The 104,064-nt window shown below is 41.1% G+C and overlaps 2 protein-coding genes across 2 annotated transcripts; one reads left to right on the top strand and one right to left on the bottom strand.

The window, feature by feature from the left end:
- Positions 1–4,706: 4,706 nt before the first annotated feature.
- CFAP58 (cilia and flagella associated protein 58) lies at positions 4,707–65,927 on the bottom strand. Its single transcript, XM_074908036.1, has 18 exons — positions 65,919–65,927; positions 63,811–64,092; positions 57,987–58,135; positions 56,052–56,208; positions 53,805–53,999; positions 51,454–51,591; positions 48,280–48,439; positions 46,384–46,466; positions 45,035–45,226; positions 40,630–40,791; positions 37,511–37,657; positions 33,479–33,619; positions 32,908–33,131; positions 30,797–30,908; positions 28,370–28,474; positions 11,371–11,490; positions 10,077–10,210; positions 4,707–4,827 (listed from the first exon to the last, which is right to left on the bottom strand). The coding sequence occupies exons 1-18, from the start codon at positions 65,925–65,927 to the stop codon at positions 4,707–4,709; spliced, it is 2,631 nt and encodes an 876-aa protein (XP_074764137.1).
- A 7,067-nt stretch (positions 65,928–72,994) lies between these two features.
- Positions 72,995–94,936, top strand: ITPRIP (inositol 1,4,5-trisphosphate receptor interacting protein). Its single transcript, XM_074908448.1, has 3 exons — positions 72,995–73,371; positions 77,947–78,053; positions 93,143–94,936. The coding sequence occupies exon 3, from the start codon at positions 93,156–93,158 to the stop codon at positions 94,803–94,805; it is 1,650 nt and encodes a 549-aa protein (XP_074764549.1). The 5' UTR covers positions 72,995–73,371; positions 77,947–78,053; positions 93,143–93,155; the 3' UTR covers positions 94,806–94,936.
- Positions 94,937–104,064: the final 9,128 nt, after the last annotated feature.

Here is a 104,064-nt window from a genome sequence, read left to right as displayed (position 1 = left end):
GCAGCTTCACCTCCAAACTTCCTTGCTCCTGCAGGGATCAGGTTGTTGAAGGCAGAGCAGGCCCCAAGAGAAAGCTCAGCACCCTGTGCTCACCAGCTGAGAGGCAGCAAAGGCCAGGGGAGGCTCTCAACAGGTCTGGAACCTGTTCCAGCCCCAGAGCGGCATTCCCACAGCCTTACTCATACTGACTTGTCTGGGTGGCTCCATACACCTGTGATGAGGTTATATAAACCCACTGAGGTCAGCAGAGGGATTAAAAAAAGTATATCCCTTTAATAAATCCATGTACATACTCCAACTCAGAGGGAAAGCAAGCTGAAGGGTAAGGCTGAGCAGAAGAGCAGGCAGGTGGTTTGACCTCAGACACCTGCAGCATGTCCTGCAGATCCTGCCCTACTCCCCCACACCCACGCATGCCACAGGCACAGCTTCACCTTCCCCTTGGAAAATAAGGTTCCTCAAGGAAGCTTGGAAGCTAGGTGAATGGTTGGACAAGATGATCTTCAAGGTCCTTTCCAACTTAGACGATTCTGTGAAGCCCATGGGATGAGATCCTGACATCTTTCTGTATGCTGAACAGCACAAGTGGCTGATCTGCATGGGGCTGCTTAAAAAGTGCCCAAGTAGGGAACAGAAAGAGCATCAAAATCAAGCTCCTGCTTTTAGAAACACACTAAAAATACATTCTGCTAGAGGAGATGGCAAAACAGCTAAACCACCTGCTAGGAAAATAATACTCAATTGCTAAAGTGCCTAAGTACAAACGTACATGATTTAGAGACTCTAATTTTGGTAAAGATAGTTGGGAGGGGCTAACTTTCAGGAAGAGTCATTAACGCTTCAGAGATGCAAAGCGCTGGTTTTGCTGCCTGTCTTCTCTTCTTGACTTTACCCTCTGGTAACTTCACAAGGTGATAGAGAATAAGTCAAAGATCTATTTCTCTCTGCTCTTTCTTGCAACTTTGTTAGGGCACAACAGTTTCACTCCAACACAGGGCTATGAAACAGCAGCCTGAGATCTGGCACTGTGTACTCACAGTTAGTAGCAACCCACCTGCAGGCAGTGCTATGGGAAATGCAGCTGAACACCTCTGGAGCAGTTTCTTGTTCACAGGATCTGGGAGGGAAACCTTTCCTCTTGTTCACCTGGGCTTTCAACACCCACAGCCCCTTTGCCTGCACAATGCATCCCTCTTTACCTTGTAGCAACTTGGTCTTTGAAAGTACTTTGAAGATGGCATTAAAACTGTTCTTATGTCCTGCTGTCAGACTGCAGCAAAGGGCCAACTGCTCCCTAAAAACCAAAACCACAGAAAACTCACCTGCAGGGCTGAGCTTGTTAAGTGGTGCCCCTGGGCTCAGGTGGAGCTGATCAGGGCCCCAAGGCCCGTTAGTGCCCCAGGGCCCAGCGCCTGTGGCTCTACTCACAGCAAAGCCTCTGCTCTGTGGTGCTGGTAAGAGTCTGCAGGTGCCAAGTCTCAGCTGTTCGTTCCTTCTGCCTGCCCAACCTGCTCTGGAGTTTGTAGCTCTCAGCACAACAAAGCCCACTATGTGACCTGTTTTTTCACTGCTGTTGATGCAAAGGGTTCCAAGATTTACAGCAGCAGGACGTTACTGAGTGTGTAGTATGTGCTCCTGCTGCTCTGAATTCACAAAGCAAATGTAAATTAAGGACTGGATTCTTGTTCTATGTCTCTGGTAGCTGACAGGTGATCCCAGAAGGGTCGTGCTCCTGCCTCTGAACTTGGTAAGTTCAGTGTACAGTGTTTGGTTTGTGTCCTGCTTGTACAATACACCGAATACAGACCTGCCAGACAAGATCAGAGCTTGTTAGATGTGAAGTTACTTTAAAAATTATCTATATATTGCAAGAGCTCTGAAAATGAACAATATTACATACTTTGCTCACTGAAAAAGACTCCAGGATAGACTTACTGTGTAAGCTACTACAGCTCCAATCCAAACCAATTAAATTGAAGAAAGATTTCCTCTAACTTAAGTGCCATGGATCATAGCCCTTCGCCTCCATCTTTTCACGTATCTTTACAGGAACAAGAAGTTAAAGATATGCTTCCTGCTTCTAGGCTTACATCTTGCACAGACTGGAATTCAATTAACATTTTTCTGCAACAAAACTTGGAGAAGCACTTCAGAGCTGCTGCTCACAATGCAGAAGCGACTGAACAAATGATACTCTCATTAACGCGCTGCCTTTCCCTGCTGTGCAAGCCAAATCCTTGAACACTAAAAGCACCTCAGCATCAGCTGGGTTCATAGACATCCAGAGCAATTTTTCAAGCTCCATGACTTTTATAGACCAGGGGGGAAGGGATTTGGTATGCTTTAATCCATTCTATTATATGAACTCAGAAATAGTTTACACTCTCTAGCGCTATAAATTAAGCTGGCTGCAGTTATTCTATTCCTGATTACACTGAAAGTTACTGGCAATAATTTGATGACTCTATTTCCCCCCCCCCCTTTTTTTTTTTCTTTTCCAAATTAACCTGTGAATTTAGTTTTTCTAGTAGTAAGTAAATAATGCAATAGAACTGGAGATAGTAGCCAACACATTCACATCTGGAAGCCTGAAGTTGTGGATGGACACAGTAAAAAAGCTCCTGTACTCTGTAGGTGGAATTTACTGTATTCCCTTCCCAGCTTTTCAGACTAGAAGAAAGTATTGTATGAGAAAATTACAAATTTTTTTACACTTCTCTATGTTGGGTTTGTTTTGTTGTTTTTTGTTTTTTTAATCTAGAAGACTAATTGCTTTTTAGACATAAGTGAATTCACCTTTGCAAGTCATTAGACAAATACTATCCCACCCGTTTTAGAGACTGGAAAACTCAAGTCAAGAATCATGGATGGAGCTTCTTACTCTAAAAATAGTCCAATCTGTGCAATGCAAGCTACTATTAAGTACATCTAAAGATAGAAAATAATCTGTATTAGTGTATTCATAAAAATACATGCAATTAAGGAACAGATTCCATCTGCTTGGCTCCCCTTCCTTTGCTCTGACCACTGTAACACCTTGTCTCCTAAACACTGATAACAAAGAGAGAGAAAGATGTACACAGACTTGGATTACCTCTGGATAAGAGGTATGTTGTACAGTACAGAGTTTAATAAATAAGTTGCTTCTCTACAGTGTGATAGTGTTCGGGTAGTCTAACTGTGCCTCTCATTCATGTGAATTAATAAATGTGACTTTGATTATTTATTTCAGTAAAAATGACTTTCCAGTATCAGTAAGCACAGCAGAGTCCAGCTCCAGGCTGGATACTCAGGACCTTAACAAATACTGGCTTTTATAAGCTTCAGTAAAACCTACTTGAGATCCCATCAAACTCAAGTGCCCATGTCAGTTATTCTCAATTATTCTAACTATAAGGACATGTCAGGTACACAAAAGACAAGATTCAGACAGCACGACTGCCCTAAAATTATAACTTTAGCATAATGCACTTGGCAGCGAAAAAGCAATAATAGCTATTTTGGGAACAAAAGAAAAATACAATGGATCTGATGGCTAAGTGTTCTGGTCCCCAGTGTAAAAGCAAAGTAGATCCCTGTCATATCTAACTTGATTCCTTTGAATTAAACACTTCCATTAAAAGTTTCCCACAGTAGCTTTAATATTTAATTATGTATTCCAGCAAAGGAAAGAACAAAATCTTTGCAAAGGTTTTTTTTGTGCATGTGAAATATTTATCAGTATATCTCTTTGGACAAGTATTTTTATCCCCCAGGCTAGGAAAAAGCTTCCATGTACAAATCAGTTTCAAAACATTTTATTTTACAGCTTGAAAGTTTTCTATACTTCAGCACCTCATGCCGTGACTTTGTTATTTCACTTGTTAATGAATGGTAATTAAATCTCTTTTGGCTGAAAAGGTTGGAGGGCTCCTGCTGTATTACAAAAACGATTTCTGAAAGTTACAAAAATGCCCAAGTGTCTAGAAATTAAAGAGTAAAGTTGGCTGTGTTTTAGGTCCAAGTTTGAATAGCTTAGAAGGATTTATGCGGGCAAACAGCATGTCCCAGTCAGTGTGTACAGTCCCCCAAGCTGCACAGACATAATTATGTCACATTGTGTCTACCAGAGTAAACAAAATCGCATTCTTAATAATGTACATTGTGGCCACAAACTTCCTTGATCTTACTAACAACTGTAACAAACACTGCATAAACCCTGTTATATACCACATGCACAAAGAACTGCTACATGTATACATCTAAGTTAAGACTTGTTAATTTTGCATTTGCTCAGTAGGGCTTTAAACATCAGCCTATTAATTTTCTTCTTTTCTGTTTTCTCATTTCTTTCAGGTGCTTTGAGTCAGAAGATAAATGGAGTGCTTACAACAGAGGTAGATAAGGGGAAATAACTACATATTAAGGCATTTTGTAGTGTTACAGTGCTAAATAGAGACACAGTATTGAACAAATATCTGCATGGTCTCCAGTATTCAGTTACACCAGTGTAGGCTTCTGCTGGCATCATATGGGCAGATTTGGTCCACAGTTTGTAAATCAAAACTACGTAAATTCTCCTATTAAATGCCTTTTCCTGGAGGCAATACAATGATTTCAGAGCCAAATTTGATTCTGAATTTCTTTTAAAATTACAGTTTCTCAAACAACTCAGCACAAATAGCAAGTAGCAAGAAACTGGGAATGGGAATGTGATGAGTCCATTCCTAAGCTGTAATTTTGGGAAGGGGTCTGCTGAGAGCAAAGCCGCCTCCGGTGAAGCGAGGAACATCAGACCTGTGGCATGGAAGCTCAGGCTCCTTGTCAGTCAAGAATCGCTTCTTCTCCCTTTAAATAGAAACAAAGAAAAGGAATATACGTCTTTCATTCTGCAGCCCAATGATGTTTACAAACTAAGGGAATCTGTGTCCTCCAAAGTTTCTTTGATGCAACCACCTATCCAGTGATCATTAAAAAAATGTTGATTAAAGCCTGTTAGGCTAAACCACCAAGACTAGGTGTCTGTTTGGATCTAATTACAAGCCTACTGATGCTTTCTGGAATTATTAAAAATCAGAATTAAATGAGCTTTCTTCGTGCTACTCCCCAAAATGGTCAGAGCATCTCATTAGAGTAAGTTTGTACCTGAGCGCTGTGAATTCAGATTTCTAATCACCACCTCATTCTAGCAAGTATATGCCTGTTTTCAAACAAACAGCTACATTCATCAAAGGGAGATATTTTTTCTTTGTTGAATTTTAATGAATGATGTGATCTGTCTTCACATTTTAACAAAGTTCTAGTGATAATTACCCTGCCTGTGACATTTGCAGAAAACTAACAGTGTGCTGTGAGTGCACTGACAGCCCCTGGAAGTTGCTGCATCTGAGGACCCAGGAGGGTTTGAATTTGATGGCCTTAGGAGGGAACAAGGGTTAGCTGGTTCCACTCTTATGAGGTTGGGGACGTAAGCACAGCACAACAAATATAAAGAGCAGCATTTCAAACTCACTGTGATATACCTGGAGGTTTCAGAGAAAGGTCCTGAGATATTTAGAATTAACCAAGTGAAGCATTATGAAGTACTAGTTTATCATAACAACAGAGGTCTCAAGGCTTTACAAAGAAGGTCAGTGACATTACTTTTATTTTACAGTCATTGAGACTGAGACACAAACGTGAATGCAACCACGCTTTTGCAAAATCTAGCCTTGTCACATTCGTACCCTTTCTCAGTCCCCAGTAAAAGAAAACACTTCCTAGAATTAATACTTCTCTCTTTGTCCCTAAATAACTGTGTTGGGAGAGGAGGAAGTTCAGAGAAACCTGTAGGATGACTAGTTAAGCTTCCTTTTCCAAATTTAACCCATATGGAGGTGGGAGAATAGGCAAAAATGGCACAGATGAACTTAACCATGAAAACCATTTATAACTGTTTTTAATTGTATCAATATAGCACTAATGGATGTGCCAGCTGACAGCACTAAAAACTAACATGCTATATTTAGATGGCTCATCCTATCTCACTATTGGGCTTCCAACTTTGGGGAGAGAAAATGATCCAGAGTCCATGCTCATTCTTTCTTCATGCTCCCATGGAGACAGCCAACAGATGTGCTCATCAGTATGGAAAACTCTATGCAGCCAAATACTGTAATATATTATGCAGAATTAATGTGCAAGCAGCCACATGCAAAAGCTCCGAGTTGCTACTGACATCTCTCAGTGCAGTTATTTACATGTATAGGACGGCAGGATCAGGTCTCTGGTGTGGATTTAAGCTTCATATTTTCTCACCAATCCTTATCAAGGTCAAATGGGAACCCTGGTGCTAGAAGCAACTAGGAAAAGTAGGGAAGCAGAAAGTGTGCAAGCAGAAGAAAAGAATGGGAAGAGTGAGAAAAAGAAAGCTTATGACATCTGGGAAAGAACATTCAGAATCAAAGAGCAGAAAAAGAGGATTTCAAATTCACAACCAAAATCTTAAACACTGGAATTTCAGCTTGAACACAAAGCTAAATTCTTGTTGTCACTCATTATATTCCTTCAGCATCCCATGGAAAGGTGCATTAGTTCAGTATCAAGACTTTAAATCACAAACCAGAATTATCTAGTGCAAATCAATAAAAGCTTTAGATGATACCTTTGTATGAGGTTATCTGAGAGTATTAATTCTCTTTCATACCAGGGTAGTCAATAATGCCATTATTGCTATTGTTCTGACAGCATCCTCTTTTTATTAGCAAAACCAGCCACATTTATTTCAGACATGATGTTAACATCATAGTGATCAAGTCGGTGGTCTGGTGTCAGCTGGGATTTAGAGCAACCTGAGATTGTACAAATCAAACGGCCCAGCTCTTTGGCTAGCATCTACACACCAGGCAGTGCCTGTCCAGCCCAGTCCAAGGCAGGAACGTTGTGGAATGGCTGTATGTCAGGAGTGAAGGACTCCTTTAGAAAGTATCTGGCTGCATAACAGGCTCTCTCTATTGCAGAAAGCAAAAAACATGTCTTGCACAATTGGCAGTTTGGAGAAGAAAGGATTCACAACAAGGTTATTTCCTTTGCACTGGGCAGCACTAAGCACAGTCTAGAGATTACAGAAGCTGCAGCTATCCAGGATTGATATACAGTTATTCCTTGAGGTGTGTGTATTCTTGAAAGCAGGATGTAGTCCAACAGGTTTGACTGGAGAGCAAAGCAATGAGGGGCAGAGGAGAGCAAAGCCCAGCATCCTGGGCCTCTTTGTGGCCATCTCTTGGCTGCCACAAAGACAAGAGAAGTGCAGGTCAGGGCTGACTTGCTGGTAGCTTCTGAGCCTGATGTGGGAGCAATGAGATGCTATCAACCTGCAGAAGCACCACTAACAGTATCTGAACGTACTTCCAAAACACAGATGTCACAAAGACACCATGCTCATCGGACTAGTCATGCCTGCCTACAAGAACAACAACGCAAAAAGATGCACTAGTGGTGGATATCTATCCCAAACCTATAAACAATATGATGAGTCCAGCACTCATTGACCTGCAACACAAAATTCCATTCACTGTATATGATTACCAGACCCAAGTTCAGTCACCATCATCTTGCACAATATTTTTGTTTTACTTTAAAGAAGTTCTGCCCCTAACAAGCTGGATTCTTTCAATAGTTATGACAGGAATTAATTCTAGGTACGCTATAACAACAAAACATGTATGAATTTATTCTCATCTGAGGAACAGAAAGAAACATGATGCAAGGGCCCAAAATAGAAACATTAAGACTATTGTGAAGAGGATACTTAGCTGCTGGAAATGGATTATCAGGCGTTATGGTAGCCTCACATATTGATCCTAAAGCTCCAGGAAGGCCATTAGCACTGCACAATTGTTTCTAATTCTAAACATTATGTGATTTTCAGATGGACAAAAGTCACAGGTTATCACTGACTATTTTGCTAATTTAGTCATCAAAACTGTTTGCTGGCTGAAATATGATTAAGGAAGAAATAGATACAAGCAGCTTTGAATTCTATTCCGCAACGTAGATAATTGTTGGCTCTAGTGTGTGAGGAAGGGACAGGCTGAGGATGGAAAGGGGTGGAAAGACAAAATGCATACACAGGAAAACTTGGTAACAGATCATGTCATCTGACTGCAGAAATGTAAGAAACTTCTCTTTAAAGTAAATAACCCCATTTTCAGAAGTGACTAATAATTTTGTTGTCCCAGCTTGGAGATTCATTATCAGAATAGTCTCATCTCTCAGACTTTGCAAATTAGGTCATTTTAATGAGCCACAAGTTGGGCAACTAAGATGCTAGTCATTTTCCTTTAATCAAGAGGAGCAGCTGAATGCTCAGTTGTGGACTGAGAGTAGCAGGGAGGTGCCATCAAACTGCTACTAGTTAAGGAGTGACAATAACTACCTACAGGAAAGCTCTACCATCAAAAGAGTAAGACACCTGACAAAGCCAGACTCAGCACTGCTCACTCTCCTCCATCTGGAGGTAGGAAAGAAACAAGAACTGGTTGGAGAATGCTCTTCCCTGCAACCATCGGCAATAATATCTGCCACCAAAAGGGAATATTCATCAGTCACAACTACCACATTTTGGAAATAATCACATTATTCTTACACCAGTATTATGTAGTTGACACTTGAAGAAAGGTTGTCCCCCATATTAGATACTGTTTCATTACAATTTTAACTTGTAAAATGCACTGAGGTCCTCAAAATGCTTGAGGATCTCTCATGCTATTTAAAAAGTGATGGCAGTCAGGTGAACTTCCTGGTGACTCAAAAAAGAGAAACATTGCATCCATTTTTAAAAAGGGTAGAAAGGAGGACCCTGGGAACAACCAACCTGTCAGCCTCATCTCTGTGCCTGGGAAGATCATGGAACAGATCTTCCTAGAAGCTATGCTAAGGCACATGGAGGACAGGGAGGTGATTCAAGGAAGCCAGCATGGCTTTAGCAAGTCCTGCCTGACCAACTTCTGTGATGGAGTGACTATGTCAGTGGACAGGGGGAAGAGCTACAGATGTCATCTATCTGGACATCTGTAAGGCCTTTGATACAGTCCCCCATAACATCCTTGTCTCTAAACTGGAGAGATACGGATTTGATGTGTGGACTGTTCAGTGGATGAGATTTGGTTGAATGGTCATATCCAGAGGGTAGTGGTCAACAGCTCAATGTCCAGATGGAGATCACTGACCAGTGGTGTCCTCAGGGGTCTGTATTGGTACCAATACTGTTTAATATCTTCATCAGTGACATAGACACATAGTGGGATTGAGTGCACCCTCAGCAAGTTTGCAGATGACACCAAGCTGAGTGGTGCGGTTGACACACCTGAGGGATGGGACACCACTTAGAGAGACCTGGAGAAGTTTGAGAAGTCGGCCCATGTGAACCTCATGAGGTTCAACAAGGCCAAGTGCATGGTCCTGCACCTGGATCAGGACAGCCCCCAGTATCAATACAGGCTAGGGGATGAAGGGATTGAGAGCAGCCCTATAGAGAAGGACTTGGGTGGATGAAAAGATGGACATGAGCCAGCAATGTGCACCTGCAGCCCAGAAAGCCAACTGTATCCTGGGCTGCATCAAAAGAAGCATGGCCAACAGGTCAAGGGAGGTGATTCTCCCTCTCTACTCTGGACAGGACAAGAACATCCAGCAGAGATGTTGTGGCATGTTCTGCAGTCCAGTTAAATTATCCATATCAATGAGATGGTGCCCAGGGGACACAGATTAGTGTCTGGTTTCTCACGTCAAATCATAGAATCATAGAATAGTTTGGGTTGGAAGGAACCTTTAAAGAGTCCCTGCAATGAGCAGGGACATTTTCAATTAGATCATGTTACTCAGAGCCCCATCTAGTCTGACCTTGAATGTTCACAGTAAATCTAGGCCTTGAAGATCATGGTAAATCTAGACCAGACTGAAGTAATATGAAGGATAACATTCAGGAAAATTAGGCAACAATAGTATATCCCCTCAGTCAAATCTGGCCACAATCTGATCAATAGGGTAAAGCAGGTTCTAAAGAAAATCGAGTTTATGCAGAAAATTGTGTAGATAAAACTGTTCTTTTCCCATACTTGGCCTGTTGTTCTTTGCGTTTCTGAGCCAGATATTTCTTCTTCACATTCAGAAGCTCCTTGCCAAGTCTTTCAATTTCATGTTTGTATTCTTGGCTCTGTGATTCATACATATTCAATTCTGAGGACAAAACCTAACAAACAAAAGGCAAAAAGCAGAAACAGATGTTAGTTTCACTTACACATAAGTTAGTACTTTTAAAAGCACTTTATCCTTTCCCATTTGATGATATAAGACATCACGGTTTTGCACCACATCTCATTTTCTATCATGATGTTTCATTTGATCACCTCTGCTCATTTAAGGACAATTTACAAAATTAAGTCTATACCATTTTACAACAATAAAACATGTAAAATATGCTCCAAGCATTATGGGAATGGTGTTAATACATACATTACCTCTTAATGTTCTGGGACACAAATTTGGGTGAAAACCCAAAATTAAGGTTTTAAAAAATAATAAAGCAGGGATTTATTCAATAATAATGGGTATTATTCACAGGGATCCACTTTGTTATGTGAAGCAATTCAATCCACACAGGCGAAGTAGTACCAGGCAGCGTAAATATGAATACAGTGCCGCTTTCATGTGAATCAGTAAACTTTAGGGAAAGTAGGAGTGTGCACAGTGTGTTTTCCTTCGTTAAGAAGGAGAATATGCTTGACCTGGCACCACAAAATGGCATTCACGCTACTGTGCTACAGCATACTGTGCCTGAAATACACAGTAGCAATTGACTGCATTAAGGACAAATGGGAACCGTATGGAAAACTTCAAATCACATTCAGTTTAGCTAAACTTTGGCTTCTATTTTACATTTTCTACATTGTTTTTCTTCTCAACAGAAAGCTAAGATTTGCATAACAGCCTCTTTGTTTCCTAAGGGCCCATCTGCTCCTGCATTTTTTTCCTCATGGTTAGTATAGACGTGATTATGATGCAGTGAACAGGAGATGATGACTTCAACAAAGAGAGAAGCTGTAGAAGTAGATGAACTCCTGCAGAGACTGATCTTTCATGCAGGCAAGAGCAAGGGAGGATCAGCTTATTCTATCAAAGAATCACTTTTTAATGTCATGCTTTCAAAGTTTCCTACAAGATGCCTTCAGAACCAGGAAATCCTCCCTTCTAGTGACAAGGGGTTAGGACAGATTACTTCTGTCATCCCTATAAAAGTTGCAAGTCTAACATACATGTATACATTGCAAGAGAAATAACAAGAATTTAAAACAGGGTTCTCAATATATTCCCACTAGTTTATCAAAAAGAGAACAAAATGGCATTGCTTACTTTCACCTGTTTAGTCTTCTCTCGGAGAGTGTGCCGGTAGAGCTGCAACTGTTCTGCAGCTTCAGGCCCAGGCTGCCGGGCCAAGATGTGCTTCAATTCCACATACAGTTTCTCCTTTTCCTAAGAAAAAGACAAGAGGAAGAGCTCTTATAAAACTATTATAGCAGCAGCAAAACCTGTGATGAAATCAACCTCACTGAAATGCAAGATATTTGCAGAAACAAATCTGCCTGTGTGTCAGTCTTCCCTCACTAGCCATAAGGTATTTAAAGTTGTTGTGATAGCAGTGGGAGAGCTCATTAAGGGAAACATCCAGCTACTTCGAACCACGAATGAAATACTCTTAAACACTGTCATCAGTGAGCACACTCTACAACAGAGAATATAAAACAGTCACTGGAAGAGTATCCAGGGGTGGGAAATTAATTACTAGTAACTGTGCTTATTGCAATGTTTCTTCTTATGAGCCACATTGCCTTACATTAAGGATCATAGCTTCACTCAACAGGATGTGAGCAGGCTATAGAAATGTCAGGGAAGGACTGTACAAAAGAATAACTACTTCTTCCAAAGAAAATCCTGCAAAGCACATGTACACACATATATACAAACTTTCAGTTTCACTGCAGGAGCCCTGGGAAAGGAAAAGTATAAGCAGAATAACTATGACTAGCACAATTACCACCAAGTAACTTTTATTTGTCATGTGTCTCCTCTTCCTTCATGTTGGAACAGTATACTTGTGGGAATTGGATATAGCCATGTCTGAACAGAAACCACACCGTGAACGCACTTACAACTTTCTGTACTGAAATGCTGCTTTCAGCTGTGTTTTGAGGATGTACTTGGGTTTAGTCTGAGGAATAAAGCTCTAAACAAAGCCACCTTCATACTTTGCGCATTACAGTATTTTTAGTTACTACCCTCTCAGACTAAGATTATTATTATTTACCATTATTTAGCAAGATCCCATCTTTGTGTGGTACCTGGAGAGACAGACTAGCAGACAAAAGATTTAACTGAAGAAGACAAAAATAGGATAGGTGATTATTTACACTGGCTTTGACAAAACCCTTTTTTGCTGCAATTTTTATAAGCTTTGTCTACAACCCTTACGAAACAACTCTTCCGCTGATGTGGGAAAGAGTACCATCGTATCACCTAGTATTGCTACATTTGGCCTTGCTCAGTGGTTGAGTCGGGATTTTCAAAAGTGGCTTGTTATTGTGAACATATAAAATTCTAGGTGTCCAGTCTTCAAGAGCATAAGGAGTTTGGAGTTTTTAGACCTGAGCATTTTCTGAAAACAATGCACTATAATGGTCACAGGTTGGGACCCAAAAATGGAAGCACTTCAAATCATAAATTACTTTTGCAAGCATTGCCTTTAAACTCTGAATATTACTGAGGAAGAGTTCCTTATAAACTAAGTTGTTCACAGTTTGTCTCTGGAAAAATCAAAACCTCCTGAGATTCAAAGTTTGCATAGTGGCAAAAATTAAATTGAGAATTCATTTTCAGCAGAGAGCTGTTATGTCATTACAAGTGGTTTCCACCACCACCTTTTCTTTCTGAGGAAGCAAGATTTTACTGCGAGTTAAAAACAAAAGCAAAAGAAAAATCTGCCTTGTCAAAATCTGGCTGGTCAGTATTAACATTCCACCCCTGAATGTGTCACAGATTTGTATTTTGGAATAGTGTAATGGTAATTTGGATAAATATGGAGCTGTTGATGGATTGAAGGTCTTATGTGCAATTGTTTTCCAATTTATTTCTCTCCTAACCCTCTACAAGGGCCAACCAAGCTCTTCAAACATTGTGCAATGGTGTGTATAATAACCTCATTTAGAGACAAAGCGTGCAATTCTATTATAAGGAGAATCTATCTTATGCAACAGAGACTCGTTAGCTGTCCGATGTATATTGTGTCCATAATCCAACAGAGGCAGAACCAGCTGTCTTATAATACATATACTGTCCTTCCTTGCTAAGCGCTGTCCATCTCTTTTACATCTAGTCAATTAATTTGTCACTGAGTTAGAAGCACCATATGTCAGCAAAATGTTAAAAGAAAAACCTGGATAATTCTTTCTTCAGCAGCAGAAGTTTATATTCACAGGTTGGCATTTCTGTAATTTCTGACATTTTACCCCAGGATGCAAAAAAAACAAAAAACAAAAAACAATTCACTGCTATTAATTTTAAAACAGCAACCACCAGAGTAAATCTAAGCCAGTCAGTCAGAAGTACGTGTGATATTACCACCAAAAATGCATTGCTTACAGCAGATACTTTTATCTCTACACATAGGAAATCAGGAATGCCCAGGAAAAAAAAAAAACAACAACCACAAATTAATAAAGAAAAATTTTGGTTTCTACAGTACTCTAGCTATATGCAAAGGACAGATAAGCAATACAATGTGTATTACATGCAGATATCCTGTAAATAACCAGCTATCAGATACAGCATAGAACATGTAGAAAGACCTGTAGGGTTGTCTGATGTGTGAGTTGTATTCAGAGTAGCTTTCAGTTGTAGTGTATCAAATAACATCCCCAGAAGATGGACCTATATTGTTTTTTTTGATTTGGAAACAACTAAAATGCAAGTGCAGTCCTTAATGCATAATTCCCAATGGGTCCAGATAGAGAGAAGGTATCCTGACTCTGACAAGAAAATCATAAGTCAGCAATGATAATCAGCAGTGTAGCAGTAATTCAAAAACAAGAAGGTAAGCTGATCTGTTTGGTACCTATTGAAAGTCAGTTAACACTATTTTTGTCCAAAGTAGAAGTTGGTTAACATTTATTTCTGTTGGTGGCTGCACAGATGACATTGGAGAAAAAGCTACCTGAAAGCCTTCACCCATTGGGCAGGAATAAGTCAATCCATTATAGCATGTGTAAGATGGATTTCGTTGGCTTGTCCCAAACTGCCTCCCTTCACACTCCACTCCTTGCTCATGCCAGGCTCCAGTCACGTCATACATCTTGCCAGAGTTACGAGTTCTTGAGATGAAAAGAACTTAAAGTCACAGACACACTGCAAGGCACTAATTCTTCTTGAGGAGGTGAAGGAAGATCTATCAGATCTCTCTGTAACTCCATGCTGTTAATCCTTCACTGGTAAGAGTAATGTACATGTCTTCAGTTCAGGTCTAGTCCAGTACCAAAGCTTTTTATGTCATACTTCCCACAGCAAAATTCCCATGGAATTCAGCAGGTGTTTGACTGTAGAACTGAGCCCATAATGTCAACAAGCTTCACTGGTTTATGGCATAAACTAAACCAAGCCGATGGTGGAGAGATAAGGGCACATTCATTTTGTGTATGTAGGGCACACTGGGAGACTCAGATTGAGGGTTACAGTCAAATTTCAGGCATTCCAAAGAGAATTTCAGCACCTCTGTGAATACCTGCTATAAAAACTGCGTAAATAAAACTCCACATTATTTTTAGAACAGCCCTTCGTGTCTTAGATTTGTTTTCCAGGGGAGCTCCAAGGAGGCCACAGATCTGCCTTTAGGCTCGGCCATGACAATAAGTTTCTGCATCCCTAAGTCTCTCACTCATTAATTCGGAGGTGGGGGGTGGGGAGGTGAGTGGTGTTTTCCCCTATATTTAACTGCCTACTGTCAGCCAGAATCCAGAGTCCTCCGGGCCTGCTTGCTCTACAGCGAACTGAGAATTTTCTTCTGCAGAAAACTGGGTGATGTTTGGCAAATTTCAACTGATCCCTCAGGACCCAGTGGTCATGAGTTGGCTCGGTCTACAGAAAGAAGAATCATTTTTGCTAGCACAATCCTATTTCAAAAGAAGCTATTGCTGCTGACTAGTACAGCCCAATTTGCTTGTTTTTCCCTGCCAGAAAGACCATCAGCACACTCACAAAGTGACACCAAGGCATTTCACTGCTTTGACAAGAAGTGGGAGGCAGTCACCAATGGTGGGATAGACCAAAGCACCTGGTATTAGCTCTAAAGATGTGACTCGATTTCATGTCATTTTCTCCCTCACCATGACACCAGGAAACTCCTGAAATGACCTGGCTTATTAGTTAGCCCAGGGTATCATTCTGAGTCAGAGACGATGGATGACCGTACATTTAAGGAAGATGTATTCACAGCAGAAATATGCCATGAAGCCCCAACTTCTTCATTTTTATCAGCTTGTCTTTCCAGATAGATAATTCAACAAATTTACCTTGGCATAGCCACACACCAACAGCCTTCACCAGACCCACAAAAATCCTATTGTGCACCAAAACCTTTCAATCACACAAATTACTAAAAAAACCCACAGAAAAAAAAAAATCCCAAAACTTTGACTCAGAGTAAATTTCATTTACATTAGCTTCTGTCTCCAGCAATTGAGCTAAAGAAAATACCCAACAAGTTAAAAATGTAGAGCAAAAGTGTGCAACGTATTTTATGGTGGCAGATCCCAAAGCATTTAACCTAGCTAAAAATCCTTATTTCAATTAGTAAGGTGAAGAAAGCAACACAACTCTAAGCACACTACAGTTCCTCATGGCTTTGGTGAGGAAAACAAGTCAGCCAACGTGTCACAGAGGGGTTTCTTGTTTATTGGCATTATAACCAAAATGTCAGTGCTATGCTGAATTCCAGAGCCATTTTGTTTACGACGCCATGCAGCAGCAGAGCATCCTTAAGGGGTTGTGATCCCTTTTCAGAAGTGTTAAACAGAACACTGGAATCAGAATTAAATACATACATAGACATACACATCTAGTCACAGGCATTTTACCTGTATAAACTTCATGTTTATTTGTGTGTATGTGTATGCCTAACACAGTAGCTCTTGGCTCAGGACATCTATGATTAAAAGTTTTATGAGGTGTAGAAAAAATTAGCATATGGTAACCTTCACGAATTTTATAACAATAGAAGCAAGTTGCCTCCAGCACTGTGAGAAATGTGCAGCATAAACTTTTCCAATAAACACTTTTCAAAAGCTCCTGCTCTTTCTTGTGTGTTCCACATCCATCAGCAAACACCTCTGCAAGCATGCAGTTCCCTAGAACAGCTTGTATTTTCATCATCATCTAGACTCTCCTCTGTCTAATGTGGGGGGGTTTTATTGGGTAAATTAATTCAGGTTTGAAATAGGGCACTGAAGCCCTTTCACAATGTGGCAATACTAACGCTGCATGAGAAGCTTTGGGTTTTCTTGTTAAAACGCTGACAATTTGAAGAAAAGGGTGGGATAATCTCCCCATTTTTGGTGAAATCTGCACCACTCTAGATGGAATGCAATTAAACCTGTCATGACTTATCCCTCCAGTTGATAATAATGCTTCTCAAGAGCAAATCTCTTTCCTTTGGCACAAAGCAGACTGCACCAAATTGACTGGCATTTTCAAAACAGCTTAATGAGAGAGGAAAAAACACCTTGGAGCATCTTCTAAGGTCTTCACCCTTGACTCTTTTTTGTAACAGTAAGAGATGAACGCTGCATTATTACCATCTTCCAGGAACAGCAAAGTACAAACATTTCCAGCTAAAGTGCAATTGCAACTTACTATTATTTTTATTATTATTGCTAGATACCTGTACTATTGTAACTTTCTGAGGAAGTGTGTGGGAAAACGGGGGGGGTGTCCACTGGACAAACAAATAGGTTACATTTCCTCCCCTCCTTTCAACTTCTGAACTCTGACACAAGGATAACAATCTATCAGAAGAAAATGCCATGGATGCCTCTTGCTGAAATAACAGCTGCAATCCGCTTTTTACTATTGACATTACACAAGACTTAAAGATTTATAAAATCATTAATCGGAGTATCTCATTTAATCACAGTGTTTATACTTTACATTGCAGACAATGATCAATTAATTATCCCCTGTTCTATATGTGTGAATGGGAACACACATGCACATAAATATACACAAAAGAGAAGTGAGCTGTTCCTTGAAGGTGAGAATTACCCTGGCATGGATTGATGTAAATATTTCAGCTATTTCCACAGTGCCTGCAGCTTGACAGCTGGGCTGAAGAGAGCTCTAAACAAACCTTTGTTTCACATTCTAGTAGCAGCTTGTCTTAAAGTATCCTGGAGGAGATTCAGAGGTTGGTACAAATCTTATCAACAAGGAATCTAAATATTCTAAGTGAGTAAGTCTAAAAGGCAAACAATGGGGAACCTTTCACTGGCTAATAATTACTATATACAGTGTTTCAAGCCAAAAAAAGAGTATCTTCTTCAAACGTAAACTATTTGATTTAAAACCTCTGTATTTTAACATCAGTGTAACAGCATGTATTTTAGCTATTCAATAGCCATTTGGATTTAAAAAAATCAGATGAATCAAAGGAGAATTATCATAGCTCTGCTGTTAATGATTTGCTGTTCCTACAGCTAATGCCCTGGGATGGGCATTCCCAGCAGACCCAGCTTCTGCTCTCACTTCTGACTGATCTGACAGATGACCTTGAAGGGTCAGAGAAACTGCAGAGTTGCTTCTAGAAATACGTATCTGTAAGTTAGGCACCTACATCTCTTTAATCACCTGCTTGACTTAGATCCTTAGATCTCCCTGAAAGATGAGAGCACTTAGCTTCAAGTCCTTTGGTGTTCTGGAATTGCTACCTCTGAACAGCTGTCTCAAAGTCAAGCCACCACTTAAACCTACAAATACCTGTCTAACAAGGCAGTAAAGCCTACATACATCTTTCTGATAGGATAGCAGAGTTTCCCTACATATGCCAAGTACCTCAGGGAAGGAAGAGTGGTCTCCTGTTACACTTTGGAACCTATTAAGAAATAACAGCACATCTAAGAAACAAACATGGCAGTTCTGAAATCATGAATGTTTTAATATATGGCTTTCTTTAGAATCAGTGTAATTAGAGCTGACCCTCTGCTATCCTTCGAGGAGTTTTGTTTCAGCTTGCCTTGCCTGCTTCTTAAAAATGAAAGAAACAGAAACAGGACTAAAGGAAGGGGAAAGATAACAAATCCTAATGTTTATGTAAAGACAACTGCTGTGCCCAAGTGTGCCATCCCCTGTTTAAGATTACAGCTATATCTACCAACACAGGCATGGGAAGGCTCTGAGCCTAGAGGACATGGAGCAACTGGCTGACTGATGTACCCTACTTGGTAGAGAGTGTCCCTGTGTGGCATTCATGGCTCCCAAGCACTCAGCAGCTCATCTCTGGCTGTCTCAGAGTGAAGGCTGATGAAACAGGTTTCTTTCTATACCTGTTTGTGTGTTCATGTGTCCAATTTTAAACTATCTTTTTAAAAAAAGCAACAACACAATGTTGTTTAATTGCCTGCCTCTAACTGCCTCAAAACAGCCTTAATGCTGCTGCATCTTTCTGCACATTTTCTCAACAACCGCACCATCCACACTCCTGTAAGAATGAAAATAAGTGATCTGAAATAGATAAAATCTAGTGTCCCTGTAGAATGTCTTTTTTTGTTGGTTTTTGTTGTTGATGCAACTATCATACAAAATAATAATCCATCACTGAATGGGATGCTGAAGATGGTCCACATCTTGCTGCTGAGGGACAAGCAGAACACCCTTGCCTCAGTGGAAGAATGCCTGCCAAAGGGTACACCTGAATAATAAAGATTTGCAGCTGGCTCTGGGCCACACTATACAATATGAGCTCGTGAATGTATTGCTACTTGGTTGTTGCACTCCTCCAGTACTTTAACTTCTCTAGCAGCTTCTGGATGGCTGACAGTCAGTATCGGATTGCTAACAGCACTGCAGAGTTTGTGCATTGCAATGTATTCAGTCAGCACAGCGAGCCATTTACTTTCCCTTAACAAGATAACTGGTTGATTAATATACTTTACCCTGGGGTGCACAGCAGATTTATTTCCTTCCCAGATACATGCTGAATACAGGAATGAGGAGTAAACAAGTTTGGTTTCAGTTATTTGCTATTTACTGGAACAATTCCTGAACTTTTTATTCAGGCTTTATTCTAGAGAACTATCATTGAAGCTAATGGCAATTTTGACTGAGTAAGAACTTTAAGAATGGATTATTTTACAAAATATTTTAAGACTAATGACAAAAGATATCCATGCTCAGGATTTCTGGGTTCAAACCAGATACAACGCATTTGAATAAAATACTTTGATGACTACCATTTCTGCTTTTCTGATGCAGACTACAGATAACGTGATGTACCTTGAGTACTTATATGGCCTCCTCCTTTCAGTATCTGATTGCTGTTAAATCTTTAATGTACTTATGCTGACATACTGCTTCCAGCCAGGGCAGTGATCCTCTTCTCATTCTACAAGAGGTCTGGACACAAAGAGTTGCTACATGAATTGCCAAAGTTCACTAAAACTCCTCAAAGATGCACAGAAGTGAAACTCAGTCCCCCAGGCTCCCAGGACCAGTGTGCTGAGTAAGCCTGTAATGTCTGCTCCTTGCTTCTCAGAAACACCAAGGCTAGACTACAGCAGCAGGTTAGAAGTGTGGGAGAAAAGTCACAACCATAAACCAAGTATACTTCAAGCCAACAATCTCTTCATGCATGCTGAAATTCATGGATTGGGAGTATGTGTATTAGTGTATTAGAATGCAGAAAACAAATCTATACTTGACATTCATCTATCAAGGATGTACTTGTGTAATTGAATCAATCTTGCATGATGTAGAGGGGTGGCATCTGATGACCTACCAGAGTTCTCTTTGAAGCTCAAACTCAAGTAAATACATAAATTCTCCTAAAAAACTTTAAAACCAGATTACGCATTCATGTACATTTGTCACCTATAAACCAAGAGATTTTACTCCACCTGCAACTTCCTCATCTTTGTAAACGGCATCTAAATATTTCTGACTAAAACACATTAGAGCAGCTAAAAATAGTGCAGATCCCCAGAATTTATTTTAATGTTTTATTCTAATTTCTCAAATAAATTTGAACCTTGCTTCTGTCCAAAACCATTTATCATGGGAAATCTGTTTGTTTATGAGGGCAATGTAGTTCCACAAAGATTCAGTAAAAATTAAACTCTTCCACTAAGAAAATTCTTCATCAAAAATGTGTTGTTTGATTGCAAAGTAATCTGCTTTGCTTCTCATTTTCCAGTACCAGAAATATTTGCACTATTTTTACTGGAAAATTATTTTCTTATTCTAAAGAGCAGCCAATTATCTTCATCTGATGACATTAAAGTGATCAGCACCTTTCCTACCCACTTTTTCAAAACCCTGTTTAAACAAACATACCTTAAACAAAAAACAAAACAAAACAAAAACCCAACAAAACCAAAAAGGCTATTTTCCTAGGAAGACTTTATTCTCTTCCATTTGTATTCCAGCATATGTGGGAGGAGGGAAAGAATGTAAATGTCAGTGTGTTTTTAAGAGCAGTTTATCACGCTGTAAATTTCTATAGCATAGAACATCTTCTAATTCTAGATGGACTGAGATTAGAAGGCTAAAATAAAGTAATGTGCCAAGAACTATATTCAAAATATGCAGAAATAGAAATCAACTCCTTTCTGAGGAGAGCTAGGACAAGAACAGAACATCCCTCAGATACCTATTGACTTCTTAAGGCTTACACAACTTTCAGGTAGGCATGTAGACCCTCAGTAGACCTTCAACAGGTGACTCTTTATCTTTCCTGTTTATGAGATGTGATTATTTATTACATCATCACAGGATGGCATATGAGCTCAGGTAAGTTGCACTGAGAATAAACACAATGATCCTACAATTTTCTCAGTGTCAGTGGTTCTACCCTACTTAGAGAACCCTTCTGGATACACAACCATCTTTAAAAAAAAAAAAAAAAAGAAAAAGGAAAAATAATATCAGTGTCAGAACAAAAGGCACTAGAGAAACTCTAACTGTATGGAGAAATCATCATGCCAGGCATAAAATCACTAAAAGACACTAATCCTTCAACTTAACACCAGTACTAAAATACAGAACATTTCCACTTACAAAGTTAAAATCCCCAATCAAAGCCCTAGCTCAGCAATGAACATTTCAAGCACAACAAAAGGAAAATAAAAGGACAGCATGAAGAGGAAAGAACCTGAGAAAGTAGTCTTGAAGGATGAGTCAATGCATAAAGTACCTCCATATGTTACTTCATACTGCACTGGAGACTCCAAATCAAATTCAAGGCACTGGACTGAAATTAATTTGATGGCACTGACTCAGTAGACTGTTATGCATCAAAACATTGTGCTGATAATTAGATATTTTTTGTTCATCACTTGTTAGAACTGGGTTACAGCCAGAGTTCATAGGAATACATTTTTTTCGTTTGAAAAAAGAAGAGAGATTCTCTTCAGAGTCCAATTCTAAATCAAGGCAATTCTTACAGTCTGTCTTTGACACACCAGTGCCTAATTCTGCATGGCACTGCGGAAGTAAAGTTTTTCTTTATGTTTCATACCCAGGTGAAAGACAAAAAGTAAACATTAGGTCTGAATCATTACTGTATTTCTCATTTCTATATTCCAATATAAATCCCTCGAAATTCTGGTCACCAACTTAGAATTGCAGTCATAAACTCAAAAACCACACTCCACCAGGTACTGTTTCCTGTCTCTCCTCTTCCTTAAGACAGATAACAACCCTTAGATTTTTATTAAGGACAGGACAGCATTTTTCTGCTTTTTTTTTTCCATGTCAGGAATCATTTCAACAATGGTTAGAAATTTTGCCAGCTTAGCTTTCTCTGTTAGTGGTGCAATTTCTTTGTGCTGACATGGCTATGCCAGCTACTGGCTATGCAATTAGATGTGATCATACTGGCAAGCAAGTCTTCTGCCATTCAAGAGCTGGTATAAGCTAAATCAGAAAAGTGACTTTTTGCCAGTAGGAATGGTACTTTTAAGCACAGAAGAGGACTAAAGCTCAATATACTCACCCCTTTAATTGAGGGCTGAGAGAACCGCCACAAGATAGGGCATTAATCCAGTGCTTCCAGAGGAAGTCAAATCCTCCAGGAAATAGATAGAAAAGAGCCAAGTCCTAGTAAAGTATAAAAAGCCAAAAGAAAATTTCCTTTTTCATTTTCAGATGGAAAAATCCCTTCAAAGGATGACTTTATATATAAATGATAAAGGAGCAGTAAAGAAAGGATTGTATTTTGGCAGTGGATTTTACAGTTCACCTGTAAGTCTCAGTGCGTACAAAGCACTCTCCCACGCTACCTCTGCTAAAATCTCTCTAAAGGCAAGATGACAGAGAAACAATAATGGGCAGGTCAAAACAGACTCTTAGGGATTCTACAGTCATTAGTTTCCTGAAGTGAATTGCAGTTATTTTTATGAAAATAGACAATTCTGCCAAAAAAATTCCTAACTCAAGACTATCTATGCTACATGTAACATGTAAGTAGGTTACACTCTCAAATCCAAGTAGAATCTATACTCAACTCTGAAAATATATAAATGTCAAATTTGAGAGGGTAAACTTCAGCCATTTTGAAGATGTGCAGGTAATACCTAAATAAAACTGAACTGGGCTTTAAGAATATTGAAATAAAGGCAGGTAATAGGAGAGTATTCTGTTTTCCCTAGCAGGCTCTCTGATGAGAAAATCTCTTACCGGGCATTTGAGCACACTTTTCAGTATTACATGATGTACAATGGAAGCTACATGAGCACTGCAATGAAGAACCTAGTAGAAGTATGTTTCATGAAACTGCCAAGCTAGGGAAAGAAATGATTTTCAGAAGGACTAGGCTCTCATGAACTGGGCTGAAAAAAATGATACAAGGTTGAAAAAATAGTATTTTAGATAACAAACGGGCAGAAAAATTTTGTATAACAAATACATGGAAGCAAATCCCAAATCTCCTCCATTAGTTGGGAGAAAACTTTGATTTCAGTAGCTGCCAGCCTGCATAAACCCACATGGTAACACACTGTTCTAAAGCAGATTTCTTTATGAAACTATAGTACCAGTGCTGAGAAATAAAGATGGTTATGTATATGTTCAGACACTATAGCAACAAGCATATCAAATTGCATAGAACAGCTCTACTAGCAAGTTAGCACGAATGAAATAAAACATCTGCCTATTTTGAGTGTTTAGCTAGCTATTGTTACTACTGAATTGAGTCATATCTCTAATATATTCATTCAAACACCAGTCTAAGAGTGGAAATTATTTTACTCCCTTTTTACTTGATATGAGGCATGCAAAAGCTAAGTAACCTGCCCAAGGTCACAGAGAAAGTCTCTTTCGCTCTCTCCTCCCTGTATTTTACAATATCCAAAATGAAACTCTGCTGATTTATACTGGAGACAGCAGCATCCCCTCTACTCCTCCTACTCTCTGTCAGTGGGACCGTCAGTTCTTGGGGGGATTGAAACTTAGCTCAAAACTTGGCTCAATACAAGGACATGTGGGTGTTATCTGGCTGTAATCTCTGAGTCAGATATATGAGCTAATCATGCCTTTTGCCCTTGCGCTCTTTGCAACTATGAGCTCAAGATGCTAACAGTCTGGAAGCATCACATCCTGACTGCCCATTGTCTGGTCTTTGATTGTTGACAACTTAAAACAATGGTGATTAAAAATATATATGTACAGAAAAGCAGTACTTTCACTACTACATGCAAGGCTTAAATAAGATACATTTGCCTTTGCTTCCCTCTGCAAATAATCTTGGTTGCACATCTCTCTCTTACATTTATGAACAGTCTTCTGAGATGACTGACAATGGAGGTAACTGACATATAATGTGAATCTTCCCACTGTTGTCCGTTCCAAGATGTGCAGTTGAATAAAATTCTGCTCAGTCAGACATAAAATCAAATTAGAGGAGTTCACTCTGAAGAGAAAGAACTAAATTTGAAACAAATAAAGCAGTGCATAATTCACTTTTAATGGGATAAGTTCCTAAACCCACACTAATCATAATCCTAACAAAATAATACATTACATTACGAGTTCACCACATCACTGTTCAGTATGCAGTAGAGCAGTAGAGCTTCAGCCACATGAGGGATTTGCCCCACATGCAAAGTGAGCAAGCATTTTTTTTTGCAGTGGGAATTTGTTCAGCAGAGCACTTCTATTTATTAATAATTATACCTTATGGCCATACAACACATTTTGTTCATACCACATGTGTTCACAAAGACCTTCACCCATCACTGAAATCCCTTGGTTAACACACAACGTATTTCTCCACAAAGACCTGCAGTATTGCTCAATGGTTTAGAAAAGAACCGAAAGATGCTGTATCTTTTAACTGCACAAATTCAGAAGGAAAGTAATGACTCAAACAAGGAAGTTGGCTAACCCTGAAATAACATTTCCTATGTTTGGCAAAAATGCCATTGGATTTTTATCGACCATAAGTATTCAAGACCGTGGGTTTGGATCTGATTTTTAAGACAGCATTTTTCATCAGCACTCCACCTCACAACTGTGAGAATTCCTGAGTTAAAGAAGAAAGTATGACTGCCTGCTTTGCAGCTACTCTTCAAAGTCTCAGGATGTCCACACTTATTTGGTACATGAGAGTTGATAGGTTATAACCGGAGATGCTGTGGCTATGGGGCACAGATAAATCAGAAACAAGAAAAGAGCTTAATAATTTCTATAACATAGGACATCTTTCTACACCTTTATTAAAGTGTTCAACTCTGAAAAGTCACTCTAAAAAAACCAACATTCATCATGTTGCATATTCAATACTTCTCAGCAAATGTCTGATACAAAAAATGTGCCCTGCTGGCAGGTTAAGAGATATTTTTGTATGGGATTTTAGAGTCAAGCTGGGTTCTTCCTGTACTGTCAGCAATCAGAATTTTCTGACTGAAACGTAGCGAATCATTCTTTTAATCACATAGCATGGATGTAGCATGCTTTTACAGCTGCATCATTTTTAAAGAACTAACAGGTGAGAAATAGTGAGAAAGCTAATAAAAAGGATACCATCAAATACACATCAGGAACAGGTAAAGTAAGCAGATGCTTTTCTTCATGAATCTATATACTGTGATCCTTAGCAAAAATTTCCATTTATATATCCAGCTCATCCTGAAACACTGTTCCCTGCATAAAACATCTTTTATTTAAAAGACATTTACAAAAAAAAAAAAAGAAAAAAAAAGAAAGAAAAGAGTAACAGAAGACAAAACTACAGTGCATACAATACACATGGAATTATTTTTTCCTTATACAAACATTATGGCTCTGCATGAGGATGCAGCAAGGTGAATACCCAACATATCAAACTGCAGGTTGCTGACACTGGGCTGAACCATTTCCAGACATGGGTTATTTCTAAATTCCAAAGGTGTTTTTAATACTCAATATTCAATCCACATCGTTTTTTGCACTCCATTTTATTAATACACTTTGATGTGAGGGAATTTAAGTTACATAATATTCACGCACAGAAATCACAGACACACACTCACAATCTTCACTGTCGATAAATATCCTATTTTCCAGCACGATGGCTATACACATATAATAACAGCTATGTATGGCAAGCAAGAGATTAAGATCATTTTAAAGCAGATACACGCAATGGCTATGCCCTTGTCACAGGGCAAGATGTGGATGAAGACTGAGAGTGAGGAGGTGTGATTTATGCATGCAGACACAACATGGGGAAATCAGTAGTCCTCTGACCTAGTAAGTTTGTATCTCTCAGCTCCTGCAGTCTCTGACTCTGAATACAGGGGTTGTTACACCAACTAGGCACAGGCCGAGTCATCAGCAATCCCCCACTCCTGCAAATGAGCACAGACTGAACTGAACTGAGCTGACTTCCATAAAAAAAAGTTGTTGATTGCCTTTAAGCTTGAGGGGATTTACCAAATTTTTAAAAAGAAAGGAAAAAAAAAAAAAAAAAAGGAATTATCAGACCTTATGGGGGAGCAGTGCCTTATACGCTGGCTGTTATATTTACCAGACAGCAAACTCACTAAGCAAGATTAAACTCACTAAGCAAGAATAATTATACTGGGATGACAAAAATTAAAAATTCCAGAAATGGGGGCTGAATTGCTGCTGTTTTCCATAATTCTGTATTTCAGTCAGGATCAAACCCTACACTCATTAACTGCCCAGAACAGGGTCTGGTGAAGCAACCATCCTGGTGCATACGACTGGGCTCCCTACAGAAGGTTAACATTATTGCTGCCCATTAATTTCCTTCTGCTGGAGGTGTTCCTCAGGCTCACTCTTTCACCAGAGAAGTTTGGAACATGATAGCATCAGTTCTGTAAGTTATTAGCAAGCATTTTGCTTCAGTGAGTATCAGAGTATCACTTTACAAAACAGATATTACCATCGTACCAAGGAAAACCACTCCAAATAATAATAAAATTACTTGTACAAGGTTATCCAGACACTTAGCAGAAGAAGCTCAGCTAGTACATTTAACTTGTGAGACCTATGCCAATGACCTATGCAGTAGGACATACAGCCCTTTGAGGAAATGAGCTGGGGGATATCCTCCATCTCTGGTTACCTCTCCTTGCCTGCACCTTGCTATGAAAGAGCCCTATTTCAGTCATTGTGGAGGACTCAAAAACTCTGTGGCAAAACAGAAAATAGTTCAGAAATGTTGATAATAAAGCCCTGAGCATTATATTTTTGTCTTTTCTTTACCGTCAGAGGGAAACCTTCATTTCAGCACTGTTCCACAGGAAATTGGTGCAAAAGATCTCATTAACAATTCTAGGTATAATAATTAAATTTTATATAGCCAAAGTCTGACTTAAATCTAGGAAAATAATAAAAATAGAGTTGACATAGAAGGACTGCTGCATAGACAGAAAGACTGTGCCAGTGGCTAGTATAGTGACATTTTCTTGGGCAGGCAGCTAAATACCTCTATATCTCAGTTCTTCACTTCTAAATAAGGATAATAGATAAACAGGAGAACACTAATGATAAGGAAAGATATGAAATAGAAGCGATGTAAAAATCTAACAAATTGGGTTTGTGCATGGGTAAAGCACAGTAAATTTGAAGCTATTTTTGCCACATTTTAAGATAAAAAACTATTTCACTGACAGTATTTCAGTGCTATGCAACAAAGATTACATTTAACCAAACAAAGGCATAATACACCATACACTACCTTCAGATTAAATTGCAGATCTATTTTTTCCTACGAAACAATAAAGAGAGACAAACCCTGACTTGATAACATCTGCTGAGCTTTTTCTCAAGACAGAATGAGATTCAGGTCACATTCTACTCTCCACTGAGCAATACCCAACATAGGCATCAAGACTATTAGGGTATTTAAGACCAAGATGTTAAAATCATACCTAGAGCTGGCAAACTGTAGCTATCCCTACAGTCACCAGAGAGGAGACAAATTTCCCAGTTTTACACCTAAGGTTGAAGCCCAAAGACATTCCTTTTTTGTTATATTTGATGGCAATGTTTGCACTACAGGAATATAGTCTCTCCTTGATTCTACAACATAGATCTTATTGGTATCACTGGGATTAAGGGACATCTGATACAGTTTAAAAAAGGTAAGTATCACAAAAATTATTTTTTGGTAAAGTTCAGCACAAAGACCATGAAGACAAATATGGCTCAGAGAGCAACATATCTAAGTCACACAAACTCTGTAGGATTCATTCTGCCAAAAGTCATGCTGAGCACAAATGGAATCAAACAAGGATTTTCCTTCATGTCCTGTCCATAACAGGCATGTTTAAAAGGACAAAAAAGCATTTCCAAAAGTCTAACACTGACTTGAAGACTGATCTATGACATGAATAAAGTAAACCAAATCTTTAATTTTATTTTGCAGAGTTGTCCAGGTACCAGTAACCAGAATATAAAAACCAACTAATCAGATGCTATTGTTCTCTTTCGGTGAGTCAGTGCTGCCATCTAAAGCTATCTAAGGGGCATGCAAAAGAAATTTAAAGTCATGCATCTAAATAACATTCAGGAAGCACATCTGAGTAGACAGAAAATGCAGGGTAAGTCAAATATGTTAATAAGATACAACAAAACAATGATACTGAAGTACCTGAAGAAGCAATTCTTTCTCTATCACTTCACCTGTCTTGCTGATAAGCTGCTTCTGTAGTCTCTGTATTTTCTGAATCAGCTCATAGGTACTTGGGTCACTGGCCTAGACAAGAGCAAAGCAGTCTCAAAAGTTTTACATTATAACAAGTTAGTGTTTCTTGAATGCAAATGAAAACCATAATGTCTAAGTGTTCAAAAGTGACAAATATAAAATGGGGGGAGGCAAGGGGGGAGTGTTTGGTGTATTTTTAAATGGTATGTATACAAGCAGTCCTGAAACTGGAGTCTCTGCCTCTTGAAGATCATTTGGACCATGCTTGTGTTTAACACTATTACCCTCATGAATCCTCCTCAAAACAATTAATATAAACACAAGCCCTTCACAGCTTACCCTCAAATCAACAAAGACTGGTAGAACCACATGGCAGGGGAAAAAAAAGGAGGTTAGTATATAATTTTTAGCAGAAACTGCCCACTGACAAATGAAGAGCAGTGCAAGTACTTCCCACGATTTCAAGAACTTCAAACAGTGCCAATTGAGTTTTAAGGAGAGAAAAATTTTCCCCCCGTACTAAAGAAAGAGTAATATAGTCTTAAAACAGGTTGAGAAGTTAAGAGGAATAAATTATGGGGGTACATTTATGAACTATTATGAGGCTTTAAAGTGTCCATACGTGTAGAATCTCATTCTTCAATGGAAATAAGTGCTTAAAAAGGTGACAGACTGTAGGCACTATACTGCTGCTCTCTGTCTACATAGCCTGTGAAGACCAGAAGTTAGTAGATGTCTGTCTCCCCTTTCCATTCTTTTGTCACAGATTGTACCTGAAGAAAGCTCTAAGGAGCAAACAAATAATTCTGTGAGGAGCAGCCAGCAAAGCTTACTTTCCCACCACTTTGTATCTTCTTGTTGAATCCTTTAATAAAGGGCAAACAGACTGAAGCTTTTTCCCACTTGGGGATTCACAACACCTCTCTCCCATGTGGCTTCTCCTCTCTCATGTGGTGTCTCAATAAGGATTAAACTCACACTGCAGTACAGGTTCCAATAAAGTCCTGCTCTCTGTATAATTTGCTTGAGCTTATAAGGAACTTGGTATCTCATGGCTCTTAATCTTTTGTTTGATTTTATCTAAATTGACTAATCAATTCAAGTGTAACTGGAACACTAACACAGATACACATGCACTGCTTACAACACAACATCATTTCCTGAGAAACCAGGCTAAAAAGTAGTTCAGTCCCCATGACCCACTCAGTCCTTGATTTTTTTTATAGCACTGTCCAAACATCTTGCCAATGTGTGACTACTGTATTGATATGAGGGTATTTGTCCATTAGGAATTGAACCAAAACCCCATAAGGATTATTTCATATGGATCTTGCCATCTGCTGGCCTTTCTGTGTTCCAAATACAAACCAGTGACCTAGAATGGAAAGAAGTAATTTCTCTTTATCAGTCTCTTCATACATTAATTTTCACAGCACTGGATGTTTTGACTGGCCTGATTTTCCTTTATTACAAGGTGCTGCTGGAGACTGTACCTAGCTGTCTTTAACCTAGTTCAGCATTCTGCATTTTATTTCCCTTCCATGAGAACAGCTAAGCACACTGATCAGCTTTAATCTCAGCATGGAAAGATCAGAAATGAACTGTCATGTTAGTAAGCACAGCCAAAATATTCAGCTCTGCTTCTGTAGGGACTAGCATGTTACCACTCATTATTAAGAGCAGCTAAGCAACCCAAACTGGCATCAGATCAGAGATCCATGCAATAGAAAAATCTCAGCTGGCTCTAACTTACTTTGAAAATATTCAGTGATGCCAGTTGATGTTCACATATTTGGTCTGTGCTTGAAGGATTTTTTTTTTTTCCCCTTCATTTGGCAGGTTCAAATAGTGTGAAAATTTAGATTTTCTTTTTCGGTAACAGTTGAACTCACACTACCTGGAATGGCTATCTTTGGGAACCCACCACTGTTTATGTGGAGACTCTTCCTTTGCTCACAGATGTAATTTACATTTTGACTTCTATGAGCCTTTCTAATTCTGGGTTTCTTCCCATATATATCTCTCTAATTGGTGAGGGTAGGATTGTATCTTTTCCCTATCATCCTCTTTCTCATCATCCATGTTAAGGAACCACCTCCTCCTAAATTCACCTTATGCATTCTTATTCCCTTTAGCATTTGTCTGACTCTACAAATCCCTCTGAAATTTTTCATTGAGAAAGTGACACAAAAATAACCCTGATTGCATTGTGCAAGGAAACCATTCAGCAGTTAACCATTTGACTGATACTATGGAAATTTCGGTCTGTCTGCCCCTCCACATAATTTGCATAACAGTGAACGAAATAGGCTTTGTGCTGTGTCACTGATTTGGTAATATGGGCTTTGGGAACTTGAAATGCTGACACATCACCTCTAGTTTTCTCCATCTGTGAACATTCAAGGGATTCTCCAGTTCTCCTTCCAAAAGTTTGCATCGAGTTTGTTCTTTTAATAGTTCCTTCTGCATACGATGAACCTCCTGTCTTAAGACCAGTATAAAACAAAAAGAAAAAATAACACACCAAAACTACATCAGTGTGACCAGAGCTCTAATAGGGACATTAACAAATCATTCTCCCATGCACTACAGCACTGGCAAAGTGACTCTTGTGATTAATAGTCAACGCTGATGTCACTGAACAGGTGGAACCATAAGATAACACAGTTAGACATCTTCACTCGCTTTAGTAGGAATGGCTCAAAAAAGGGACTTTTTGTCAGTTCCTGGGGACTCTATTCCACAGCCTACTGAATCTCACTGCCCACATCTTACCATACACATTAAGGCCAGAAGGACATCATCTAGAATAACCTATAAATCAGTTATGGAGTCATGCCCTGTTACACTGGTATTGAATCTAACAGCTTGCGCTTGAAAGAAATTTTTAAATCTACATGGCTCACACAATCCAGTAAATAAAACACACTCTAGGACCTATGTATGATGATGCTGTTCTTTAGAGAACCCCAATTTGATTTATTACCTCTCCTCAAGGAATTTCAGGGGTGATTTACTGCTGAATCTAAAATTGAGTACTCCCAAGATGCTTTGACAACTAAGCTCTTATGGTGGGGATGGGGGATTGAGGGGCAGGAAAAAAAAGACACATTTTGCAATGGTCCAACCCTTACACTTTAGTGGGTGGATTATGTAAGTGCTCCAAGGGGAACGGGCATGTAGGATCACCATGTTCCTACTCCACCACTGAATCTTTTCCTGATAAGCTCAGAGTTGCATTTAGCTCTCTAAAGAGAAAAGGGCCTTTTTAACTGTGAGTTGGACAAAGTTATGAAAGAGGAAAAAAAACACATCTCCAATTGGCAAATCAAGAAAGCTAATTAGCAGCACTAGTGATAAATGGAGTCTTTCGACAGGCAGTTTTCATGATGGTTTTGGACTTCATTAAAGTCTGTGACTGCTGCTGCAGTTAGCAAGAATTGATCCACCCATCATGGCATGCATTGCAGTATACTTCAATTCCATCACTGAGTTTCAATACAGTAACAGACTTTCAGCTGAATGCATTTGGGCAGTAAGTTCAAATCCTATTCCTGTCTGCAGTCAGTCGATGAAAACTGCAATTGCTAATGTTTTGTACCCAGTTCTCTTTTCTGTTACACCAAATCAAACTGGCATACTTCCACTGGAGTCAATGGGACTGACCACAGACTGAAGTTCATTTGTTATGGTGAAAGCCATGGAATTATACTGATATAGTTAAGCTAGAGATCTCACCCAAGACTGTGGTGGCTACATAAAATTAGTATGACTGTTATCTGCTAAAAACATAGTTGTCTCTCCTTACAAACCAGGACTGATTCTATAGAAAATTACAATAGTTTCCCATCAGCAAAGTCTACACCTCAAATATAGGAGAGTAAAAAAGAAAGGAAGCATTAAGCCAGAGGAGGAGGAGATAAATCAGGCTGGGACTATTAAACTTCTGTTTTAAAGAAACACAACCTTCAATGAAAATTTAACTAAATCTTTCTCAGAGAGCAAGTCTGCATATAAATCTGGAAGGAGAGAGCTCTGAAAATGTGCAGAGGTTTGTTATAAATATGTCAAGTATTCCCCATCCTCTGTGGATTGCCTAATAAAAAGCAGTTCCACTAATTTGGGCCTCGGGTTCCACTAAGTAGCTCACTGAACTATGAACACCTTTTTTGCTGATGTCTGTCAGGTTTATTCTGTAGGCAGTAACTCACAGTACAAGGGAAAATACAGAAACTATTTCAACTTTGGCCAAGATGTCTTTTTTCCTCCTTTCCTCCTTCCTATATTTTAATTTTCTTCATTGCTGATAAATTGTTGCATAAATTTAATCCAGTCTGTGTTTGAGGTCAAACCAAACAATCCCCTTCTCCAAGGTGTAATGTTTGTTGATGGAAATCTTTACCACGCATAAAACATATTTTCTGTCTCAAACACAGAAACATGGGTGCAGTCACTATGGAAACGTATTCAATCAGATTTTCTACCTGAGCTCCTCTACATTAGCCACATTCTTGCCAAGTATTCCCTTCTCACGCCGCAGTTTTTTGATCTCCAGCTTGAGAAGTCGGATGTCTTCTATTCTCTGTTGGTATTGGGTTTCACCGTTGTTTAAGATGGACTGCTGGATTTTTATCTTTTCATAGAGCAGAGCCACTTCATCATTGCGCTGAACAAGCTGGGACCCCAGGATATCTCTCTCATTGGTAATCTAAGGGCGCAGGGCACAGCGATAGTTATAGTTCCTCAGTACAATTCCAAAGTATTGTGACTATATTTGCATCAGTCAAAATCATGTGCATTAAGAGGTTTCGCTGTTACTAGTGAAAGAAATATGGCAAGGGACTAATAGTTTCCCCTGTAAGGGTTCAGACACATCAATAGGTTAAACTATGTATTCCGTTCACTTCAGTATATTAACTTTTTTGTTTCAACAGCACTACAAAGCTTGAGTAGTACCACATTTACAGTAGCTGAGTATGCTGATCTCAAAAATACACTGGACAAATGAAGGAACAGAATGCAGTGTGTTTGAAAAGCCAAATTAGAGATCCCTACCTGGTCACATTCCTTCTTCTGCTTCAGCCTCTCAGTATCAGCTTCAGCAATGATTTTTAGGAGTTTTCTCTCTTCTGCCTCCTGATTTTCTATAAACTGTTTCGTTTCCAGAGCCTGTTTTTTCATCTTAAGCAGTTCAGTCTGATGGAGTCAAAGAATATAGGTAAACTGCACTTAGTAACAACTTCCCATTACATAAACCTGGGATTAAAAGTTAGAATTTTAATAAAATCTCATATATTCTTTTCGTTTCCTGAGAGGTACATATTTTGTTAGTTTTCTGAGAATAAATCACTAATACAAGCAAGCACGAAGACCCATAGAGAAATGTTGGAAACAGTATTTTGCGGCGGGCGGAGGAAGCAAGCAGCCGATTCAATGTGAATGATAGAGCAAGCTTCAACTTTATTGAAAGAAATCATACCTTATATAAGCACTCTACAATAATCATGCATACTACTCACAAATCTATTGGATACATGTAAAAAGCTACATTATAATGTCCCAGCCCCCTGTGGCATCTCAGACATGTCATAACATCTTCCCTCTTCTGAACCTGTTTTTTCTCCCAGGGCCGTTCCCTTATCATATACAAGGTCATAATGTACCTCAGTTTCTCTCTTTGTTAACATAACAGTCTGTTGTTAGCATAACTGTACCCTGGGTTTTCTCCTCTGTTTACCTCAGATGGCTGCAATCAGCTTCTGCAGAGACCCATGGCCTTGCTCTCTGCAAGCCGTTCTCCAACAGTATTTTAATATCATTGCATTATACACTAGAAATTTGAATGGATTTTTATCTATGACAATGGTTCAAGTTGCGATTCAGGGATGTCTCATTTAATAAAAAATTTTTAAAAATTAAATAGGGCATATTTGGAAAGCTTTTCAACGGTGTTGTTATTCAAAGTTCAAAGTCAGTCTGGGATGTGAGAAAGTATAATTCACCTTGCTGGAAAGGGCAACAATCTATGCTATGTAATACAATCAGCATCAGCTCAGGTCAGGCTTCAGACTGGAATAACAGAATTGGTGGAGAAGATGGCAACCAGGCATGGAACAGCAAAATTAAAGATCTTTAGCACTTTTTTAGTGGATGTGTAGATGAGGAAGACTGGGAAAAGAGGGGCTGTCCGTAAACGCAGGAGAAGTAACACACTGTTACAGTTATTGCACACCACTAACATAAACTAACAGCAAAATGTGCCCAATAATTCTATCCCACTCTCATGAACTCTATAATTTAAGGCAAGGCATATATGTAGATAAAAACTAATAAGGTCTTCTTGGATTATTAGAAATTTCTATCATTGCTAGGCAATTAGTTAGAGCTAAGATGGAACTAGCTGACTACAGTCCATTTTCACAGATAAGAAAACTTTCAAGCCTTGATTCAAAGACTTTGTCACAACTCTGACCCTTACAAAGGATGATGTTCAAGCTACCTTTTGGGAAAGAGCATCATCCAATGCTGAAAGAACAAGGCTGTGATGGAGGCTGCATCTGCAAAAATATTAATTTAAGACAAACAGTTCCATCACCATAATAAAATAGCTTGTTCCATTCTTATTTTCTTTAATAAAATTCTCATTTTCCCATATGTGCAACACTCATATCTCTCTTACTCAGTGTTAGATGTTCATCAGAATCCATCAGCCGAATAAAAATGCAAGCCACTTCATATTGAAATGCAATCAACACTGTGCAAAAGCTGTCTACAAATGTAAAACTGCTCATGCGTTTGGCATTGCTGGATAATATTTTTTTAATATATCAAAATTCTATGTTCTCCTTATGTCAGAAAAAATATGAGTTGTAAACAAGAAGTGGCATTAGATGTTGGCAGCAAACATTCATATAAACAAATCTCCTCACTGGAATGCACTAAGTTAAAATAAATCTGAACTGCCTTGTACAGTAAGGAACATAAATACTTGAAGCCACACAAAGGCCCCACAAGATAACAGGACTTTCAAGTAGATTAAATATGCTAAAAACAACAGTATGAGGTTGTGTGTACATTAGGTAAGAGAAAAGGAAATGAATAAACACAGTCACTGTGCAAGCAGAAAAATGGTCAGGTCTGAAACTGCTGTAAATCAGCACAGCTCATTTCAAGTTGGGTCAGAGAGTTTGTAAGAACTGAAAAATAGTTAGGAAGAAAGAAGAATTTATATGGGACCTATGCAATATCTCAAAGCAAATTCAAACCAAATCCCTGTTTAGATCCTGAAATATTAGTGTAAGTGAAGAGGAGTTTTTATTTGTTCTAGAGGTGGGAGGAAAGTATAAATTTTATAGAAGATGACTGGGGCTGGACACAGAATGCAGAAATACCAGTAAGTCAGATTTTACATCCAGATTTCTAGAAAATGTTAAAAAAGACATGCATGAACATCTATAAAAATATACAAAAGCACCTGACAGCAGCTCAGACATGGAGGGCCATAGTTCTTACAGCTTTCAGATATGTATTTTTCAACATTTGGATGCTTTGTCAAACCAGTCTGATTCGCAAGCCTGTATAAAGGCCAACTGAAACGAAAAGATGGCATCGTATGGAGCTTGCATCAGGCATCCTCTGTTTCATTTACCATGATTACACGTTTTTAAGGCCTTTATGATAGCTGAGGCAAGCATAAATCCAATTACTGTATAATATCATTCCTATGAATCCCAGTCCTCCATGATTTAGTGCATTCTTTAAACTGATTTTCCAGGAACAGCTTGCTTGCTTCCTTCACATAAGTACAAACAGGACAAATTGAAGCCAGCTTGCTACACAAATAATTGGGTTCTTTTGTGCCTGTGTCAAACGGCTCCCTCTTTGAATTCTCTTCTGCTTTAGCATTCAGCAGAGACACTCAGGTAGAGGACCACAATGCCCTGAAGCTAGTCAGTAATGTGATGTCAGTGTATGGACATACTTGCTAGTGAATAATTGAGTGGGTAAACCATGTAGCAATCATATGTTTGTCAAACAGATGGCAGACAGTTCTGAGGTGATGAGACCAAATTGGGGACTAGTTAAGGCAGAAAGCTGCACAGAGGAAATGAGACGTTGTTTGACTTCTCCATCACTGATAGAACAACTCTGAGACAGATCAGGTACAAGAACACAAATTCATCACCTTTTTACAAAGCTCTATTGACATCTTGTCATAACTGTAATGTGCTGAGAGGGGCAGAAAACTCAAGGAGTCATTGCAGTATAGCAATAAACTGACAAAAGAAAACATTGTGGAAAGTGGCAGGGGACTTTTGCTTTGGGGGACTGTTGTTTGTTTCCTGGTTTTGTTTTTTTTCTAGTGCTTAGTGAAGAGAAAAAATAAGCTGCTGTGGACACTAACTCCTTAAATCTTTCACGAGTGCAGCAAATGGGGTTGAGATATCGCCACAAATCTAATAGCTTATCTAAGGATGGGCTGCAGCCAGTGCTGAGAAGAACCACCAGAGCTTCAAGCTCAGATTTCGTTTGATTTAAAACAGATTCTTGCTGCTTTATACCACAATATTAAAATAATTTTCTGTGCAGAGGGACCCACTAAAAGGCACTGCCTAATTCCCAGAAGACTAATGCTTGCTAGTCACACAGAAATACAAGGTTATGAAGTGTAACATAATGGGGTTTGTATTTAAATACAGCAGAGAGAAAAGTTTTTAAAAAGAAAAACTTGAATTATAAGGGTCTATATTAAAAAGTTTGCTAGAATCAGGCTATCCCCAAAATCCATATTTCTGCAAGCAAAATGGAACTTTTTTGTGAAAATGTTCAGTCACCAAGAGATTTAAAGCTTCCAACAGACAATCCAGGACCTTTCTGGTTATAATTATAGGGAGGGACTAAATTTGTCAGATACACGGAAAATTTGTGTAACTAATACCTCTGGAGGGTACTGAGATCTTGTGCTTCAATTACAGAATAGTTTATTAAAATACAGCAAAACAACTACCACAGACCAGGAACATAATGCAGTCTGCAAAAATATGGAAACCATTCTTTGTAAGAAGGCATATATGTAAAGGCTCTTACTTTCAATGATTCCTTCTCCTTCTCTGTTTGCTGATGTTCTAGATGTGCTTTCACAAGGGCTGCTTCTTTATCTGTGATCTCCTCTTTCAGCTGATCCACCTGATGTGTCAGAGTTTTCAGTTTCCTCTTCATTTCTGCTATCTCATCCTAATAGGACAGAAGTGTGATCACGGAGAGGGATCAAAAAAGAGCAAGTCTGTGATTAGGAGTTCAGGATATTTTGATACTGGAAAATGTAATCACAGTGCTTGAGGGAAGGTCTGTTGTACATACTACAAGACATTACTTTTTAATCCAGCAGACCAAACCAGTTTCATTAAATGACAACTTCTTGCTTATGCTAGCATGATAGTGCAGTAAAAAAGCCTTTATAAGATACATTGGCAAAAATAATGACCATCAATTATGAGTATAACAAGCCATTTAAAGTACTGGACACATGATAAGAATTAGCAGTCAATCGAAATTAATAAGATTCTGATCCTATTCATTTGTATTCATGCTTCCAGTAATGTGTTTTTCAATAAGGTTGTGTGCAGTTGGGCACAAACGTTTGGAGAGAAGCTGGTTTTGTGTAAATGAACATACCCATAAGTAAGAAACCTCCCTGCAAGGGAGCACAGGAAATGCTTATGTTCATTCTCTCTTGCACATAGGTGCAAGGGGGGAAACAGTGTGCTCAGAGATTGAGAAGTCCCTGATAAGTGAATATTTAGCATATGTTTTAAGATCAAAACACAGATCAAAAAGTCTCAGAGCACTACAGAGAGATCAGGTCACTAGGAATACTTCTACTCACAGCACAGAGCTGCCTGCCCATACAAAATTAAGAAATAGTTTCAACTCCTTGCAGTGACAGTGCATGTTGTGACATGAAATGGAAGCTAATAAATTCAGTGCTTAGACAGACATGCTCTTCTGTAGCTAATGGAAGTAGCTTTAGAAGGTGTTACTCCTCTGCCAGAGGCTGCCACCTCATCGAGAAGACATCATAACCTTTCATGTGTATATATTCTGTTTCAGTACAAAACCAGCATGGCTTAGAGCTCTTTCAGCACTGTCCACCATACGTGTGGATTTACTTGACAAATGAGTGATGTCTTCTTACATTAAATGCTTAACATAGTTAAGCCACGTCTTGAATCATGGCAGTCTTCACAAACACTACAGAGAAAATACTGATTAGTAATGTGACAGCCCTCAAAACTAAAATACATGGATTCCAATTTACTTGGCAAATTAAATGAACCAGAAATAAATGTAGCAATATACTATTAGGCCCACCTGTTTGCATGTTCAGTCACTTCTGTGAATGTAAAAGTCATATTAAAAGCTATCTTTGTTAAATAGCTTATAAATCTCTTCAATATTGTAGAAGATGAGAGAGATTTAAAATATGGTGCCCAGACATATACCCAAATACATTCCTAATTCTGTATTTAATGAACAGTAAGAACACACAATTTTTGCAAACAGGTCTCCTAATCAACTTTCTTAAACAAATGAGCTCCTAATATCAAAAGAAACCCCAAGGATTAAAGCATCATATATTATCTCATATCAACAGCCTGCCAGCACATCTTTTCCAAGAGATTTTACTGAGCTGAATATTACTTTAGAGATCATTAACAGGTGGGCAACAGGAGATCTTTCCACATTAAGCAATCCAAAAACACTTACATATAACTTCATCTAAACAAGCTTGTGAAAATTTGTTTTACTTCCCAAAGGGAAAAAGAATTTATCATAAATTTAAACCCAACACTTTTTTTTTTTCTTTTCATGGCTGGATGACCTCTTACTGAACTATGAATGGTTATTTTTTCACTGCTACAGATAACATTGCCTTGGCCAAAAGATTTTTTGGAGTCAGCTATCTTCTTACACAGCACTTACCAAAAAATTTTTATGGTAAGCAAAGTAAGCTATTAAAGTCTAAACGCCAGCCTCTAACAACTGGAATCATGAACAGCATTGTGTATACCACCATTTAATATTCAAAACCTGAAAAGGCTGATGAGTTCACTGCTTCATTTTATAATTCAGCACATAGATGCTAGTTGTTTATAGGTAAGCAAATTTATGTTGTATATTTTAAAAATAAAAAAAAAAAATAAATATCAGTGTTGCAATTTTTCACCCTTAATTCTCCTAAGAAATTGTTTGGGAGCAGTGAGAATCCCAGCACTGCATCCACTGATGAAAGGCAGACAAAAGTAAAGTGTCCCACATAAATGGCTAAATGGTTCATTCATAATCAAATTCAGCACACAGTTGGATAGGAGCTTGGACAGTTCATTGCCATCTGCTTCTCAAGCAAAACACCAACCTATTCAAACCAAAGTGTAAATTTGTAATCTGCTACACAGGTTTATGTTATAAATCCTTACTCTGAAATAACCCAAGGCTGTTAATCACAGCTATCCAAGGACCCAGTCTCTGCCAATTGCAGTAGGATTTGTGTAGTGTTTTAGATCTTTACATCGGAATAGCAGAATGTATCCTTGAGTGATCTGTTCTCTTCCTCTAGTATTGTTAGTAAGACCCCCAAGAAAGAGATATGAATGGAGAGAATCATTATCTGAGGAAAATTACACTATCTGAAATGAACAAGTGAGGTGGAAGCATTATGTTCTGTAAGAAAATTCCACTTCAGCTAGGAAAGTGTTCCTCTCTGCTTTCTAAATCATGATTCATGATCACGTGCATACTCATTCAGGGCTAAGGAGCCAATATTATTCCCCTTATACCCTATTTCCCATACATGCAGACAACTCCTAAAGAGATAAAACAGAGTAAAGCCAGGATGGAAAGGAAAAAGTTTCTTCTCTGATAAGGTTTTCTGATTCCAGTGTACCATGGTTTTATGCATGGTTTAAAGCAGGAATATTGCCACATGATGACTGTGGACTCTGATTTCCAGTCTAAATACAAACTGTCCAGATAAAATACCAGGAACCTAAAACATTCATTTCCCTAAAACACACAGGAATGAAGAAACCACTTCTGACATTTATCCAGTGTGCTTTCCTTTTAACAAATTCAAATTAGATCTGGAAAAAAAACAAAACCAAACCAAGAGCAGAGAAAGAAACACAAGGAAAAACTTATCCTTCTACCTTAGCTTCAATCAGATTTTTTCTGTACAGTTTCCTCTCTGTTCTCACAGCTTCACAGTGGTCTTGTAGCTGTTTTAATTTAATCCCAGACTCTTCTATTTTCTTCTCATAGTCACAGATTTGCGTTTCCCGCATTTCAAGATCTTTCAGGTGCTGGAGGACCTGGAACAGAAAGAAGGAAGTGAACACGATTAAACCATCATGACAAGATTATAAGGATGGGGCAGAGTTTGTGATTTTCTTCTAAGATGACAAATTTAAATCCCTGTGATAAGAAGTTTTAGCTACAGCTAAAAATCACTTCAGACCAAGTACAAGTTTAACCTTTCTGGATTGCTTATATGAGACAACATTTTATTTTAATCTGATACCTGTGTTTTGTTCAAGACTAAAATTTATAGATGGGCACATATTTAATTTAAAATACTGAATACTACTGAAAATATTGCCACTGAGTGGGTTCAATAAATTCAGCATAAATATTCATCAAGAATAGCCTTAGGTTACTTATAGAGCAAAGCTAGACTTTGTATGTTGTTTGATGTCAGCTGTGTGATAAAATGAATAACATGTACTCCAGTATTCTAACAACCCAAATCTTTTATAAATGAACACATGATCACAAATTTTTTATTATTTCAAACTGTTGATATATAATTAAAATAATAAGAAAGTCAGTTAATGTAACTTACACTTGGTCTAAATAAGCAGGTAATCATCATTAGTTGCTTCTATGAAGGATTAGAAATAATGATGTGAAGATTACCTAGAGAATGGAGTACTGTAGACCACTAAAAGAAGATGATCACATGCAGTATCAATAAACAAAAATACAAAATTTTATAATTTTGTTAAACAGTTACCACTATAATAATACATAAAAGTTACTACATTAAAGGAGCAAAAATACAAATAGTTGCTAATCCTTATGATGGGCTCCCTAATTATATTTTTTAAAACCTAAGAAACTTCCTCCTGCTGTACAAAGTTGAAAACCAAGGAGCGCTAAAAGCAATATTCAAACAGAATCCAGCATTACAAAGAGAGATGATTAAAAGAAATAAAACGAAAACTAAGGAGTACACACATCAAGAACATAATTTTTCAGGTTCATTGCCTGTGGGACAAAACTATACCACACTTAAAGCTGGGAAAAAGATCAAGCATTAAGGAAAAAGCTGAGGAATCACATGGACAAAATCCAAGACAGAAGCCCATTTACAACTGCATTTCGTATCCAGTTCTCTTGACTCTGTTTCCAAAGGTAGCAGTTTGAAGATTTATATTCATATGTCAAAGCAGAAGAGTAAAAAAAATATTTACATCAAATAGTCAATAACTGCAAAGTTCGTGGATGACAATGTTGTACCTTGCTTAGCAGTAAAGCCATGTGAGGTCTAACTATGGGGCAGGAGCTTAATTAATTGATCATTCTGCCAGGTGCCTCCAACCAACTTTGAAGATAGGGGATAGCTAAATATAGAAAATTTTATTACAGCAACAGGAATACAATTCCAGCACATTTGTAGCTGACTGCAGAGGATCCCAGGAATTGCTTACAGTGCAATACAAAAACACAGTCCCGGTTTATAACCTACTCCTGCCTTTTCCTTTTCTGTTAAAACAACCTGCCAATAGTAATAGCAGGGAGAAGAAATCAATAAGGCGTGTTTTCTATCTGCACTCTGGTGATCGTAAGCTGGAGCAAGATTTGAAAGTAGGTCACTGCATTTCTAAGTTTTTTACTTGGTTTTGATATAGTAAGTGCAATGAGCTTGTGGACTAGGTTTTCTGAGTTGGGCTCACAGGCTGGATGCTGACTTTGCTTTTTGAGGAATGATTAAATCTAAATAATTCTCCCTTATAAACACAGGAAAGATACTTGCAATGCTTCCCAATGGAGCCCCGTGGGACGTTGAGCATCCTCAGTTCTGATTTAGTTGATAGCACACTACACCTCATAGATTTGGCAATGAGGGTCTAAAGCTAAGCAGAGAGTATTAGATATTCATAGTTTTCTTCTGTACCTTCACAGATTTTTTTTATCTGTACACCTAAGTATCATCTACTGTTGGTTACCTGTTTATTTCAGTGAACCTACTCAAGATCTCAGTAACGGTTCCTTCCTTACTTGCTTACCTTTATTCAGCCACTCCAAGAAGTGCTACTATGTTCTTATTGACATGCCAGGTGATCATTAGGTTTTCCAAACACTATGTGAATTTGAAAATGGAAATATTTTTTTTAAGTGTCCTGGATATCTTGTTAAACTGTAAACTTAACATTGTAAATGGCTTTTTTTGAAAAAACCTAACATATGGTTTTGTGACCTCTCATAAGGTGCAGTCAGGGAACACTTCAGGTGAGACTGAAGGGTATTCTTCTCTGCTTCCTTTTCAGCAGTCTAAACCTTCCACAGGAAAACTAAGATTTCATAATCTAAGAATTTCAATTTAAAAAATAAATATTTTACTAACATTTGTAGCTCAGTAATACAGGCTACATATCAAATGAGATATTTTCCTTATTTGCACTGGCTAATCTAGAAGTAAGACTATTCAACAAATGACACTGGCTTAAAAATTATACAAATGAGCATTCAGCCGGGTCAATAATTAGAAGAGCAAGTCTAGCATGAATTCTCACCACTAAAATCTTTTACTATTGTGGATATAATTTTGCTGACTCTGTTCATCAGTTACTCAGTAGTAAATAATTATTTTGAAAGAGGAATTCTGTAGCTCTATAGATTCTGTCCTACTGTAAATAACCAGACAGCTTTCAGAGCCAGCATGGCTCTGTCTGTCTTGCAGGAGTTTCAAGAAGTCTTTGGACTTAGATGAGTTTGGCTCTTACACAATTCAGAAGATGTGCAGTGTGCTCCTTCAGAGCTGCCTTGATGCTAAAAAGTGATGGAAGAGCACTGACTACTGCCCATGTAGCTCATTCCCCACCAGTTGTGAAATGGCTCCTGTAGTTTTGCCACAGTTTCTCAAGTCTGCATAGATTAAACAGCAACCCTAAATATTACCTAGTGGATATAATAATCCTGATCCTATGTCCTCCTTCTACCCTGTGTTTTGCCCTGTCTTATCCTTTCAAACAATTAGTAGTTTCATGTAGGGAACTTCTGCAGACTATTGTTCCACATACTCCGGTGCTCAGAACTGCTCCTGCTGCTCTTCCCCTGCAAGCTGAGTCAGGAATTGCCCCTTTAGTGAATGACAGAAGCATGCAAGTCCTTTGGAGACTTGTAATTACAACTCAGGTCATACATATTTACTGAGGCTTTGCCTTATAAGAAGTGACAGAAAATTTGCACCCCAAGTGGCAGGGGGAAAAAAAGAAAAAGTAAACAAGCAAACATTTGTCATTTTCACCCTTCAAATACTGTGAGCAACCCTAAACAGAATTGAAAGCAAGAGCCTTGTAGTTCTGAGTGTTATGAATGACTCCCTGGCCCCTGTTTACAATATTCTTAACTCATATCTATACTGTTAGAAATGCACTATGAGGGGAAGATACAAAATATTGCTACAAAGACATATCTCACTTTCGGAGTGGAATATTATTCCAAGGAAATGACAAAAGATACTCCAGACAAGGGAGCATATACCATTCAAAAAATTATTTAAAAGGCCCTGGTCACATCACGTTGGAAAGGATCAAGTGAAAAGATAGCAAATAACTTGTGAGTTGAAACAGTTTGAAAGATAATCCCAGTAAATCAATGAGCTTCTCAGAGGGCCCTTCAATGTGATCTTCAGCAATTAATGGAACATGTTACAACCATGTTCCTAAGTATGCCAGCAGGATTAAAGTTGTACATAATAATGGGCAGCAAGCAACACCAATTTTATGCAGTGTTTCTCTGCAGCTGTTCCTGGAAAACTGTTTTCCAGACTAGCTTGAACATGTTTGGATGTTTTCACATACTGGGAGTAATCCTTCAGAATGCTAAGTCTCTTACAAGGATGCTGAGCACTGTCAGCTCTCACTGGCCTCAATTTGAGGACACCAGTAGTATGCAAGATGAGGTCCTGTGCAGATCAGACAGAACAATCAAAGAGTAATTTCCAACTGCATATGAGAGTTTCAATTGTGGGGCTTAGCTATAAGAAGTCAGAGGCCTTGGTTTGAACTCCAGTTCACGTTTCATTTCCCAAATGATTGATGAATAAGAGAAATACATGGCTGTACCCCAGTCTCTCTCAGCATACACATCCATTGATGAGGTTCCCACAGAGAGACCTGAAACAGTAGCAGGCAATATGCACTGGCAAGGAGAAATCTTTGTAATCTATGTGAAGACCACTGATGTAAGCTTCCTCCCACTGGCACATTAGGAAACTAATATAACATCTTTACAGTTCTGAGTAAGACAGGAATGAGCCACTGTTCCTACCTTTTGTTTGAGCTCACTGTTATCATTGATGAAACAATCTCTCTCCTTCTCCAATTGGTAAATAATCTTCCTTTGTTTCTGAGCTTCATTTTTATAACTTTGAATTTCTCCTTCCAAGTTCTTCTTCGACTGTTCATGGAGCTTCACCAAACCGATCTGCTTCTGAGTGGCACTGGTAGCCTTGACCAAGTTCTACATGGAACACAAAATAATAACTCTTGAGCTGAAAATGCAACACTGCCACTACAATGACAAAAACATGCCCTTGTCTTAGTGTATAATGACCTTCCCAATGTTATTACCCCTTATCTAATTTGTTCAGTTGAAATACTTGAGCCTCAAATCTGATTTTTTAAAAAAATCTCTAACAGACCTGCTGAACAGTGCTTTTTCTGATCTGAAATTAAAACACTAGTGTCTGAATTACAAAAAAAATTGATAGTATTATTTACAAGTGGATATAACTAATGACTGGAAAAACCTTACCAGCTGTAAAGCATATAGATTGTAAAGCATGACAATAGCCAGTAAAACAAATAATAAAGCCAAACACCCTTCCTTCTCATGTCCTAAATAGCAAGTTCAAACTGGAAATTAATCAAGCTTGGTTTAAAATAATGCAGAAGGATTAAAGATAAAACATCAAGATATCTTTCCAAAATCAGCCTTCTGGTCCCACTTTGAAATTTCTTTCCCTATTCAAAACAAATATTTGTTACCTGCCAAATCTGAACCTCTGCTAGAGTCAAGACACAGAACAGTGAATCTATACCAAGTAAAGCACCTCAGAAATAATTTTTTAGCATTGAATTTACTAGATTACACTTCAGGAATGCCCATAAACATGAGATGCTATCCTGCAGTACAAGAACCTTGGACTGATAGAAAATGATCAGTATGAGAAATGGACCTAAAAGCAAGGATTAGTATTAATACAGCCTGCCAAGCTGCTACAGGGTGCGTCAACATTTTGGTTTGTTCTTTTACTTGCAAAGCCTTAGTTTGCCTACATTAATATTAAAATTCATATGCTACAGAGTGTAAAAGCACAGATGTAATGAACTCTTTGGATATCTAATAACAGGTTTGCAAGGTGAACACATTTAGCATTTTTGAACTCCCTGATGGTTCATATGTTAAAACTTAGAAATCTTTTGTGTGTTTATGGATACTAACACTATTTCAATGCACAGAAAAGAAGCAGCATGAGCATCTGATTAAGGAAATCTGAATGCTTTACTTAACATTATTTATTCTACAACATTACTGGATTGCTGTGAGTGTTTAAACTACAGACGTTTCATTCTCAAACTGAGATCTGTTTATCGGTATTATCAGTGCAAGCTCACCTTGCTTAGCATATCCCTTTCCCTCCTAAGCTCATCTACAGCTTTCTTGTCAATCTCTGCCTGCTTTTTGGCAGCCTCCAAATCTAGAGAAAAGGAGGAAAGAGAACAAATCCTGGGTCAAACTGTACAGCTGTTAAAATTGCAGAGACAACTTAGTGAACTTTTTAAAAAGCCTTAACATTACACAAACAGTTCAATTAGCTGTGACAAAGTTTTGCAACCTCAGGTATCAGCTAATGATGTTAATACTTATTTGGGTACTTAGAACTCAGGCACAATAATTAATGATATGAGGACTTACTATATTTGGGTGTGCAAACCAAGATACCACAAAGAAGTTGTATTTTCAGAAATCAAGGAGCACACTGAAAATCAGAGCCTTCTAAGAAGCTTCAGTGTGAGCATCCAAAAATTGAGGCGCTTTCAAAAACAGGGACTTTCAGAATTATTCTAACCTTTCTATGTGAAATCCAATTCTCCTTTGAAGCAGTGAGTTTCTACTGCCTTGAGTGGAGTTAAAACTACTTTCTATGGGCCAAGATTAATATTTAATTAATTTAATTTATTAATTAAATATTAATTTAATATTTAATTTAATATTACCATTAATTTACTATTACCATTTAATATATACTCTTAAAGATATATTAAAAATTAGAGACATATGTCTTCATTATAGTTTAAAATTAATTAAAACCTGCTATACTAACACTGCAACTCAGAAAAAAGCAGTAGATTGGAGTACTAAATGTGTCAAATATCATGAAAAGACATGCTATTAGTAGCCATTCTCAGACATTCCAGTGTAGAGTTGAATTTCCTAAGCTGCTCTCTCCTTTCTAGTGCAGAGCATGACCTTAAGCAGTACTAACAAAATGCGTCTGGAGAAGCTCTTCCACCCTCACAGAGATGCATGAAAAACAGACATGACTTTCCATAAATACGGTTATATAGAAGGATTCATCTCTCATGTATGCAGTCTTTGCAGGACATAAGCTAAAAACAAGCAAGAGTAGGGAAAGGCATTTATGCCAGTATACAGCAACCTGAACTAAATGAAGTTTATAGGAAAGGGGGTTTTTTCTGCCCCAAAAGGTGAAGTCTCATCCACTCAAATATTTAGCCAACTTCATCATATTATTTTAGGAAAAAAAACCCAAACCACCTGTTTTTTTCTGAAAATCACTTTGAAAACGTGTTTATTTTTCTTTCAAGGCATATTTTATTTTGAAAATTATTTGCATTTTACTGTTTAAAAAAAAAAGTGGTTTTAAATACTCAAAAATAGCCCAAAATTTGTTTTTTAAAGTTAAACAAAATATTTTGTTAGGCCCAAGGCATTTTCTTCCAAAATTTCCATTTGGCAAAAACATTGAAAGTTTTTTCTTAAAGTTTTCCAGATCTACGAGCAAGTCAAAGTCAATACTTGGACAGCTACAGTATCCACGCTGACCAGCTGAACTCCTAAACATACTAGAACTAAGTTTATCAGCTTGCTTGCACATACTCATTTCCAGGCTATTCAGCAGAATCAAAGCAGGAAAAAAAGTGTGTCCTAACCATGTCTGATTTCAGTAAGCTCTAAGATTGCTTCCCTCTCACAGATCAGCGCAGGAGCAATGAAAGTGCACTGGGGACGACTCTGTATCACGTGGCACAAATTGGCACTCCACAAATTTCAGTTACATCTGTTGTATTTTCACCTCACATATGCTACATTATGAAAACTTTGTAAGGTTTAAAACCAAGATTTTTAAAACGCTGCTGTAGAGTCCAACTGTCATTTATGCAGTCTCATACTAGACACTAAAGGAGAATGATTGTAGCAGGAGGATATACTCTGAATGAATAAATTATGAATCAGAAGACAAATCCAACCATCAGTTAGGCACCTACCTCTCTCCAGTCCAGATATTTGATTTTTTATGATGTTTCTCTCATGTCCTGCATTAACTTTTTGTTCCTCTGCAACACTCAGCTTATTCTGGAGAACATCTCTTACTTTGTTCAGCTTTGAAATTTCAAGGCGCATCTGAGTCACTTCATCATCTCTGGTCTACAGAACAGCAACAAGGAAAGAGGAGAGAAGGTATCCGCAGAAACAAAATGCCTCTGTGTTTAGTATATACTTATTCCATGAAATTCAGGAAGAAAAAGTGTAAGTGCTATGCGTCACCTGACAGAAGATAATTAGCGAGTTGAAAAATATTAAAAATAATGTAAACAGAGCCAGCTAGGGCAAGGAAAATTATAATCATATGCTTTAGAGCTGAAGATGGTCAATAAAGAATCCCCAGCTGCAAACCTCACACAGTCCTACACAATTAGTCCTGCAGATTAAACACCAGCAGCTCTAATTTCCTTTGAAGTATTAAGGGTAGTGACTGTGATGAGAAAGATATTTGTAGTGTGGTTTGATTGCATGTCCCTAATAGCAGGTATCTGTTATCCCCATCTCTTTTAAAATCTATGACTTTAAAGAAAATGTAAAATGTAGAGTTTGTCTTATTCACCATACAATCAGAGGAGAAAAAAAATCAATCAAAACACTGCATAACTGGTTACCAGAAACACAACCAATAATCACAACAGAGATTAGTCTTTTTCATTTTAAGAAGTAAATATAACTTCCTCATATAATTCAGTGCCACTGTTAGGTTTTACAGCCATCACAGACTACAGTGTTCCACTTACAGCCTCAGATACTGATTCTGTGAGATGGTGAATCCTGCTGTGTGAGTATCCCCTGGGAGGACGTGAATCTCCTCAATTCTTACTGACAATAACCTTCAAGAGATTTATGAATACTTTCCCAGTTCAGGTTGCCCAGTATAGTGGAGGCACTCAGCACACTGCAGGATAAAAGTGCAAGCATTGTGCCTACAAAAAGGGCATCTCAGGTCATGACTGGGGCTCTTTAGCAATATTAATTACTAACTGGGCAGTATCTTCTATTATTTTATTCCTAGAAGCTATGTGCTTGACTACAGGTTCCATCAACTTTTCTTGAAGTTAGGATAAGATCATAGAATCAAAACCCTCCTTTTGATACTCTAGAGCCCCAAATGTAAGTCACATTTGAACACATTGTTTGTAAAGTTTTAAACAATGATGGTATTGCCAGAAGTAGTGATAAAACCAGATAATCTGGAAAAGACAGTAATTTGTTTTTCAAATAGGTAAGAAAACTATCCTCCAGTCTGCCTAACAAAATACAACGGAAAACAAGCTCTTGCCATACAGCCCATTAAGGGTCCAAATCAGAATCATCTGTATTATATTAGGTATGAACGAAGGTTTTCATTTGTAAGTGGTTAGTTCTTATCATTCTGACTAATAGTTCCCATATTAAAAAAAAAAAAAAAAAAAAGCTCTCTATTGGCAAACAACCTTTTTATTTATGTGAATTGGTTATACTTGACCAAACCTTGATAAGATGGTGATTTTCTACCTGAATTTTCTAATGTTTAGTGTTTTAACTGCAGTGACGATACAAAACACAAGATACTGTAGACAAAGTAATAACATTTAACACTTATACATTACCTTTTATCACAAATGCTCTTTTAGTACCCTAAAAACTTGTTCAGAAATCATTTAGTCCTTTCTCAACTGAAACTCACCTGCTTCTGAGTAGTACAAAACAACTGTTAAAAAATGTAAAGTCAGTCAAGAAAATCATTTAGCTCATAAAGTAAACACCATCTTGGTTACTTATATTTAACTTCCCCAATCGATACTGTGGGGAAAAATTTTACTGTTGGAAGTAACTCCCTAAAGTGGAAGCTATCCAGGATGCTGTCGTTATAATTTATTAACATTTTTCAGTGGGTTTTGGCAACCTTCAGATTATGTTAATCACTGTAAGAAAATTGTTGCTCTTATCTGAAGATCTCACAATCAAAAAAAAAGGACCTTATTCTTGTCAAAAGTACCATGCATCCTTTATGAACACAATTTGTTGAGCATTTTGGTTTACTGACAGGCTTGAGAGGTGGGCCTGTGCAAACCTCATGATGTTCAACAAGGAGAAGTGCAAGGTCCTGCATGTGGGTCGGGGCAATCCCAAGCACAAATGCAGGCTGGGGGATGAATGCATTGACAGCAGCTCTGCAGAGAAGGACTTAGAGGTATTAGTGGACAAAAAAGTGAGTATGACCCAGCAATGTGCACTTGCAGCCCAGAAAGCCAATCGTATCCTGGGCTGCATCAAGAGAAGTGTGGCCAGCAGGGCGAGGGAGGGGATTCTCCCTCTCTACTCTGTGCTTGTGAGACCCCACCTGGAGTACTGTGTCCTGCTCTAGGGCCACCACTGTAAGAAAGACCTGGACCTGCTCCAGTGGGTCCAGAGGAAGCCACAAAGATCATCATGGGGGCTGGAGCACCTCCCTTATGAGAACAGACTGAGAGAGTTGGAGTTGTTCAGCCTGGAGATGAAAAGGCTCCAGGGAGACCTTATAGCGGCCTTCCAGTACTTAAAGGGGGCTACAGGAAAGATGGGGAGGGACTTTTTACAAGGACATGTAGGGATAGAATGAAGGGTAATGGCTTTAAACTGAAGGAGGGTAGATCTAGATTAGATATAAGCAAGAAATTCTTTACTGTGAAGGTGGTGAGACACTGGAACAAGTTGCCCATAGAAGCTGTGGCTGCCCCCTCCCTGGCAGTGTTCAAGGCCAGGTTGGACGGGGCTTGGAGCAACCTGGGCTAGTGGAAGGTGTCCCTGCCCATGGCAGGGAAGGTGGCACTAGATGATCTTTAAGGTCCCTTCTAACCCAAACCATTCCATGATTCATTCTATGATTCTATGTGTTTTATGAAACACAGCTCCTCCAGCAGGACAGGTACTACACTGTCAGGTGACAGGGTTGGAGGCTGTGCCATGGTACTGCCACAGAAAGAATGGCATCCAGTGACAGTCAGATTTATTCCTAAAAACTCCTCAGATTTCCTCTGAAACAACCCTTAGGGAACTATCAGTACAAAACCTGAGGCCAGCCCTGTCCCAAGTGGTAAGACTGCCATCAGAGTCATATGGCTGATAGGATGTGTGTACCTTCTGGTACTTACTTTCAGTTCTGCTGTCTTCTGCTGGATGTCCTGCATCACCTCTTTAAACATCACACGGTGCTGCTCACTCTCTTGCATGAGCTTATTATTTCTCATCTGCAATTGCTCAAGTTCCTTACCAGCTTTTTCATTCAAGATCTGTCAGATTAAAAAACAATCCTATTAATTCTTTTTAATCTCATTACAATATCTACATATACATGAAGATAGAACCTTCCGTCTCCCCAGGAGATAAAAGTTGCTACAGATTGTTGTCTGCTTAAAACCCACTCTTCATTGCTGATGAAATTACTAATGTGAAATATGATACATGTTCATATCGACTAGGGGAAATGATAATTTCTAATGAATAACACAGTCGTGTTATTTTTTTTTCTGGGAGCTTAGCAGGTCTCTCTTGCAGGTGGTAGATAAATATTTTACTTCTTGTTAGGCATTTGGCAAGCATCACATAACACAACTTGCTACATATAATTACTGAAAGTGAGTTTGAGATTCAAATTATTTCAATCAGCAGAGGGCAGGGGAGCTCTGTTTCTTAACAAGTAAATTCTACATTAATATGCTGATTTCTCTGGGTGCATGGGTTTCTGAGACCAGGACACAACCATTTTCCTCTCTAATTTATCTTCAGTAGAAAGCCCAGAACAGCAGTTCCATGGTTTCTATGGAGAACATATACCTCAATACTGGAGCTGCCAGTCTTTTCTTCTGCTTGATGGGACTTTCCCTAACAGATATTGCTCCTTAAGTGAGGAAAGAACACCCGTCATATTTTTCACTTCAAGCATTAATGAGTGATAAACTGACAAAGTCAATATGTACTATGCCCTTAACAAATATTAAAGGAAGAGAAGTGGAATCTCCCTCTTCTGAATGCATGCAGAAGCAAAGACAAAGTAAAACCAAGGCATACTGTTTCTTCTGTGGCAGATGTCAGGATAGCACTGTCTGTCAGGCAATTCGTTATTGAGACTTGGGCATGGGTGGGATGAAGCCTATAGTAGCTGTATCAAACCACCTTCACTGTCATACAAGCAAGGATATTCTACTAGAAATTTCAGTGGAATAAGAACAGGCATCACAGCCAACTACAATTAAGTTGAGAAATAATAACCTAAGTCACCTTCTCTTGCAGATCTCTACCCTGACTCTTGCACAGTTGGATAGCCTGTATTTTGGACATACTTTCTGAAAAAGACAATGCAGGGCCTCCACAGACACCTTCAAGCTAGCACGGGCAAGAAAGACAGTGCAGTAGTCTGGTTAATTAGCCTTGGCACAGCACTTTATGTGAACTATTGGTTTCCAGCATAGTTTGGACAATTGAATACCCCTAATATATTTGCTTAGAAAGGTTGAAAGGGACTACAGAAAGGAGGACGAAGAATGGAACAAAACCAGGAATTGTAGATACCCTATTTAAAAACAATGTGATTGTCCTGTCAGATCATGGAGCTGCCCTCAAAAGCTGCATCAAATCAATGATATTCAGAGAAATATCAAGTCTCTTGTGTATCTCTTTATGTGAAGTATTTTACTAAGACTCTATGTTGACAAAAAATTGTCACAGACCTCTACCTTCACAGATTCAGGGACCTGAAGGGAAGAAAAAGCCATAAAAGTAATAAATTTACAAGATACACACAACTCCCAAAGAAGTTTCCCTTGAGGTAGGACTGTTTTACAGTGATGAGATCTCCCCTGCCATTTACTGAAATTGCTTCTCTGAGAGTTTCTCAAAGTCAGGGGAAATGGTCTGAAAACCTGAAAATTCAAACACTTGCAGAACACTATGTTAGGACACTTCCAGATAAAGTTTTTAGAAACAGAATGGAGAAAATCAATCAAAAAGGTTTACGAAGACAGTTCTCTGCCCTTTCACAGAAACTCTTCCACAGGCTTGAGAGGTAGATAAAAATTATTGTGACAGAGAAGAAAGAAGGGGTGGGAGTTAAAATGACTTCACCAATGCCACTACAGTCAATCAGTGGCAAAACTGGCAATATACGTCAGAAGTCCAATCCGGCAGCCTCCTATTTACTGTCATTAGATCATCCATGCTCTTCACAGCCTTTGTCTCACTTGCTGTGATCTTTTAAAGATGTTCTCTAACAGTATCATTGCAACTCACTACTGATTTCTGTGAGGAAATCTATGTGAAATCTGCCAGCAAGCTTTACATAGTTATTTATAAGTAAAGCAGTATTTATATAAAAATAAATATTTAGCAAAATTATTGAATTAAAATAATATCCCTCCCTCTCCCTTCAGGAAAATCCATTTTCTTCTTATTTTGACATCTGACCCTAATCTTAGACCTCATGCATACTGTGTGTCATCTACCCTACCTTCTGGTCTTTTAGATGCTGTTCCATATTCAGTTGTTCCTCTTTGTTCCTCTGTATATGTTGCTGTAAATTCTTGATCTCAGCTTCCTTGTTATCCACTTCAGCTAGAAGATTTTTCAGGTCCTTCTCCATTTTTTCCTTCTTTCGAGCTTCTCGTGATGCCTCATGCTGATGCAGCTGGATTGCTTGCTGAAGCTATAATAACAAAGAGACAAAAGTTTTAAGTTCTGCTGCCTTTTATTCAGGAAAACAAGGGCCTCTCACCTCTCCCTCTACTATCACTGATTTTGAAAACAACAGCTTCTATACTCCTATCCCTGCTACTACATGAAATATGCCAGATCTTCTCAGAAGTAAATATGTTCTCTAGTGATTGAACAAAAAATCCTGCACGAGGGAACCTATTTATTCATGGCAAGAATTTGTTAAGCACCAGTCAGTTCACCCACACAGAAGGGTCTGATACAGTTCAGGCACAAAAGCATTCCTCTTGAGATGCAGTGGCACAAATGTATTTTTAGTTGTAAGCTACTTGGAAGTGGTACTTTCTGAATGCAGCATTAAAATTAATTAGGGCTTGATGTTGTATTGCAAGGCTTTTTAATTTTATTTTTCTATCTCACCAGCAGAAACACTCATTACACTGACATTAAATGGAAGAGAGAGATGTCAGACCAGTGCTCATTTTCACAACTGCTCTCAATCTTTCTGCTCTCAAAGATCCTCTGCAGGAACTTTTCTGAGGAGCTTTCTCTTATATTTAATAGACTGTCTCGTGGCTTCTGCTCTCTCCCTCCCCAGAAACATGATGGAGCAGAATCAGCAGAGAGGAGACACAGGGGCTTGATCCCTATGGAAATATTCAGTTCAGCCAGGGACCAAAAATTAAAATATATTCTTTGCTTAAAGATTCCTAACCTCTGAGCCCACAGATGAAAATGTGCTAGAACTGACAGGTATCTTCAACAGGATCTTCAAAAAGACATTGTCATTTAAGCAGTCTGAAGTGGAGAATAATTTCATATGGGAGGTGGTTACAAGTGCTGTAACAATCCCATAAATTTAAGGGCTGATGAAGTAAGTATCAGAAGATTAAGGCTGGCAAGATTCAATAAGTTTTGATGGGAGTTTCAATTCTCTCTCTTTTCACCCATGCCCACAATGCTGTCAGAAAAGCAAAGATTTATATTCTCTTGTAATACGTTCCCATCCATCTGCTTCAGAACAGAAATTAGTTCTGTGCATGAAACCTAGGCTGATCATTACTTTTTTATCTGTGATTAATAAAAAACTGTAAGCTAAGTGCTACCTCTATCTCTTCTCTGTTCTTTGTCTAAGTGTTCTTCTCTGGTTTTACTTTCTCCTGTTGTCTTGCTCCAGCCCCTATTTATATTCTGCTTTAAATTCTTTTATTCCTCATTATGATGTTTTTATATTTTAGTGTATGAGTTCTGTATCCCATCTTCCATCCTTTTCTACTTTCTCTCCATTCAGTAGGTATCCTATTGATCCTTGGTCTTCTGTATCTCTAGCTGCTATACCCATTTAAAGGAAGCTATACATGTTGATCAGTAAGGAAGGTCTACTCAGATGGTCAGAAAAACAGAGAACCTAACTTAAAGAGGAGACAAAAAAAGTGAAGCTGAGATGGAATATGACTGCTCTCTACAGACACTGGTGAGGTGATAGATTATTTAATCTGAAAAACAGTAGGCAGAAATCAGTGTGAAGAAGAAAGTAATGGTCTCTAACCATTAGGTAAGTGAATTCTGGAAAAGCTTCTCATAAAAAGAGGAGAAAATAGACTAGTTAGCTTTTAAGTCAGAATTTGTTATGTTCTTAAAAATGATGGTATGGCATCGTATGACAACCACTGCCAACAGCAAGGGACCTAGGATCTCCATGCCAGGCCTATGTTCTAAGTGGTTCTTTGGAGGCATAAGGATTTATGAAAAAAACCCACATCTCCAGTATGAAAGGTAACTATGATTCAGGCAAAGGAACCTTGGCCTCATTCAGGAGCTATGGAAGCAGCTGGTACATGACAATATACTTTGCAAAAGACATAGCATAGAAGTAGAGAAAAATAGAAAAATCATTCACAACAGACTCATTTCTGAGCACTCCTGAAAATGTTTGAGATGTGAAAGAACAGGTAGTAGCATACTAGTTAATGGACATCAATTGCAACAGTGGAGAATGGTTCAGGACAAAGCCTAAAATCACCACCCGGTGATCTGTACAGACCTGCATAATGGATTGATCTGCCTCATTTTTTGCCCTCTCTGCATCCTGCTGCTGCTCTGTGGCTTGAGTTAGACTTTGGCGTAACTTCACGACCTCTGACAACAGTTGGTCTCGCTCCTTTGTTATCTCTTCTTTAAGTTTTAGCAAATCCTGGATACTGGAAGCAAGGAAATAATAGTCAAGCAGTGTCACAGGCCATTTCTGTTCTTCTTCTTATCCCAGAACAAGATCTTCTGTGAGAAACAGGAGTTTAAAAGTAATTTGCTTCATTTTAAAGTCCTCTTGGATTAAGGCTCTGTTGGTCAATTGAATTATATGCTCTATCTACTGTTACCGTAGTCACTGTCAACATAGGCAGCTTTAAAATCTAACCTAGTCCAATAAATTAGTCTTTCTTGTTATATCACATTCTCATGGATTTGAAGAAACCTTCCGTTTCCCAAAAAGATAACAGGGAACAAAATTCTTCACTGCCCATTGCAAAATTACTCAGGGACCAAAAACATTACATTGTTGTAACCAGTTTCTCCAGCTTACCTGATGGGGCACCTAACTAGGTTATGTCTTACAGTTACCTAATGTAAGAATAAAACAGACTCTCTGTTTGGACACATTTACAATTCAAAAGCAAGCCCAAGCAGTGTGGGTTCAAGCTTAATCTTAAAAACCAGCCTTACAGTTCTAAAAGACTATAGGGCTGAAAACCTGCAAAAGAGTTGTCTAGTCCCACAGCCTTGTCACTAGACAGAGTATTTAAGCATGGAACTGGAGGGCAAAACAGAAGGAACTTTAAGAAGAAAATCTGAGTAGGGCAGTCTCAGCAGCCAGGGCAGCAGCTGGAAATGGAAGGAGTGAGGTCTCGGCAAAGTAACAGCTCCTGGCTCTTGCAGGAAAATGCAAAAACCAACCCCAGAGAGCTGCCTTTAGGGAGAGTTGTACTAGGAGAAGGCTTGATAACCAAGCTTTTAGATCCAAGGAAACCTATTACACAGTTCCAGAACATTTCAGGGACTAAAAGTGAAGGAGTGGCTTTCTCATGTATCCAGGTGGTTTATGTGCTGGCATATTCCTTGGGGGGGAAATGTTTGAGCACAGTAAAGGCCTTGCTCACAGACACAAATCTTGCTTATGCAGACTGGATACACAGTGTGTGGGGAGATGAACATGCCCCATACATATCCTGAATGCATAATATAAATAAATACCTTACACAGTGTGAAAATTTCAAGCCAGAAAGAGCTGGACCAGCCATCAGCAATCTTGATAGAAAGTGCACAGGTCATAGGGTCAATAGACTTAATCATATCTCTGAGTTTACACTTAATCTTAGAGCATAAGCACAGTCTGATGATCTGATACTACAAGCACTAGCTTTTGGAGGGCTTTTGAGCAACTCCTGAGGATCATTATTATTTGCACACTGTAGCAGCTAGAGGCTCCACCTGAGACCAGGTCCCTCTGTGCCTAAGTGTTCACTAAAAAAACCCTCATAAGTCTTGAAAATGTGTAAGTAGAAAATACAAACGAGAATAGTGATAATGCCTTATAACAAAGCTGAGAACAGAAGAGAAATCAAGTCTTCTCCTTCCTTATCTAGTTGACCCTGCTGCCATCATATGTAAAAAAGTTGACAGCACCCAATTCTCAAAGACAGAGTATGTTGAAATGCTACTCAGATAAAACAATATGACAGTTATTGAGAAAGTGCATAATATTGATTTTTATTTGATCTCTCATCTTAATACAATGCTGAATTAATTCAGTCAGAGCTTGATTCTGTATTTGCTTACTGCATAAACAAAAAGACTAAAAAATGTGCACTCGTGAGAAAGACCTCTCTCTTTTCCAGTGTCTTTGTAGTGTCTACATGGCTAAACAAAGTGTAGAATGATAGAAAATCAGATCAGGCTTTCCCCCTCCCTGGGGAAAACTTACTTGTGCTCCTGTCCCAGGGATAGTCCAGATTCTTGCTCCACTAAATTAGATAGGCGCGATATTTCCTCTTGCAGTGAATTAATAGTTTCCTTCGCTTTCTGTTCATTTCCATAGGCTGTATCCACCATTTTCCAGGCCTTTTCAAGCTCCTAGGAACAAAACGGAAAACAACTAAATAAATTAAATTGGGTTAAAAATGAACAACAAATTAAAAATTAATTGCCTCGCATTTTGTTAATTAAGAAAAATAGATTTTCATGCCTTTTCATCCTTAGATTCACAACAGTTTTCTTCACCAGTTTTCTTTTGGACAAGAGCAGAGCAAACATTTTCAACCATTCAGGCTATGCCAATTTATACCACAAAAGCTCTAAAACATTTTCTTTAACACATAGGTCTGAACATTATCAAATCTCACTCTATGAGATTTTGGTCATGTGACTCCCACTAATATCTGAAAATGTACTAAAAACTCAGTGCCCACAAAGATACCATCTACACAAATAGCTCACTTATGGCTGTAAAAATCTTATTAGCTGTTGTAACAATGAACATCTAATTTGATTTGGATGAGAAAAAGATGTTACTTGGGGTTTTTCTCCCTCCTTGTTCTTTTTCATCTGTGAGGACCTAGTGTATTTTGATTTTAACTATATACTTTGATAACCCACAATTCTCCTGCCAAATTTCAGCACATAGAATTACTTGAATGACAGACTCATGTACCTCTCACAAGCCCAGTGTTTGATATCCATAAATAGAATAAGGGAGGAGAGTTCATTTGATTTTTTTAACCTCCTCTGATCTCTCTCCCTTGAATCAGATCCTTAAGAATCACACACAACACTTGCCAGGTTCAAACCAAGTTCCTGCCAGTTCTGGAATCCTGTGCTAAAAAAAATGCATAAATTCAGAAAGCAACTGGACTGGAAGAAAAGTTCCCAAAGATTCAGTAAATAATGAAGAAACTACTTTTGACACTAGAAGTCCCTGAGCTGCAAATCACAGCATGATGTACTCTCTCTCATGCTCTTTTCTCAGCTGGCTCCTGGTGGAGTTCTGGACTTGATGGACTTGTACAGATTTAGACTTCAAGTGTGGCTGTGCAGCTCTACATTAGCTCTAGGGTCTTCCCAAGCAGAGCCAGATAGAACCATCATTACATCAGGCCATAATATCCCTTTCACCTCCTACTTGCAGCACATGAAAATGGGGTAGGGAGAAAATAATTTAAAATTACTCCACAATGAAGAATATCAAATAATTCCATTCATATCAAATTGTTGACAGCAGTTCTTTACTGAGATTAACATCTCTGGTTCCAAAAAAAACCCTATTTAACATTAAACTCAAAATTATGACACCTATATTATGGTATATTGTTAATATATATTTTGAACTCTTTTAAATCAAATAAATGTACTTAGCTGTTTGCTGCCTAAATTAAAAATTCAAGCTACTAAACCAGCAGAAGTAACAGGCTACCAGAATTTGCCTAAAAGATAACACAAAATATAACATCTGCAGCCTCTTCAAACTGGAGAGGGAATATATTTTCATTTTATTTATTCAATTAGTTCAGCATATCTATATTTGAGAAACCATCTGGAACTCAAAGATCAGGAATGTTTGCTCTTCTTTTTTTCCTAAGCTATTAATAAAGAGTTAAACAGTAGGCTTTACTTGCTCAGATATTCTGAAGGATATTATAGTCAATTAAATTCACTACCTACAAACAGTACTTTTATTACTTATTAAAGTACTTAGTTTAAATTTAGTTTGAAAAATGTGCTTTTCACTTATGTATCAAGCATATTTAAACAGTTTTAAATATTAAAGTCAATTTTTATGTTTTATACATTCTGAGTTCTAATTTTCATTCAAATGCAGCAATGAGCATCCATAAAGTATTAAGTATCATCTAGTAAATAATAAATTTTTCATTCATTATTATCTTACATAAAAATGTTCAATTATGAAATTTAAATAAATGCACACTAGGCTGAAATAATGGCATGAAGACTTAGTGTATCATCTTGACAGGCAGAAAAGCATAAAATATAGCTGTAAATAAACATGTTTCAGATTTGCCAACCAATAAGAGACAACCAACCTTTCTCTAGAAAAATGCAAATGGAAAATAAGATTAAAGCTGATTACTTAAATCAAAGCTTCCTGCTGGCTGATTAGACTGTGATTAAAATTGGTGAATTAAATCATTACGACTGGAGTTTTGGGAGATAGAATTGGTGAATAAAATCAATATGCCCTCTGACAGGTCCTACTGGCTTCAGTGAGTATTTTGTTTTGGTGAGTATTTGCAAAAAAAATCCCCTGAAGGCAATTCAGATAAGCAATGATTTCAGGTCACCGGAAGCTGTGCTTTTTGAACTTTATCTTGCTTTTGAAGTGTAAAAACAATTCTTTTGAATTTGAATTGATAAAACCAATTTTTATCAATAAATTTAGCAGGCACAGATGATAGCCCCATTAATAAGCAAAACCTAAATAAGAATTTGCTACAGACTTCAGCATCAACGAAGCTGGGCTTCATTGTAGTTGTTTCTCGGTTGTGTCTTACTTTGAATAGCAGATCATCAGATTGCTTCCTTTAACTTCAAAAGTAAGGAGGAGGAAAATTTTGATGGTGGAAGCCTTCACTGAAAAAATTTTCACGTTGTTACTCAGTGCAGAGGGGAACTGAAAGAATGCAGTGTGTCAGCATCACTGAGTAATGGCAGTACATAGTTAGACAGGTAACATGCATTGCATTCTGTTGGTGAGAAGCTCAGCAGGAGCCAACACTGTGCACTTGCAGCCCAGAAATCCAACCCTATCCTGGGCTGCATCAAAAGATGCATGACCAGCAGGTCAAGGGAGGTGATTCTCCCCTTCTGCTCTTGTCAGACCCCACCTGCAATGCTGTGTCCTGCTCTGGGAACCCCAGCGTAAGACATGGACCTGCTCACGCAGGTCCAGAGGAAGCCACGAAGATCAGCAAGGGGCTGGAGCACCTCCCTTATGAGAACAGACTGAGAGAGTTGGGGTTGTTCAGTCTCGAGAAGAGAAGGCTCCAGGGAGACCTTACAGTGGCTTTCCTGTAGTTAAAGGGGGCTACAAGAAAGATGGGGAGCAACTTTTTACAAGGGCATGTAGGGATAGGACAAGGGTCAATGACTTTAAACTGAAGGAGGGTGGATCTAGATTAGATGTAAGCAAGACATTCTTCACTATAGGGGTGGTGAGACACTGGAACAGGTTGACCAGAGAGGTTTTGTCTGCTCCCTCCCTGGCAGTGTTCAAGGCCAGGTTGGACGGGGCTTTGAGCAACATGGGCTAGTGGAAGGAGTCCCTGCGCGTGGCAGGGGGATTGGAATGAGGTGATCTTTAAGGTCCCTTTCAACCCAAACCATTCTACGATTCTATAATTAAAGACAGAAGTACACTGGATGTTTGCAGTTGGAATAATTCAAAACCATTTTGAGAAGTACTGGAACTCTGGAAATTCTGAAGCAAAACTCATAAAGTGTGACTGTCTTACTTTATTTCCATTAAATACCCCAAAAGATCACATCATTTTCACTGCTCAGAAACCAAGAATTACTGAAATGCTTTCTTAGTGTATCGGATTGATACCCCTGGAAATTTAAACCTTGGTATTTCCAAGCAAGGCAGTACAAGGTCTCATAAATTCCTCTTCTAGCATTCTTCCAGTGCAGCCTTGTGGATCAGTATCCCTAACAATGTAAAAGATAATTTTATTCCCTTTGTGTTCAGCTTGGCCTTGTGTTCAGCTTGGCCCTTTGCTCCTTTGATATGACTGTAAACAGCAGACTATTATGTCCAGTTTATTAAAACTACAAAACAGCACACTGAACTACCATCAGACAGTTAACAGCTATTGATTATTATTGACCTGGGTCCTACCAATCTGTGCAGTTAACCCTGCCTCTAAACAAACCCTACTGATTACAACCAGGTGAAAAATTTTGTTTCTGTAATTGTTACTTGTATATGAAACAATGACCTAGAAGAAGACAACTGACTGTACATCTGTTATCCTGATGACCCATCATGTCACCAAGATTAGGGCCTTAACTTGAAGCAACTATACCATTTTTACAGGAACAGCCCTACCAAGATAATAAAACAGTGAAACAGATTGTTTGTTTAATTTAGCACTGAAGAATACCATCTTTGCTATTTTAGCACTTGAACTTGCCTCAACACTTGCCTTGGGCACTTGCAAAACACATTTTCTGAATGTTAGTAAAATTGTAGTGAAAAACTACAGCTGTAATGGAACTTCCCTTCAGAAAGGAGAATAACATGAAATATAAAGGGTATACTGAACAAAATCCCAAAACATGACAGGAACATTTTAAACAATATCCAGATAATTCCTGAACATTTAAAGAAAAGACTAATTCTCATAACCAAACTGAAAAAGTATCAGTGCTGTTTACTTGGCCGACAGCACTCCACTAGAATTGAAATGTCAGATGTTAAGCATTGCACGTCATTTCTAACAGGATCATATTGGCAAGAAGCTTTTTCCCTACAAAATCTCTTAGCTGGTCCAACAGTAGGTGGTATTGTTAAGCCATACCTTGCCTGAGCTTCAAATCAGCTGCTGAAATTGGAAAGGCTCTTATTTTTCCTACTCTCCTGCTCCTCAGTTTTACAACATTGCTAGGACAATGCTTCCTCAGCTTGGGAACATCTTGAAGGATTGCCTCTGCTACTGTTCACACTCAGAGTATTGCCATGTAATAGCAAAAAGAAAATTATAAGGATCATTGCAGTTCCTGACACCCACCTACCAGGTTTTGATTAGCAGCAGTGAAAATCAACAAGATTTTCTATGCGGTTCTCCTCCTCCTTAAGGGTGCTCTGAGCAGTACCATGGCCTTGCGAGCTGCAGCCATAGGATGACAGCACTCCTATTTATATTTACCCTGAGTGTATTTTCTTCCTAATTCCAAGGACAAGAAACTTCATTTCAAAGAAATTCTATTTCTGTAGTGCTCATAGATCACTCTGGATTGTTACACTGAATTTATTTTACTGGAACAAAACACTTTATTGTAAAGCATGGAGGTTTCTCCACTAAATGCTAAATTAAAGCCTGTCTAGATATCATAGCCTAAGCTTTTAAACCATCAGAAGAAAAAAAGTTCAAAATGAGAGTCTTCTGATCATTTGGCAGCTTTAGGTTTCTGGTAGTCAAACCTCACTGTAAGGCTGAAGTGATGGACTGTTTTTAGCAAGTCAAGCACTTTGATTTGACAGAGTTCAAATCAATAATAACAAAGAACACATCAGTGTAAATTGGCAAAATCATTGAAATGCTATATAGGATTCCTTTTCAAAAACACCATGAAACATTTATTTATGAGTTGATGACACTCGCCTGGTCTACAATCCATATTTCAGCAAGTAAGTAGATTTTTTTTATCTTCTGGCAATAGTTAACATCCAAGCAGCCCTTCCAAAAAAATAATTAATCAAAACCTGCATACTAAGTTGAAAATGTGCTATTTTACTGAGGAAAAGCTGAAACAAAAACTAATAATGAGTACCTGAAAGCTGATGGAGTTGGTTTAGTGAAAATGAACACAGAATTTGACTGGGACCTGTAAAAATACCAGACTGAGGAAACAAAGTGATAGGTAGCAAAGCAGAGGTTGAAGCACTGGAGATGCCAGCTCTATACTTAGTCCTCTGACTAGTTCTCTACATAAAGTGTTCTTGTAGATGCTTTTCTTATTACCATGTTTTTCATTAACAATTTCAGATCATATTTAATTCTATTCAAATTTACCGTCTTCATTGATGATATGGTTCCCTGATCATCTTCAGAGAGCTTTGTGAGCACAGCTATTTTAGATGAATTCACCACGAGCTCAGCATTCAGCTCCCTGCATTTCTCCATGAGGCGATTTTCATTTTCATTAGACTTCTTCATAACAGCATGGAGCTTCTCATATTCTATTCGGAATTTTTCCAGAGTTTTATCTCCCTTAAGTAGATTGATGACTTCTTGGAAGTCTTTTTCCAGTGCTTCAAATGCACTTTCTTCCAGAAACGGTTTGCTAGACTTTTCCTGAAAGAAATGAGAGAGATAATCAACAAACAGGAGGAATTCAACATCTCACTTATGACCCCAGAATATAAAAAAGCAATACACTGGGTATGTAACAGCTTCTAAGAAATCATGACAAAATTTTCTGAAATAACAGTTCTCTTGCTAGCATGATATGCACATTGCAGGCTATTTTTCAAGCAGATCTCCCCCGATTTTACTGAAATAACTTGTGCTTTAACAGTCAGAGTTCCTGTAATTGAGTACTACAACTACTTTAAAGATAGGTCTATAAAATATCATAATTGTGATAGTGTTTAAATAATACATCAACTATTCAGGAAGCCCAGTATTTTAGTCCCAGTTCTTCCCAGTTCTCTACACTCTAAAGTCTGATTAGTCTATGCTTTCTATGCAGATAGTGGCAGCAAATCACCTGCAGATAAGCATGTCTGAAAGCTCCAGTAATGCCAATCCTTCCCCTGCAGGAAATGCTACTGTTAAACCTTTCACAGGGGATGTTCTTGATCTAGCTCAGTTCCGATGCCAAATTTTGCCAGCTCAGTTGCTGGACACCAAATTCTACTAATATTTTTCAAAACAGCCTAAGATAACCCTCCACTATAGCCTTCAGCAGAACACAGTCATACCAAGATGAGGCTGTGTGGCCACTTCTCAGGAGTTAGCTTGATCTGCTAAGGAGCAACATATATCAGCCCACAGGATACTTCGTACTGTCACTGATACATTGCTGTCACCGCTCACTCAGGTTTTCTCAAAACTGACGGGAACGTCTCTACGCTGCAATCTGAAGTCTAGTGATATTCTTATAATCGCATCTCAGAGGTGGACTCACTTTGATAGTAAAACAGCTCTCCTGTTCAGGCACCGGCCGTGGATGTATGATGAGCCCCCTCACAGAGGATAGGCAATGAGATGCACAGTTCCCACAACCTTAAAAATCTGCCTTCATATCTCCTGCCTTCCCCCCCCCCCCAATCAATGGATTGTTGTTTTTAAAAATGCTTCAGGCCCCAACTCACCATTTGAATATAAACAGTTTAAAGGCAAGAATTTTCAAAATTCTAAAAAAAATAAATTCTGAGAGCAAAATGATACATTTCATTTGTTTCATTGGTTGGGGCGGGGTGGGAAGTACATAAATTCACGTTACCTGGAAAACCTGAAATTAAAAGGATAAAAGCAGACCTTTACGACTTGAAAGAAAGGTCAGGCCTTGTGACACACTGAGGCAGAGGCACCAGCTCCAAGTTCCCCCCCTCCTTGCCAAGGCTCTGACTTGAGGGGTTTTTTTCTGTGTCAGAAACTTGAGTGTGAAAACAGCAAAGGCAACCTGAATATGAAAACCCAGGCTTCTGCTGGTGTGGAAGGGCGGTCTGCGCCGCAGGGCCCCACTTTGGTGCGTAACCCCTTCAAACTGCTCTGGCACTCACAGCAAAAAATTTGGGTTTCTTCTTATTTCACCCTCTTCTCCAACATCAAACCTTCAGTTTTGATCTCCTTTACGTTTGTGATCATAAATAGAGTTAAAAGAAGAGCAGTAAGGATGGGGGCGGGGAGCGGGGGAGGTATCACACCCACGATCTTAAAAGCAGCAGGTGTTCCCAAAATTTAAGCGTAATTACTGCCGATGTACGAGTAGCCTAAATTGCTCCCACTTTCCACACAGGATCTAACTGCGCTCTGCTGACAGAAGTAACTCGACACGTGGTCGTGGTATATAGATACGGATGATACATAGCTGATGATGTCGGGCTTATTCTGAGGTACAGCGTTCGTCCTGCCCAAGGACCGGGCGGGGAGTGGAGGGGGTGAGGGGGTCTCACCTCAGCCATGCCGCCGCTGCTGCGGGGACCCGAGGCCGCGCCGTGTGCAGGCCGCCGCGCCGTACCATAGCAACGGCGGCGGGCGGGGCGGGCCGTTGGGGCGGTGGGAGGCGCCGTCCCGGGCCCCGCCGGGACGCGGAGGCCGCGTTCGCCCCGGGGCCCTGCGGGCGCCGCGTGGGCCCAGAGACCCCGCTCACCCCCAGAGACCCCGCTCACCCCCAACCCTGCCCCGTCGGCCTCGGGTTCTTCTCCCGAAGTTGTCCGTCTCGCTGCTGAAACTCAGCGGCACCGAGGAATGTTTCCCCCGGACCTGAAAGGCCGGGAGCCGCTCCGGGAGCGGAGCAGCACCAGGAGGAGACAAACGTCCCCTCGAGGCTCGGCGGGAGGCAGGGCCCCGTCGAAGGTGACCCAAGGGCATTTGTGCTGCTTTGGGGGCACAAATTACATTTGGAGCCTGGCGTCTGTCATTTCATTGCAGCTGAACATTCACACTAGCTAGTCTGTGCGTGTGAATGCTTTCATAGGTGTAGAACAAGGGAAGGCAGGAGGGTGGCTCAGCGCTTCAAGAGCTGTGCTCGCCTATCAGCTGCTGCTGTTTGCTCCGCTCCCAGCTAACCCTTGAAATAGTTGTTTTTATCTCCGTGAGGTCACAAATTGTTTCATCTGATAGCTTTTTAGGGCAGGGATTGCACTGTACCTTGTATATGCTCCCTAGCAGAATGGATGTCGGTTATGACCTTAAAGTACCACTTGAAATGGAAAACTTCTTCTCTTCCTGGTTTAATGAAGCCTGAATTGTAGCTGTTCGTTTTACTGATTACATGGCAAAATAGGCAATTTCAAATGGATGCTTTCAAATGGCCTGATTTTACCATTAGAACTGGAGAATAATACAGATTTTATAATGTATTCTCTATATGTATGACTTAATTTATAAAGTATCCTACACACTAAACATAGTTTCAATCATTTCAGAGCACACTTTCAATAAAAAAAAATCAATAAAATTCCTTTTCTAAGTCTTGCACTCTTTCCTCATTTTCTCTTGTACTGATGTTTCTTACATAATAAAATTACCAGGAAGATGATCATGATAAATTCATTTATTCTAGGATTTCACGTTCTCAAGAGGACCAAACTTTTAGACCTTTAAAACACAACAGATGCATGTGTAAATAAATATCAAAAGGTATGATTGTAATTTTGGTAGCAAAGTACTGCTGGAAGAAGGGGATATGTTCAGAATTTTTTTTAAAAACCAAATTATTTTATAAAAACCTTCAATTTTACATCTTAAATATATAATCATGATATTCATTATACTCTTTCTTATGGCTTTAACAACAAAACAGGAGTGGAAACTTATGAAGGGAGGTAGTTACCTTTGATTTAGGTTCATGTTTGTGCTTCTGGGTAACAGCATAAATGTGTCCAAAAGTGATCTCCATTTATTGAGGCATTCCCATGAGCTTCCTGATCCAGTTGAAGATGTCCCTGCTCATTGCAGAGGGGTTGGACCAGATGACCTTTAAAGGTCCCTTCCAACCCAAACAATTCTATGATTCTATTCTATGTTTTTCAAACTCCTGGTGATTTATGTCCTGTGAGACTCTCTAAGGGTGACTGTATAGGCTGGTCTTCATGACAAGAGCTATATGAGCTAAATTCATTAAAATTTGATGAGCTCTCAATCATGGTAGCTGCACCTCTGACTGCAGTGCAGACATAGTAGGCTGGCTGTGTTAGGAGTCCATGATAACTCATGCTAAAGCCCATTTTTGATAAGCCAGACACTATACCTTAAAACATCACAACTCATAGCACATGGTTTTAAGTGCAGCCAGGACACAAATCTGTGACAAGACTCAAATATTCACTTTGAATTAATTCTGCAACAAACCTACAGAACGCCTCGACAGGTTCATCACCAAGGAGCTGGACTGATACTCAAGAGGACATCTGGACTTCTGACCTTAGCAAGAATTTCCTGTAGCTTAGGACCAACCCCTTAAAATACCCTGTGCTTTCTATTCATCAGTAAAGTGGAAATAACCACATCTGCCATCCTGCAATAGTGTTGTGACTGCCATGGCTATAAATGATGTGCTCATGTCTTAGAGTGAACCTCTAGACAAGATGGAGCTCCTGAAGTGAGATCCCTCTTTAACACTCCCTTTTAAGCTGAGTCTATGTTCCCAGCTCTGGGAAAACCTGTTATTAAGAGAAAAAAACTCCCACAGCCACGAAGTAAAAATAAATCTCCATTAACAGCAGGGACAAACCAGATCCAAAAAGTTTCAGTTCATTGATAAGATTGTTATTTATTTCCCTGAATATCTAATTTTGTTCAAGAGACACCCGTACTTTATGGTAAATAAGCAGAATCACCTGTTTCAACAGCTGCATAAAAGAGAGTTTTGCATCAGTGGGGTGTGTTTGTGTGTGTGCAGAAAGGGTTACTGGAGAAGAAATATTTTCTCATTGATTTATTTGAGGTCACAACCCTCGGGCAGTTAATTTAATGCATGTTTTAAGCTGTAGTGGCATGAATATGATAAGCCATCACTTTCTGAGTGTAAGGATTTATGGTCTGCTGCAGAGGTATAAATAAATAGAATAAAATCTCATCATAACATCACCCAGGAGAATGTAAGTAATTTGGGGCAGGAACCATGACAGTACATGTCTTCTGGGAAGTGTAAAATGAACCTTGTGGACACTGGAAGTTAACGATAAGAAGAATTGATAAAGGAAAGCCGGGGGGTGGGGGTGGGGTGTCGAAAAAGGTTCCCTTTCACACTACACTGTTGTAAGGAAGAACATCACTAGGTGGCACTACACCACCACAGTGGATTGATAAACTGCATACACACCACCCCAGCGCCCCCCCCCCCCCCCCCCCCCCCTATTTTCAGCCCTGACAAGCTTTTCTGGTTTAGAAACGTGTTACAAATATTAATTAACACATGGAGACATAATGGTTGAGTGAACATGTGTTCATGGATGAGGTCCTGTATTTGCATACAATTTTGCTCAATTTACTCAGATAATATAATCGATGGGAGAGTACCGCTAACAAAACCAAAATTTGTCTAACAATTTGCTAATATTAAAACATTATTTTACATATATTACAAAACTGTTACATAAATATGACTTATCGAACTGTAAGTCTTGTAATCGCCCCAGCAGTATGGAAATCCGTCACAACATCGTGGCCTCCAACACCAATGACGCTACAGATGCTGTCAGTGGGCTGACATCCTGGGACGTACCCTAGAATCTAGTTTAGTTTATCAGTGTTAAATCAGTTTTGCAGTACTAAAAGGAGCAAGAGCTTATTAAAAATACTTCCTTTTCTCCAGTGACAAGGAAACGCTATGTGGGCCTTGATTACTTAATTATCCAACTGATATTTTTACTATATTCTTTTTGACTGTCCTTTCCTCCCGTTATTTTCAAACTAAATGATAGTTTTATAATATGAACGGTTGTTCAGTTAAAATCGGATTGAGGCTTTCTACTTTGTTCATAAAGATCACGGAACAGACCTCAAATAGCAGTAACCTTTGATCATGTTTGGCACTAGAGTTGAGCCAATGATCTCAAGAGGAAGAAACATACTGTATCTCGTTAAAATTTTCATAAAAAGTTAAAGCATGGAAATGTTTTGATTAATAGAAACACCCACATAGAGAACTTGGTTATTTCTGAAACAGAAGCTTAAGCTGACAAGCAGTCTGTGTATAACGTACAATTACATGCTCTACATAAAAAATAAAAGAGATTAAAATTATGGAAAACAACTTAAATCAACAATCCTGGAACTACGCTGAACTTGCCATTCCCCAGCACGGTTTGAAACTGCAGAACAATTTCATTTTCCAATTTTTCCTCGCAGTTCTGCAACTAGCATTACAATGTCCTGCCACGCTTGTCAGAAAACTCCTCTCTTCCACCCTTCTCTTTGTCAAACCCAGGGATTCACCAAGACCGTTGGAGGAAAGCAATGCTCTGCAGATCCCCATCACCACTGCTGCCCACTGTGGGCTCTTACCACCACCAGTATTATGGTTTATGCTACCAATCTGACCTACAGCTTTGGAGAGTGATGGGGCAGGAATCTTCCTCCTATGTATTTGGAGGAAGTCTGGTAGAAGTGACCCCCTCCCATCCTGGCTGCCCAGCATCATTAATCCCTAGAGAAACTATGAAGAAAAGTCTATAAAGTAACATAAACACAGGACAGGTGTCCCTGCACAGCACTCAGGTTTCTTCAATGGACACTTTTCATTACTTGCTTACCAGTTGTGATTGATGGGTGTCTTCCCAATCATGGGTGTACTTAGAAATGAGTTACAATATGTCTAGACTAATCATGTGTTCATTAGCAGAAACAACTTTCCCCCATGCTTTCCAACACCCTTTCTGTTCCAGCAGCAGAATCCAGACCCTAATCTCTGACTTTTGTTCCCCTCATTTAAATTTTGTTCTTCAGCCTTTTAATTCTCAACCACCAAATCTTTCCCTGGCTGAAAATTCATCTGGCATCTTTCACTGCTTGACACTTGAGTCCTCTGGAATGAAGATGCTATTAAAAAAAAAATCCCCCTTCTCTTCATACCCAGGGAAGGCTATAGAAATCATAGAGACTTAAGATATTTATAAGATCAGGTGTAAGGGGGTAGATGAGGACACCATATGGTAAACTTTGAGGAGCTGACCCAATCCCCCTACACATTTCTTTGTATGGCAGCTAGGAGGTGTGAATTATTCACGGATGGAAGGGAGTCTCCCACTCCCTTCTCCCCTTGGGCTGCTTGTCCACCTGCTCTGCTGGGTCACGCTGAGCTGTGCCTATTAAAATACTGTCCTGCAGCAGTCTCCTCTAGGCTGAGACAGCCACTTGCAGTATAAAAGGTAGGGCCTCAGCAAGGCCCGACTCAAACCTACTGCTCCTGCTTTCTGTGTGTTAATGCGATCCTTCTGTGTGCTTCAGGTTGGCAGCAGTCTCATGTGTTCCTTGCGAAGGTGACAGCTGGAAGCGGTGCTAAAACCTGTTTCACTGCTGCCTACCCATGGCCTCTCTATCATATCCCTCTTCTCTTTTGTAGATCTTGCAAGATGATTTTTTTAAAAATTTATTGCTTGTAATAATTTAAGAAAATACTGTTAGTTTTGTAATGGATTAGAAATACTAGTGGAAATAATAAAATAAATCCTCAGTTTTCCAAGATGTCTGAAAGCAGCTGAGAAAGATATCTAGAATTTAACTCTTAGCCCAAATCTTGCTCTTGTCCTGCTCCTGCTGATGGGATATTTGAGTTCATTTTAGAAATAATATTATTATATCTAATTTCTGCTGCAGTAGCAGCCATGTGACGGAGCCACAGGCTACGTCCCAGTGTGCACGGAACTGTGGTATGGTTACTCTACTGCTCACAGCTTCAAATCCTGACCGACATCTGAGTAAGGTTAGCGGAGCTTGGCTCATTATCAAATAAATTACTACCTTTAGCAAGACAATGATCTTAAGCCTTCTGCAGTGCAGCAGTACTCAAACAATGAATCATGTGCTGGAGTTGTCAGGATATGTGCTTCTTGCTTTCCCTCCTCTTCAAACTGCTGAACTGCATCAAAAAACCTAATACAAATCAAATGAATGTTTTTTGGTTTGACTTTTCCATTTACATGTATCATATTATTATCATAATTTTATACCATCCTAGGTGGCACAGAAAGTAGATCCTGAATGGGATGGTGGATATGTAATATAATCTGCTGGGATTTGAGCCTTTCTTTGAAAAATGTTCAGGCCTTTTCCCTGTATCCCAGGGAAATTTTGCAGATGAATGTAAATTCTAGTCAATATAACCTGTAGTGATTTGTATTGGCCAATGTATGTGTATATATATATATATATATATACACATGGTCAGAATCAGTAATTGCTACCTTGTCAGGCTTTATGCAGGTGATACTTAATAGACATTTTTCCTTTGGCTTAGGTGATGAATAGCTGTGATCTTGGAGAAGGAGCTATTTTCTCTCCTGCTGCTGCTGTGAAGTTCCCAGGGGAAATAAATAATGCACCAAGACAGGCTGAGTCCTGCAGCGCAGAAGCAGGGAGATTCCAGCACTGTTCTTGCTAGAGATTATTTTCATGAATTACAGCATAATGAGAAAGGAATGTACTAACAACACCCAGGTTGCAAATAAACCTGAATAAACTTGATTCAGACACTAAGGAAATAATGCCCATACACACATTTACTGAACCCAAACCCTTTGAATAACATTAGAACTGTTTCTTAACTCAATAAGCACTTCAGGAAATTCAAAGAATGGGCTGACTTTACAGTCCCAGTTACCACTCAAGAGCTAGACAGCTCCAATGCAAAGCTGTGTCACCACCTTTACCTGGTGCCCTCTTGATATTGCAAATGTAACACACAGATCAGTTCTCCCACCACAGCACATGTCCACCACCTGAGCTTAAAAAAGAGTCAAAGCAGCGGTGGTGAACGTGCAACGTGCCATACCAGTGATAATGTAAGACAACTGTTGCAATGCTGTGGAAAGAGGAAGGGTGCAATACAGGGATCCATAATTCCCTTGAATTGGATAGGTGTTACTATGCTGTTGCTCAGGCCTGATGCCCTTTGTGGAAGTGACAGTTGTTGAGCAAACTTATTTCTCTGCTAGGTCTGTAAGAAAATGCCCTTTAACTGTAGAATGAGGGCAGTGTTAGAAAACACTTTTTAAAATCCCTTACCGTGGCCCTTAAATTAACCCTGCTGTGCCTCAGCTCCACACACACCACCACCACCACCACCCCGAAACCAGTGCCACTTCTCTGCCTCGAAAGGATGTTGGGCAGATTCACAAGTTTCTACTTGTGCCAGCTCCGAGCAGGAAAAGGGTTCCGCGTCTCTGGAATCTGCTCCTTTGCTTTGATAAGGACTGCAAGAGAGGTTATGTGTTCCAGCTGCTTTCCTGACTCTCAGGCACGACCACCAGGAGGTCAGAATACACCCGAGAAGCAAAATGAGTACATTTCCTCTCCGTTCCCCGTGCCCTCAGTACAAAACCATCCGGGACGCTAATGGGGGAGCCGGGAGGGAGCCCAGACAGCGAACTGCAGCCTGCCGGAGGATGGCTCGGCTTCTAGGGCTGGTGGGGGTGGTTTGAAGGAGGAGAGAAACAAACACCAAAAAAAAAACCCAAAAAAAAAAAAAAAAAAACAAAACACCAAACCACAACCAACCCCCAAAAAAACAACCAACCAACAAAGAGAAAAGGAAACCCGCTCCGGCCGGGCTGGGCGGACTCGCCTGCACCGAGCTGAGCCGCCGCGCTGCGAGACACCCCCCCGCCTCGGGGAGCGGCCGCCGCCGCCCCGACAGCCACCGGTCTGCCCGCGCCTCCCGCGGGGAGCGGCGGCCCCGGCCCGGTAAGTCTCTCCCGGGACCCCTCACCTCGCGGGGGGGGGGGGTCGGGGGGCTGCGCCGCTCCCCCCCGCTGCCGCGTGTGCTGCGGCCGTTTGGGCGAGCAAAGCCGCCGGGGGCCGGGGTGTGCCTGCAACAGGTCGCTTTCGTGTGATTTTCGCCGGTTTCTTTTTACAGAGTCACTTTTCCATTTTGCGCGAAATTTTCGTCTGGGTGGGTGTGCGGGCGCGGGGCCGGCTCAGGCCCTGAGGCAGAGTACTGCGCCCACCGAAGTTTCCACCCATCTTTCAGCTTTGCTCCCCTGGCAGCGCAGGCAGGAGCCAAAGGCGGGCAGCAGAAGGCGGCCGGGTTTGGGGGGCCCGTGAGCGGCAGAGGACTGGGCGCAGCCCCCTCCAGCGGAGCGCACGGGGAACCCCTGCGGGACCGGTCGGGCTGAACAGAGACCCCGCGGCCCCCTCTTTTTGGTGGTGACGCCAGCCCGCGGGGTCCTGCGGCCGGTGGTGACCCCCGGCGCGCACAGGCCGGGCAGAACGCGGGCCGCGTGTTCAGTATTACCGGCTGGGGCTTAGGTTGTTACAAAATTTCTTTGCCTTTTTTCTGAGATGCAGGATACAGAGTACAGAGAGAAGGCGCGGCGTTTTTTGTAGACCTGCCGTTCATATGTGTAGGCATCTCTTAGAAGATGGCCAGTAGGTATTTTTAGCTCAAATCAGAGTGAGTCAGGACTGGGATGCTGGAAGTCATGGGCTGTAAAACTGACACGCAGGACCAGAGCCTTAGCGGACTTTGCATCTTCAACTTGGCAGTCTCCCACTGAAGCAGTTCTCTTGGGAACTGCCATATTAATATCCTTCAGGAAAACAGGATGTGTTGCTATTGGTGTGTGTTATGTGGTCAGGCAAGATGAGCACCAGCAGTGTCTTAAGCAAGCATTACTATTAACATGCTTTTAATGAGCGCTGTAGGCCTAAACCATAGCCAGCGCATCTCCTTCAGGCATGAGTGTTTGGCGTGAGCTGCCAGGCAAGCAGCACTTGAACAGGAGAGCAGCTGTAGTGTAGTATGGCTTGTTCTGTGAGGTTTTTGAGTTCGGTTTGGTGATGATGATAATGCTCTTCTGCAGCTCTGACTAAAGTGATTCTGTCTTCGTAGGCATCTGCTTTTAAAACCAGTTTTTCCTTAATATGCATGAAAGGGGTTCCTTCAGTCCATAAGGAAAAGCAGAGCATGGAAATTTGAAATGGAAACTTAAATCCTCCTCTTCAACCTTGTTTTCAGCACAGCAGAAGCTTCATAGTGCTTCCACGTGGGAAATGCGCATATTATGTGTGATTGCCACAGATGTGGAGCAAGGTGATTTGCCAAAGGTCAGAGAGCCAGTGTCAGTACTGCGATCATCCCTGAGGGTTTCTTGGCTTTCAGCTGGTAGATGACATTTCTTTGCATGACTGTGGAGTGTGCAGAACGGAGTGATCTGTGTTTTCACCAGTGGCATCTACAAGGAAGAAAAGAACCTGTACACGCCAAAGACGTTGTACCTGTTTATCAAGAGCTCAGGCAGCGGCCCCTCCCCACCTAACTGTCTTCCTCTTTCTGTTGCTTGGAGCATTACAATATACGAAGAGCTTTTGCTTTTTTTTTTTTTTTTTCCTTTGCTTTTTTCTCCTTGCAAGTCAGAGTAAATAGTTCTGGTCAGGGACTGGGGGATTTGGTTTTCCTGAGTGATTGCTTCAGGCCACTTGATGACTAGAGCCATCGAAGCTGCATGTCCTGCTCCCCTTTTGGTTTTTGTTGGCTCTCTCCATGGCAATAAGGACTCCTGTGTGCCTCTGCTGCACGGTAGTCTCAGAAGGATTCCAGTGCTTGTGATCCTCCTTACGTGGCAATGAGTAACAGGGAGGGAATCTGACCCGCAGAAACCTAACACTGGTGTTCCACGAGCTGATCTAATTTCTGAATTTGTTTTTTTAAGCAAAAACTCCATAGTTTTTAAAAGGACAATTTTAGGCTGGCTTTTGCGACTGTCTACTTGCTGACCATTGTTTCAGTATCTTGGAGCTTGCCTGCAAATAATACAATAGTGCAATATCAGGAAACACACTTAGTGGGTTGTATTGTGATGTGCTTTTTTTTTATTTTTCTTTCCCTGAGAGCTTAAATTAGTTCCCTGAGCACAATGTGTACACAGCAGAAGGGGTGGTTTATTTTTCCAGTTGTATTGTTTTCTACTGACACATCTGCATCCCTCTAAAACAACTGCCCTGGCAAAATTTAAGCTAAATTCAGCCTCTATCAACAAGGTGAACGTTCAGAAGCAGTTGTTCTAGGGAGCACTGATAAAGTATATGAACTCCATGAAGAAACTGCGCAAGTCTCCCGGATGTCCTGTGCTGTCCTGTCCTGCACACTCTGCTCCACAGAATTGCAACTGCAATCCATAGCAATGGTGCAATGGAGACAGGAGCTGGAAAAAAAGCTCCTGGGTTGTTCCCTCAGATCCCCTTTAAAATGGGCTGTTGGGTGGGCCAGCTCTTTCTCTCCCAAGTGTTATTATAATCCATTTATACTGGGGAAAAAGCAGGTTTACTGCCAGGCAGTGTATTTCCATCAGCACATGTAATTGCTAAGTGTGGAGAGAGGTAGAGACTCTGGTTTTCAGGCTGGAGGGAGGGAGGGAGCATGGCCAGGGTGTGTGCTGGGCAGCATCATAGTGTGCCCAACCATGAATTCCAGGTTTTGCAGGGATGTGGGCTCAGCTGTGTAAGCAAAACCTTCTGCTTGTTCACCCCTCAGTGTGGGTGATAGGAAGGGAGATGGGTAGCCAAGCTTCAAGCAGTTTGAGGGGTCGGGAGCTGGCCCAGAGGTACAGCTGCAACAGGGCTCTTTTTTTAGCTTATTTTGATTTCCATGCACACATGGGCCACGCAAAGGTGGCTGAGCCGACCTTGACCAGCACTTCAGCAAAGAAGACAGGTTTTACTGCCATGACCTGAAGGCCAGACTAGCTGCTGACCTTAACTGGAGCAGGGGTGAGTTTGACTTCTGGTGTGGAGAGAGGCTCTCGTATAGGACAGACCCATAACAAATGCTGTGCTGTGTTGCTTGGGCTGCCTCCAAGGGAGCAAGAGAGGAGGTTTGACCTAGCATGTAAGGATGCACTGCAGACACATCCACTGCTGAGAGGGACCTTCCATGACCTTAGACCATCCCCTAAGGTTCAGTCAAGGACTCTCCAACATCTGTATACATATAGTAAAGGGACACCCTGACTTAAAATCTCTCTTTTGAGATTTAAAAATTATTTTAATAAGTGAGAGCATGTAAGTCCCATAGCAGCAGTTCCCACATGGCACTTCATATCTCCTTTCCTCCAAGCAGAAGCACCTGCTGTAAACTGGCCCTGAGCCACCTTGAGACCAGGCATTGCAGCTCTGAGGGCTAACAAACATCCACCGGGAAATTACAGTGCAGATCCAGCCCTTTTGGTGTTGGGCTGTCTTGCTCCTCTGCTTGGAAGTCTGTGCTGCTGCTGGTAGTGTCCCGGTGCTGGTCGAGTGGAGGCACAAGCAGCCCTGCGGGCTTCAAGGCACTGAGGTCAGAGCCCATTTGCTTAATTTGGCGTCTCGGTTGAAGATTGAAATGGAGAAGTGAAGCTGTACACACAGTCTGGGCAAAGCAGGTACGTGGGAGGAGGGAGAGTTGAGCCATCGCCTCCCCAACAGCTGCTGAAGTGAAGGGGTTGGGGAGAGTAAGGATGCATCAACCTCATACTGAGCCCTTAAAGGACCCAGCTCAGCCCACACTTTTCATGATTTTATCAGGCATTGGATCAAGACAGTTGGAGGGTTTGAAGTGGTGATAGTGGCTGCTAATGAAGGCCGTTGATTCCTGCTTCCCAGCCCATTTGTGTGCAGCTGAGTAACATCTCCCTTGTCTGTCTGCAGCTACCTTGTCAGGCTTGTCCTCTCATCCCTCTGCTTGGAGGATTTTGCTTTGTTTCCTGTTTCGTCTAAAATTTCTTAACTTCTCTCTACTAAAATATGTTAGTTTATCTTTTGCGGTTCTGTGTTTCACATCTTCCTGTATGCTCATAGATTTACTTCCTGTCTTTTCTCCTATGTTTTCTGTTTCTCACAGTAGCTCTGTAAACCCAGCTCCCCAAGCAAGTATTTCTACCTTGCAAGCTGCTTACAACAGCTAGATGCCTTTTCTGAGACAAACCAATCCGAGACAAAACTGTCCCAGCCCTTGCACTTATGTAGCTGCTAATTTGACCCTAGTCCGTTTTAAAAGGAGAGGGCTGGTGGGTGAGGATGGAGTCAGAGGAGGGAAGTCCTCGCTTTCTGGTATGTCTTAGGCACTGACAGACCTGCGGTGTGAATTGCACGTTTTTCTATGGGAGAAGCAGCATTTTAACTCTTCCCTGATCACTTCAAAGCTGATTATTTCTGGTCTTTTGGGCTTTTATGATCATTTTATTAGGTAAGAGGGTGAGTTAATCTTTCTTTTAATCAATCCCTAATTTGGATAACTGCATCTTCTACCTTAACTTCCTCATTCATTCTCTTTGTGTTTTACAGACTTCCTGGCTGTGCTTCAGTTGTGGGTGACTGAATATAGTCTTCTCTGCATCACCGTGATAGTAGTAATGTGAAATTTAATAAGCACCTGCAAAGTCGTGTAGCAGGTAAGTGCTCTGGAGGTCCTTCTTCCTTCTAGATTTGGTGTGATTTATAAAAGCTTCTTGATGGGCTCTCACTAGATCTTGAGCCTTGCAGCAGAAATGCCAGAAGGAAAGCGGTATGGCTCATATTTTAGTAAACGTTACCAGCAGCAAGGGTCAGTCAACACTTGCAACGTGCAAGTAGCAATACTATGAAGATTTGGAAATGGCTTCAGTTTAGAAGATCAGTGTTAAAAGTCTCTCTTGGCATTCAGTATAAAATTGCTTTTGTCTGACTGCTTAGTACAGTTGGGGTCTAGTCAGAGAGTGATGGCAGAAGGGAACCAAGAGGTCCAAGCTTTGCTGACAGCAGCTACTGCTTCATTTGCTGCTATGCAGGAGAACTTGCCAGAGGTTACCTTACCCAGACCGGGAAAGCACTAGATCCCCCCTCTTCCAGGTGTTGGAGGAAGAGCAAAGGCCTGGAAGTACCTGGACAACCTCCTGATGATCAGGAACCTTCTGCTGATCAGGTGTGACGGCAGAGGCAGCCAGATACTGTGGGTTTTATTTAGAGCAATATTTAGAGTTTTCATATTTGTATGAAACCCCCTGCAAAACCCACTGAAAGCAGAACTGCTGGGTGAAACCCGGATGTCTGGCAGTGCCGCTCTGTGAACATGCAACAGGAGGCTCTGTGGGTAGCAGTAGTGGGAAGGGAAGAACTGAAGCTGATGGCAGAGGGAGCTGCCAGAGCAGCAGTCCTGGCTGCCACAATGTCCCACTACAGCTCTGAGTACCTGTTACTTCATGTACTCCATATGATTTTTTTTTTCTTATTTGTTCTGGATCTGTGTCTCTGTTGGGTGGTGTCTGTCCCCTTCTTCCTATCCCAGTCAGTTCAAACAGCTGCTCTGCTCTAGCAAAGATCAGCTCACAGTATTCCCTGGCATGCTCTGCCAGCCAGCCCCAGTCAAAGCTGTGAGAGCTGGCTTATTGCCATCCTCCTGTGTGTAAATTAACCTCTTTCTCTTTTTCCTTTCCCCACACCGTCTTTCATTATTATCCCTCTTCCAGAGGCAGGTTTTTCTGGCTGATCTAGCACAATATTTATATCAGTGATATTTGCCTTAAAGCAGAGATGCTTTTTCAGCATTTATAGGGAAAACATCTGATGCACCCCACTGCCATGCATGTGGGTTGGAAAAACCAAGCATGGTGTTGGCAAGGATGAGAATCATTGAGGCCAACAGTTGCAAAATGTAAGCCCCGTTAGGCACAGTCTCCAATTCATATGGTTATTTCAGTTGTCTGGCAAAGGAAACTGTACTGTTCCTTCTCTTTTGAAACCAGGGGGAAGAACACGTAGCAAAGGGTCTTGCACCCGAGTAGAAAAGTGACATTATCTACAAGGTGGCAGCTGAACCTCGTATGTAGCCAACTGCATCTTTCTCTGGGTTGCCTCAAGGGATGGTGGGCACTATCAGTTGAAAAGATAGAGTTTGTGGCCAAATGCAAATGAAAACAATGAAAAAACAGCCTCAGAGTGCCTTGGTTTCAGTTCTTCCAAATTGCAGAGGATTTGGTGATGCTTGGGGAGCACCTGATGAGGAGTGGGAGCAAACGGTTCCCACGCTGCCTTCAGGGAGGGAAGTGGCTCCGTAAGACAAGATGCTGCCTGCATCTGCCAGAATCCCATCAGGGCTTACAGCTTATTTTGGAGAAAGCGCATACAGTGATAAGGAGACTTTCCTACAGGTAGAAACAGTTAAGCAGTAGTCTAGACTGCTTTGGGAGGCAGAGATGGAGATTTGCTGGAAGATTTTCAGGACGAAGTAGACAAAGATTTGCCAGAAACCATCAAGGCGCAGTGTAGGCCATGTGTGTAGACAGAGCTGTGGAGACTATATTGCATTTTCAGACCTCTTTTTTTTCCCTATTTTTTAAGCTCTTGTGGAATGTTAATATATGCCAGAGATGGAGCTAAGGAGTGTTCTCAAGCTTAAAATGTGACACTTGATGTTCACAGTATAGTGCTTCCCAGAGGGGCTTGTGCTTGTGTGTATATCTGCACCTAAAATGCTTAGATCCTAAACTGTTACCTCCTGGATGTTCAGGTACCTGACTGACACTATTTTCAGATGAGAGGTTGATTTCTAAAGGCCTCTGGAGATTTGGCAAACAGATACCTTGGGACTGATGGAAATGTGAGAGAAAACACTTGGATTTTCTGCAGCACAGCCACTTCTGCACTGCAGATTGCAACCCATTCATGATTGAAGACCTATTCAATTCAATGAACTCATCGAATTGAAGACCCTTATCTTTTCCTTCCAGGCTAGTGTGGGCAAGGATGAGAGATGAGTGTCTGTATTTTGGGTAGCTGGAATCCATCAGCTGACTCTCCCCTACTGTAACACACACTGACATAAATTATCTGCCACACTAAATGACTTAAGGACATAGAGCTCTACTGTGGTCCTACCTAGTGAGCTGGCTATGCTCACTATCATGGCCACACTCTTCTGCAGCTGAAGTCAAAAGACAGACAGTCTGAAAGTGCTTGGCTGACATCCATCCCACCTCCCTGTTGAGCCATAGCTGCTTCATGCTCTTGGAACGAGTGCAGGGTTATGATCTCAAGCACTGAAGGAGTTACAGGAAGAAATGTCAACTGGAAGGGATGTGTTTGCATCTTAAGTCATTCACAACACGTGCTTTCAGTTCAGCTTTGTACTTGCTGCTTGTCCTGGATGCTTTCAGTCTCCCATGTGGAGCTGGAAGCTGTCTTTGCTCCTTGCTAAGCTAAGCTCCTTGCCTGCTGCAGCAGAGGGGATTTTCGTGTCTGAGAGCAGGGGCCCCACAGCTATGACTCACAGTTCCCGTTACGTTGTAACTTAGCCTTTAAGTGTGCGGAGAGGCTGTCCCTTGGCTTTCAAACAAAGCCTTCCTTTGTTGTGCTTAGGTTACAAAGAAAGCAAGCTATGTGTTCACCCCACACATCCCAAATGAAAACCACGTGGCTTCACAGCCTTTATGTGTGCGTTTGGTACTTTCACTACAGCAGTGCATGTTACATCGCTCTTATCACATTGAGTCTTTTCAGAGTTTTTCTGCCCAGCATTCAGTTTACAAACTCTTCAGGGAAAGAGGAAGCTTAAAGATGTTTTCTTTTGCAAGCAGCACCGAGCAAAGAACACATGAAAATTATTAAATATGGGTGTATGTGGCAATAGACTGGTCTCTGAGCCACTCCCTTGGGTGAAAATGGCTCTGAGTTGGTGGCCATGGGTGCTGAAAGTATGAGCTTCGTGGAAATATTGTACGGAAGGGGGCAGGTTTTTTTTTTTGTATGGCTTTGCTTTTTTCATCTGATTTTTATTTATTCAAACTAATTTTGAAAAGCGGGGTTAGCCAGCAGTACTCTGCAGCCAACATATTTGTGTGCATGCCTGTGTCTTGGCAGTTTTTAGGTTTATGACTAGCGAGCCAGGACTGGGCTTACTGCTTCCCAGAACATTTGTGGTGTTTCTCCTTTACTAGAGCCACCAGGTATTGAAGTAAGAGGGCCTGATTCTTCCTGCAGATGCTGGTGTGCAATGCAAGTGCCTCTGTGTAGATCAAGGAGTCATCCTAGTGAGAGCCAAGGAAAATGGGACATTGCAGTAAAAGTGCTCTTTCTTGCTCTCTCGTCTTTCCACACCCTCAACCTATCCCTGCAGGGGCTTTCACAGTCATGGGTTTTTTTACTTTATTTAAGGAATGATACTGTGTTTTATAAAAAAGCTAGGATTTCAGGCAATGGAATAAAGCATTGCTTTTCATTTCTGTGGTGACATTTTGGCTGCAACAGTCAGCTTTTTAAATACTCTTCCTCGCCAGTTGTTAGAATACAAACAGCTGTAACTAGTTAGCAAAACAATAGTCTGGTATCACACAAACCTCCAATGCTATCCAGTGTTTTGGAGTCCTGTTTAAGCAGATACTTGGGCCTGCAGGTCTCCTGATACAGGAGTGTGACTGTCACTGAATCAAAACTGTGATGGAGTAGAAGATCTCAGATCAACCAAATTCCCAGCCTGCAATGACAATTTCTTTTTGCTGTTTTTGTTCAGCATCTCTGGAAGTGTCTGGCAACTACTGTGCTTTCCACTGTCTGTAATATGTAAGTGCTCCTTGTTACGTGACTGAAATGGAACTTCACAGTTTCACATGTAAAACATAATCATTCTGCAAGTCACGTCTGAGCTGTGCTAATATCCCCATGTGCTCTTCTTAGATGTGCTGGAGTGGTATATCCCTGATGGGAAATCAACTTTCTAATACTGTTTCTACCAACCCTTTTGATACCAAAGCATTCGTTTCAATGGATGTACAATAGACAGTTAAGTTGGATGTGTAGCCATGTAGAGCATATGCTTATCTTAGGATGAGGAGAGTCAGAGTAACCACTGCCTGATTTAACAACGCTGGTGTGATTTTTCACCATCTTGTTGAGAATTAAGTGGGGAAAAGGAGGGCAGATTTAAACAAACTTCTTGGCAATTGAACTCTTTTTGTATTCTCACCACCTTTCTCTGGGGTGACTGCCAGACCGGATCAATGAGCCGTGGCTGCCTGCATGTTCAAGGGGAGGTCATGTGCCTGACAGGGTGACAGCCAGAGCGGCTCCCAGCATGAGCACCATGTGGAGGCCAGAGAGTATCTGTGGTAACATTGCTCCATACATTGTGGCTGGCACTATCAGGCTTTTGATAAAGCAGCAGGGGGTTTGTGTCCATCTGTGCTGATGAAAGATTGTGCAAGGGACCAGCCTGGGCTCCCATCACATTGGGTTTGAAGAGGGAGCTGGTGAGGTTGGTAAGCCAACCTTTTTTTTTTTTTTTTTTTTTTTATTCTTGGTGTGTGTCTTTTCTCATCCTAAAAACAAATAACCCATAGATGTTTGGTTTACTCCAGTTGTTTTCCTCACAGTTAACAGACAAAATTTATTTGGCTTAAAAAAGCTGTTTCTGGCCCAGATCCTACCACAACAGCTCAGTACGTGGGTGGGAGCCACATGCACACTTCCTACCTTTCCCCTCCTGCCTCCCTTGCAGCCAGCACTATGTTCCAATTTGTAAAACTCCTACTCGGCCATAGCAGGAGGAACCTGAGGCACTATATGGACTGCCCATGTGCTGTTTGCTGACAAGAGCTGAGCTGGCTTGCAAAAAGCAAAAAACCACATTCAGACAATGGGCAGAATGCTGATTAACACTCCTCCCACTGTTAGCTTTGTCTCCTGGTCTCCATGGGCACCCCTTCTTGGGTCCTGTCTTACAGTGAGTAAATAGTGAGTGCTTTGGGGGCATGATGTGGTTTTGCATTTATTTCATAGTTATTACAGTTGTCTTTGACAGTGGCTGTTGGCTTTCTGGGGTAAGAAGAGTGAGCCAGAATCTTGTTCTGGCTAGTGGCTTGATACCTGTATGCACGGAGAAATAGTGACTTAGAAATACCTAGATAAACCCCCCACTTGCTGATAAAACTGAAAATCTTTGGGTTTTGGAAAAGAGCCCTAGAAGGCAAGTAAGTGCTTTTGAGCCAGAAAAAAAATTTTGTACTGTCTGAGCTTTGTGGAAAGGAGGTAATGGGATTTTACGGCAACATCTTACTAATGCATCTGTGTGCAGTGAAAGCTGAGGCAGGAGGGGAAGACTTCTGGACTCCTTGTGTGATACTGCAAGAAGAAAACAATCTGTCCTACTTTTGCCCACAGTGGTCACTGGAAAGTTAGAGGTTCAAACTGCAGCAAAGGAGAGTTAATGAGGCATGAGAAAAAGCTTCCTGATGGCAAAGGTAGTGGATGACTGGAAGACATGAGAGAGACTCCCTATCCTTCCCAGGGCAAATGAAGCACTCCTCTGCTTGGAGAGACCCTGGCAAAATCACTCCTCACTTGGACCTGGGACTGAATGGTAGCATCTGCTTCCAGAGCAATGTCAGTGCGCCTCACATGTTTATCCACCCTGAATCTGCCTGTCCGTGGGAAGGGAGGGCTACCTAGTCCTGTACACAGGATGAGCATCAGCATTTCCTTGGAAATACCTGATCTGGTGACCCTGAGAGGAAAATACTGCTTCCGAAAATCCATAGCAGACCTGTTGGGCAGGATGTCCAACGCGGGCTGCGCGATTGACCCCCTTGGCACTGCAGCAGGCCCAGGACAGGATGTCCAGAGATGTTACGAAAGGCTAACGTGTTCTCAATCAAATGGCAAAACAATAGTTGTCAGGCAAGTGGCCTTGTCCAACTGCTGTCCTGTGGCCAAGCAGCTAATCTGGGGTGGGGCTTCCAGGCATGTTTTGGAAGGCGGTTGCTCTGCCATACCTGCCTTCTGTAGTCCTGAGCAGGCCAGCTGGCTTGTTCCAGTTTTAAACGTGGTTGCAGTACCAGTCTCAACATCCAGGCCTCTGCATGTCATGCGTTGGTGCATTTGGTCCTTTCCACTGGTGGCTTTGGTAGAGAACCAAAGACAGCCCAATCCCACCAGTCTGTATTGAACCAACTGTAATTGTGCTGGCAACTTGAATGTGGTACTTTGTCTGTAGCACTAATCTAATTCTCAAAAAGACAAGTCAGATGATGAGTTATAGCTGCTGTGGCTGACACTGTTCTGTCTCCATTGATAGCTCGTCACACCAACATCCTGCACACAAGCTTCACAGGGGGTCAAAGAACAGCACAAGTTGGTGCCACTCCAGATCTGTATTGTGTTTTTGTGGCTTCTAATTTTCCTGGCTGGGCTGTGTGTGCAGCAGCTGACTGTGTGCTCAAGAGATGGGAGGGCAGGAGCCTCTCCTGGCTGCCCTATGCTGCATGATCTCTGGGTGGGCTGTGCTGGGTGCTGTCATAGCTGATGGTGGAGTGGGAAGTGGGGGGGTCTTCATGACTCTCTACAGGTCTGGGGACATGTTCTCACTGCAGCAGTGAGGTCTTCATCCTGGAGGGTAGAAGCCATCTGAGGATCCTCATCTGAGCATCTGGGCTCTTGCTGCCTGTGCCGGGTGAAAGCTGGGCACGGTCACATGTGCTAATACACAGTGGGATGGGAAGTGTAGACTGGTGCAGTGAACTCTTAGTCACCCTGGGGTGTGTTTCAGTACGTACGTGTTTGCCTTGGCTATAAGGGCCTTCCAGCCCTCACTGAGGGTCCAGAACCTTGTCAGCCCCACCTGATGCTGACTCAAGTGAAAGTGGAAATTCTTGCTCTGAGATGCAGTGCTTCACCATGATGTCTCTTAAGAGCTGGCTTAGCTAGCAGTGTCCTTCACTGTGGGGTCCTGGATAACCCTCAGGCCCCAGCAGATGTGATGCTGACCTGGGAGGAAACCCCACTCACTTGAAATTCTTCACCAAAACAGGACTCCTCCCCTGCCCACCCCAGAAAATATTTATTCAATAAAAATGGTCTCAAGAACAAGACAGATTTGAGTGAAGTCCTGCCAAAACCAATTCCTCAAGTCCTGTGAAAGTCCAGGTCAACCCTGGAGAGCAGAGCATTGACCTGAAAGCAGCCAGGTGATGAGGGCAGTAACCTCAGGGGCCAGGAAGGAGACCAAAGTTTAGATTACTGTTACTGCCTCCTGAATCTGGAGGAGAGCCTTCAACAGAAGTTTCTGTCATCCCAAGCTATCAGACTATAAGGGCATAGACATGTGCTCTGTTTTTAAATATATGCATGTAAAATTAAAACTTGAAAAATTTCTCATTCTTCTCAGTGCAAAATTTGAACAATAAACTCCCAGCAAATGATGGCAGAGACCAATGTGACATCTTCAACAGGGTGATTTCTGTTACAGAAAGGAGAGGAACCATGGAGCTCCCAAAAGCTCAGCCGTGAGGGAGTATGGCTGGTTGGGGCGTGAAACCTCTGGGCTTGAGATTCACATCTTCCCAGTAAGAAAGTCCCAAGTGCAGATTAGTGGCTGTTCTGAGCTATTAATCTCTCCAGTCAAAACAGGCAGTGGAGTCCTTTCCAGACCTCAAGGACCTTCCCAAAGAGAGTCTCAGAAATCATATTTGTTCCCATGAAAGTTCTGATTTCAGAAACTTGGAAGCTTTCAGTGAAGCTCCCAACCAGCTGTAGTTTCTATCATCTCTTCAAATTGGCTCTTTTCTTGCAGGCTACCAAAGCAAAACACAATGTGGCAGCCACCTATTCAGTGCCTTTTGTGTCAGCCAAATCACAGGAAGCAATCGAGTATGTCGTAAATGATGTCTTGGCGTATTCCAGTGCATTAGTGAATCTCATTCAGTGGCTCAGCTTGGGTTATTCTAATTTAAGAATCAAAGCTTCAGCTCACTCCTATCTGGTTTATTGCTGAACACCAGCCAGAGTATGCTTTGCTTCCCATGATTCAAAATTCAAGGGGATAAAAAGGTGGAAAAAATATATCTGTATGAGGAACTCTTGAGGAAATAAAAGGGCCATTAATGAAAGGGAAGTATTCTCCTGTGTCTTCAGAGAAGATGGAGGGCAGAGCACATGAGCAGCCTACAGAGGCAAGTTGCAAGCTGCCATTTAAATCTTTTCCCTTGCTAGACTAAGTAGGAGGCAAAAGGTTCTCAAGCTGCTATGAAAATGGTTGTGAGGAAGGCTTGGAAACATCAGAAGTTGAGCACATTTTAGCTGGAAGGGATGGGGCATTATGACTTTGAGCAACATCATCTCTGCAAAGGACTTTGCTGCTCATGCAGGGAAATCCTCTGTAACAGGGTGACTGGTGGGAAGGGAGAGAGCACACGCTGCCACAGGGCAGTGGCTGTCCCAACTCAGCCTACATGAACACCAGAAGAAGTCTGTGATGCTCCCAGGTGAGGAGGAGGTCTTCAAGGCAGAAGCTGAAATTAGAACCAAGCTCTGCCCCCATGCCACATAAAACACCAGTAAGCAAATCTGCTTGTGCTAATGTGCACTGCAAGCACTATTCATCTTCAGGGCTGACTACAGTCAGGAAACAGCACGATGGCTATTTTTATATTGTCTTGCAATAGTCTCTGCAGATGATTTTTCTTTCAAGGCCCCTTGTGGAGGGACCCAGGTTGTAAGCTCAGGTGATGTGGACACAGTTACTGCAGAGATACAGGCACAGCAAGTGCTGGTTTGCAGAGCTTAGCACCAGTTCTTCAGCCTAAAAGGCTACATTTGTGCTGGTGAGAGCTGCAACTCTGCCTTTGCTCCAATGCCAAGTGTCTGAGCATGGCTAGTGAGTCAGGTCTTACCTAAGGGACCATTTTTGGAGCTGCAGCCAATTTCCTCTCTAGCCTTTGGCACGGCTGGTGCTGCCCAAATGTGACAAAGAAGAAGGGTCTTTTCTAATGGTAGTTTTGAGGCAAGCCTCTGTGGGCATACTCACCCCTTGGTTGTTATGGCATGTGTGCAAGAGGATTTCAGCCAGCTCTCAAAGTCCCCATGCAGAGGTTGCTCTCCAACCATTGCTTGACCTTAGGCAAGCTGCTGCCTGGCTGTGCTAAGGCTTTACTTACCTGTGAGCTTCATGTGATGCTTTCCTTTCCTTGGAACATGCTACCTGTAGTCATGGTCCAGGCAGCAGGTGAATGAAGCATTACTGCAGTGTCCTGGGTTGCAGTGTATTCTATTACCATCCTCATGAGCTGTCAAAATCAGGTGGGGCAGTGTTTCCTTGCTTCCCCCACCCCCCTCCAGACTATCTTTCTGTTGCTAGCCCATCAATGCCATGCAGCATGACTCATTATCCCATTGTGAGATGCTCCACCCAGAGGGAGAAAACCAGCATTCCATCCTGGATATAACCTGAGATTCTGAATACCAGAGATGCTCTCTTTTCCACTGGATTTCCAGAGGACAGGAGCTACTTAGCCACCACTGGACTTTTCTGAGGAAGAGCAGATCTTTTTTTTCTACAGGATCACTGCTTCGGGGGGACTGCAGCCACCATTCTACCAGACTGCTACCACCACCCTGATTAACGGTGTCAGGTTGTATCCTGACTCTGTTAGTTTAACCCAGTGCTATCTGCCTTTATAATTTTTTTTTCTTATTGTTATTCTGACTTGGTGTCTCCCACTAGTTTGTTTTCAAACTAGCACATGCAGCAAAGGGCTTTCAGATCAGCTACTGTGAGAGCTGGCCTTCTGCATGCAGCTTCATGGCACCAACATGAACTGCATGATAGCAGTGTCATCTTTCCCCTCCACTCGTAGGGCTTCCTGCGTCATTCAGGACCTGCTGTGGGGCTGATCGGGATCCTCTAGCTGGGGAGACTGTTTCAGGCTTGAAAGGATGAGGTCTAACTTGCCTGGGAGCTGAGGCTGGAAGGGTGTGGGTGCTCTTGGTAAAGCCTTTGAACATACCAAGTGCTGTAGGATGCAGCTGATCGTTGTTTCTAATCGGGCAGCAGAGCAATCAGCTGCTTTTATCTCCGAGCCCTCACTCCCCAGTTGGAGAGTGGGATGGTGCCTGCCCCCTCATTTCCCAGGGTTGTTCAGAGCTGTCATTAGCCTTAAAATTGGTGAAGCACCTAGTCACTAAAAAAGTGCCCCAGAAAAGCCTAGAAGGAAACTAATTCTAGGGCTAGAGGCAGGTCTGAGCAAGCAGCATCACATGCTGGGCAGTGACAGAGATTTGCGTCAAGGCGGTGGGGCTCAACGTACTGCTTTGCCCCTAGCTGTCCTCTCTTCCCCAAGCAGCTTTCCTTGGTCTCATTACTCCTTTCCCTGCTTTGTGCTCACAAAAGCACAAGAGGTGGGGTCTCTGCTGTCTCACCCTGGGAACGCCCTGGCCCAGGGAGCAGGGCGAGGGCAGGCTCTGCTTGCAGAGGTGGCACCACGGCACCCTCCCTTAGGGAGGTCTTTGGAGCCCTGGGATGTCTGCAGGAGGTAGGTAAATGTAAGCCTGTTACCAAGTCTGGACATCATCTACACTTTGAGTGGGGGAAAAACTGGCAAGGTCAGGAATTCAGAAAAAGTTGGAAGATTGCTTTGGGCACTTACTGTTTAAAAACTCATTAATACTTTTTTTTCCCCCCATACTCAAAATATTGCTAAATTTGTTTCATCTATGCATCAAAGTTTTTTCTCTTTCTTAGTCTCCAGCTTGGAAACATTTGAACTCTTTCTCTTCCCCACACAAAAGCTGCCTCAGCCAGAGCAGGCATAAGTATTTTTATCAGACTTAAATTGCTTGGGTTGAAGTTAAAAGCAAGGGAAAAGAGCAGCCTTTGTTACGGGGAAGGCTGGACTGCCCTACCAGGCAGTGCTACTGGTTTCACCTGTATTATTTAGTCTTTCTGTATTAGCCAAGAAAGCTGTGTCTGATGAGATGTGGGAATGCTCTGCCCATACCACCCTTGCTGCTGTCAAGGCCAGGCTCCACTGACTTTGGTCACGGAGCATCATTAACCTTAAGCCTTAACTGAGGCTAACGTTTGGCATCATTTTCTGGTGTGAAGAGCAAAAGAGCAGTCTTGGCCAGGAGCACTTCCTCTGTTCAGGCTGAAAACAGACATGTTTCTTACAAATTCATGCAACCTGAAGATGTTGTCACTTCCAGTTTTCATCTTGACTCTCTTCCAGAGGCCTGTAGAGTTTGCTGGGGGAAGAGGTTGTGTGCATGCTTCCTAACCTACTCCTGCAAAATCAGCTGGGGTAGCCTAAACTGTCAGTGTGACCCAGCATGAATCCAGGTGAGCCAGCCAGTGATGGATTTGGGGATCTCTGGCATAACCCCTTCTGCTAGCAGAGCTTCAGGGCAGGTAACCCCTGGAAGTGGTGTGCTTATGGGCGGCTGAGCACGAGAGTCTTGAAGGGTACAAGAAGATCCGAAGGAAGATGACTTATTTCAGCCTTATGCATCTAAGAAGTAATCTGCTAACAGTAAAACATTTCATCCATAGGGACAGAGGTCTAGCAGGCCAGAGCAGCAATGTCATCCTGGTCAAGACTGCAAGAGGAGGCACCTGGCTCCTGGCCATGTTATTTTTAAGCCTGGAAAGCACACGTGGTCTGCAAGAGCGTAGCACTAAGGAAAGGAACTCACCAGTGCTTCCTGCCCTGCCCTAGCAAACTGATAAAGCCCTCTGCAATGCAGGGTGACCCCAGTTTATTTTCAAAATGTGGCCAGGCACAGAGCACACAGAATAAATGGAACAGCCAGCTTTGGGTATTAATTCAGCTTTAATTCATTTAAATTAATTCATTCATTTAAAGAGTTAATGTAAATGTAAAAAGGACAAGAAAGGCCCACTAACCATCTCCAGAGCAGTATCTGCATAAGGGCATTCATCTATGCATGTACATGTGATCTAAAAAAAAGGGTAGTCAGTAAATGTTACACAGGGAGGGGCACATAGCGTTATCCTGAGCACCGTGTGAATTTTCTTGCTGCTTGGACAATGCATCTCAATCCTGTTCCCTTTCCTTGTTATTCCAGTCCCAGCCCTCTTGTAAGCAAAGATAATTGCACGCCAAAGGATAGAGTTCCCGTGTACAGTAAGTGCTCACATCGAGGAAATCGAGATTCCTGTAATGGAAAGCCAGCAGTTCACTGCACAGTAATGATAACAAGGCCCACTGGGATGGATCTATCTTTATTGCGTGCTGTGCCCTGTGGAGGCATAAATGAGATTGCTAGAGATGTTGTCCTTGCCCAGACACTGGGACAGCAGAATATGGTAGTTTCAGGCCAGGAAGGAGCTATTGCAGGGAGTGGGAATTGCAGCCCTCAGTTCCAGTCCATACGCAGTGCTTCACCATCTCCTGGCTCTCTGTCAAACAGCCTCATTCCGACAACAGGATGAATTGGTTTGCTAGGAATGAAATTACTGTTTCTGCTCTGATTGATTTGGTATTTTATGGATAGGCTTTATTTCTGTAACAGAAACCAAGCACACTTTTGAGGCATTAAAGGGGCAGCATTAAAATAGTTCCATCTGAAAGAAGAAACACTGCTGCTTGTCCATCTTGTCCTTCTGATCTCCCTGTGGAGGACTGAGGGGTGATGTTGCTAGAAAGAAGAAATGGTGAGCTCCTCACGTCTCAGCAGCGGACGACAACTTCAGATAGTCTTGCCCTGATCAGGCACTTGGGATCTTGATAGCGATGCCAGCCCTCCAGAAACAGAAATGCCACCTGGAACAAAATAGCCCAGGCTTTAGCCTGAGCACCCTCTGGCCCAGACATCTGGGAGGCCTTGTCAGGGCCAGGCAGAGGCCCCAGCAATGGGACTGTGTAGCAGAAAGCTGGAAATTAAATTCTTTCATCATGAGCCCCATGGCACAGAAAGCTTTATTAAGTGTGAGGTCTGAGCAGCAGAGCCAGTAGCTGCACAAAGCAACTCCAGAATACCAGACCAGTCTCAGTCATGCTTGTGCAAGGAATGACATGTGGGACTGTTGGTGGCACATGGCTGCCTGTGGCAAGCACTGTGACACCGAGACCTGGGATGTGTCTTGCAGCCATGTTGAGGCCACTTCAAAGGGGAGCGAGCTGGCTGCAAGCACAGCTTTTAAGGGGGTGCTTTGGGGAGATGGCTTAGATCAAAGCTGTGGGGTTTACTAACATCTTCTACAGATTAATAGTGGAGTAAGCACCAAAAATAAACAACCCGATGCTTTAAAACCATGGGGTTTCAAAAAAACCCTTTAGAAATACCTTTCTGGTTTAGCAGTCGTTCTGTCTCTGCCCTTTTTCCAGGGACCACAGTCATGAAGCATCCTAGGGCCTCCTGGGGACTGGGAAGATTTGCCACAGCCTGATCATGATTCCTATCTTTCAGATAGGACAAAGAAGCACAAAACTCTGCAGGCTTGTTCCCACCCGGGTGCACATACCAGCACTGGCAGTGGAGATTACCCTGATCTAAGCTGGCTGTGTGGGTCCCCAGACACGCGTAACGTGGGAGGTGGCCAGGACGTCCCTGCCTATGCCATTGCCATGTCTGCAACATTAGCTTTATATTGAGGGAAAGCAGTGTTCATCACCATGATTTGCAGAAAACAGACTCTACAACTCGAATAGAGTTATAAAGCAGGTACGTTTACTCTGGCACCGGGGTGCAAGGGGATCTCTCCGCAAAGCTTGCACACCCACCGCATATTTTACCAAAAACTCAGAGTGTGGATATCCATATTCATTGGGTTACATAACACAAACATACATATGCATGAGTAGGGCTGGGTTAGTTAGAAAGCATCGTGTCAGCAGTTTATGTTCTCTCTGCACCTGCGCATTGCCTCCTGGTGGTCGTCTTCGGGGGTCTTTGGGAGGAAGGCTCATAGTCTTTCTCACCTTGTTTTTTTCCCCAGAGTATGCACAGATTGTCTTGGCCAGTTTCTTGAATAACAGGAGTGTTTTTCAGCCAGTTTATTCTTTCTATCTTATCTAAGAGAACCAATAGAACTTCTACCATCCGTATATGGCTATCTTTACTCGTTACTGAGATTCCAACTAGTTAGAGCACACCTGTTTCTCAAGGACAAAACCATAATATTTTGCTAAACATTGTAGTTTTTGGTAGATTTTCACAGTGAACTGCTTTGTTTTGATGAACACAGTAGTCCTTTGTAAAATTCCACAGTACAGTCTGGGCAAGCAGGATTCTTAGCAATATTAAAAAATACTAGAATTAATACTATAAGTTGCTATAAGTAAGTAAATAATTTGCTAAGTAGTTTTCTATAAGTAAGTAAATAAGTCTCAGAACAAGCAATCATTTCTCTGTATCATCCAGTCCTGCTTTTTTTACACCCTGCCTGCTTCTTTCCCTTTCAGTTCTGGGGAATGTTAAGGGAGGGAGGAAGGACATGCCCTCTCACAGTGCCCAACAGCAGCAAGTGCCTTCACAATTCTGTTCTTCAAAATTAATTTGATAAGAGGACACTTTCATTCTTGCTATCTACTGATAAACTCTCTTTGGGAAGCTTGGTTGATACCATGCAGAAACAGGCATGCCCTTAGGAGCTTCCAGACTCTTTTCAGGGCTAGAAAGGGTGTCAAATTTTTTATTCAAGTGGGGACATCCTTTTGTTTTTCTTCTTGAGGGAATATATTCTGAATTATTGGTCATTCTGCCTTTCTTTCTTTTCTAGGGAAGGAACTGCCATGCCCGTGGGAATCTTCCGGGTGTGCCTAGTGGTGATTACAGCTATAGTCAACCACCCGCTCCTCTTTCCTAGAGAGAATGGCACTGTCCCTGAGAATGCGGAAGAAATCATCCAGAAGATGAAGGAGCGGGAGGAGAGCCTTCGGCTGGAGCAGTTACGCTTGGAGCAGGAAATTGCAGACCAGGAAGCCACACAGAAGTCTCTGGAAAAGGCTGCAGAGGTAGTGGAGGAAAGCAAAGAGGAAAAGGTCAGATGGGATATGTGGACTGCCCTTTCCATGATCATCTTCCTGCTGATTGAGCTCTGGAGGCAGGATTTCCAGGAAGGGATTTGGCAGGACACAGGAGGAGAAGAGGATGACATGGCTGTCCTGGGGAAAGCCTTTAAAGGTGTGGCCTTCCCTGACAAGGCCGTCTTGGCCAGCTTCTATGAGAAGCGCATCCTGGGTACCACTGGAGACATGGCCAGGATGAGGGAGATGGTGGAAGGTTTTGCAGATGACCTGCTGGAAGCCTTGAGGAGTGTTTGTAACCGGGATGCTGACATGGAAGTGGAGGACTGCATGGGTGTGGGCAGCATGTACGAGAATTGGAGAGTGCGTAAACCTTTTGTCTGTGATCTCATAGTGCCTTTTGCTCCCCCCGAGCCATACTGTTTTCGGTCCCAGACCTGGTGCTCTGGCAACTCTTTTCCCCCAGATGAACAAGGTTATGGCACTATCAAGGTATGCAGGGCAAATGAGGATGTGACAGGTTGCATCTGTGACAAGACTAAACTAGGGGAAGATATGCTGTGCCTCCTCCACAGCCAAGCCAATACTACCAGGCCCAGCAGTGAGATGGAGGACCTCCTGTGCTTCAAAAATACTCAGTATCTGGATGCCGACCAAGTCATGAAGTGGTTCCAGATTGCAGTCACCAAGGCCTGGAACAGAATTTCCCACAAGTATGAATTTGACCTCTGCTTCAGCCTTCTGGACTCCCCAGGAGCCTTGAAGATAAAATTTAAGTCAGGGAAATCGATTGCCTTTAACCTCACCCCTGTGGTGCAGTACGAGAACTCTGATGTTTACTTCATCTCTCATTTTCCTCGGAGCAGCCTGGCAGCAGACCTTCCCTCCAGCACTCACTGGTTTCTCACCTTTGCAGTGTATGAGAGGAGGTTCATCCAACTGGTCTCCAAAACGCTGCCTGCTAATGCCTGCCACGTCAGCTGCCTTCAGATCCTCTCCTTCCTCCATGGGAAGCAGTGCAGCCTCACAGGTCCAAGCGGGCTCACCAACTACCACCTGAAGACAGTATTGCTGCATCTTCTGCAGGCACGTCCCAGCCAGGACTGGGCCCCAGAGAAGTTGGAGGCCCGTCTACAGGACATGCTGAAATTCCTGGAGAAATGTTTGCATGAGAAGAAGCTCTACCACTTCTTCATTGGCAATGGGAAGGTACCAGCAGAGCTGGGCTTCCCCATCATATTCCAGAGGGCTGAGCCTCTCAACCTTTTCCGTCCCTTTGTGCTACGCAGGGCCGTTTACAGGAAGACAGTGGACACGTTCCACGAGATGCTCAGGAACACGTCTGCACTGATAAATGAGTACACAGTGCACATCCCCCTTGCACATGCCAATGGGATCCATAAGGAATCCCTTTAACCAAAGCCAGCAGGAAAACACTTGTTCCTCTAAGCACAAGTCCAGAGGGCAGCTTTCCGAAGCCTCTTGAAGACAACTGACTTTGCCAGTACAGCTTCTTGTCTGCAGCTGAACCAGTCCCGAGCCATGGTTCCTGCAGTAAGGGAGAGGGGACGGGGGGAGGATAGGGAGAAACTGGAAGACATGGTATAAAAGTAAGTTTTGGCTCCACTGGTGTGCTGGCTGGGCTTTATGCAGCTAAGAATATATTTTTCTGTTGTGCCTCAGTCACGCTACAGTGGTGGTGAGCAACAAATATGACTAATTTATTCAGATGCCTGCAATGCAAACGGTGGTGGTGGCCAAATACTTCATTTCCTTTGGAAGGGGGAGATAAGAAAAGGGTGGAGAAATCAGAGACAGGATCTTGCGATTGCAGGAGCCTGTCTGCTTGCAGACAGCAGGAGCTCTGCAACGGATGGGAAGCACAACTGTAAGACTCAGTGCTGACGTGGGGAGGAGGGTCATGCACAAGATCTGGACTGGATGGAGATCCTTAAATCAACCGCAGCTCTTTAATCAAAAGGAAACTGTAGTTATAAAAAAAGCCTTCTTGATAGGACTTGCAGCAGTAGTTTAAATGTCTTGTCCTGTCCTTCAGAAGCATCCCTGCACATTCCTTCTCCCTGGGGAGGATGTAGCAGAGCAGCCAGCAGGGTCTGTGTCTCCAGACCATTTCATTTGAGTCTTCCATTTTCTTCATGGTAGCATGGGTTATATTTCTGGCCATTTTCCATGGGTAAATGGACCCAAACCTTTTTTACCTTAGATAAAAGAAACACTGTTACTGGGTTCTGGCATTTTGGCATATTCATTTGTTTTCCTTACTTTGGGGCAGCAAGGCTGAGAACAACCAAGAAAGAAAGGACTGCTACAGGCTTTGCTTTAATAAAAGAAGCAGTTCTCCAAAATTATCCTGTAATGAAGCCAATCCCAGCAGTCTGGTAGCAGGAGGGAACAATCACCCTCCAAATGAGAGAGTGACTCTCCCAGCATGGTTTTAATGAGGCCAAGGCCAGCAGGATGGCTCTGAGTTAGGAGGAGGGGATGAAAGAGGTGCACATGTAGTAGATCTTGGCAGTGCTGTCTCTGCAGCTGCCTTGTTGTCTTGTGTTGTATCCCTTCTGCTCCTAGATACCCAGGCAAAACCTACCTGTTTGCTTCCATACAGGGTCTCCTCAATCATTTTAAAGACTGCTGCTCTGATGAGGCTCTGAGTAGCTGCTGCTAGCAGACTGTAATTTGCTGAGCTGGGAGCACAATGGGAGAATAACAGCTTCTGTGGGCTTTTAAGCCAGGGGAGGATCTCAAGGCATATGCTAAAAAAAACCCAATACAGACACGGAGGTGCCTGAACTCCCTTAGAAGGTAGCATGTTAGTGCTGTACCGGTGGACTGCCCAGCCCCAGAGAGGTAGTTTTGCTGGAGGAGAGGACTCAGTAGCTCCTCACCCTCCTTTGTGCATGATCGGAGGGCCTTTGTGCTGGTCCCAGAGGCCTGGCCTCCAATGCTAAGGGGCCTTTCCTGCCATTTTCTTACGCTGGGATTTCCTTCAGCGTTTTACACTAAGGCTTCTCTGAATTCTCTTTACAAGAGGGTAGTTGTTCTGGGTGGTGGGACCCATCAGGGATGGTATTACCATGACTCCACAGGTAGCTTTTTATCAATCTTCTCTATCAGTCACATGCGTCAGATTTAATCCTGTATCACTACTAGGGACAGCATACAGCACGAGGCTTATTATCCAGCCTGTTGATAAGCAAACTCTCCAGACATGTCCTGTCCTCCCTTTTCCTGGTAGAAAACATTTCACCACCTCCTTGATCTCTGCTCTTGACTGTCCCTCCACCAGTGAGGGACACTTCATGCACAAACGCAGAGAAAGGTGTAACTCCCATTTCCACACCTGGTTTATAAGAAAGCTCAGGTGCAGACAGAGAGCTCTTTAGCTGCTTGCTCAAATCGCTGCTCCCCTTGACTTTTATCATCACAGCTATAGGGTGGTTAAGTAATATTTCTGAGCAGAAGGTAAGGGGTAGGAAGCAAAATGGGATAGAAGAGGCTGGTAGGTAATGCCAGCAGGAAAGAACCTTGGATCATCAGTTCTTGCTTCAGCACCCTTGATGATGAGTGCCTGGGAGACTGCCAGGGCTGCCAGAGCAACAGGGCAGGACTAATTGCTAACGCTGAAGAGTGCTGTAAGCCCCTGGCTTTCGTTAGCACAACCAAGCAAGCCTTCCTCAGTAGGAAAGAGGGCAGGAACAATCTTGGGGGACACGGCAAGCAGGTAGTGACAAGTAGAGGTACAGGGAGGGTGGCTGAATACTGGAACCTGGAGGCTACATTGGAAGCTGTGTAAGTCATTTGCAAACCCAAGCAATTTGCCATTTTTACCTGCCCAGGTTTACTGCACAGTGCCTGTAGCAAATCCAGCTTTGCATGGGCTGCTGGCAGGCAGGTCGTACTGAAGCAGTTGTGGTCAGAGTTGCTTCTAAATGTGTTCCCAGCCCAGCCAGAGAAAAATAAAAATTTCTCTGCCGTTTCCTGCCAGGAGTCTAAATTTAGCCTGTCCAAAGAACAGAAACAAATTTGTGACCCAGGTCTCTCAGGAAATGACATTCAGAGTTGAAAAATAACTTTTATATAAGGTTGAACAGGAGAGGATGAGAAGAAAAGGCTGTTGAGCAGAGTAAGTTAACTCCCCTCTTAAAATGTCAGAACAAAGCTTTGTAATGCCAGTCCTACAGGCTTGTAAACATGCCTAAACTCGTCTTTACACAGCTTTGAGCACTGCTGCTCAGACTCAAATGGAACCTAAACTGTTAAGTGGATTGAATCTTTTGTTCCCATTTTCTGCCTGTTCTCTCTTAAGCCCAAACTGACCCTGAAGTGTTCCCATGGGGTTTAGTTGAACCCAAGCTGGAGCTGAACCAAGGAATTTATGGATTTGATTCCCCTGAAAACAAATTACTTGGCTTAATTTTCCTACATGCAATATGCCCATTTCGCCCTGAGCAACTTTTAAGAAGTCTTCTGTGCATTTAGGCTGTGAGGGAACCAACTCACACCTATCCAGGGGGAGAAGCACTCTGTGATTATAAGATGTGCTCCAATAAGCCTCAGGACAGAGATCTTTGTAAGCCGTATACCAGAGGTATATATGTGTCCCATCTGAGGAGATGTGGGTACAGAACATTTCTCTGGATCAGACCTCTGCAGTGGTACAAGGAGGCCACGATGTGAAGCATCATTCCTTGGGCTTGTCCTGTCTCTCCTGTATTAAATCTTTGCCACCAAGTACTAGCCATATCAGTAAAAGGCCACACTAACATTTAATAAAAAAGGTTTATAAGACAGTTCAGTGCCATCAGCAGTCAGCCACTAAAAATGTCCTAAGACATTTTAGTGCTGCCCATGTTTAGTTCTGCCTTGATTGAAGTCTTGCTGGGCACTCAAAGGAAGCAGCTTTAAAGGGTGGGGGTGGAAGTGGGATTTTGTAGTTTGAAGTGAATAACATTCTCTTAAAACCAAGCAGCATATGACACATGAGTAACAAATACACAACATCTCTTTGGTAATGCCTGTTATCTCCATGAGGGATCCCAAGGAAGGATAAAGTGCCTGTTCTGGACCCCTTTCTTGTGTCTCAGTGCTGTTCTTGCTATTTGCTAACCAGGTGAATTTAACAGATGAACTCCTATCGCCTTCTGCTGGTTCCCAGCCACTCCCTCCACCCTCAACTTGTGGTTTCAATATTTTATTATAGGCTCTGTCAAAGCAATGGAAATAGCGGTGGCTTGATAGCAGCCACTGATCTACAACATAGCCTTAGGAGCCATTTGCCTTTAGGAAATGTCATGGTCTAAGGTTATTATTGTTGTTCAGGAGCTGAACATCTTTAAGGGGAGCTGTTGGTAGTTCACCCTTTGGTATGTGGCAACCATAGAATATGGCTTCTTTCTCTCTGAGTTGCTCTGTATACAGGTCTTATGTGTGTATAAAGATGTATTTCAGGAAAGAGATCCAAAACTTTATCTAGTATTCAAGCAGCAGGATTTGGTGCTTGTTCATCAGACATTTTTAAAGCAAAGCCTTTGCAACGTTTTCTCTGTGGTGAAGAAATAAGATTTTACCCACCTGTAACAGCTTAGCTGCTGGTCATTGAGGGGTTAGTTCTCATAGGATCCTACACAGTAAATAGCTTTATTTATTACTTGTCTCTTTTTTTAGGATTGGGGGTGTGTGTGTAATATGTTAGCTCAGAAGCAAAACTGTAGTATGAAGATCAATCTTGGCAATGTGGCTGAGATGGACAGTAACACCAGAATTCTCCAAACTAAGGTTTCCTTGATTGACAATGCTGTACTCAAACCGCTGCTTTTATAGCAGGACACTGTTGAATTTGTAATGATCTTCTCATGCAGCTTTATTTATAATAAAGGAAGTATTGTGCAAAATCTGAAGTGTGAAATCTCTTTTGTTTCTAGTCCCCCCCCAAAATGTTTCTGAGAGCAGAAGGATGGAGTGGGGATATGCCTGGTGCATTCCTAGCACAGTGAGCACAACAGCAAGATTCCCTGTGATTTCTGACCGCCTGTAGAAATTGTTCCAGAATAAGATGCAGTGTGAACATAAAGTGGAATAGCTATTCCAGAATAACACCAGGGATGTGAGACTTCATGAGAATATGAATCCACAGGAATTCAAAATAATTATTCTGGGTATCTCTGCTCAAAAAACCCCCTTTTGTGGCAAGCGCTAAATATTGCTGGTAGATGTAACCCTTATTGGCTGAACCAGAAATCCCCTGAATTTCCAGTTCAGCTAGAGGAATCCTCTTTACCTGCTTGTTTTACAGGTTTCCACATCCAAGTTCCAGCAACCATCCACCACCACTTAGCCTTCTGCTTAACCCCTTTCCCTGGTTTAAAAGGAATAGCACCTCCTTGCTAATATTCTAATGTGCTCTGGCTCTGGAAGGAAATCCAAAGCTAGTTATGAATTCATGTAATAAAAGCACCACTGCTTCCTTGGTGACATGTCTTCCAGCCCCACAGAATGATCTGCACAGCTTTAATTAAGAACTCTGCCTTCCAGTGATCGCTGGGGCTGAATCGGCATTGAACAGGTCCGAGAAGCATCTGGCTTAAGAGTTGCAGCACGAGTCTGCCTAGCCAGGAGTTACAGTTTCCCCGGGGTCAACCACACACTGTGGTAAATGGAGCTTGTGAGTGCTGTGACCCAGTATCATCAGCAGTCTTGGTTGTTTTAGTGCATTTTTTGTTATTTACAAAAAAAATGAAACCCTCAAAATAAACGCACCATGCTTTAAAACTCAGTCTGACAAGCTCAGCAACGTTTTCTCCATTGAGCTGTTGATTTCCTGGAGCATTTTTTATGCTTCTGTGTTGCTGTGTAACAGAAGGGGTAACATCAATACAAAATCCTTTTTCAGAAGGGTAATTAGGAGACTTTTGATCCATGCCATGGCCATTATCACGGTATTATCTGCCACAGAATAGGCAGATCTAGAGACAGAGAGGCCAACCCCAGCCACCAGAGATTGGTTTTGGCCTCCTCTTCTAGTAGTAAACCAGCTTTGCTCTAGGCTTTAATCTGGATTCTTTCTTTAGAGATTCAAGTTCTTGTGTTTTCCTTATTTCTAGGCTTTCTTAAAGCCCTGATTCCAATACACTGGCTTTCATCGGAAGTATATCAGCCTAGAGTTTCAGCATATAATTATGGCTACACTGCAGTCGAGAAATGTGCTTCCCGCACCTGTAGACCTGAGGTTAACAACCACCCTGCAGCTCAAACCTTAAATATGTGCTTTATAGCTGGAGATTTAGGTAGCTCACATCAATGTGGCTACTGTTTATGCCTGGTTTGTGTGTAAAGTCACTGTCCTGGGAAGTCCTTCGCTCCTCAAGCAAAGGGACAGGTCAGCCCAAGCTTGGCTAATGAGCGCATGAATGTGAACTGACAGTAAACCTCTTGGTCTTGTCCTCTCAGTCTCATCAATATGCAATTGCCTGTCACTTATAACTCTATTTATATAAAAAAAATAAGGAGCTGCCTTTTATTAATGATTGTACCCCACCAGCACAGTACAGGGTTTGTGCACTGAAAGCCCTAGGTCATGGGCCTGGAAATGGTGTGCATACCAGCCATTCCCTCATGCTGCTGCATGGTTAATTGCTCTATGTCATGTTCCAGGTCTCTCTCCCCTTCAACATTCAATCTCTTCTAAAATCAAAACTCCCAGGAAAAACTTCACAAAAAAAGACTGATTTTTTACTTAGATTTAGAAAGCAGCACACTCTATTCCAGCTAGAGGCATTTCTAATCTCAGTTTTTATTACCACTTTAAAATAAACCCTGAGAAGAGAGATGAGTTTGTGGTGGTGTACTCTTGATATTTTTTCAGCACATTGGGAATAAATAGCTGAATACGATGAAGTTACACAAAGCAAATCAAGTCTGTCATCACATGCCAGAAAACCTCCAGTAGCTCTTAACTTCTGGTGCTGTCAGGCCTGTGTGGGAGAGTGAGTGCAAGATTAAAACAACTAATGTAGCAGAGCATCTCCACTGCCCTAGTTTAGTAGATGATCAGACCTTAAAGACCTGTGCATTTATTGTTTAAATGTTTAGATGGCAGAAGCTGCCTCAATAATTATGGGGAGAGGTCTTAGGCATTTACAATTTCTCTTTCGGGGCAAGAATACAAGTAACATTTACCTCCTTCTCCCTTATTGTCCAATAAAACTACTCTTTTGGTCATTAAAAGCTTCCCATAAAGTCTCCTTGTAACACTTAAAGATTTTGCTGGTTTATATCTGTGTCTCTAAGCCATAAACTCAGAAGTCACAGTAACTGTCTATTATTCTGTTAGGGCCTCCTATCTGGCCCCATAAAGTTGCTGTGACATTAGGCATTGACTGCCACTTCATTTGAAAACTTCAAAATAGCATTTTAAGTGCTAGAAATTTGGAAATACATCAAATAGAAGAACACAAGAATGGCAGATACAATGTTAACTGTGAAATTTTTCATTTTAATGAAGGTTTTCAAACACAGTTCAGAATTCTTTCAGTTTCCTAAAATTCCCCAATCACTGAAGTTCATCCTTAGCAATCCTCTCTAAACCCAGAGGGGTACACACCTCTCTCAGAGTAGTTCCTTCAGACTGGGGTTGTTTCAGCTGCTTGCTGTCTACTAGGAGCTCTCTCAGGTGGACTGTCCTGCCAATCTGCCCAAGTTGTCATGTCAGCACTTGGATGAATGTACTAGCACAGATGTCTGTACCACGTCTCTCCAGTGGGATTAGCTGCTGTACTTCCTACAGCCTGGTGCTCCTCTCTCTATAAAGTTTCACTGTGACATTTAAAACTGAAATCAGGTTACCCCTGTGTGATACCTGACTTTTGGGAAAACTCAGTTCATGAAAAGCTCATGAATGTGGGTCCAGTCTGCCTCCCTGGTCCCCCAGCACACTCACAGATTTCACTGGACAGGTAATACATGCAAATGCAATAAGCAGCCTTTTCCACGGGAATAAGAAAAATATCTCCTTTTATGCACTGCCTGGATATGTAACTGTTATATTAAGCAGTTCTTACGGATTTGACATAAAACACCCCTGTATCTCACACCTTCATGGTAACCAAATACATAATTGTGATGCATGGATAATACTGAACATCTGCAGACCTTAGAAAAATCGTTTATTCCACACAGGAATGTATTTCTGTTTCCCAATTCTGCACAATGTTGTTTTGCTACTATGCAAATCAGGGTGATGTTTGTGTTGATACAAATTAGCACTTTTCAAGGATTAAGTCATCCAGAGAGGCAGGCAGGACAGTAAAGCCAGGAGAATAATTCACAGCTAATAATTTATCTAATGACATTTTATCCACAAGCAAGGACAGAATCTCCTTTATTTCAAGTAGGCAGAAATCTCTGTGCTATAAAAAAGCAAGAGCAACCTCAGAGGATATGGTGACCTACAGGCACACTAACATTAATTTGGTCAGGTACCACTAACAGTCAAGCTGTGAACACTGGTCTCAGAATGGGATGCTGTTCAGGATTTGCCCACTTATTGAGCAGGTTTCATCCTCTCTGCTCAACTCTGTGTTATGGTTCTTTGCCTGCAGGTCTAAAAGATAACTCAGGTCTGTCCCCGAGTGCCACTGACACGGTATCAGATAAGTGTCTGGTAGTTATCTGGATTGCATTTGTTTGGAAAGATTTCTCAAGATATTGGTTCAGTGGCTACAACCAAACATTTAACCTGTTGTACCCCTTCCAAGTAAAGTTTCATGCAGTCCTGCCTTTTTCTAAAATGATTAATTCATTATGGCAACATAAACTAGGCTATTTTTAGCCAGTTTCCTATGCAGTCAGTTGTATGCATGCATATGGGAAGTGGGGGAAGAGGAGGGTCTATGCCTTCATCTCCTGTCAAATAACTTTTCAATCCATCAAACAACTTTGACCAATTTGACAGATCTGTAGAGAGCTCAGAAATACTCTGCTATGATACATTTGAGTCAAGCAGGCAGATGGCTAGAGGACAGAGACTCTCATAATGCTGAGAAAGTGCACAAGAGATCTTTTAAATGTTCTCAGTGCAGTAAAAGGCAGCTGGTACTAATGCCTTCCTAGACTTGAAAAATAAGCTATGAGAAAACAGTTGTATTACTACTGCTACTCTGAGAATTATCTACACAACAGAGTAGCAGAGCTTTGAAAGAGGAAGGAGCCAAACAAACAGATATTCCCTTTGTATCTGTTGGACAAGTCTGGTCCCAAAACAGAAGTCTGAACAACTCCATGCTGTGATCAGTTAGTGTTAGCGTTCTTCAAAAGGAACTTCACTTTCTAGCCACGTCACATTTAGGAGTGTCAACTTGGACTCCTCAGCTGCTAGAAGCAAAATCTCTGGCTGCAGAGGCTTGAGGGACTGTATAGCGCAAAGCTTTTCAGTTATTGTTTGCAGAGGTGCTGCCTTTGAATAAAGGCACTGAGTTTTTAATTCTGAATAGATCTAGCTAAAACCAGAGCTTATTCAAACTTTTAGAGGAGAAAAACAAAAAAAGATGAGCAATTTTTGCCTTGAAGCTTTATCTTAGCTTTATTGATCATGCTCAGAGATGGAAGTGCAGGAGGTGCTGAGGTGAAACATATAAAAACAGCCTTCACTTTAGGCATT

Source organism: Athene noctua, chromosome 5 (assembly GCF_965140245.1).
Source record: "Athene noctua chromosome 5, bAthNoc1.hap1.1, whole genome shotgun sequence".
NCBI lineage: Eukaryota > Metazoa > Chordata > Aves > Strigiformes > Strigidae > Athene > Athene noctua.
Note: the sequence above shows the minus strand (reverse complement) of the source record. Positions and strands in the feature narration are given on the sequence as shown.

What these genes read in the sequence shown, in the direction of transcription:
- CFAP58 (XM_074908036.1), bottom strand. An exon ending in AGAAGACAGCAGAACTGAAA is followed by an intron (nt 48,440 to 51,453) that starts GTAAGTACCAGA and finishes GCTGTTCTGTAG; the next exon opens with ACCAGAGATGATGAAGTGAC. An exon ending in GCTAATGTAGAGGAGCTCAG is followed by an intron (nt 30,909 to 32,907) that starts GTAGAAAATCTG and finishes ACTGGTCTTAAG; the next exon opens with ACAGGAGGTTCATCGTATGC.
- ITPRIP (XM_074908448.1), top strand. Translation starts at nt 93,156, where the DNA reads ATGCCCGTGGGAATCTTCCGGGTGTGCCTAGTGGTGATTACAGCTATA.